Source organism: Carassius auratus, chromosome 34, assembly GCF_003368295.1.
Source record: "Carassius auratus strain Wakin chromosome 34, ASM336829v1, whole genome shotgun sequence".
Taxonomy (NCBI): domain Eukaryota; kingdom Metazoa; phylum Chordata; class Actinopteri; order Cypriniformes; family Cyprinidae; genus Carassius; species Carassius auratus.
The window spans coordinates 5,680,378-5,807,255 of NC_039276.1; the positions used below are offsets into that span (position 1 = coordinate 5,680,378).

The 126,878-nt window shown below is 36.6% G+C and overlaps 3 protein-coding genes across 15 annotated transcripts; all 3 read right to left on the reverse strand.

The window, feature by feature from the left end:
- Positions 1-9,530: 9,530 nt before the first annotated feature.
- On the reverse strand, positions 9,531-12,930 carry LOC113053708 (uncharacterized). Its single transcript, XM_026218989.1, has 4 exons — positions 12,589-12,930; positions 11,262-11,315; positions 10,100-10,141; positions 9,531-10,013 (listed from the first exon to the last, which is right to left on the reverse strand). Exons 1-4 carry the CDS (start codon positions 12,869-12,871, stop codon positions 9,766-9,768), a joined length of 627 nt encoding a protein of 208 aa, XP_026074774.1. The 5' UTR covers positions 12,872-12,930; the 3' UTR covers positions 9,531-9,765.
- Positions 12,931-40,899: 27,969 nt separating this feature from the next.
- LOC113053704 (leucine-rich repeat-containing protein 3-like) lies at positions 40,900-46,461 on the reverse strand. Its single transcript, XM_026218985.1, has 2 exons — positions 46,313-46,461; positions 40,900-43,832 (listed from the first exon to the last, which is right to left on the reverse strand). The coding sequence occupies exon 2, from the start codon at positions 43,480-43,482 to the stop codon at positions 42,682-42,684; it is 801 nt and encodes a 266-aa protein (XP_026074770.1). The 5' UTR covers positions 43,483-43,832; positions 46,313-46,461; the 3' UTR covers positions 40,900-42,681.
- Positions 46,462-59,890: 13,429 nt separating this feature from the next.
- LOC113053703 (poly(rC)-binding protein 3) lies at positions 59,891-120,920 on the reverse strand. 13 transcript variants are annotated; one of them, XM_026218976.1, is made up of 16 exons: positions 120,511-120,914; positions 100,592-100,664; positions 100,410-100,519; positions 99,950-100,090; positions 71,335-71,501; positions 71,040-71,063; positions 70,779-70,811; positions 70,391-70,507; positions 69,443-69,574; positions 68,901-69,029; positions 66,603-66,746; positions 65,095-65,136; positions 63,265-63,340; positions 62,120-62,172; positions 61,690-61,859; positions 59,891-60,678 (listed from the first exon to the last, which is right to left on the reverse strand). In XM_026218976.1, the coding sequence occupies exons 5-16, from the start codon at positions 71,407-71,409 to the stop codon at positions 60,642-60,644; spliced, it is 1,032 nt and encodes a 343-aa protein (XP_026074761.1). In that variant the 5' UTR covers positions 71,410-71,501; positions 99,950-100,090; positions 100,410-100,519; positions 100,592-100,664; positions 120,511-120,914; the 3' UTR covers positions 59,891-60,641. The 13 variants fall into 13 exon arrangements, with proteins under 13 accessions (XP_026074761.1, XP_026074760.1, XP_026074766.1 ...); XM_026218975.1 differs by having other exon boundaries at positions 63,265-63,343; XM_026218981.1 differs by having other exon boundaries at positions 66,672-66,746; positions 120,511-120,911.
- Positions 120,921-126,878: the final 5,958 nt, after the last annotated feature.

Here is a 126,878-nt window from a genome sequence, read left to right on the forward strand (position 1 = left end):
TCCAAAGTGACTTACAATTGCTATATATGTCAGAGGTCGGATGCCTCTGGAGCAACTAGGGAAAGTCGTGGCCTAATGGTTAGAGGGTTGGACTCCCAATCAAAGGGTTGTGGGTTCTAGTCTCGGGCTGGACGGAATTGTGGGTGGGGGGAGTGCATGTACAGTTCTCTCTCCACCTTCAATACCATGACTTAGGTGCCCTTGAGCAAGGCATCGAACCCCCAACTGCTCCCCGGGCGCCGCAGCATAAATGGCTGCCCACTGCTCCGGGTGTGTGCTCACAGTGTGTGTGTGTGTGTGTTCACTGCTCTGTGTGTGCATTTCGGATGGGTTAAATGCAGAGCACAAATTCTGAGTATGGGTCACCATACTTGGCTGAATGTCACTTCACTTAAGTGTCTTGCTCAGGGACACATTGGTGCCTCACAGTGGATTTGAACCCGGGTCTCTAACACCAAAAAATTTCAACAATTCTGTGTTTTTCTGTCAATATGGGGTGCTGTGTGTACATTAATGAGAGAAAAAAAAAATAACATTTGATTTTAGCAAATGGATGCAATATAACAAAGAGTGAAAAATTTAAGGGGGTCTGAATACTTTCCATACACACTGTGTGTGTGTGTGTGTGTGTGTGTGTATACAAATCCTGAGTCTGACCAATTTTCTTCCTTAAAGATTTCTCACATCTTATTTTATTTTCCACCCAAATTTACTCCCAAGTAGTGGAGCAGATTCGTAGATATCAGAAGCTATTCACGACTTTCATTTTTGCTTAGATCCTGATTTTGATAACTACTATAATACCCCTTGTGGTGATAATGGCTTTGCTGATTATAATGATGATTTGTTTTGTGTTCATAAAATGATGAAGAAATCTAAAAGAGATAACTGACATTTAATTTTGCTTTAAAAAGCATCATTAAATCAAACACCACTCTTTTTTCTGCCTCATGATTAGGATCCTGTTCGCAGAGCATGATTTCATGGAGCATCACCACCTTCTGAAGCACAAATATGTTACTTGAATCTTTATTGAGCAAGCTGCCTACAAAGGGGTCTGACAGTTGCAGTTATTAGTGCTACAGCAGAGGACGGTCAGAAGAACATTACTAAAAAGCTAAAATCAGTCTTTATAGGGAGTAATGTAACAAACTTCTGAACATATGTTTTCAAAGTGTGTTGGTTTTCAGAAACTCAGGTAAACACTCTCACGCCGTTTGAAATGTCTTGCTTCTGATGCTAAAATATGTTAATTGCCATAACTTGATCATTTATGTGAAGAAAGGCCTCATTAAAAAACATAAATGAGATGGACACGACTCATCAAATACTGTAGAATCTCACCCAACTGCATGCTTTTCCCAGCCTGATAACCACTGACTTAACTAGCATATTTCATATTTCTCTATTTAGTGCTCTATAGGTGGTAACTAGTGTGTCACTGCAAAAGCATCGTAATTTACATACCCTCCTAGATGAAAATGGACTACGATCTGCGTATCCATCTCTTTATCTGTTCATAGCTCAGAGTGAGCTCTAAACTCCTTAGCATAAAAATAAAAGATGACTCATCCTCACCTCTTGTGCTGGTGTTAAAAATAGCAAGTCAACATCGGTAGATGAATTGCACTTTTGAGAAGCTTTACATATGCAGAAAAACCAAAATAGATTAAATAAATACAATATTTCAGAGGGTCATATACAGTATGTCAATGGAAAGAAAGAATCAGTAAATGAATTTAGAAAAACACATTTTCTTCCTTGTAATTGATGTTCATAAGAATATTAGAGAGATAGATAAACTTTTCAAAATACAAACAATTAAATCTTTTTTTGTTATGATTTATGATTTTGAGGCCAGAAATCACCTACCTGCTTTTCATTTTGTGTATTATTGAATTTTGTATACTATTATTAATTTTTTGTGAACTATTTAATTTTGTATTCTGTTTCATTTTACTCTAACCCCTAAAACATAATGGAGAATAAGTTCTTGTGGAGAAAAAGTGTTCTTCTTCATGGGCCTTTAAAACAAACCTAAATAAATAATTAATCATAAGAAAATATCTACATTTGAATGGTAATTTTAAATGAGTCACGCATTGAGTTAGCAAGTTATCTTAATTGAGTGGGTGTTTTTATTTTATTTCTTTTCTTACCTTCTGTCCTCTTCTACTTCAGGGGAGTTAATTAGCAAACTAAACTAAAGTTTTAACAGTTCTTTGCATGAAGTTGGTGCACATTGTTTTTCCATATATTCACGAGTTCACCCTTACATCTAATCTGAAGGCAAATAGTAGGCATATTTTGGCGTGCTGTCCTGGGGGAGGGGTCCGGGCCCGGAGCATAGCCCGAACCCAAATAACTCCCCCTATCCCTAATTTGGGATAAATAGATTAGAAGTGAGGAGTTGGGGTGGAGGAGGGTTGCCGAAAAACTGTCGTGGGACAGGAGGTAGGAAGACTGGATATATATACGCTTGTGTGCTATTTAAGATTATTAGCTAAACGAGATGAACCTGTGCCAAATTGGATGATTATCTGATCGTGCTTCTCCCGAACTTTGTTAATAAAACCACATAAGAATTTTCTGTCTTATTTGTTATGGTTTTCTTAAACCTTATGATATGTAATATTTTCAACTCTCAAATGTTTAACTCTCTCTGGATTTAAAAGGCATCAACTTGCTAATAGGATTTTATGTATTATTATTTTTTCTCAGATGCTCAGTTCTGGTGCCAAACCATTTCATATGCATAATCATGATCAAATAAGCTTATGCAAATTAAAACATTATATGTTTTTCAATTGAAAAACTACTGCTATATTCAACGAGTGTAACAAATGTTCATTCCCCTGTGAAGATTCTCACTATATATTACATAATAGTTTAACATTCAGTAAGAGCTTCACAAATAAATGAGAATTCCGTACAAAGCCTTCAGTTATTCAAAGTCATAATGGCATGGACACAGTGCAGTCAAACAGTTTCAATAACTTAGACAGAAGGGAGCATGTTTTGCACTACTAATGTAAATGATCTGGCTTTCTTGTGATAGTGAGCTCAAACTAACTAATGAAAGGATAAATTATTTTGAAATGGCATCTATTTTGTGTCTAATCAAAATCTCTATAAAAATCTGAAACAACAGTAGCAAGCATCCAAACTGAATGAATTTCAGCTTATGGATCATAAAAAGTTGCTTTGACTTTTAATATTGTTATTTTGCCATGCACAAAGGGTGAAAAGTTCAAATACTGTCCAGATGGCAAAAAAAGGGACTTTACTTAATAAGGCGACATAATTAGATTTGATCTAATCAAACTGCCACTTAAAACCAATCCTGCTTCTGTTAGCCCTGATGTGAGATGGATGCAACTCATTACTGTGTTTTCTAAGAGCCATAACCTGCCAATAAAATGTATTTAATGGCATCTATAATTTTAATGAACTGCATGGTAAACAAGACAGAATGAGATAAAGAATCTTATGTTAAACATACTTCTAGCAATCTCTTATGAAGACAGCATAAACAAGAAGCTTAGCAAACAAAAAAGGCGGAGCCAAAACACACACAGCTCAACATTTTCAAGTATTTGTTATTTAGGATAATCTAGTTTTTTTACTTATGTTGGTCTTGCTCAGCTTTGCTCCCCTCAAAAAAATCCACCCCAGTAATGGTTTAGTACATATATGCCATTTTTCCCATGACCAAATGTCCCCGAAAGGTCACATAAATCAACTTTAAAAGCATAATGTGACTCAGAATGACACATTATTAATCAAGGTAAACAAGTTTCTGATGGAGTTATAAAATGTTGTTCCTTTCAAACACAGCAGCTGTTAAGACAAGTCAATTAGCTTCAAAGGGCAAGAAATCAGACTCGTATATCATGTTGGCATCGTCTGTGTGTTGAAATCATAGAGGAAATGAAGATTTCCTCCCTTCCGTCCATACAGGATATCTCTAATGTGGTTCTGCCACTTTCCATAGCCAAAGAACAAGATAATGTGGTTGAGTCCTTAATGGTCTCAAAGGTTGATAGATCAAAATGTTTAGGGTTTAAATAAAACTTAAAAAGTTAAATCTTAGCCATAATATAAAACTATCACTCTATACTTTGATGGGAAACTAAATTGACTGATAATTTTGTCTACGTATGTAAGTCTTTGACCATTATGCTGCATTTCTCTGTAACTATCATGCAAAGTACTTCCAAGTAAAAAGTCGTTCATATTTAAAAAAAAAAAAAAAATCTCATACAGTATGCTCCGTTCAGCAGCTTCTTAAGCAAAAAAAAAATCCTGGGTGAATGGCCCTTAACACCCAGCATTCTAGCAAATACTGATTTAGTTATCTGAAACTCTTTTACTATTAAAAGCTTCATGGTAACCCACACTAAAAGACACTCAAGGCTACTAAATAATGTGTGCAAGGGGAGGGACAGTATGGAAGAAGCTCTGTCAGAGGAACGGAAAACAAGGAAGTAACTGACATTCGACACTGTGATCCCCCATGTTTCTACTATAGCCTGTAGAAAGCAAAAACTATTTTGGAATGCTTCTAAGCTCAACGCGGCTATTTAGAGGACAGCAGAGTTCTGGGGAGCATTGTGGAAATACTGCAGCTGATATGTGCTAGGCCTTTAAATAAGCCTGAGATATCCAATACTCATACTCTAATGTATCTAGTTGGAGAATACCAACATACTCATCGCACAATGAAAGAGCTGTTACATAAACTGTAGGTCTCGTGTGGTTGAACCTTTTTACCCCCTTGTGTTGTTCCAAACCTGTATGACTTTTCCGTGGAACACACACACACAGAGAAAGACGTACTGAACAACACTGAGGTCCATAACAACACTGGAACCTATTGACTTTCATTGCATCGACAATAAGTGTAATTAGTGTTCCATAGAAGATACAAAAAGTCAGTTCAGGAGGATGTGAGTGAGTAAATATTGACTAAATGTAAAATTTGAAGAAGATGAGCGTTCCCTTTTAGTATTTAAAACCAACATCACGAAAACATGAATAAACCAGTCTCTTGTCTGTTCTGGTTTTCATTCCTGCAATGTCAACTTCCACATATTTAATGTACTGTGTGTATAGCCCTGAACTAACAGAATGTTAAAAACACTTTTACGTAAAATTTGCATTTAACACATGATATCTTGTCAGCTTGCACTGGTAGACCCCTCATTCTCTCAATTATATACTACTTGAATTTGTTCAGTTAATCTTTCCGGACAGTATTCATCTGTCCACAATCTGTTCCAAAGTGTTCTTGACTAGCAAGAAACTCCAAACCAGCTCCACCCAACCCAGAGCAGAAAGTCATGCTGGTATAAGCTGTTTAAGTGCAATAGGATCTCTTGACTCACATCAGTCCTTCAGGAAGGAGAAGTCTCTGACCTTGTTTCCCATTACACTGTCTGCGGTGAGATGCATGCGCTTCCGTGCAGTGATCCACTTGTGGCTGCAGCATCAGACTGGCCCTAGAACATCAGACAGGCAGGCAAGAGGAGGAATAACAATTAGCCAACTGCAGTGAGCACACTTCAGGTTGAATGGGCAAAAGCTGTAGCACTTGAAACCAGAAATACACAATTCATATAGGCTACACAAGTGACTTAGACAGCCACAGATGCAGTAAATCATGATGGCTCCATTCCAAAAACCAGTAATCTGCCTTAGGCAGCTGCCTTCTATCACAGTATCCAAACATACACACCAGAAGTGAACCATCGAGGCTCTCTAGGCCCGCAGAAAGGGCTCAAGCTATTGTAAAAATAATGTTTACATTTTTTATGACAAATTTTAAACAGTATTTTCTAATAAAAAAAAAAAAAAATTATACGCAAATGTTAATTAATTCATAATTTGACAATCACCATCTAAATGGAATAAATATAAATTCTGTGGAAATAACTCTTGCAGCTCCCTGATTAGTGGTGATTTTATTACAGAGGGCCAAGCAATGGTAAATCAATGGGAGAGAGTAATGTGTATGGAATGTCTTCCCCAATTGACCATATGCACAGAGCGCTATTTAGAACTTCAGGACAAAGATAAACCAGCTCGTAATTTTCCGATAAAGCTCATTTTATATGTGCTATTATGAAGATACTCTCACAGAGAGCTCTCCTGCCTCATTGTTATCAGACACAGAGAAACAAAACAATTGCAACACCATAACAATAGTGGAATTACCGTCTAATGTTATTAAATAACATTTAATTTTATATGTAGAGTCTGATAATCCTAGGAAAGAACCCAGACACATAATTGTGAAACTACCGTTCCTAAAGCCATAGAAAAGGTTGTTTTTTCACAAATTACTCCTTTTTAATCTATTAATGCACTTTTAGATGAATTTCAATCTGGTTTCAGAGCTGGTCACAGTACAAAGACAGCTCTGGTAAAAGTTTTGAATGATTTGTTTTTAGCATCTGACTCTGGGAGGGCTGTGGTTTTAATTATGTTAGATCTTAGTGCCGCATTTGACACTGTGGATCATTCAATACTTTTAAAAAGGCTGGAGTGTGAGGTTGGGTTTAGGGGTAATGCTCTGAACTGGTTCCTTTCATACCTTAAGGATAGAACTTTCTCTGTTAATTGTGCAAATGTCTCTTCTTCTGTGGTTCCTTTAAAATATGGTTTCCCTCAGGGACCTATTTTAAGTCCTATATTGTTTTCTTTGTATATGCGCCCCTTGGGATCCATCTGTCATCATTATGACATCTCGTACCATATGTACAAAGATGACACACAGATTTTCCCCTTAAAGTTGGAGATGAACCCCAAAAAAAGAGAGCACATCACTCCGGTGCTGCGTTCTCTTCAATGGTTACCAGTCAAGTTTAGGATTGATTTCAAAATTTTACTGGTTGTTTTTAAAGCTTTACATAATTTGTCTCCAAACTATATTTCCAGTCTTATAGAGCCATACATTTCAAATCATGTTAAATCAACTGTTGCTAGTTACTCCTCAGTCCAAAAAGAAGTCAAAAGGTGATCGTGCTTTCACAGTAGCAGGCCCTAAACTGTGGAACAATCTCCCTCTTTATATTCGACAAGCTCCTTCAGTGGAGGTCTTTAGGTCTCAGCTGAAGACTTATCTGTTTAGCTTGGCTTTTTATTTCTTGTTAAATTCTGTACTTGTAAGTTTTGTATGTTTACCTTGATTTTATTTTACACTGAGAAGCACTTTGGTCAATGAAGTATATAAATGTGCTATACAAATAAATTGAAGTTGAAGTTATCAAACAACGTTGTGATTAACAATGCTCCTTAGCTGTTGTAAATTCACTATAAACCACTGCTTCTTGGGGCTTATTGCTTCATTTAACACATGGGTGGCAAAAATGTTCTTTTAAAATGTAATTTTATGGTTGAAAAAAATCCCAGTAAACTGGCAAACTTTCATAAGCAGGCGCTGCTGGCTTTGTAATTAATCTATAAACATAACTTTTCACCGCATCGATATTTTATATGGAATAATAAAGATATATTGTACCAAATAAAGTCAATCTTTAATCAGATATGGTATGACAATGGAATTCTTACTGTTAGTCAGTTGCTTAATAAACAAGTTCTACTTTTAAAATAGTCTGAATTTCTCAATAAATTTATGATCCCTGTGAGACCAAAAGATTACTCTTCATTATCTTTGATGCAATTCCTGGCAGAGTTGTATCATTATTACGAAATCCTGGATTCTCTAACGTTGATCATCAAATCCAGTTTTTGTAGTGATACAATATTTACTGGAGATATTAATATAGTAATAGATAAATGTAGTAACAAATACATTAGAAATATTTTAAAAACAAACTATTTGCCTTGTTCAACAAGGTTTTGGTCTACTAAATATGAAAATGTAAACTGGAAAAAGTATGGTCAATAACAAATAAGTTCTGAAATAAAATTAGAGAGGTATTCTATAAATTGTTACACAAAATTTACAGTCAATGAGATACTTGAATGTTTCAATTTGAATATTGAAATTTTGTAGCAATGACAAAGAACGGTGAATGATCTTTTTATCTTAATTTTTTTTATTTTGTTTATGTTATGTTTTGGTTGGATATTTCTAATTACATTTCTAGGTTGTTTGGAACATGTACACAAAATGATTTGTATAACGTCTTTTTTTTCTTTTCTTTTTGTACAGGATGATGTTGGTTCCTAAAGTACGATGTGCTTTCTTCTACAACTTCTTATATTACTTAGAAAATATCACATTCATGTAAAAAAAAAAAAAAAAAAAAAAAAAAAAAAAAAAACATTTTATAAAAGAGATTTAACAGCATGGTAACTACATTAAACAAAATGAATAACAAAAAACGAAAAGACCTATGAAGCTTTTTGTTACTTTAAATTGTTGTACTACCCCTGGCATGAATTTTTCAATGTACATATTCTAATGAATTATTTTTTTCTTTTTTCTTTTTTTGTACTTGTTGCAAGTTTTTGATGCTTGTACAAATCTTTGTGTAATTTTTGTACAATAATAATAAATAAATAAATGAATAATACAATGGGTGAGTAATTTTATATGACAGAAAAATTAACAAAAAAATATCACTATCAGTTATTATTAACTTTATGAAAAGAAAAAGCAGACGCTTTTATCCAAAGCAATCCAATAATAATAATTATAATAATAATAATAATAATAATAATAATAAAGATTACTTTAAAAAAAGCATATATATATATATATATATATATATATATATATATACAAACTAGCTATTATTCACGTCACGATGGAAGGCGCAAATAACATAACGGACATTTACTAGGCCGCTGTGTCAATAACATTATTTAAGCACTGCTCGTTTGTCATGATGTGTTTGCCGCTATTTATTTGTTTATTTATTTTCGGTGGTCGCTGACATGATGTGTTAGCTTACATTAAACACACATGACCTTTGTTGGTTTTGTGGATGATGACTATTGTTGACTATGTGATGATGCATTTGTAATGAGGATTTTCATTTGACTTAAATTTAGCAATGCATTATTTTGGTGATAGTCACTCTCACGGTCCTGTTTTCCTATAATAACGCTCTATAGTTTGAACAATGGTTTACAGTTAATATTACCTTGTATTTATTTTTACCTGTCTCGAGCTGAACGCCAACAGGTGCTCTAGTCACGCTTCACTCGATGTATTATTTTAGTTATATCAGTCACTTACGCTCTCCTGTTTTCCTATTACACACCTTAGTGTAATAACGTTCAATTGTTTGAACAATGGTTTACAATACATATTACATTTGTATTTATTTTACCTGGCTACTCTCGAGCTGATCGCCAACAGGTCCTCTAGTCACGCTTCACTCGTACTGATCCACCATTGCCACCTAGTGGCTGAATCCTGTTGCTGCGGCTCCACCTGCGTTTGACTTGATTATAAACAGCTGAACGTGAAAACAGGCAAATATTTTTTTTTTTCTTTGACGTGAATGAAAACGGCTTGTAGCTATAAGGGTTAAATAAATACATTTAAACAGACAGACATTTATGTCGTTTATTGGTGATAAAAATACATGAATGGTTTTGATTAATTTGATCTTTATTATATTCATAAAATGTAATGAAAAACTACCAATGTTTCAACAATTTAAGATGTCCATTAAAACTCATTTAAAGCAGTACAAACTATGCAAAAGTTTCATTTGTACAATGCATAATTTTATCATGGAACGTCATAGTATCATGCTGCTTATCAGTGTGTAAACAATACAACTTTCAGTAGTTGTTCTGCAGTTCATTCATTAGGTGTTTTTCATGCTTGAACAGAGCGATGACCAGGTCCTTAGCAATACTTTCACAATTCACATGGCCAAGCAGTGTCCTCATCTTCTCTTGATTGGTTGACTTCGCTCTCACCTTTGCATCTGATTCAGGGTGTAGGTCAAGATCATCAATAATTGGATCAATGTTACACACTTTTTGAACCAAAAAACTTAAGTTTTTTTTTAGAAACCGCTGACAATCTGGGAACACAAAAAGAACGACAAAAAAATCATAAGACACTGGAAAGAGAATTATATAGACTAGAAAGAAAACAACTTATTCTAACCTTGTATTGGCATCTGTTGACAGTCTCTATAAGGTTTCTGGTCTGAAACATTAGCAGGAATAAAGGATTATTATTAAGGAAGTGTGGCTTAATGTATTAACACACACACACACACACACACACACACACATATATATATATGAGACTTGCCATTCTAAATTGCACCTTGTGCAATGACAATAAAGTATCTTACATAATAAATCAGGTTAACAGATAAGAAAACCCCTCTTGATGGTCTTTGATCATTGCTATTATTAATTATAAGCAAATTTTAATAACCAAAAAACATAAAAATGTAGCTGTGTCCCTGATTGTGCCTGTGATCATGTCCGAGCAAAATTTTCCCAATTCTTTTCGGCTATTTAATTGTGATGTTTATTGTTTGAAAACTGCTAATTACACAAACCAGGTTTTGATACCTTTTTTACATGTGTCCAAAATTTGAGGGCTTACAACAATGTAAAACATAACAATAATAATAATTAACAATAATAAATAAATCAAACAGCTTATATAAAATTTACTTTGGCTTTCAGAGGTACATGGTCAATATCTTCTGAGGGTTAAACAACATTTTATTACCATTTTTAATAGTTTTAGGCAGTTTTTTTATGTTATGATAGGGGAATTTATACTGCTGCCACCAGATGCAGAGATGTTGCCTTTAAAAATAAACAATAAAAGCTGTCAATTCATACAATTGTTGATTGTACATCTGATATTTTCCTAATTATTAATAAAAATAAATCACACTAACATATTACTTGGATGCCTGAATGTCTTGCCATGTTTGCGGTCTCTGATTAAAAAATAAAAATAAAAATAAATATTTTGGAGGGCAAAAGTCATGCAAGCATCCTATGGACTGTAATGCAGTACATTTCAGTGATCTGCCCAGTTTACCACAATACACATTTACAGGTATTCATAGTAACTTTACAGTTATTTTCCATACAGGGCAATTCAATGTCATTAAAGCTTAACTATAATAAAGACACTTGAGGGAGCCAGCTTACTCAAAAATGAAATCCATCGTTTTCCATTAAATCACATCATATTTATCCCAAATCCTTGTTAATGTATATACGGACTCATATAGACTCCTATATGCATGCATACAGTATATACAGAAAAAAGATTTAATCAAGATCTAAAATCTTACCTTGTATTGGCCTGTCAACACTTTCTTTTTTACAGTCATTTTCTGTTTTCTGATCTGTAAAATTATTTAAAAAAAAATAAAAAAATAAAAATTTGATGATTATTAGTAGAAGTCAGTGCTGAGGAGTAACAGTAGTTACATGCAAAATATTTACATAATTTAATTACAAAAAATTTTTAATTGTAATCATTTACAGTTGTACTGAGAAACTGCAGTTACTTATTAGAATGTTAACAATTACAATGGTCGTTACATCTGAATTTATTTTCACACCCACATACAGATATAATTGATTTCTTTCATGATTTAGATAAAAGCAGTGACTCCTCTAAAATATGAGACCTCAAGATTTCCGGAATTTAGAACACAGAATAGGACACATGCTTATTTGATAACTGTTTTAACTTATTTCCTATTTGGGTTTATGTATATACTTTTTTTTTTTTTGTAAGATTTTTTTTTTTTTTTTTTTGCAGCACTGTTAGATTCCATTGTTTCCTGTCATAGCTAAGCAAAGGTTTGAGAAACAGTATTATAGCTACTAAAATATTTCTTGATATGGTTTTAAATCAGCATTTAACCACAAAATTACTCTCAAAGTATGTTCTGATTTGTGCTTTAAAATGTCATTTTACTTGATTTTTAATTCAAGTGATGAAGGATTTCGAAAGTCTGACAGTAATCAGTTGAAAACCACTGTAAGGTTAACCTGGCCAGGTTTAAATGTTTGAACATGAATAACAGTTGAAAACATTAGAAATTTAGAAAAAGGTAAAAATGTAATCAGTTACATCACTTTATTAAAATAACTGAAATAGTTACACCACGTATTATATTTTAAATAGGGTAACTTCTAATCTGTAACCTGTTACATTTCCAAAGTAACCTTCCCAACATTGGTAGTAGTACAGTAGCCTTAAAAGGACTTTCACTAAAGTTCTGAAGACAATTAAATTACATAATATTTTGTACGAAATTATTGTTATTGTGTGTGACTTAACACTAGGCTAAAAGGCATTTTTCAATAGGTCATATTGTATGTTGTGGTCTTAAATGAAGAGTTTCAAATTCGAAAATATAGTCATCACGTAGCCTAGCTCTTTATTAAAAAAAAATAAAAAAATAAATAAATAATAATAATAAAAAATAAAAATCCATTATCGAAAAAAAGACTGTTTGACTGCGGTCCATTTTTCTACCCAATTCAGCTAAAATGCACCACCGATTTGACTTAATGAACTAAAATTATTTTTTATGTCGATATGATATGAATGAATGCATTAGGCCTCGCCATAAATGTGCACAAGGCTTTTGCAAAACAACTTACCTTCAGTGTCCACTGTTTTGATCCATTCTCTGAGTTCGGGAGAACTTTCATTCACATCATCTTCTTTCAGCAAATCCAGAAATTTTCGACACACATTTTCACCATTTCCAAGGATGATGTCCAGAAGTCTGATAACCCTTTCCTTAGCTCTCATTTCCATCAGTTCAGTATACTGCGACGTTGTTATTAGTTTTTTAGCTTGAACATATTGCAGAAAAATGTCTGAATCCGAACTAAGCCATTTGATGAGTTTGGGTTTGTTTTCCACAATGATTTCCTCCATTTTCTACGCCACGTTTGCTAAAAAATCAAATAGAGCAAGTTTACTTTCATTTTCGATGTGCGTTGCATTTATTCTACCGCTGGGTGGCGACTGCGTCTTAAGAAGGAAAACGGTTGCACTTTATTTTACAGTACGTGTACTTACATGTACTTATAGTGTACTTACAGTGTATTTATCTAAGAAAGTTCTGGTAACACAAGGTAACTACAATGGGGTAGGGTTAGGTTCAGGGGTAGGTTCAGGGTTAGTACCTACTTATTACATAGTTATTGTAATTACTATAATAAGTACACAGTATGTACATAACAGGACTGCAAAATAAAGTGCTACCAGGAAAGCTTTATCGTACATTACATGTACATTACAATATCTTATCTCACTGAGTGTCATGCAACTTCACTTGCAAACCCTGACTCTCAATGCCTCTGTTTACTATCATGAGATGAAACTGAATTTGTAAAACTATTACTAAAAGCATTGTGCATGTTGCTTCTGTCTGAGGCCAATGCAGCATTTATGTTATACAAAGAATAGGCCTATTATGTATTCTCGCTGACCAGATGATGGAAAGGAAAAAACTAACTCTGACAAGCACAGATATTTGAAAATATTTATTAGTCTAGAAAAACAAACTGCTGCCTGCAGTCTAGAAGCAAGCAATATACTGTTTATTAGGATGGTTTTAAGTGTTGTAGTTCAAATGCATTGGAAGAAACATTGTGCACATGGTCGCTGATTTTCATTTATCTATGATTAAGAAAACAGAAAGAGACAGCAGGAACTTACAGCTAACTCAGCTCTACTATAAGAGGTGAGCCAGTTAGGAAGGAGGAGGCAATGTCACCTTAAAAAATATAATCACACTTGCACACATTAAAGCAAAGACTGGACAACATCCAGTGTGCTATTTAAAATACAAGGACTCTAGTCAATACCATGATAAAGTCAGACAAAAAAAAAAAAAAAAGAATTAGTATTGGTACATCAACACATCATTATCCTAATGAACTCAGAAGCCTAATATTATGACCTGCAGATGTTTATAAGATGTTGACCGACTGATGTTTGATAGCTCAAACATCACCGTCTGCAAACCATCTGTGATATTCTTAGTTATCATTTAGTGCACACTTTATATATAAAGCAACAAAGCATCTGATTTGCTGTAATTGACTCAATTTTAACTTTCTACCTATCTAACAATCTATTCAACAGTCTAACAATCTATCTATCTATCTATCTATCTATCTATCTATCTATCTATCTATCTATCTATCTATCTATAATTAATATCTAAAACATTTGCATATGGAGAGACTGTAGCCACAGAAAAACAAGAGAATCCTTCAAAGACAAATTTCCTTGAAGCAAGAGCAGATGACATAGGTCAGTATGAATCATATTTGTTTTGTTACCAACCCTGCTTACACCAGGAAAAGAAAAGAAAATCTAGATCAAGTGTTGCTCCAAGCATCAAAATATGATCCAGAGAGTCTTAAAAATTAAATAGAGAAACCTGGTAAAATAAACAACACCCTAAACTTCAAGGATATATTTTATTAGATATTTATCACAAAATATTTTTTTTTAAAAATAAAAAAAAGTTTCTTTATTATTTTTATATTCCGTATTATTGTATAATTTTAAACAAATCAACATAAAATACATAAACTGTACTTTGCAAATACATATCTATTTTAACCTTAACAGCAGAAACACTGAATTATTATTATAGATTGCTGTAGGGAGGTTACAGAGATGTCAGTCTTGCAAAGTTTCACATTTATTTAAAACAAAGCATCTGCACCTGTTTAGTTTACCCCAAAATAAAAAATGACTGAAAATGGGCTCAACATCAGGCCATCCATGATAAAGAGGGGGTTGTTTCTTCATCAGAACAGATTTGGAGAAATTTAAAAAGGAGAAAGCAATATTATGGATAGATTGGGATTTTAGCTAGAAGGGTTTTAAATTATTCTATTCTATTCTATTCCTTTAAACAAACACAAGGGGAAAGAGATCCTCAGTACAGGAATTCATTTTATAGAACTGTTTGCCAATATTAAAAGCATCAGGTATCTAAACCTGGACTGTCTTTGAAGTCGACACCTCTTTGCAACTAAACAGTAGGTTTCTGTGGCAGAGCAGTCCTTTCTTTCAACTCTTTCCAGAATCCCACTACCTCAGTGCTTTGTTTGGTGAAAACAACAGATGGAAAGAGCAGGAGGGCATCGTTTAGCTGGGAAGATCACAGCATGTTCAAACAGCGCAGAACAAAAATCACAGAGCTGTTTCCTACAACAGGACACAAATGATCCACTGGGACCTCCCGACAAGGTACACAATATCCACAGAACTAAAGAGCAAATTGCTCATTTCAAATATTGTGTGTTTTTTATTCACTTTACAATAGGACTGAGGCATATTATATGGAGAGGAAGATATAGATAGATAGGAAAATGGGTTACAATTACAAATTGCAATTGCACTCCAATCAAGTGCAAGTAGTATATTAGGTTTGAACTTCCTGAGGCCACCATGTAGGCCTAAGAAAGACCTTCTCAAAAAAGACAGGTACTGTATTTTTCGGACTATAAGTCGCATTTGAGTATAAGTCGCATCAGTCCAAAAATACGTCATGACGAGAAAAAAAAACATATATAAGTCGCACTGGACTATAAGTCGCATTTATTTAGAACCAAGAACCAAGAGAAAACATTACTGTCTACAGCCGCGAGAGGGCGCTCTATGATGCTCAGTGTAGACTACAGGAGCAATGAGCAGCATCTCTGGCAGCATAGAGCGGCCTCTGGCGGCTGGAGACGGTAATGTTTTCTATTGGTTCATTTCTCTCTGTTCATGTCAAATTAATTTTGATAAAAAAGTCGCACCTGACTATTAGTCGCAGGACCAGCCAAACTATGAAAAAAAGTTTGACTTATAGTCCAGAAAATACGGTATATGGCACACAAATGCTCCAAAGATTTTTGTAAGTGATACTTTATTAAACCTTTGTTTAAAATGGATTTTATTGATGAAGAGAGGATTTGTGACAAGTTCTGCCTGATCTCCTGAAGGACTTTGATAGAGTGGGATTTGATTCAAATTCTATTCCTTCATAATGAAGTGGACTAACTGTTGCAGATGGCTCTAGACCAGCAATGTAAAAATGTGTGGTTCCTCATACTTCTCATGCGAAGGCAAAATCAAAAATGTTTTAGCAGAGCCACTGTCATTGGAATGTATGAGAATACTAACACAGATAGCTTTATCACGTAGCCTACTACAGACCTTCACTGGGAATATTGGCACTCTTATTGCTGGAATACAGTTTTTTCCAATCAAATTAGTGGTTAAGAATAAGAGATTAAAGATTAAACTGCTCTACCAGTTGTTCCAGGTAAAATGTTAAATAAATTAACAGAAAAAGCCATGTCGACATGAAGGCGTCATTCAGGATGTGTATTTAAACAACTTTGCCGCTAGATGGCAGTAATTCCCCATTCATCCCTGAGGGAAGTGCATTACTGTGGCCCGATAGCAAACAGTGAACTCAATTACTAGGTGATCTATTATGATTTATTACAAAGGACTACACACAGGCTTTGTCAGCGGTACATAGTTCAAGTATACAGGTGTTTCATGTTTCGTAACAAAAAGATGAACCAGCAGAAAGAGAAAATGGCACACGGGCTCCGTGAGACCTTGCCCACTGACGTTTCTGAAGTATTAGTGTTCGCTGCAGCTGCAAAAACATAAGTGGTAATCTATCTTATGTTACCACTAAAATAGATTACCTAAGAAAGAAAAGTTGTAGGATGCAAGAGCAAATAAACACCGTGGAACATAGCAATGGAAATCTGGTCACTGTGAAATAAAAGCTTCAAACACCAGTAAGTATATCCCTCACACACAGCCTTGTTTTTATCTGTGTTAAACTCAATGGCATCAGGCCTTGCGTGAGCCACTACAGAGAAAATCCTGAATTTTTCAGTTTTTGGATGTCATTCCCATAAATAAATTTCCAGTAGCGCCAACAGCAAACTCAAAATGAAGGAAGCATCTGTAGATCTATGCTGTTTACACCTAATTTCGACCCTGACATTGAAATTGAGATTAATCAGACAAGGCTGTGTTTTTCCTATCCTCAATCATCTGTTTTAGCTCATGTGGCTGCTATAGCTTTATCTTCCAGTCCTAAGCTGGCAGAAGTGGGGCTTGGCGTTGTATTTCACTACTGTAGCCCATCCAACCCTTGATGTTTTCATGTTCCAAGATGCCCATCTGCAGTCATAGACAGTGGCCGTTTGAGTAATTGTTGCATTTTGTCAGCTTAAACATGAATTGTTATTCAGCTTCTCATTAATAGGCTTTTTTCTTAGCAATGGTGCTTATTTGGTGTTTGGTCGGAGATCTATATCAGAGTCTGCATGTTCATAAACTGAAATGGAGCCACATGGTTTTCTCTTTGGCTGTTTAACTGGATTTTTGCGCTCTTTAAAAGCCTAATGAATACTGAGATACAATATATGCAGTATTGATGCAAACTCTCATGTTTCGATGTCACATAAGGCAGAATAGATCTGGAAATTGAGTGAAAAGATAAGCAGCAGGAAATCAGATGATGGGAAGACCAAGCAAACAACTCAATAGAAGACTTGACAAATGATTTGATAGCCTAGTTTTTTTTTTTTTTTTTTTTCAAAGATAAATGACATAATTAATTCTGAACGATGTCGATACATTTTATACACAGCAATAAACTTTTCTTTTTTTTAAATACACAATATTCTTGGTAATTTAAAACTTTCCACATTCTAAAGTTTTTTTTGTTGTTTTTCTTAGTTAAACTAAATGTAACTTTTCATTACGTGTTTTTCCATCCACACTATGGCAAACTGAGTGCAAAATTAGCTCTTTTATGCTCGTATTATTCAGTAACCTTTTTAAAATCTAACAAAACTTTCTAAACATTGAGGACTGGTTTCAACAAATGTTCGGCCTTATTTCCCGGTTCATCTGTGTGTCAAGTACATATTATAAAGGAAATGATGAAGAAATCAAGGTTTAAATCTCTCTATAGAGAGGTCTCATTTCCAAGGCCTTTTCCCTCTCTATGTTTCTTTAGTGATACGAGCCTCTCCTCCCTGTCTCTCAGCAGCTCTATCCCCTGCCTGACAGACACTATGAATGATCGGTTTGAGTCTAAGCATCACAGTAGCTGTGGGTGGATGATGGAGGATGATACCAGAATCGATTCTCCACAAATTAGATACAGTAATGGGTCATTTCTCCCCATAAATACCCATCGCCACTGGGACCACTGTGTTTTTAGTCTCGTGTACACACACTGTTAGACTTGTATCAATCTTGTTCTAACCCAGATAGGTATTTCTATATCAAATTGTCTGAGTTAATAGAATAAAAACAACAGGGATTGATTCTTGGCTCAATCTGCAAAATACATGCATAATATTGGAGTTTAATATAATGATTGTTCTTTAATCTTTACAAATTAAATGTAAAACTTTAGTTAATAGAACACTATAATCTAAATTAAATTAATAATTTTCTGAGTTTTTTTTAAATACCTGTCATTCAGTCAGTATCCAGGCTGTCGAGCTGTCTCTTGATGCATCTCAGGCAAAGTGAAGGACCATCCCCTCAACTGTCAATCAATATTATCAGTATACAACAAGGGATATAAAAAGAAAGTATTATATTTTCTTATTATAAGAAATTATAAACATAACAATTATTAAAAGCAAAGCATATATATCATGAAATGTATTACGGTTTTTAACATTTACAATAATAAACAAAATGTATTTTGAGCACCAAACCAGCATATTAGAAGTAACATGTGCCACTAGAAAATATGAATTATTAAATATTTACTATAATTTATTAATTTACTGTATCTACTTTGATCAAATCAATGTACTATATATATATATATATTTATAATGCATGTAAAATGACACAGAAAATATGCAAAATTTTATTTTATTTTATTTATTTGTTTATTAATACTTCAAGATAACCAGATTTTCAAGGCAAGAATGCATTTGGTAAACAATGCATATATTTTCAAATGTTTTGTTGTTTAAACAGCAATGCTCTTCCCTATATCTGGGCGAAACATTTTATTTTGAAAGAAAGGTATATTCAAAAACAATGTTTTAATACTGTCCTAAACAACTGACCTGATACGACAACTGCTGTGGTGTGACAAAGTTTGGAGACATTTAATGTTTGATGTACAGTTATCTGAAACAGGACTTTGGACCAATCAGATTTCACATTGAGGATTGTCACCCATTGCAACAGTGCAAAAATAGAAATCAGACGATCAACAAAATGTCCCATTGCTTCTCATGACCACAGTCACTGCTGGTGGCGACAAAATGTTTACATGTCTAAAATTACCATAGAAGAGATTTGCATCTAGTTAGGGGTTAGGACTTTGTAAGAATGTGGGTGATGACTTAACCATGATCCTATTTCAATAGGAATTAAAAAGGAGACAATATAGTTGTTTTAAATATAATGAGTCACCCTTTGTTTCATCAGGTGAACTGAAATTAGTTTGCCCCCTCAAGCTCATAATTGGTTGGGCCCCCCTGTTGAGCCAGACCGGTTTCCAGAGTTGAAATGAGGGGGAACTTGTCTGCCAGCAAAACTGTTATCTTTGGAAACAGACAAAATGATCTCTTCACTTTAGTGGAGAGGTTTATTTGACACTCAGAGGGAGACGGAGTGAATGTGAGCAGCATTTATGGAGCATCGGTCCCATTCAGCCTCCTGACATCTTGGTCAGCGCAGCAGTTCAATTGGACCTTAATAAAAATGCCAGACTAGCAGTTTTCTGCATGGGAAATGGAGTTCTGCAGTCAAAACTGTCATATTATCATTCTTCACCTAGCCTTGACAGCACCACAATGATTTTACGACCCATCAAGCATAAGGCCAGCTGCATTTCACGCGCAGGCAATATATATATATATTCTCAAGGGAATTTCTCTTACCATTTGGACTGATCTTGGGTATATTGCTTCCAAGTATCTTATTATTCTTATCACCAACTAAGCTTAATGCTATTGGGGTTTGGGTCAAGTCTTCCAATATAAAGTTATCAGAAATGTATACCATCTGCAATTAATTCTAGAGCTTCTTGCCTTCACAACTGTGAGTGTATTGCCATTATATAGAGTGCTAGAGTGTGTTGTTTTGCCAGTGTCGATTTGTTCTGCTGCCAATACCATATACAAAATGTGTAAATCATCATTTCAAGTACGATCAACAAGTATTTTCAAGATACTCTGATTGCTACACTTTAAGTATTTACACTACAACCCTACAGGCCTTTCTGAAGCCTGAAGCATTTGGTCAGGATGTTTCAGGAAAACATCTTTAAAAAGCCTCATACTGTGCATTCTTGTTCATCACTGTCAAAAAAGATAAACATACCATGCTGTCTTTGTGCTCTGGCTGTCACTAGTCCAAAAAACCCATTTCAGTAACATTATATAAAAGGTCTTGCAGCATAATTCAGGAATGGACCTGCTCCAAAGATCAAAGGTGAAGACGTTTCATCATTAAATGTATAGGTGTTTTTCCCAAATATGGGCACTTTTGATCCTGTGGACTTTTTAGAAAATAACTCCATAAAGCACCTCACTGGAACGGTGTTGTTACTGTCAGCAGAAATAAAATAAAGTGTAAATATCAGATAGAAAACTTATACTTAAAAATGAAATGAAAATGAGACATTCTGCCTTGGTTGAAGTAAAATTGCAAAAAAATAAAAATAAAAAATAAAATTACAAAAATAAAATTGAAATATAAAAATGACATTATGCTTAAAACAGTATAGATGTAGCTTGTAATTTCAATGTACATAACTAAAGTAACAGATAATTCAATTGTATTTTTACCTTTTTACACTGAATTAGGTGAAAATGAAATTTGTTTGTGAATGGAAAAAGACTCAATCCTGATTTCTTTCATCTGCAATGCAAAAGTACAATTCAGTCATGTAGTCCTTTTATGGTGCTTTTAAAAGCTCCTGTCCTCCTTAAAAATAAGTGAATTAAAAAAGGCGAGTGCATTCAAAAGTTTTTCCCTTGCATTAAGCAGTGGAGAAAAGATCAGTTTGGAATGACATGATAATGACAGAATGGTATTTTATTATTATTATTATTATTATTATTATTATTATTATTATTATTATTATTACCCGTGTGCCTAAATGCAGACATTTTGCATTGTTGAGAATCTTATTGTCTCTCACATACATCCTCATTTTAATGACATTTAAAGCTTAAATGCCACACACTTTAGAGATTGGCATTTTAAATATCTCTGCCCAGGTAACATTAAATAAAAACCTGAATACAAAAGCAGACATGCATAGCTATATGATTCCTCTGCGTTGCTGACCTGACAGTGAACCAGATAAAAAATAAAAAAAAAACTGATGAAGGAGAGTTTGGTGAGAAAAGACTGTCACCTTGAGAAAAACATCATTTAGATGCCACCATATATCAGTCAGGCTGATACCGCTAAAATATAGTTGCTTTCAAATGGCCTGGCATAATTCTGGGTAATGGCTCTGCACAACTGATGGGAAAGTGTTTTTCTTTTTAAAAAAACTTGATTTAATGCATTTCTAAAGACGCAAGGTGAACTAAACAGTTGCAACACTCCTGCAAGTAATATTTCAGTAAAGCATGTCAAATTTCACTCAAAACAGGCCTGCAAGATGGAAAATTGCACCTTGCAAATTACATTCAGAACAGACTTTTTGACATTTCTGATTTTATTTTCATCGGGTTGCGAAACAAATTTTTGGTAAGCATATTTTCAAAATCCATCCTTTGAGCTTGTTTGAAGACACATTTCTATCTTTGTATAATCCGTTATCCCTGATGACGACAAGGACAGTGACATCTGTGAAAAAGTGACTAGTGCTGCTGGATGAGTCACATTTGCAACGGATGTCTTTGAACAGTATTGCTGTCTAAAGAAATTTAGAGAGTGTGATCCACACTGACACATTTATATTGCTCAGTTTCAGTATCCTGAGAGCATTATCTATTAACTCAAACTGCATTATCAAAGGACTGACAGGTTATTCACATTAATGTCTTTCGTTAATTAAAAGCATAACTAATAAACATGAATTGAGATCACTAATTAGGGTTTTCTGTGTTGTTATAATTGGCACACCAAGGATGTTATGCGAGGTTCAGTTTGGAGGGCCACAATCAGATTAAAAAGAAAAACTGGGACATGGACACATCTAGTTTAGTTTTAAAGGGTCAGTTCACCCTAAAAATTAAAATTCTAAAAACCTGTATAACGTTCTTCTGTGGAAGATATTTTAAAAATAAGATATTTTAAAGAATGTTGGTAACCAAAAAAAGTTGATGTCTAAGAGGCGGTATTCATTTCATGAACCAGTCACAGCCAACCATAATATCCAATCATATCGCAATGGGAGCATTGTCTTCTCTCACGTGACTTTCCCCTGTTCATTCTTAATTACTCCCCATCACCACACACTTTAGAGGGTCTGTTAAAATTCACTGAGCACAGGTCAGGCTAGAGAAATGCTCTCGCTGCAAGTTTACCTGCTGGTGTTTCTGTTGGACTAAATTTCTTTAGAAAAACAAGTAATTTAGACACTTTTAATGCTATATTTTGTAATATTTGCACTGTTTTATTTTTGTACCACAAATTTTTTCTCATCCATTATTTTGAGGAGACACTGTCTCCCTTGGGAAGAGATGTATGATTGACATGTACGATAATGAAAAGAAACTGAAGAGCTTTAGTAAAAATCTACTTATATTTCTATCTGTTTCTGACTCATGGTGTCAGGTGAAGTCCTATGGAGACCATTTATGGTGTTTTCAATATCTTACAATGCTGAAAAGAAAAGAGCTGCTTAAGGGTAAAAAACAGCATACAACAGGAAACAGGACTAGAATGACATGACCGAATAATGACAGATTCGTCACGTTTGAGTTTCACTGATGGGCATTCCAACAGTGTTTCTGTAGAATAACTAGATACTGATGAAAAGTCAATGAGATGTCAACAGTTCCTTCTATTTATACTTCCTGTCTCCTCATAAGCGGTGGAAGGGCCCTGCTAGGAACATTTGCATGTGTGGCAGAAGCTAATGGGAGAATCTGCCACCAGCCATTCTCTCTTTCTTTTAGTTACAGTAGACATCTCTCCTTTCCTACCTGTGGGCTCTGGGAACTAAGATCGCTTTGATTAATGCCTCTCAGCATGAGGCATGACCCACTCTGCCCATATGAGCCAGTCCTAGTGTGTCTGGGGCAGTTCACATCCTTCTTCCAGCTCGGCCTTTATAGTGTCTATGTACGTTGTGACACGGCCCCTTTGGGATTCCATTGAAACATTTGTGCAGTGAAGGAATAGAGGGAATTGGAGCAACAAATACTTCAGCACCAGCTCAACCTCTTTTAGTTGGTACTCAAAAATTTATTAAAAAAAAAAAAACAGGCTTTGCCAACATTTATGGTAAAATATTTTACTGGCTGACTTAACCAACAATAAATATACTCTGCAAGCTTGTAATTTCTGCTAATTCACTGATCTGGTTCACAGAGATAAACAATACAGTCTAAAATACAATGTATACTAATAATACTGGTAAAGACCAATCTGATAAAAAAAAAAAAAAAAAAAATACTTCATGCAATCATCCTTCCACCTCCTGCTTTTTTTTTGTTTCTGCTGCAGTAAATTCAGACAATTGTACAATCACCTGGAAATTGAGGCCAATGGATGGGCAAACAGGGACGGTAGAGAGACATTCAATTCATGATTAGTGTATAATTACGTTATCTAGAGGGGTCACAGTCAGGAAGCCTGAAAATGTTTATGAGCCTAAGGTGCCTTTAGCATTGATTTTTCCTAAATTGTTATTTGGAATGGGTTCAAAGTAATGGCTTGTGAAGACAGAAACGTATTTCAAGAGTAGACAAACAAATTTTCTTTTGAACAAATTAAAATCTAGTCTAACTAAAGTGCGACAAGCTGAAAACCTTTTTTAGCTAACATGGCTAACAGTACCCTATTGCCTTGTCAAATAAGCCCAATTATATTTTAAAATCAGCAAAAATATAAAATGTTTTTCACTGCAAATAAATACCTTAATTAATCAAAAGCAAATTGTAACTTTATGAAAATATGCAACTATTTTTCAAAACTCCACTGTTTTTCCTCGTATTTCCTTGTTATTGTAATTTTTTGGTAATTCAAATTTTTGGGGTCAATAAGAGTGTTTTTTTTATTTATTTTTTTATTAATACTTTTATTCAGCAAGGACACATTAATCAAAAGTAACAGCAAAGACATTTAAAATATTACAAAATATTTATGTTTCAAATAAAATATATTCTTTGAACTTCCTATTAAAGTAAAAAATCCTGTATTGCGGATTCCTCAAAAATATTAAGCCGCTTAACTGTTTTCATTATTTATAATAACAAGAAATGTTTATCGAACACCAAATCAGCACATTTGAATGGTTTATGAAGCATCATGTGACACTGAAGATCAGAATAATGACAATGTAACTTTCCCTTGAATTAAACCCTTTAACTTTCTGCATTTCTTTGTCAACTAAATGCATCCTTCTTGAGCATAAGAACATTTTTCAAAAACATTTTAAAGTATTTCTATCGCCAAACTTCTGAATTGGAGTGTATTACTTTTTAGCATATCTCAAAATGTTACTGTTTAAACATTTTGGTTTAAACATTTTCAAATTTTCATTTTTGGATGAACTAACTAATTGTTCAAAATATGCAATTTAGTATGATATGGCATGGTGAAAGAAGTGAAGAGCAATGTATTGTCAGTGACAGAGAGGAAAGCTCTAATGGAGATGACTGACAGTGGACCGGAACGTAGCAGGATGCTTTGACAAACATCTAAAATGAGCAGGGATGAGATGTGCACAGTGATAAAGCTCTGCTGAAACCTTATCCCCTTGATCTCTCTATAGAATGAAATGAGTGCTCAAGAAAGCAATCATCCAATGGTCTACAGAGGGAACCTGGAATGAGTTTATGGACTCTTGAACCTCTTAGAAAATTATGGCATCATCATCCTTTCTTGAGTTTCGACTTAAAAGCTGAAATGGAAATCAAAATGGTGCTTGTAGTCTCTTAGATCCCTTTAAGCCATCTAAAATTTCCTATGAGTCTAGACTGGAAAGTACAGGGAAAGAAGTGATGCTGTGTTTGAGAAGTTACGAGTGGATAGATGATGATGATGACGACATGCATATGTTGCGTCGGGCTTTCCATAAGAGCACTTGTGCAGTTTGGCTCATTTATTGTCAGAGCTGAAAGCAAAGTGTGCTAAAATAGCATCAGTGCTGTAGAGATGCTACTCAAGAGGATCAACAGTAATATCCCTTAAAACACACTAAGGTGTTGGATAAAGCCCCTTAACTGTCCTTTTCTTAAGGATGACAGGGTTGGGGTTGGAAAATGTCACCTTAAATGTTACACAAAAGTCATGATCGGTCGCTTAATATGTTTTTTTTTTTTTTTAGGTTTTAATTTATGCATTTATTTACATATACACATTGATCAAATTACATACAGCAAATAATTAGCCCCAACCTGAGTGTCACACTCGAGAGCAAATTTATATTCCATAATATTTGATTATAATAACATACATGAACCATATATTGTTGCAATTGTGAGTTTATGTTTCTGCTTTTTATTCAGCTTATAAGATTAAGCTACTCCTATGAATCTGGTTTGGACTTTCAGTGCGAGAGTGCCCTCCGGCTTCGAGTTTGAAAGAAACATACACTGCATGATAGTTTAGCGCTTCAGGGTGTGTTCACACTTGTAATTCGGTTAATTTGGTCTGGACGAAAAATAAAAGTTATACAACATGTCCTTGTCCATTTAGTGTTCACATTGCCATTTTTGAGAGCGAACCTAAAGGCATAGTGATGCCACATAGTCACGGTCCACTTGTTTGATGCACACCAGGGTTTGGATGGCAGCATTCACACATGCTCAAATGAACTGCACTAACAGAGCAATCACACTAGAGTTCGTTTTTTAAGTGCTGTACTCTTAATATTCACATCATTTTGGATACGGATCAAACATCATGCATCTTGTCTGTTTGCATTTAAATATAGAGGCCTAATTATTCAAACCTCTACATGGACAGACATGATGAGAAATTCTTATTATTAAATTCTTATGTGTTTGAACAGATTTTTCAGAGTTTTCCATTTTGAGTGAATTATCAGTTTGAGTTTCCCTCTCGTCTCGTCCCTCTTTTCATATCTGTTTTTTTTTCTTTATCCATCAACAATCTGAAAACAATCTGTGATCTGCATTAACAAATAACATGACCATGGCAACAGTCGATTGTTTTAATGGCAAAACCTGGGTCGCTGTCATAAAACACTTAACAGTTTACCTTTGCTAAGGGAAGTGGTGACGAGTTGGGCGGGCCTGAGACACCGGCGCCGCTCACCGGTCTTGAGTCCCACGGAGGAGCTCTGGAAGGATAAAAGGAAGTGAAAACAGTGCAAGACGAGTGAGGACCAGGTTGTCACATTGTTTTGTGTTTATTTTATTATTAAAGTTTTATTTGAATGTTCGCTGGTTCCCTCCTTCTTCTTCCCGATCTACTGTCGAAGATCCCTCACTGCTGTGGTGAATCTGCGGTGCTGGGGTGGGGTGGGGGGGTGATGTGCTCGCTGCCAGCCACCTGGGATGTGGAGAGACGGCTGCCGTCCATGAGGGAGTGGAGGAGTAACTGCCGTTCTCGTGAGGCTGGAGCTGCTGCCATCCGGCCATGGGGAGGAGGAGGGAACGGGGTACTCCTGCCAGCTGCCCGAATCTGGAGGAGCTGTCACCGTCCACCGGGCTGCAGAGGAGTGTCGTGCTATCCACTGAGGGCTATCCAGTGTCACCGCCATGCACCACGGAAGAGTTGATCTAGCTGGTGAAGGGCCGAGGGGCAGTGTGTCCTGGGGACTGGAACATTAATTGTTTTTTCTCCTCTCTCATTTCAGTCACTCCTCATCCTTGCATCTCCTTTTCTCTCGCCTTGTCTGACGGTCCATACCCCCAGGCATGTCGAATCCGCTGTGAATTGCTCTCCTGGAGGTGTGGGGGGGGGGGGGGGGGGGGAGTAGGGCGCAGTCTCGGAAGTAGGCTACCATCACGGCATGTGAGGGGCAATGGGGGTATGTGACGAGTGGGGCAGGGCCGAGAGCCATGGGAATGGAGTGAGACCGGTGGAGTGGAAGTGATAATGAGCGACACCTGGGCCACTCACCGGTCTCAAGTCCCACAGTGCAGCTCCGGAAGGATAAAAGGAGGAGTGAAGACAGTGCAAGATGAGAGAGGACCAGGCCAGGGTTTAATTTTGCGTTTTGGTTCTGTTTATGCGTGACAGTCATCTGCGAGCGCCTGTCGCGCTGTTCCTTCTTCCCGACCTATGAACATTACAGTGTTACAGAAGTGTTTAAGGGATTATATCCAACACCCTTAAGTCATTATCTTAGGTAAGGGGAAATCATGCCTTAAGTCTCATAAGTGAGGGAAAAACCTGAGGTGCTTTATGCAACTGGTGCTGTGAATGTTCTGCTTTTCACCCCCCTCTTAACCGGTTCATTAGAGTTGTGTGTGTGTGTGTGATACGCAGAGCACCAAGGGGTTTAATCTTTTGTGATCAATATTTTAGATCAATAACAGGAGGATATTTGTCTGCCAATTTGTCAAAGTTATAGTTCTGTTAAGCAATGAACAATGTTTATAGGGTTTATAGTCATTCAGTCTTTCCACTTTAAATAACACAAGCGTAAATCATGGCTTGTTGAGAAGAAGTGTAGATTAAAAGAAATACCAATGACTTACATCAAGAAAAAATAAGATCACAGAGACTTGGTTCATTTTACTCAAGCCCATACGCAACTACTCAGAACACCCTAAGCAACCACAAAAGAAAACTGAAAAGGAATCAAAAACTCCATAAAAACCATTAGTATGCAAATTACATTAAAAGCAACCACATAACAACACCCTGTCAACCATACTTAACATCTTCGACATGTCTGACAAGGTTTTTCCAGGATGTTAACCTCAAAGACACATTCAGATGTATAGCAATTCATGTTTTGTTAACCTTATCAATCTTACATCTATCAATTTGGAAGACTAAATTTATACATAGCGACTTGAAGTGCATTTAAGCTATACATGTTATTAGAACATGCATTTCTTGGGAATTGCATTAGTGACCTTGGCTATGCTCTACCAGACTAGTTACAGCTTAACTTATCAGTTATCAGCAAATTTACGTACAGTAAATGAAGTGGGAATGGATATATGCCTCATGGCCCTTGAAATTACAAGTTACCTTTCCAACCTCTATTATACGTGTTCTAATCTCTGCCTGATTACAAATAAACCTCCTCAGACAGTGTGTGTGACTATCTCAGCCAGTACACTAAAGCATAATGTGTGACTTATAATGATGTTTAGCTCAGGGGATAATGGAGAAGGATGAAAAGACAGCGTTTTAATTAGGCAAGTTCTTCAACCCCCAAACCAGTCTTAAAAAACAAATAAACATCTGTGCTAAATAAAAGTGATATTACCATAAAGGACGCATTTTGAATTCTGTAGTATGAATTAATTTAATGGTACTACTCTTATGAACTCGTTAGATAGCTAATCACCAAATTAAGAAGAATATTTAATAAACATGGAAGGGACTGGGATGTGGGAAACTTACAAGGATAGAAATTGTAAATTATAAGTACAGAGACTGACTACCTGAATCATTCATTCCTTCATTCATTCATTGCTGTATGGGTTCCTGCAAAAGCCATCTGGATAATGACATTCAGTTCATTGCTTGACTTGAGAAACACCCAGAAAGCAAAAGAGCTTTGGTTATGACAGTTGAACAAGTGGTAAATGTACCCATTGACTCTACACTTTACAGACATTTTTCTATCACAAAAAAATTAAGTTGTTTGGCTCTTTCACATATTCCAAATAACTAAAAAGTCTGAAAATGTACCACAAACATTTTAAAGGGGGGGGGGGGGGGGGGGGTGATATATCAATATCCTGTTAATCTTGAGTACCTATTGAGTAGTACTGCATCCTTCATAATTCCAAAAAGTCTTTAGTTTTATTATATTCAGAAGAGAAAGATAGTCTGTACCGATTTTTCCTGGAAAAACACGACCGGCTGGAGGCGCGACGTGTGGGCGGAGCTAAAGTATCACGAGCGCGAGTAAGCTTTTGCGTTGAGAGCGTTGGGAAGCTGTGACATTAACGTGAGGTAAAACACATCCAAAACAAACCATGGCTAACAGTCAGATTCAGCCATTTATTTATGATCCAGAATCAGATCCAGAGGCTGAAATTTAACAAGAGCAGCATCAGCAACAACATTTCTATGTGGTATGTACTGAAACTGTATGTATTTTCTTAGCGGTTTTGGAAAATGACTAAGTTCAACTTTATGTTCTCTTTTTTTTTTTTAAGGTGTACATGTGGAAAGTGCAGTTTGATGACAACATTGCATGTTGTTTACTTGATGTGCTTACGCGCCGATAGCTAAGTTAACAATATTTGAAGATATTTGAAGCAGTTTTACTCACCGCCTGCGGTTCCAACACACGATCGTGACCCTTTTTCGTTGGGACTGCATCATCCTTAAGAAATAAACGATGTGCAAATCCGTCGTCAAACTGGGCCTTGTTTGTAAAACAAGCATCTTCGAAATGCAGGGAACAAACACAAACACTTGCACAACTCCGTTGATGCTCTGTAAAAATAAACTCCATCCACTGGTCCCTTAATGCTGTTTTTTTTTTGGTAATTTTTTTTAAACAATATTATTAAATTGCATAAGAATGACTTCTATCACAATTATGGCACACATTTTGTCACAGTTGAGACATACAGAACATATTTATCAATCTCAAATAGCTCAAGGAGCACAGAATCAGTGCTTCCAGCCTGCTGACCATGTGCTTCACTGTTCCAATAGCATCTGCTCTCTGAGAGTTGGCTCACTTAAACCTATTATGCAGCCCCATCTCAATCGGGGTCGTCATGAAGGGTAAAACAATCAAGAGGATTCAAAAGAATGCTGTTCACTCATACTGCATGACAGGGAAGGATAAAGGTTGTAAACTCTGATCAGAAGAAAAATAATAACGCTATGTCTGAAGAGTTTTGATATTATGGTCCAATGGCCGATTACAGAAATAGTAAAAAACAATTAAAATGATTCACTCACTGTCATGGCTCTGCATGCTGTTTATTAAGAGTTCCCCAAACGCACCAAAAAAACTAGTCCATTTGATACAATATGGTTTAAGAGTTGACAAAAAGCACACACACACACACACACACAAAAAAAACACTAGTCCATTTGATACAATATGATTGAATATGATTGTGATGGCATTTTATTTTTTCCATTATAGTTTGTCAATAATTCAGAATTATCATGTTTATAGAGAAAGATATGCTAGTAATGCTAGTTTCCAATCAAAATGTATGCATTATAACCACTTCTCCACATTTCAGATATAGAACTGCTGAAAATGGGACATTTTAGATTTCAAAAGCTTTTGTATTAGTTACTTTTATTACTAAAATATATCTAGATTTTTAATTGCTGATTAATTCTTTGTCTAAGGCCCATATAAGCAGTTGAAACTCTTCCAGATTTTTATAGATGGCATGTACTTTAGCTTGTAAAAGACACTACATAATGAAAGACCAATTCGATAAAGACACAATAAAACTCACTCTATTCTTTATAATTGGACAGTTTTCTAAGCAACTGCCAGCAACGTGGAATCCTGCACCACAATGAAACGTGACCAGGGCTTTAAAGAGTTCATACTAAAGGTCAAATACCATCATCCTATTTTTCCCGGTAAATAACTAGACACAAAGTCAACAAAGACTATAATGAGCATAATTTAGAACCTGCGTTATGACATTTGTACATCTGCCATAGTTAAAAGAAGATCATTAAAGGCTAAGGTCACTTTGATTCATGTTGGAGAGCACATACATATAGTATAAATATATATTATGCAGTATAACCTTTCTTTGTTCTCATTACTAAAAATGTATTTTACTAATTAACTCATTTGAATGTAGTTGATAAAAAGTTCAGTTAAAAACATATCAGTTAACATGAGAATTCCCTTATATGTTCATCAAACACCTTATCAATACTAAGTGTGTTTGCTTCTTTGCTACATTAAAATGTGTTGCTCCCAATACATGAGTACAGCAATCACTAGCCAATTCAAAGCAAAGAGCACTGAACTAATAGACCCTGAACAGACCACGTGAAACCACACGGAGTGAATGGCTCTACAGGGCACTTCACTTGCAAGTCAATCCCAGGAGCAGATGTAATTAGATTTATAATCACTTGTCAAAACGAACAACACCTCTGAGACTCCATCAAGACAATGAAAAACCGAACACCACAGATTAATACATATTTCCAAAGGCTTTTGAAACCAACACTAGAAACCAAATTAATTCACTATGCACTTTGGGGTTAAACAATCAAACATACAAGAATGATAACAGCATGTTGTTTCTGAACTCTGTCGCCTTACGGAAGAAAATTTAAATGTAAAAAAAAACAAAAAAAAAAAAAAACTGAAAGACACAGCATTACAAAGGTTTAAATTTTGATGCTTGGGATTGTGGATTTAGAGAAAATAACACGTGGTTAAAAGGACTTCAGAATTGATTATTTAACTCAAACAAAGCATTTACAACCACCTCATTCACTGATAACTTACAATTTGCAAATTTATTTTCTAAAACTAAATTTGTGCCATATCCACATCAGTTATACAGAGCATTAAATTTGTTACCATTTGTTGTTGCATATTGCTTAATAAGCACATTCCTGTAGCTAGTAATTTACATAAAGCTCACCAAATCATGTAAGGGCTTTGCGTACACCATCAGTTCTCTTCTGATTGTTCGACTTCCTCACCGAACATATTTCTGTTTTTGTTTCTGGAGTTCAAAACAGCCTCAAACTGTTAAACACGTCAAACTACCATTGGTCCATGGCGATTATGTAATTAACCCTTCCCCAGGACTTTAATTGACAGGCAATCTGACCAATCACAACACAGAATCTGCCATTTTGTCCAACACACAAACCAGACAGGAGAGTAGATTAACACTGGTGGACTTGAACTTGAAAAATGAAATCTTCTCTGTGCCATTTCTTCTAATAAGTTCATTGTGGTCAAATATCCAAAAGCAATCTATTGTTTAATATGTTAAATATATACTGCTCAAAAAATAAATAAAGGGAACACTTAACAACACAATGTAACCCACAAGTGTTCCCTTTATTTTTTTGAGCAGTATATAAACATGACTTGGCTGGAGTGCCAAAATGACCCTTCGCAAATACCCACAAACCCTTACTGTTGCTACATCCATCATGCCATGGTGCTCTCACGCCACACATCATGTTCCCACACAGTGAAAATTACATCGCAGAGCAAAAAGGAGACTGACAAAGCCACGGATAGACATCAATTTAAGTCCACTGACGTTAATCTACTGTCCTGTCTGGTTTGATTGTTGGACAAAATGGCAGATTCGGCGTTATGACTGGTCAGATCTCCTGTCAATCAAACACTCGGCAAAGGGTGAATTACAGAGCTGGTGTAAACACATCCTCATCACTATGATCAGACACTTAACTGCTTTTTTCTCACCACTGTCATTTACTGTGTTTATTATTAAACATTATCATTATCTGTCTACATATATTTTACATATCTAAACACTGTTTCTATAAATCGAGTAAATTTTTATCTAAGTGAACAACATACGAGAACTTCACCATGAGTATTTTGGGTGAATGAAAACCGTTCCAGTGGTAAATCGTTCCAGTTGTGATTTCAGAAATGGGATTTCAGATTATAAACACGAAATCGACTAGAATGTGCATCTTGCACCACTATGTTCTGTCTAAATGTACAAATCGTATCTGGAGTGCGCTACCGTTGGCTTGCACAATTATCTCATTGGCTATGGCTCAGCTGGCTCATGTAACCTGAATACTGCCATTTTTGTTTAATGGGCACTCCACAAGCATTTTTCGAGCCAATCACCTGACCATTAAATGCCATGTGACTAATCTCTCTAAATTAGAGCTTCAACTACTTTTGAAGATGGGAAAGAAAAGTCTGTTTCATGTTGCTAAGAGCCCTACAAAACAAAATGTAATTTGTGAAACATCTTCTATAATATAATTCCTTCCATGAAAAACAAAAATTTCTCTTTTAATGGTGTACTTATGCCATCTACCAGCAGGGGATAACTGCAGAAAAACAAATACCCAGTCAAACCCTGAGCCTTCACTTAATTAAGTTATTCATCTTCTATATTCTGTAACCAAAGTACTGGCATTGAGCTGAAGGGAAATAAGGAATAGGAGCCTGTAATAATCAGATGGGACGCAACAACATGAGATTTAATGTTCATTTACAAAAAATGCAAATAGGATCATAGATCTAAGTTTTATACTATAATCACATTCGGCTAAGAGCAGTGCCCTGCAACACAGTTCTGAGTGACAAGGCATTGTAAAGCTGATTTTAAAGCTAATACATTGGCACTAAACCAATGCAAGTCCTTCTTCTCCTCAAAATGCATTAGTCTCGTTATTGGATGGAAGGCTCCTTTACCCATTAGGCAGAGCATTAGATGAAGCCCTGTCTGACAGAGGGCATTTTCAAACTGAGTGTTTTGGGTGGACAGTATTGATTTATTTCTGTGCTTCTGAAATCTACAGGCCAAGGAGGTGTAACACATTCACTATGCTTACAGCATGCCATTAATCTCCCTAGACGAAGCTCTCCCTGCCAAGTTAGGCACAAAATGGATTTACTGCTGAATCTCAGGCTTGTTAATTAATAACATATTTTAATGATGTACTTTTTTCCTGTCAAATCTACATAAATGGAGCTTCCCATCAAATCCCAAAATAAACATGGTTTTAATTCTCTTTACATGCATGAGAGTTTGGTGTTTAAATGCATATCAAATCACGTACGCAACCCTTAAAGAATAACCAATATGTTCTTGTATTACTAAAAACAAATCGATAAAACCTTTACAGACTGAATTTAAAATGTTTCTGTGTACATTCCTGAGGTAGTAAGATGAATGTTTAAGGTATACCTATGTGGCATATAGTGGACTTCTGAAATTAGGTTGTAAACTGCCCTCTCTGAATTTGGGTTTTTCAGTGCAATGTGAAATTATTATATATACAGTACATTAAAGAATATAATACTGTGTGGACACCTTGAAGATCAGTCTTTCTCCCTCTCACACACACTGTGAATGTGAAGACAGACTGACCGCCTGTTTGAGGAGGAGTTGGTGGGACATGGTGACCGAGTTGGCATGACATGCTGAATAACACAGATAGTCTTCATGCAGTCTAAATTTACTCATGTCATCAATGGATGAGTCTTTCATCAGAGCAAGGAAATAGATGCACTTCCTCATTTAACAGAACAGATCATTTACTCACCCTGATGTCCTTCCAAAACATATGACTTTCTTCTCCACAACACATATAGAGAAATGGACTGGTTGTTTTTTCCATGCAACTACTATGAATCTGAAGAGTTTTCTGTATTCAAAGTGTTCTGAAGTCAAACATAGATTTATGAGAGGAACAGACCAAAATGTAAGAAATTGCACTAAAAAAAAAAAGTAGAAACAATTTTTGTTGAGGAATGAATTCACCTCTACTCCAATAATCTTTGTTTTATTTAACACTTGAAAAATCATTTATTTTCTTTTTTTTTCTTTTATATTACAGCATACTTGATGATAATCTTCCCCTTTTGTGCTTTTAACTGCTGATCATTGTATCAGAACTTGAAAACCCGATCAGTCAGATTCGTAAATGAGTCATTTAGAATGATTTTGTAAACTGAATAAAATTATTAATTGATAATATTCATTCCTCACACAAAGCTACTGTATGACTTCAGAAGATCTGGAATATATAAAATGTGGACCACTTTTATGGTACATTTGTGGTGCTTTTGCATCATTTTTGAAGTTTGAAAAGCTTCAGTTTTCATTCACTGAAAACGACCAGTAGGTCTACATTTCCTTGAAATTTCTCATTGTGTTCTACGGCAGATAGAAAGTCATACAGATTTGGAATGACAATTTCCCTTTCACTTGCACTGATCCTTAAAATAAATCTAATGGGCACTCACACTGTGGCTCAAATTCTAGAATACTAAAGCTCCTCAGCCTCTACAGGAAATCAACACACAGGAAGCTCTCAACACTGAGAGAAAAAAAAAAAAGAAAAAATGAGTGAATGAGAAAGCACATGAAAGAAGCTCCATAAATGAAACAAGAGCTTGAGAAAACAAAAGAGTGCACATGCATCCTCCATTAGGGTCTTTTTGATCTTAAGTATCTTCTCCAGGGCACCGGGGGTTCATTTTATGCAGAATTTCGTTTTAGCATCTGCACAAAAACACAATGAGGCCTGCCAGATGCCTAGTCAACACGTGATAATGAATTAAGGCAGGAATCAAGGTAAATGTGGACACACTGACACACTTATGACACACTTATGCAAAAATAATTCAAATTTGAATGCCTCCCACACAAAAAAAGGGTACTTGAGAAAATAAAAACACCAAAAAGCTTATTTAAATCAGCAATGCTAGAAATAATGCCATAAAAAAGGTCACTGCATCACAAATGACTTTGGTTTGTTTCAAAAAACAAAATATGAGAGCATATATATATATATATATATATATATATATATATATATATATATATATATATATATATATATATATATATATGTATTTGTGTGAAAGGGAATTCTAGTGTGTCTGGACTGTAACAGCCACAAAAGTCAGAAGGGACACAGCATGGGTGCTGCCTAACTGTGTCTTCATCCAACATACACATTACACCTGAATGCCATCGGGGGGTGGGGGGATGATGGCAGTAAAGGTAGTGCAAGCCAACAAGGACAAATGGCTGTGTGGTGCAGGAAGAAAAAGCAGGGGGTTTAATCTTGAAGTGTTTATGTTGTTATGAACAGATGGCACATGTGGCTAATGGCCAGAAACAGCAAGCAAACACACACTAAGGTAGAGGGTCACATTCCTTCACATAAATTAGTATATGTAATGACAGGATGCCTTGGTGGTATGATGGTTATAATAGATTTTAGAATTTAGAATTGAGGCAAATGCAGTTTTTTTTTTTTTTTTTTGCAAACAAATATTTACTTTGTACAATTAGTTGTGCACCTGGCAAAGCAACAGCAGACCAAAGTAAAAGCATGCAGACAGTGGAGTCAAGATGTGTGAGACCACACTGAAAATCTCTGATTCAAGAATAAAGTTTATGAATTACATTTTTTTTAAAGCATCACTTTTAAATCGTTCCAAAGGGAGGTTTTCACAAGCAATGTCATAGAAGAACCATTTTGGGTTCCTCAACAAACCTTTCAGTCAACAGAACCAATTTTATCTTAGTGGAAAAAATAATTTGATTAACCTTTTTCCACTATAAAATACATTTGAGAAATGGAAATATTCCATGAATGTTACAAATTCTTCATAGAACAACATTATGTCACTAAAGCATTAATCAGATTTGTAACACTGATCACGTGAACTTCTTTAAACAAAAGGTCAAATGTTCTTGCTCCCACTAAAGCACAAAATGCTCTTTGGATGATTGTCGAATCATGATGCAAAACACAATCATCAAATGTTGCATACATATGTAAAGTTCATGCAACTCAAAAGCTGCTGTTATTAATAATTGATCATTAACAGCTGTTCTTAATATAAAAAAAAAATCTATATTTGTTTCAGAAACAGATACAAAAAGCACCATTTGGATTTAAATAAGCAAATTTAAATCATTATGTGAGGATCCTGTTTGTGGACTTTAGTTCGGCTTTCAACACCATTATCCCAACAGCCCTCCAGACCAAACTGACCCAGCTCTCTGTTCCTAGCTATATCTGTCAGTGGATCACTAGCTTTCTGACAGATAGGCAACAGTTAGTGAGACTGGGGAAATTCATGTCAAACAGCTGCTTCACCAACACTGGTGTCCCTCAGGGATGTGTTCTCTCCCCACTGCTCTTCTCCGTGTACACCAACGACTGCACCTCTAAAGACCCCTCTGTCAAGCTCCTGAAGTTTGTAGACGACAGTCATCAGCCTCATGCAGGATGGTGACGAGTCTGCTTATAGACAAGAAGTTGAGCAGCTGGCTGTCTGGTGTAGTCTTAACAACCTTGAGTTGAACATGCTCAAAACAGTGGAGATGATCGTGGACTTCAGAAGAAATCCCCCAGCAACTCCCCCCACTCATCATCATAGACAGCACTGTGGCTGTAGTGGAGTCATTCAGATTCCTGGGAACCAGTATCTCTCAGGACCTGAAGAGGGACAATCACATTGACTCCATTGTGAAAAAGGCCCAACAAAGGTTGTATTTCCTTCGCTGAGGAAGTTTAACCTGCCACAGGAGCTGCTGAAACAGTTCTACTCAGCCGTCATTGAGTCTATCCTGTGTACTTCAATAACTGACTGGTTTGGTTCAGCTACAAAATCAGACATCAGAAGACTACAGAGAACGGTTCGGACTGCTGAAAGGATTATTGGTACTTCCCTGCCCACTCTTCTAAAACTCTATACATCCTGAGTGAGGAAAAGGGCTCAGAAAATCACTCTGGATCCCTCACATCCAAAGAACAGCTTCTTCCCCCAGGCAATCTACCTCATGAACAGTTAAACGTCCCCCACTTATGCAATAAAAAACGTGCAGTTTCCTTATATTTATTTGTTACCCCTCGAACCTAGTACATCCCTGCATCTTACTCAATCCTATTCCATTATTATTTATAGCAAAATTGTTTTTACACTTATTTATTTGCAAAAAAATATATTTGTTGTTGTTGTCTCTGTGTAGTGGAAGCTTATGTCACTAAAACTAATTCTTTGTATGCGAATGCACACTTTTCAAAAAAGCTCTTTCTGATTCTGAAATACTGAAGAGTTTACGATTGGTTCATTATTGCAGTAATTAATATGTTTCTGGCAAGTTGTATGTTTTCAAACAATTATTTCAACCCTAATTTCTCAGGTCATAGCTTTTTACTTCTCAAACAATCATGTTGGAAGACATACCATGTACCTATTCCAGAATGATGGTACATATACAGCCTACCAAGATCCACAAGGCTCAGTTTGTGAAACAGTGGTTCATTGAGCCTGAAGAATCACTTTCATGTATGAATTGGTAACCACAGAGTTCCTGTTGAAAGTCTTTGGGATGTGCGGGAGTTAGGGGCCAGGACGTGTCCCGCATGAACGGCGCATATTGCGCATATTCCCATTGTAAAGTCAACTCCAGCACATCCCAAAAAAATTCTGTGGGGTTTAGGTCAAGACTCTTTGGTGGCCAATCTCTCACAAATTGGGCATTTAAACTTGGTACTGTAATCTTGAAAAATGGACATGGGTGCATCTCCTGACATTGTTGTTTGAGAAATAAAAAGCAGTGTATTTTTACATATGTGTGTGTGTGTGTGAGAGAGTGAGAGAGAAAGAGAAATAAAATAAAGAGACACACAGAGAGAGATATGTCAGTATGTAAAGAAATGTAAGAAAATTCTAATGTAAACTGAAAACAAGCAAAGTGTATTGCATTTCTGGGCATCTTGACATTTATTTATTGTTTAGATTATTTTAACTTCTTAACAAAAAAAAAAAAAAGGAAAAAAAAGAAAAGGAAATTCATTATATAAGCCGCATATACTAAAATGTTGAAAATATTTATATAAAGAACAAGCAGATGTGTCCAGACTTTTGACTTCTACTGTAACAGAAACCGTAAATAGAAACAAATAGCTACAGCAGCTTATAAATTATTACTAAGAAGTGTCAGAGAAATGCTAGAGGCTCAATACACCAATCTAGGAGGAAAGTAGTGTTTGGATGGCACAGATTACCCCTGTGGTGAAAGAGCAGCAACAAAAAAACATCTCAGTGGGAGGACACATGGCTAAGCAGAGATAACACTTCTGTAAATGACAATCTAGAGCACATGAAAAAAATAAAAAAGGTAATAAATCTTTAATGTGTCCTAAGTGCTATGAGCTCCACTTAGAAAAACACTTCTGTCAGCCTGTATGAATAGCTTATGAAAAGTGGTTAAAAAAAACACAGGTTGAGTAATTGTGATTAACAAAACATTATTTCAATTAGCCTATTCTTAAAAGGCAAGTTTACATGTCTTTCATCAAAGTGCCCAAACCGAGATCAAAAAATTAAAATAAAAAACCTTTTCAAATACAGGTGGTATCTGACTGGCATGTTGTTAAAAGGAAGAAATAAATATTATGTGGTAATACATGGCATCTCTGGTCAATATTTATTTTATTCTCATTTATTAATTTCAAATATGATTTTGTGTCTCAAGTTTCATGAATTCTTAGCTTATTGTAATAGGCTGCCAGAAAATAAAGTATAACAAATCGATTATGTATTTTTTTATATTTAAAAAATTCAACCAACAGACTGAGAGCTCATTAAATGTGAAACTTACTGCTTAATCTTTTGTCAACTAAGCGACATGAAAGGTGTTTTCATCAATAAAAACATTTTCTAGTGCATGACCTGTAAGAGGATGTCAAGGTAAAAATATCAGAAAGGGCAGTAAACACATGGCTGGTTTACAAAGCAGCTTCAACATGCAGAATAGAAAAAAAAGATGAGTGAAACAAGTGTGTCTTTGGAACAGTTCACTGCATGTCATTTAAGGGCACAGAGAGCATCCGTCATTTATGCTGCCAGATACTGATGGATAAGCCATGCTGAGATGCTCAAATAACATCCATCTCACAGAGGTGAAGTAGGTCAGTGATGACATTCGGAAAGTTGCTAATGTGTCGTTAAGAAAATGTAACTCTTCTCCTTTGTGGTTATGGTAGTGCTGTAGCTTTAAAGTCAAATGTTGTTGTTGGACCCCAAACTGTTGTGGTTGGAGTCTATTAAATGGCCAACAAAGTGTGCATTTGTTTCTACATCTGAACTGATTTGGATAAAATTACCCTCTGCAGGTAATGGGTGCCGTCAGAATGATGGTTTTTTTTATGTTTTCACAAGACAATAATTGATGGTGGATGGATTACTTATGGATTACTGCAATGTTATTATCAGCTTTTGGACTCCCATTCTGGCGGCACCCATTCACTGCAGAGGATCAGTTGGTCAGCAAGTGATATATTGCTAAATTTCTCAAAAAGTAAAGTCTTCTACACCTTGGATGGCATGTGGCTTCAGTACATTTTTGACAAATTTTAATTTAGGGTGAACGATACCTGCTAAAAGATATTGCTAAAATAATATTACTACTTTGAATTATTTATACAATAAGAGATTATTAAAAGATTTAACATTTCATCATTACATCTGGAAAAACAACCCAGGAGAAATTAGTTTTAATCATAGTAAATCACTGACATCCCAAGTGATAACGCAGAAGAATCTCCTAGATTTTTTTAATATATAATATATAAATTTAATATCCTGCTAATGTGACCAGATAAGCACCTTCCAGAGTTAATATTTACTAATGAGATTTTTAAATAACATGTCATCACACAATGGGTTTGTACAATAAACATATATATATATATATACACACACACACGTATATATACTGCAAGATTACTATAAATAAATTCATACATTATAGGGTCATTTGTTTGAAATAGAAACAGAAATAGTAAATCATTGCGGAGCACTTAAATGCTAACCACGATCACATTAATGCTAAGATGGACTACCCATTCAATGTTTTCTTTGAAGACAGATGCACAAACAGTCACTTTCTCTTACACTTTGGTTTGATAGATCTTCACTGTATTGAGGGTGCCAACTAGTCCCTGAACAGCATGGCTAAAAGTCCACTGCAGCATTCCGATCCTTCCCCTGTAATGAATCTGCTATTGATCTAAAGCTACAGACTCACATACGCCTAGACCTCGGCCCCCCGGACAGGAAAGCAATCATAATATCCACTCTCAGTGGTATGATCCTCAAAAAATCCCTGAAGGCACAACAAACATTTCTGCAAGGCATTGTTTTATGCCTAGTACTCACACAAAACAAAAGTAAATAAAATCAAGGACCCCAAGCTATCGATTTTTTTGCTTGCTGAATATGTCCGCAATAGCTCATTTATATAGTAGACTGAATGCTACTTAAACAATGAAAAACGTCTGGTAGAAGTAGGCAGGAAGGCAGAGTCCTTCTAACAGCATTTTTATTGTCTTATGTTGCTAAGATATACACACTACTGCTGAAAAGGCTCGTCACAATGAAAAACTGATACATGTGGACAGAAATATACATTAGTCTACATGACCTGCAAGCCCTTTTAAACTAACACACAGGTGACAAAATCCATTTCAAATGTCATCTGATGAAATATTCTAATCAGGTGTGTACATAATTGACCTAAGATCAATCTGAGAAATCTTTAAAATACACCAAATTCATTACTTGACTTAAAATGACACTGTTCTACTTTACACTCACTGTTAAAGGATTAGTTTTGATTGTAGAAGAACGTATAGATAGCAAACCAAATAATGCCCAATGCACAGTGTATTGGTGCTGAGGTACCAGGATCAGGCACTTGAGTAAATACAACAAAAAATGGGGCAGGTTTCCAGTTATCAAGGCAGAACTTAACTGATGGGCTTTGTTTTCTTTTTTCGGTTTTGTTTTTTTGGCAGTGATTATTTACTTGTTCTACTTGGTGAGCAATACAAAATAAGGAAAAAGAAAATATCCCATAAATCCAGCATTTAATATTCTGTTCTGAAACACAGTTAAATTAGCATACAAATTAATAAAACCGATTCAAGAAATAATGGGATAAGCACCTGCAGAAAGAAATGGAGCTTGTGCAGCTTCCTGTCGTGAGGCACAAAGTGGCCACCACAGAGACTGCAGGACTTATGAATAGGTCGACTGTGGGTATATGAATGGGAACACTGAATTGCATCACAGAACAATTGTCAACACATTCATTGAAAATTCAACATTCACAATTAAATCTAACAATACTATTTCTTGGGAAGAGTAGGGCAAGATGTGTCAGTGGCTAATCTGTCATTCTTACAGTTGATTGAACTGGGCCAAGTATTTAAAAAGGACCTGTCTCTCTAAAGCAGCTGAATATTGTATTAGAGTTGCTTTTTAATGCTTAAAAAGTGGGGTTATGCAATCTGCAAATCAAAATAAATTTCCTGCAGCAGACAAAATGAATTGAATATCAAAGCAAATAAATAAATATATAAAAGATACATCTCATGCATGTTTTGTATTTGGCAAGCTTTGGTTCAAGTTATGCAAAATTCTGACATTAAAATTTTCAGGAAATTGAATATTTTCAAATAAAAATACCAATAACGTGCAGCAAAATAAGACTTTGGATTTGGTTTGTGCCTAGCAAATGTGGGTTTCCTCATTTCTCCTTTCCTTGCGGACAAACTGAGTAAATGACACATCTTACCCCACTCTCGCTTGTAAGGCTTGCTGTTGTGCCATCGTCATTGTCCCAAACACATTAACTCCTAAACTGCATTGACTGATGCTAGAGAACAGTGCTGATTGTGTCAAAGTCCTTACTAATTTGGGAGCTACTTGGCAGGGACTTGAGGTACTCCAGATGCCTCCTGGCATCTTCCTGGTTATGCCTTACGTAATAGATGACATAAGCGATAACCATTGTGAACCAACCAAACATGGTGACAAACATGGCCACATCGGTAGTTTTATGGTGGAAGTTACAAAAGTTTATGCCCGAATCCAAGACTTGAATGACAGGCTTGCCCGCATACTCTTCCTGAACGGCGGTGTGGCAGCTAACCTCGTTCACAGTCTCGGGATCCAGCTTGAGTTCACGCAATACCTCCTGGAGGGTGCACTCACAGTGCCATGGATTGTTGGACAGACTGATCTTGGCATGCAGCCGAGCGAAGGCCTCCTTAGGGACGCTTTGCATGTGATTATGAGACAGGTCGAGCGCCCGCAAGCTCTCTGTGACACCTTGAAAAGCACCAGCATCCACAGTTTCGATGGCGTTCCGTGACAAGTCCAGCTCTTGGAGCCATGGAAGGTTTTTAAAAGCCTGGTTTGGGATTTTGGTGATTTGATTGGAAGATAGAAGAAGCGACACAGTATCGTGAGGAAGGTTGGAGGGAATCTCTTCTAGGTTGCGAGAGGAACACTGCACTACTGTCAAGCCATTCCTCTCGGAGCAGTGGCAACTCTTGGGACACGCAAAACCCATTGCACTCAAACAAATCACAGTTAAAAGGAATCTCAAGATAAGGGGACAGCCATGATGGATGAAGACTTTCCTTGACGCATGAGCCCCTCCAGGGAAAGTCATGTCCAGCTTCTTACTTTCTGAATGCTCTACAGTTCAAGGGCAGCCATTGTTAATCCAAGTCATATTAAAAAAATTATGAATAAACATTACAGGTCACGGTGTCATTCCAACAGCGGGAGTTTTTCCTTATTAACGCCCTGTAAGCACATGTAGTGATGTATAAGTTTCAGGTGTGTGAAATCATTGTAAGTGTCAGGAGAGAATCCAAACGAGTCCATCAACATCTGAAAGGCAATTAAACATTTGAGAGGGAAATGTTCTACAGCCAAGTTTTAATTAGAAGCTAAAAGCAGAAGAAGGATGTGAAGAGGGCTCCATTCACTTAGCATTCCTCCTGCCAAGTCTGGAAACTGCAAGAATGAAAGAAGAGCAGAAAAATCACCCATCCAAACAGACATTAACATGAAGTTACATGAATTAATATTTGATCAATTTAAATATGAAATAAAGGTGGCTTTAAACACGTTTCACACAAAAATGTACTTTCATTTTCTCAACCTTTTGTCATTCTGAATCTAAATGAGTTTCTCTATGGAACATATACGTTTTTTTTTTTCTCCATACAATTGAAGTCAGTGGTAACCGTAACAATCTGGTTTCCATCATTCATCAAAATGGCAAAAACAACATGGGGATGAGTAAATGGTGACAGAAATTGATTTTTGATGAAATACTTTAAGATATCCTTTGTAACAAGCAAAGCAACATCATATCACATACTGTATTGCTCTGACCTGAAATGGCTCCAGCCATGACAAAACAGTATTATTTAAGTCTCATAATCTTGCAGATGAATACATTTGTTATGCTGCATATAATCTCATTATATGAGAAAGGACTGATTTATTAAAACAAAACAAATCAATTTCTCATTTGCTCCATAGCAACACAATGCTCATTAATGGCTATTAGAAACTCTAATGATAGAACAAAGAAATGAAGCTGAATTTTTCCCATCTATGAAGTACAAAAGAGGCAATAGGCAGAATATCCCAGTTGTTGCTTTCACACAAGGAAACACTGACAAACTCTGTATTGTAAAAAAGTTGTCAGTATGACAAATGTATTTCAGTTCTTCAGAAAAATATGATTAAATTATAGCTGATTGTTCAAACAAAGCTCAGAACAGAATGAAAATAAAACTCAGTCAGAAAAACATGATGGTGTGGAAAACATCAAGATTTTCATTTCAGGTTTCTAAATTTACAACAATGGAGAGGAACAGTTAATTCTAGAACAGATGACGACAGTGAACTCCTTACATTGTGCCAATCAGTCAGATGACGACTGCCCTTTGAGGAACCAATCTACACGGATAGCTTGTACTTTGTCAAAAGCCCCGCTGCTGAGACATCAACTCATTTTACAAGTGGCCGTAAGGCAGGTAGATAACATTAATATGCCGAACACATGCTGCAGTGACGCGACTTCCATTCTTTACAGTGAAACTTTGTCACAGGCAGCACTCAAGACATATGAAAGGCATTATCTTGAAAATGTCTAAATAAAAGATGAATTCACTGGCAATATACTGTGAGCAATAATCAACAGCTCAGGATTGATTGCTGGTTCTGCAGCAGCTCAGTAACAGAAGCTGATTATTGTGATGGATGCTAAAACCACATGCCACGTTTAGAATCCAATAGGATGCAAGTACATGGTTCATCTATTAAGGTGTTTAGCGAGAGATCGCGAGATCATGGCAGTTCTGCTCCAGCAGGCACAGCACGTTGCATTTTGGTTGGAGTTAGATAATGTCACAGAAGACCTTTTTAAATACATCCAACAGAAACCACCCATACAGTACAACTGAAAAATAAGGTAACCAGAAAGTAAAAATGTTAGAATGTTGGTAATTAATACCTGGCAGGTTTTCCTTAGCATTAAAAAGATCAATGTTTTTTTATAATTTAAACAAAACCTGCTTTATTTTAGCATGATCGAATGAGATATAGCTACTTAATATACCGGACTACAAACATGCCATTTGTCTCCTTTTTTAAGCTTATGTGAATTTAAAAGCCAAATATGAGTCAACAACAGACAATTTAGCTTGAAAACCCTTAACTTTAATCAGTTGTGACTATTCATACTGCTTCAAGTAGGCTACATTGTTAATAGAGGGAATAGTGCTAAACATTCATGTTTATGACAAGGTTTTTATTTATTTATTTATTTATTTGAGGTAAGGAACGTCAGCCTCAAACAAAATTTTTATCAATATCTTCTAAAAGAAAATTAAAATGAGCAACGTTATAATTTGTAGCTGTAAAAAGGAATATAAAAACAGCTAGAATTATGCCAACTGTTTACAGTTTAGACTAAGGGCTACATAAATCTCACTGTATCAGCGAACTATTCAAAAGAAACATAAAAGACCAGGCTGGATATCATATTTCATCTCAAGCTCTCTCTCTTCTCTCACTGGTAAAGACAACAGCTGTGCTACTGGTAAACACTCATAGGCTTCTGAAAATGTACGTGTCAAAACCACTGTTGTATACTGTAGGCTACACTGTACGAGGCTAGTACAGTAAATGCCCTGCTTAACAACAGACTGAATACGAGGAAAGAAACGCTGAAGTGAAACAAAGAGCCACCGTCTGGAAACTACAAAAGACCTAAAAATAATCCAATTAAAATAATGCAGCATTATGACAAAAGCATTAGCCTACATGACCACATGAAGTCAAGACAAATCCCCAGCACTTCCCAGAACGAATTACATTAACGAACGTATTGCATTTACTCTATTCAGTGGTTTTAAATAAATAAATAAAAATAGAAAGTTAGCCTTTTAATGTAAACGGAACGATTAATAATGACTTACCTTACTTGTTGATAGTTCAGTGGATCAGTCGCCTTTGCAGTGTGTAAAAGTGAAGTGCACACAACAGATATAAAATATCCGCCTCGCGCTGATTGGATGGAGAGCCCTGTTCCCCAGTGTTCCGGAGAATCATCTCATGGTGCACTCGCTCCACCCGCACGATGCACCCGCATCTGAATGCTCTCGGTGTGGATTTTGATTCATTCCAGTGACTCGAATATTTTGAATCAGTTCTCCACAAAGATTCATTCACTAGAGTTTTCAAGTGGAATCTTGTGAGAATTCAGTGAGAGTCGTTTTGTGTTTGCAGAATTGTATAGCTAATAAGACACTTTTCTTGCAATATTTCTTGTTTGTACATCTTACGAGCTAAGGTAAAATTACTCATACTTATTGAAAAATGAAATAATACCTTTAATTTCCTTAAGTGTTCGCTGATTTCTGTCGATTGGCTTCATTACCTTGAGCACCTCGCATAAAGAAATTGTGTTTAAATGAGATGTGTAGAATAAGGTTCTAGTCTGTGTTTATTATAACTAATAAGGAACATGGACTGCAAAATACTGACAAAAAAAAAACCGTCTGTTGTCAGAAGCGCGGAAAAACCAGGAAAAACAAACACAACACCGCCGATTCATGAACATATTTTCTGAGAAGAGCGTTTAAAGCATTGCTGTGGCAAAGTTTCGAATCCATTATGAATAAGCTTCAAAACAATTTTCAAAAGACTGAAGTCACGGTATTTCATCATACTGATTCGAAAATATCCTACAGTAAAGTGCTCTAAATTAATAATAATAATAAAAACTGTTTTATCTATAGTATTCACGGATATCTAATGCTTTGTAGGCCTACGGGCTAAGTAGTTTAAGACTTAATTGTAAATACTTTCAAAACGTATTTTGCATTTACACGGCTTTAGCAGTCGTCCTCCGTGATTCCCGAATGAATGAGAAGGTTCTTATAATATTCTAGTTAAAATAATCGAGTTACCGGTTTGAATCAGTATGACAAATGCATCATTGAACTGAATCGATTAGAGAGACTACTGAATCAACATCTGACTCAACTGAATCTATTTGAAAAGTTTTTCTATTTGAAAAGTTTTCTAATGTTGACATTGTGCAAACCAGATACCAAATCAAAACTTTTATTATTATTATTATTAAATTATGTTTGTCATAAATTGCATTTTAAATTTCCAGCTATTGGCATTGTGTATACACATGTATCTGTATCATGGAAATATTCTGGATGGTCATTTGAAGACTTCAAGATTTCTTAGGCAATTTCTCTCAGTTTAGATTTGTTCATGGTATTTATCTGACCTAGTGTAAATATAGCCTAGAGCCAATGACCTGAATGTTAAATTATTTATGAACTATTTCAAATCCCTCATCATGAACCTAAAATATATTTTAGCCAACATCTCCTTATTTTGGCAGGACTGCAGAATATAAATGACTCAACATAATGAGCAGTCTGTCAGTGACAGCTGACGGGTCAGACCTTCACTGCACAGGATAGGAAGCCACTAATCAAAACCTCTTGTGACATACGCACAAGTCTTATGAAACTGGTTGAACTGCTGTGTGTAAAATGAAGATAACATTTGTGTCCCTTGACTTTGTGTTCATGAATCCAACTGTTTCTTAATTTTTTAATTTAGATCTCTTCCATCAAGAGACAACCATTTTTACTGAGGGCAATAACAAATGAAATAAAATAAAAAATGTATGTATAAATGTCCACAACCTATTTGTTTGGCTGCAAAGAACAGAGCACAACACTTTTTTGTGCGTGTGTGTGTTTTCTCACAGGCACATCATTTGCAGAATCCTATTAAATGTGGTGGTTCAGGGTTTCTTCCCCAAGGTAAAGATAAGAAAAGTGCTCCTTTTTTCATTTTGGCTTTTCTCAAACCTGCTATAATGAATTTGGTTTCAAACAGGACTGTATTTCTGGAGATAATTAAAAGTGTGAAATCAAAAGCTTTTAATTATTTACCACCAGTGTAAATTTCTTAGTGCAAGTTATTACCGTAAAGGGGTGATTATAGCGTTTTAATTCAGGTGCGAAAATTATTCATATCTATAGCGTATGAGCACAGAGAGATTTGAGAGTGCAAAGGAAACAGTTTGAGCAAGAGGAGAAACATGTTTTAAGTGCACGCACTCTCTCCAGATGAGTAACGTACTGTATATCTGTGCGCACGCGACCGGTTTTGGGCCAGAAGGGAAACCTGCTCGCACATTGTATTACTGCTTTTGCGCTACAATAATAAGCTCTCGACATTTTTCAGTAAAATAACGCCATAGTGGTTGATTATTATTTTTTACTTTTTTAACGTTAGTTAGTGTGTAATGTTGCTTTTAGAGAATAAACAAAGTTCAATCTAAAGGGAGATATTTTCTTTTTAAGAAATCGCTGTTTAAGAACAACAACAACAACAAAAAATGTCTGGTAGGGACTACAACAAGCTTCTTCCTGGGTTTGTGACATCATTAACCCTGATGTTTACATAAATGGTGAGGGGACGTGATGTTTCCGGACAACGTGCACTCGGTTAACAAATTACAAAAACACTAAGCCCACTAACCAATCAGAGCCTATTGCATAATTCTGAGGGAGGGGCTTCATAGAACCAGAAACTCAACAGACCGGTTACAAGAATGGAAATAGCAGTGTAGAATAAAGGTAAAATATGTCAAAATAAGTTTAAGTTTTTTTTTTTTTTTTTTTTAAACAAAGCATGAACACATATTACGCTGCACCCCATAAACACAATCAACCATTTGAAAAAAGCTGATCAACCACCCCTTTAATTGCTTCAGTTGGATTATGGGTAATAACGTTTAAAACCAACAGAGGTTTAAACATAATTTACTATATTGTGAACACAATGAACTCCTCAGAGAGCCGCTTAAATTGAAAATGTGGAGAAAATTGGGATATTGGGGTTCATAAAAAAAAGAATAATGTTCAAATCCTTACTGAGACCTTGCTTTGAGAGCATAAATCCAAAATATTCCCCTCTGGAGAAGTTTGTTCAGCCTCTCCCCATCTAGTATATTATTCTTCACAGCTTTAATGGCCTTCATTGTATCTGGATTGAGTCTGTGGGCAGTTTCAGGAAGCTTGGGTTTGTTACTCAAACATTTTCAATTCATTATATCACCTTTTAACAACTGCATTATATTTCCTTTGGCCACAGGTATAAGAGAGTGTTTGGATTTATACTGCTTTTAATTCAATATTTTGCTGTTGGCAGACAGACTGACATCTTTTGATTGTTTTGTGTTTTGTAAGCAGTTCTCCAAACTCTTATTTCCTCAGCTGCTCATTGTACCTGGAGGCACTATTTTTATCTCCCACCCTTTTACCAGAATTGCATAAGCAGCCATTTCTTCTAATAGAAACAAGTGCACTGCAGATTCACCATCTTCCTTTTGGAAAAACAGTTCATAACTTATTGAATGATGATAATAATAATAATAATAACCAAGTAAACAAAAATGTTCAGATATACAGCTTGACATGGAAATGACACAGACTATAAAAGTCTTAGAATCTGAATACAGACTTAGGATTTAAATGAAGCAATAACTTTCAGTCAATCCTTCAATTTTGTAGGACCAGAAATCACTCTCTTTTTGCAGTCTGCTGCAAAAATTTGATCAGATGAGTGTCTTTTTATAATCACCAGAGCTAATAAACTTGTTCTCAACTTGCAAGAGTATGTGATAGTTGTAAAACCAAAAATAATGTGCTAATAAAAGCAAAATAATAATAATAATAATCATAAAAATACCTTTTAGCAATATTACTGCTTCCTGTTGATTTTGTTGAGTCCAATAATAGCAGGAGAAGATTTCAGAAATTACAGATGACCTTTCAATGCTCAGTTTAAATGAACAGGATTTAAGTTACAGGGAAAGACAGAAGTCTGTCTGCACTTCCAGTCAGACATTTGTCATTACGCTTTGGATCTCTTACAGCTCTTTGACACATCATGGCACTCAACTGAGATAAACGTAGACTTTAAATTACTAAGATAATACTCCCAATTTGGTCATTCCCTCAAGGCAGATAGAATTTAAATTTAGATTAATGAATATTTCAACACATCACCTGCCTTGATGTGCTCAGGATTGATGATTGAAAGTTAAACGTGAAAGACTGAAAACAAGTGAGCTGTGATTTATAGCTCATAGGATCACAAACAAAAAAGCACAGTCGGTTTCTAAGTTTCGCTGAACAGGGTTTTGAGAAATGCAAAACACACCACTGTCTAAAGTTTTGGTTCATTTGAATATACTGTTAGAAAACATGAATGTTATACTCCGTGTTGAGCTGGTATGGACTATTAATAAGGTAGGTGTTTGTGGAGGCCTTTAAATAGAAGGTCTCTTTGACCTTTCTGTTTAGCTACTGTAGATGGTTAGGTGCATTATTAATGTACTGTAACTCTGCTGAAGTGGACAGTTATGAAAAGATATAGAAAACAAAGATAATAGCATTCACTTGTGAGTAAGTGATGCTTCTAGTGTATATCCAGCTACAGTCCTATAAAAATTCAGATAACACAGTTACTGGATTCATTCATCATAAGAGGCTAAATCAGTCTACCGTTAGTTTCATTGCTCTGCTGCCCATCGGAAAATGTTATTGGATTCTTTGTAGCTCTTAAGACTTAATAAAGTTCTATTAAAGTTAAGGGTATATTTTAGATGTCTCTCCTAAAAATGCTTGGAAATAAATAGACACAAAAGATACAACAGTTGCCAAACAGTACAATGAGACTATTTGTAGATAACTGAATTCAGATAATTTGATTTTAGAATGATTTCCAAATCTTTGATTGCAGTATAAATTTTTTTACAAAGTTTCAGACACTGTTCAGATCTAAAACTCCATAGAGAATGTGATCATATCGGTTTTGATTTAAAGGGCCCTGACTGTCCAAAACAATAATCAAAAACTGTATTTTTTCAAAAAGATTTAATAGGAGTCAAAATGATACATTACAGTGTTATCATCATTAAGTAATACTAAAACTGTCAAAATATTTTTGTAAACATTTTTGTTATTAAGCTGCAATAATTGAAGTTTAACTGAAGTTTAAGTTGAAACTCTAGAATTATTAATTGGTAATAAATAACGAAAAATAATTAACAAAATTTAAAACTGAAATGAAAATAAATCATACCTAAATAGCAATATTAAAGAAAAAAAATAATAAAAATGACAAAAGCACATAATGAAATTACAAATTTTTAAATGAAATGAAAATAAAAATAAAACAATCGAAATATCAAATTAAATGCCAATTTAAAATTAATTACAAATATAATAGTATATCCATAATATTAGATTAACACTGATTTTTTGATAATAATCTATCCATTTAAATACTTTTAAGTCTTCCTGTGGATGAGAACCACTACTCTAGCAGAAAGATTTGAATTAATGGGGAATATTTTTTTTTTTTTTTTTTTTTTGTAGTAGGAACAACAATAGAGATACTGTGAAGTAGAATTCTTCACTGGTTACCTTTTATTTACTTTATTCATAGTTTACTTCATATTTGCACATTTTACAGTATGTGAGACCTTTACTGGAAAGCTTAAAAATCAACTTACCTGATCAAGATGCCCTTTATTTCTGCTTGGTTGTTCAAGGAGATGTATAGTAAGTGCCACTGCATGATCATTAGCCATGGACAAACTTTACCTAATTGTTTATCAAGGCAGCCCATTTTCTCTTTTAATAGACCTTCACCTGAATTAATTCCCACTTCTCGAGTGTCCTTAATGGATAAATTACATGTGTGAAGTGCCAAAAGAGAATTCTGCCTGTGTAACCATTGGACTAATTCAAGTGAATCAGTGCTGTGACACAGCACATCCATCTACTCTGATGAGCTGGATCCTGATTAAAACACGTTTTTAACCCACTTATTTATCACAATTAGCCCATGAGGTCCAGTCAGGGTGTGCTGGTCACTGTCACCTGCAAACCAAGTCCCACAGTGCACCTACAGTTGTCAGAGCTACCGTGTTTTGGACGTTAATTAAAAAAACCTGCCCTGTATAAAAGCTCTTATGACACACCAACACTGTGCGAACTGCCTGGTGGATAAGGAGAGGTAGTGAGGTGTGGAAATGGGAAATTATTTGGTCCTGCATTGTGTGTTAAATGGTGTGTGGAGCTGATAACAATGCAATGCCCGGAAATTTGTGAGTGTGATTTGAGGGCTTCTGAACAAACTGGAGCCTGGCAAATTCAATCAGGATTTCAAAGACCTTAGGTTTAGGCACAAATTTAATACAGATTTACAAATAAAATTTTTGACCTTGTTATATACCTCCAACCACCACACATTATAATTTGAAATGTCTGATATGTGGATATGGCTCAGCTGCATTATTCAATGTATGCTTGAGTTTTTGTTGTTGATGTTGTTGTTTTTACCCATTTGAATGGAGGTTCATATTCCTAACCTTTGCGGAAAATCTACTGTGTCTGCACCAAACGTGAGCAACAAAAGACAACAGACCCATTGTAATGATATATAGTATTTATACTGGAGCATCACATCACTTGCTCACCTAAGGATCCTCTGTAGTAATTGGGTGCCTTCAGAAGAAAGAGTTCAGTCAGTTGGTAAAAACATCGCAATAACTCACTAGTAATCCACATGACTTCAGTGAAAAGTGAAAAGCTGAGTGTTTGTAAGAAACAAATGCATCATTAATGCATTTTAACTTTAAAGTTTTGCTTCTGGCCACAAGACGGATCCATATTAATGCCTCCTTTAGTTAAAAATTCCATGTTGGCAAAACTAGTTATTTGTTTAGAACGGTTTTGGATTTTCACTTGTAAATGGTGCTTGATCTGTGCATATGTTTCTCCTGATTCAGTTGATTGGACTTTTTCACTGGAGAAAGCAATGGATAGAGGACTTGTATTTTAGCCAGAAACAATGGTTTGAAAATTAAAAACGCTTTAATCAAGGATTTTATAAACAGTTTTTGCTTCAAAAGACAATAATTGATAGACTGGAGTCAAGTGGATTACTTGTGGATTATTGTGATCATGTGTTTGGACTTTCATTCTGATGGCACCCATTCACTGGATTAATCGGTGAAGTGGTTTGCAAGTGATGTAATGCTAAACTTCTATAAATGTGTTCCCATAAAGAAACAAACACATCTAGATTTTGGAGGGTAAATTCAACATTCAACAACAATCTTTTTAATGAAATGGAAACTGAGATTGTCTTCCATATTGTGACACATCAGAGAGAAACGAGTTCTCGAATAAAAAATAAATAAATAAAAAAATTAAGGCAAGACTTGATCTTGTTAAGTGGCAATTGGGATATTAATGCTTTTAAATTTAAGCACATGATAAAAATAATAATGATGTGTAAGATTAAAATATTTATAATAAACACTAACATTCCACAAAAAATATCAAAATAATACATTCTAATTTCAAAGTGACTTTGAATATGAGTGATAAAGCAGTTATGATTGCTTTAGCAAACCCCACTAATTCGTTGTTCTATACTGGAAGTTCATCATCTTATTGTGATCTAAAAGTCATAATGAATTAGGACTTTACAAATTCAAAACACACTATATAATAAGTGGACAGCCTCTTATCATTTCCAAGATTGCATGCCTGCACTAGATTTGTGTCTTATCTTTTAAATGCACATTAAATGTCCTGTCCTGATGAATAATTGATTAAAAAAATACACCTAATTAGTTTCCATGTCCTGTTTTACTCAACATAAAAGCCAACCTTTCAGCAATTCAGAGGGTGCCACCGAAGGGAATAAGGTGCTTTGCTCTGTGATTGACAGTGAAACATTTCCGGCTCCACACATTTATGAACAAAGTGATTGAGGTTTTAAATTAAGTTGACTTAATTTAGTCTTTATATTGGCAATGTAACAAACCCAAAGTTATTCTAAAGCCTTGTTGAGGATTCTTTTTTGTTTTAAATTTAAAGGTAGATCAAAACAGCATTCAAATGAGATCATTTGTCATTTGTTTCCTTAATGAACTCTTTATTCATGTCAGTTTCTTTTATTGACTACTACATTTTATGCAACTTCAAATAGGGCTGTCAGGACCCCTTGGGAATCACACATTATTGGGTTTAAGTATGTTTCGGATGAATTACAGTTCCCCGGTGGGGCGGACAGTTTTGATTTAGACTATTGTCAGTGGAAATTCAATGTCATATCAACAGATGTATGTATAATGTATCAGTGCACATTTAAGAGATATATTCTTCAGAAGGAATATATAGACTTAAAAAATCCCCTTCAGCTTGTTCAGCAATATGGCATGGCTGCAAAGATATGGATGAACAGGTAATCAAACACTGCATAGAAAAAGTATAAACACACACACACACACACATTTTATGTGTGTTTGTGTGTGTGTGCCTATGGCAGAATCACAGCCTGCCAATATACAGCCATATTGCACTGCTACTGGTGTGATATATATATATTAAAATTGCTGAAAAAAATGCTTAAAATTATTAAATTTTATAACCTCTCTTTGGATATGGAGCTGTGCAGTAGATTGTACAACAGCAGTCAGTTCTATAATGGTCAATTTTATTCCAAAACTGGAAAATCTTATTGATTTCAGATTACTACATGCACTATCAGTGTTAAGGCAACGCTCTGAAGTTCTGGAGTGTTTATCCTCTGGACTGCACCTCGTCTCCTCTTTTCCAATGGGAACATGTACAGCCAAATGTATTGAGGGACTTGGGGAGGGTAATCAAGAGGCGTTTTAATTTGAGTTTATTTCTGGCCAAGAACAACTGAGGCCAATGACGGAGGGTGGATAGAGGTGACCTCTCCTCCCCCTGGAGTGACATACTAATTTTGAAGCATAGCAGTGATCTAGGGCCGTTCCCACTGCCTTCCCTTGAAATTCAAGAGAGGCCGGTGGAGTCAACCAGCGATTAGCTACTCTGCCTGTTTTAATTTAAAGAAAATGACTTTGAGTTGTAGAGAACCTTGTGCTACAGAATTACAGAGGACACCTGATAAACTTTTGTTCAAAACCGAATGGATTTTAAATAACGCTCCAGGTTGTTTGTGGTTCCCAGGCGAAGCTAGTCTATGCTGCCCATGTCCTGGTTCAGGTACAACCTTGAATCTTATTATATTGGAGTTAAAGGTTTCTGAAGCAGAGAAAGTGTCCCAGAGACGACCTGTAGCCACTCACTGCTATTGATTATGTCACTCAGGAATTGTTGCACTGCTTTTTAAGCAAGATCACATCCAGATCAATTTACATGAAGCTAATTACAACATTTAGCGACCTCTAGTGGTAAAAGGATTTGGGCAAAGTGCATTGTGATGTGCAAACCGAAGCATTTTCTTTTCTTTTTTTTTATAACTTTTATAAGCTAATTTTCTTTCTAATAATATAAAACATATTATTAATTAAATTTATGCCATATATTTATGTAAAATTCTTCAAATTAATTAAATTAAGAAACTATCAGTCCTAACAACAATTATAAAAATCTATAACAGAAAAATCAAATACAGCAGACATATGACAATAAGTGCTCAATTAAAATCATTAGATTATTATCGTGTTTTTATTATTATATATTGTGTTTGATGAAAGTGCTCTATAAATAAATAAATAAGTCATCACAAAAATTCAAGGGAAAACAAACTTTATTCTCTCCTTTTTACAAAACATTTCAAAGTTTAACCTAACCTCAGCAGTAATTTAATTCTAATATAGACCTGCAAGCAGCAAATTGTCCAACATAAAATAATAGCTCTGTTACATTTTTCCCCCAAATAAAATCATTTACAGAAGCACAGAAAGGTAGACGGCTTTTTTTTTTTTTTTTTTTTGCTGCTCTAGTACAATGAAAAAAAAAACTGCATGACCAACAAAATGAATGCAATGATTTCAGATGCACACAGTGTGAATTAATGCATATTCAAATTATGAGTGCAAATTAACCACATGATTTGCATGAGAACAACATCATATGAATAACATGAGGTCGGTCTGAGATGACACATGAAAAAATACAAAAGCCATTTGTAATGGCATACTACGTTTTCCACCAGACAGTTAATCATTTTCGACACTTCACTGCAGTCCGAACATTTATTTGTATTGCATTTGTAAAATAATAGTCAAAACAATAATAATAAAAATTACAAAAGCCTCCCTTGGTGAAGCATTCTGCTACTGAGAAATGTCAAAGTTACGCATGCTGCTGTCGGAATATTAATATGCATCTGCACAGTGATCTAGAGCACAGCACGTTATGGACTAAACATAACATCAAATAAAACATTCCATACATGTATCGCGTCCCAGACAGCAAGCGGTTTCGGCCCAGAACTGGCCCACATCTGGCCCAAGTCATATCTGGATTTCACGCAGGCCAAATGTGGGCCAGATCTGGGCCGAAACCGCTTGCTGTCAGGGTACAAGACATAGCCTTTTGTAAACATACAATCTAACTTAATTTTTAACTGAGTCTAAGACACTGACACAAATATTACATTTCAAAGCAGTGCAGAACTTATGGTAAATGCGACGACAAGAAACTGAACGGTAATTCTAAAACACAAACAGAAAGTGCTGAATAATCCAGATGATGGAGCTATTTCAAAGGAACAGTATGACATCATTTACGGCCATGTGCACAGATGGCTCTGCATGACCATGTGCATACCTTTACGAGTCCAATATTATAAAAGTTCTGTGCTCATAACAGACATTAAATCATACAATGTCAGAATTTGGTGTAAATGAACTCTTGGTGCATATCTTTGATTTGGCTACAGTGATACTAGATACCAAATAGAAAATATAGAAATATATATCTTTATAACTTCAATGCTTTGCAAATGCATCGTTTTGTACCTGATTAAATAAAAAATAATGCATTTTTTTTTTTTTTATTGAAGCTTGTTTTCACCATGGAATAAAACATAAAAAGGTTATTGTGACTTTAATCTCACAATTCAGACGTTTTTTCTTGCAATATAAACAAGACTTTCTCCTAATTTAGATTTTACATTTAAATTTCACAATTCTGACTTTTTAATAACAGAATTCTGAGTTCATCTCTAACAACTGTTATCTTGCATGGAATAAGAATGAAAGAAATAATAAGGGATAATTGTGACTTTTTATCTCACAGTTCAGACTTTTCTTCTCAGAAGAGTTCACAGCTCAAATTCAGATTTTATACCACACAAGATTGATACACAAGAAATAAAGTTCAAATTATGAAAAATAAACTCAAAACTGTGGTAGACAAATAGTCCAAATTATGAGATTAAAAAACAGCAATTACCTATTTATTTATTTATTTGCATACCTTAGCAGAAACACGCTTCCGTAATTTCCTGTAATACGACTGTAAAAGAAAATAGTTTCTTCTAGTGCATGATTACATATTCTCATGTAAAAACCATGCAACTGGAAAATGGCAAGAAAGGTCAACTAGATTGAATTATGAATCACGTTGAAGCAGTTACATTCAACTTTCAGCCTCAATACCACATTTTACACATTTAAATGTGGAGGATGAAATACACATTGATTGCTGACTGAAAAAGTTCAGATTTGGATAAAAGGGGAACTCAACATGACTTCAGCCTGGGCGCAATCTTCAGGAAACATTGAGAAACGCTCAGAGCATAATAAGAGGGCTTCGGTATGGGAAATAAACTGCATAACTATAGCAACACAACACTGAAAGTTTTGTTGGGGAGAGAACTGAAGTGTGTAATTTCTGCGACACTAGCGGCAACAAACAAAATTGTACAAATAATGACTTCAATCATTCCCCTGTCTGTTTAAATGGAAGTCGAAGGATGAAATGCCTGAGTACACTGACTAAACAGGCTTTGTTTGGAAACAAATTGAGTGCCTTGCTGCAAATCTTCAACATGCATGGCATGACACATTAATTTTAGTAGGAAGGGAACTCATTTTTTGTAGCATCTCAGATATACAAGCTACGAGAATTTCTCCACAGGTATTTACAATACAATTGATAGGATTTATGGCACTACACATTCTTTTTTAAGGTCTCCAGACTTGCAAAGCACTTTAATGCCATCAGGTCTTAATTATAATTGTGTTATAAGATGCATGTACCGCACCGACCCAGAGCATCTTCACATCTATTTCAAAATCAAATGCCAGTCAAGTCACTTAAAGAAACAGCTTGTTGGTCACACTTTACTTTAAGGTCCAATTCTTGCTATTAACAAACCATTAACTATGACTTTTTCCTCAATAAACTCCTAAATTGCATCTTATTCACAGTATGGTAGTTGTTAAGAGTAGGATTAGGGATGTAGATGTAGAGGCTATTTATTAACACTTTATAAGTGTTAATAAATAGCCAATATGTTAATAGTAGGCATGCTAATAAGCAACTAGTTAATAGTGAGAATTGGTCCCTATACTAAAGTGCTACCAGATTGCTTTGTGCCGCAAAAATTACACAAACCTTCAAATAAAAAATAAATAAAATAAAAACAAAAGCATAGCTGTATGATCAGGGATGAAATTATTATTGAAGGTGCCAACAGCTGGATAAAATAATGGGAAAGAAGCTGTATGCATCATGAATAGTTTACACAGCCTGTCTTAATAATAATTAATCACAGCAAAACATGCAACATAAATAGCCATGGCCTTTACTGAAGCTAAACAACTGCTATAAAGACACAGTCATGTTTAAGTGCAGACCAGGGAGCTAAATCTGCCAAAACTTTTGAAAGACTGGCTCGAAACCCATGAACATTCCAGCACCTGAAAAACAAATGATCCTGACTTATCAGTGAAGAGTGGCTTAGGAGAAAATAACAAAGCGCTCTGTTCTACTGGCATGTAGTAAAAATACATGGCAGCCACGGCAGCTGTCGACTGTGCGTGTGCATGTTTCGAAAGCAGTCAGTGGAGAATGACCTCTCAGTCTCGTCTGACACAGGCAGAGCTTGTGCGTGTCTTTTCGGTTCGACCGACAAATACGGTTTAGGAGAGCAATATGAAAAACTCTGTCAGAATGAAGTTCGTAGATGGATGCATGAGGGCAGGGTCCAAAATGAACACTTATCAACTGCCAAGTGTGAGAAAAATTGTATTGAAATTGAATACGTCTGTAATATGAAATCGGGGCCTCACATTTAAAGACGTGTATAATGATTGCAAATGTGAATGTAGGAAAATTTCCAAAACGTTCCTATGACCAATTAATAAAACGTCCATACACACAAAATGTTCCTATATATATATCCATGGCAGGTAAAAATATTCCTAATGTTAATTTTGGACCCCTTGTGAGAATCTACCATACTTACAGGGAAAGCATATGGTAGAGGAGCATGGGACAGATTTCATTATCAGCAAGTTTGTATTCACTTCCAAAAGAATATAGCCCCTGTATTTTTCATAATACTGCAAAAACATGTTGTGTATATATATATATATATATATATATATATATATATATATATATATATATATATATATATAAATAAATAATCTTGCTGTAATAGATTCAATTAATTAAACTTAGATTGTAGGCTGAATTGAAATATCTCAACATGCAGTAAAGCTGTGAGCACGGCTTATTCTTATTCTCTTGTTTGTTTTCACACTGATTTTGTTGTTCCTATTGGTTCTGAAAGTGAATAGGAGAAGCTAATAATGGATTCTCTGTGTTACTCCGCATGCCACAATGACAAATGCAAACAAATCGTACAGGCGTGGTGCAAACATTCCAGCTCCATCAGTGGGTTTCATTATTCATGTATGAGATGCACTGTTGTAAGGTACCCGGTGAGCAAAGCCCTGGAGCAAAGCACAGGACTGCAACTTTTAAAATTACAAACTCAATCTGACCTAATGAAAGACTGGAAAGCGGAGGATTTCACTGGCTTTGCTGTACCACACCACAGAATATGGACCAGAAAATGTGAATTCACAGTGAAAGTTATGACAAAACAGGACACCGGTGAGATGAGGTACTAGAGAGTCAAAAAAGAAAAGAGAAAAAAAAAAGCAAAGTGTCTTTAAAAAAAATATATATATATCAGGTAATAATTAAAGGACCATCAGGAGAACAACAAAGGCTGAGTAGCAGGAACATCAAACTAAGATTTAAAATATGTACAATTAGTCAGAATTACTGAAAATACAGGAGAGCAAAAGTACAGAGAGAAAACAAATTAGGTGCAATGCCATTGGCTCAAGGGTCATGTGATGCAGTGAAGGATCATGGGTAGAAATTAGAGAGTGCCCATTCCAGTGACCTCAGACGTCAGCCTAGAATAGTTGAAGGGAAGAGGAAAAAGGGGAGGGGTAAGGAAAAGATAGAAAAAAATTGATAACATAAAATAATTCTGACAGCATTTGACACGTCTGTACAAGAATGATAGCTTTTTCCGCCTTGTTGCTCTCCGCGTCGAGTAATAAGCATGCATTACTATCGATTCGCTTATGCTGAAAACAATCAAGCTCCTGTCCAATGTACAAATAAAATCTTCTCCGCTTCTAAAGAAACCGTTTCCGACATCACCTTGATTCTGGCATGCGTTTGTACTTCATTACAACATCTGCATCACACCACTAGCTCCTTGCCAACAGCATTGCTAGAAAATGCTATTAGATGCAATCCACTTTTTAAAAAAATCTTTGCCATTAAACTACAAGACTTATAGAGCATCAGTTACACTGAACTAATCTAACAAATGTAAAATGATAAATAAATATATAACAAAAGATCCAAGCATTCAGCATGCTAAAATACTACACTAAAACACTGCATGAACAAATCATACTACAGTTGTCCCGCCTTTTTTATTTCAGTAGTCTGCCTACATGAATGTAGCTACTGATGAAGTTGACCATGGGGTTCAAGGGAAAGGTTGGTAAGTTCTAAGGGAAGACTGTATATTTAATGTTTATTGGGAATCAGCTGCTGATAGCTTCAGATAATGTAAGTAGTTTGGGGCTTCAGGATGTAGTCATTGATGAGGGGTCATTCCACATGGCGGCCACGTCTCTGAACCTGCCATCAGAACCGTGGGAAAGCAATATGCATTAGTATCTCCCCGGCCGCTACCCTGCAAAACCTTAAACATCACACACAGGAACAGATTTAGTGCGCCTAAACATCTCTGATTCCCCAAACACGCTGCTCTGTACATAGTGTGAAGATTCTATCTGAGCTGCTGTTTTAAAACCTGAGTTGAGTTGGAACACCATTAAAAAGCTACATTACTACTACATTTGGAAGAAAATGGCAACACTTTTGTGAAACAGTGACGGGCTCACCTTGCGTTGATGAGGTACTGGGCAAGGCTGATGTTGGCGGGGGTTCCTGTAATGGTGATCTGGCGCTCTGATGACCCTTCCATGGCATTAGCTATTTTGATTTGCGCTCCAGACATCTGGCGGATCTCGTTGATTTTGGTTCCCTGGCGCCCGATTATGCAGCCTATTAGCTGGGAAGAAAGCAGAAAGGTTCTTAAAGGACTGTCAAAAAGAAAACACAGAGGGGCAGGTGTGGCCTAATGGTTAGGTAGTTGGACTCGTAACCCAAAGGTTGCAGGTTCAATCGCGGTATGAGCATGGATTGTAGGTGGGGGGAGTGAATGTACAGTGCCCTCTTCCACCCTCAATACCATGACTGAGGTCATCAGACATATATTCTCAAATAACTTAAATTTATTTCTGACAGGGGAACATCAGTCTTTATACTCACATCATTGGGAATGGTGAGTTCATGAGTACTGGCCGGGGGACTGGCATCCAGACCTGAATGAGAGAGCAGAGGGAAGCTCGAGAGACAGCCGAGGTTAAACAGCACTGCATACATACGCTGGAAAGTGTCAAAATATGAGGTGAGCTTTAGAAGACAAGGTTGGCTTAATGGACCAAGCGCAGAGTGCGAGAAACTCTTAGTCTTCACAAGGCTTTTTATGGAGGCCTTTTTTCACCTTAGACTAACATAAATATCTCTAGCGCTTCTCATATCTCGTCTTGTGTCGAGGCAAACTTTCCTACAGTATGTCCTTGGTCTAACACAAATGTACTGTATTTTAGATATATGTTAGATAAATGTGTTAGTGCATGCTCTATGCAGCACACGGCATTTGGTTTGCCCTTAGTAATAGCTTTAAATCGAGCTTGTACAAGACAGTGTTTATCAAAATGAATACATAATGAATGGCTTGATGGAAGATCTGTTGTGGTCTGTTCACTCAAAACACTGATATGCTTCTCTTGCACCAGTTTCTGAAGGGCAGGAAAGAACACATTTTTGTGCCATTGGCAATTCCTTTCTAGCATAAAATTCTACACCATTAGTCCCCTGTACGTGATAATGTTGCATAAGCAGGAAAACTTCACTATCTTTTAACCCAGGTCTTAGCAGTACAGGATTAGGCGCTTCATTAAAAAAAAAAAAGAGAGAGCAAGACAATGGAAGGCTTTTTTTTTCAGAACTTAACACTGAAGTTCAAGTAAGTAGAACATAAATAAGGAAATAAATAATGGGTAGAAAGAATGAAACAATCAATGGATATATTATTTCATAAAATAAATAAAACACTTAACAAGTAAAATAAAAAAACACACAAATAAAAAAATAAATAAATAAAGTTTATATATATATATATATATATATATATATATATATATATATATATATATATATATATATATATATATATATATATATAAATCTATTAATAAAAAATAAAAAAATCCACAAAGTGAATAGCAACCACCACGGGCATGTCATGATGCTTAACATGAAACGAGAAGGAAAGAGAGAAAGAAAGACGAATAGAGCTTTTCTACAGGTACAAAGAGAAGGATACTTTAAAAGGGCTCATGGGTACGTACCAGGGAAAGCAGGGGTGGTCTGTCCGAGGGGGGTAAAGGGGGTTTGCTGCATAGCCAACTGGTGGAGCTTGGTCAACTGCTGAGGGTTTGGAGGGACAGTAGAGCTAAGAGGTTATTGTTATAAGACAGGTCACACCAAGAAATCAAGAAACTAAACTAGAACAAAGAGACAAAGAGGATAAGAAGCCATGACACACTGTGGTGGAAGAAGAGCAAAAGAGAAAGCTAAAGAGACAACAACTTTAAAAAGGACTTGGCCTGACTTGGTGGGTTAAGGTTAATCTCATCTGATCACTAACTAACCTTTGATAAGCCCCATCTTAGGAAAACATGTCTGATAAATATAGAATCTGCCAATTAATCATGTGAGATTTAGATGATATATTCCCTAACTTTCTTGTTTTATGATCAGAGGGGAGTTTAGTTTCTGCTTTTCTGTAACCCGGTGACTCAATAGTCTAAATGCATTAGAAAAGTGTCTGTATTATCAAAGGATAATTTGTCACTTGAACCACAAGTGAACCATTATCCATCAGAGATATGAACATGTAAGTGCTCGGGTAACATTCAGAGGCCACACAAGCCTATTTCACAAACTGTCTTTGAACCAGAGCAGTCTTGCGCCAGTGGTAGCTGTGTACACCGTCTAAATCAGAGTCTAAAGCAGGTTGAAGGGAATGTCCAACCTTGACTTGAGTTATTGCAGTGTCAGCAGAAGCGTCTCTAAGCATCAATCACTGCCAATCCTAAATGAAAAGAACTAACACTCGGCATCTCTCCTTCTCTCTGATAGATACTCATTCAGATTATCTGCGAGGAAAACACAGCTAACAGGATTAAACCATCCTCTGGATTGTAAACGTGCTTCCCCTTTTGATAAGGTCAGTGGTTCTCAAACTATGGGATGTGTAATTTTGATGATTTTTTTTTTTTTTTTTTTTTTTTTGATGAACTTTTTCTTTTTTGGTGCTTATATTTTTCCACATTTGCTTTCTCATTCCTCCTTTTATATACACTTCCGTTAAAAGGTTTGGAGTCTGAAAGATCTTTTTATAATAAAAGTCTCTTAATATCACCATGGCTGCATTTATTTGATCAGGTATACAGTAAAACCAGTAATATTGTAAAATATTATTCCAATTTAAAAATAACTGGAATCTATATTAATATATTTAGAAATGTAATTTATTCCAGTGCTGGCAAAGGTGAATTTTCGGCATCATTACTCACATGATCCTTCAGAAATCATTTTATGCTGATATTTTGCTCAAGAAACATTATTTTTTATGATCAATGTTGAAAACAACTTGAGCTGCTTAATATTTTCCTGAAAGCCATGATATATTTTTATTCAGGATACTTTAATGAATAGCAAGTTCAAAATATAAGCATTTATTTGAAATTTTAATCCGTTGTAACATTAAAAATGTCACCTTTTGAACAACTGAATTATTAAGTCCATACTGAATAAAAGTTTCTTACTTTCCAAAAATCTTACCGACTCCAGACTTTGGAAATTAAGTGTACAATTTTAATGCAAATAAAACCATAATGCAACAGTTAAGATGCAAATAGAAAAGTGATAAAGTGATTATTACAAACACTGTCATTTCCTCCAACAGGCCAAGTCCTTACAAGTTTGGTTTACATTTTGGAGGGCCGAGGTTGAGAATACTTCCAGATTATAATGCGACAAAAACACACACATCAGAAACGTCATATTAATATTATTGCTTAATATTAATAGAGAGGTCCACGCTGAAACTACAAAGCCGTGCGGACTGTTGACGGGATCTAGTGGGGGAAGGGGGTGGATGGCTGAGGACTCACATCTGGGTGTGGAATGGCATATTGTCCCTGAATTGTGTAGGCCTGTGAAAATGGAGAGAGAGAAAAAAAGAATAATAATTCAGAAAAGAAAGTAAATCAACATTTTTGCAAGGCTGCAGGGCCCATTAACTGATTCATAACCATTAAAGGATCTATTAATATTTTACAGGAACATTTGGTTTCAAAAGCTAATTTTTTTTTCATATTTTATGTGAATTTTTTTTTATGACTAGTTATACAATATTAATGTTCAGCGCTTTAAATAATTTACTTCACTCCTTCACTCCAACTCCAAGTGCAAATGCACACTATGCTTAAAATATATTTCATACCGTCTTCAAATAACAAACACATTCCTTGTGAAGGTAAATGTACTCGACAATAAAAGCAAATCTATTTCTGAGCCATCTGAATAGATGAGTACATAACATCCTTCACCAAGTATTTTACAGTACATCAAATTCTGAACTTTAATATTTTAAAAAATAACATGAATTTAAAGTGTCACACTGATAATCATATTGTATTTCATGTAAAAAGCCATGATGTGCCATCTACTGTATGGTTATGTTGGGTGAAGTGCCTGTGAAAGAGTTATGTTAAAAAGATGCTTTTTTTTTAAGGATATTATTATTCATCATCAAAGGAATGTTAGATTAGCATGGGAAACAATTACAAACGCATTGTATTTTGTGTTGGTTAGTGAATGAGTGGGGATGACTTTGAAAAACATATTTGATAGCATATCCCTTCAATATTCATAACTTGACATTTCAAATTTTATTGGGGTCTCAAATTAATGCAAATCCAGGTTGGCAAACTCTATCAGTTTCTTACACACACATTATACTTCAAGCTTTGAAAATATTGAAAGGATATGATATTTGCTCTGAGAGGGAGGAGTTTATTTTGCAATAAGAGTGAAGAACATTGATGTAGAATTAAGATACACTCAAAGCAGCCAAAATGCTAGGTATGCAATTTTCTATTTTTCAATGTTAAATTATAATCTTTCTATATCAGTTTAATATGCAAAGATTTCTAAGGTTTTTGAAGGTTGATTTCCTAAAGAGAATAAATACATCTGAAACATTACACCCCAACATTTCAATTTCTGATTCAAAAATAGACTTAAGAAAATAAGAATATTAATAACAGATTTGATTGACTTTGACACACAATTTTAATTTTCAAGCCATTGTTTTGCATGACTTTTAAACATGCTCTTCATTCCAAATGCTTTCATACTTTATCTTGTTATGGTAAATTGTAATGGGACAAACATTTTGGAATATAAAAATGAAATGAAACCGAATCACATGAGTTCAAAATGCACATAACTGCACAAAAATGCATGCTGATGCACTGAGCTATGTCAAGGCAGAATGGCATGGATCTGGACTCTCATTGACAATCTAAAGCTCCTCTCTCTCTCTGCAAGCATTTCCCTGGTTAGGATGGTGTGACAACATGCGAGTGAGAAGGTGAGAAAACCTGAGTGAACTAACAGGCAGTGGCTGGTGCTGCAGTAAAAGGCTGAGGTTGGCTGCGGACGCCGCCAGCGGGTCGGCTCTTACCTGGCCACCTGAAAAAATGACGGGGGTGGAGGCGGGCTTTGGGCGGTAGGGAATGGTGGCACCTTTCGGTGGGGACTAGGAGAGGGGAAGAGGTAAGAGGCAGAAACAGCGTTAGACCAGAAGACAGGTGCGCGTGGAGTGTTTGTGTGGTAAAGCAGGAGCACAGATGTTGTGAGACCCCAGCGCTTGAACATTTGTATTCTCTAGGCTGTGTGTTGTTGAGCTCAAACTGTCTAATCCAGAAACCAGAAACAAGGTGGGCAAAAGTCAGTCTGAAATATCAAAGCACTGTAGCAAATGTCAACAGAATAAGTGCTAAGAACAGAGTACCAGCTGACTTTTTACTTTAAGGCAAAGTATGCCCCTGTTCCAAAATTTGGGGTTGATCAAATGTTTTTGAAAGAAGTCTCTTATATTCAACAAGGCTGCATTTATTTGATCCAAATATAGTAAAAATCTGTAAAATTGTGAAATTGTATTTCAATGTAAAATAACTGTTTCCTATTTGAATATATTTTAAAATGTAATTCATTCAAGTTGTTATTCAGTTTTCAGTGTCACACACTCTCAGAAAAAAAGGTACACTTTAGGTACCAATATGGACTCTTTAGGTACAAAGTTGTGCCTTTTGAAAAGGTGCCGCCCCAGTGACAACATTTGTACCTTTTTTTCTGAGAGTGCATGATTCTTAAGAAGTCATCCTAATATTCTGAATTGCTGCTCATCAAAACAGTTGAGCTGCTTAATAGTTGTATGTAAAGCAGAACACATTTTTAAGGATGTTTCGATGAATATAAAGTTCAGCAGAACAGCATTTGTTTGAGATTAAAATATTTTGTAACATTATAAATGCCTTTACTGACACTTAATTTAAATTAATGTAATGCATCCTTGCTGAATAAAAGTTACATTTAAAAAAAGTTATACTGACCACAAACTTTAAAACAGCAGATTATATAATTTATAAATACCATGTTTTCAATTTAGTACTGTACGCAAAACGGAATGCATTTTCCAACAATAAAAATGTCAAACTGTAATGTACCATGATAATATGCCATCATCTACAAGTGGTGTCTGAAATAAATCCTGTTAGCATTTCTAGTCCAATTTTAAGCAAAAGTATCTTCACTTTTGGGAGTCTAATCAAATAAACAATCAAGACAAAGACTTTCAGATTTAATTGCCACACTGGAAACAGTAGGGCTTTGTTTGATAGGGAACATTACCGACTACATTCTATACTAAGCAGTATACACTGCATACTACCTATTGTATTTATATCTTTTTAAATACAGTAGTTAATCTGTAGCATTATTCCACTATACTGTACATGTTTCAAACAGTAGAATGCTATATTGTTGTCACATGACCTCATCACAGTGCATGCTTACTTCAGTGAGTTTAGATATGTAGAAAATTTTTATTATTTTATTTTCTATGTTTTTATTTTTATTTTTTACATTTGTCACACTGGAAATAAAAATGTGTGTATACTGAACTTTTGCAAAGGTAAACAATTGCCCTAAAATTTCGTCTACACCCAAAGGATGAGACAGTACCTGTTGTGCTGTAAGTTCCCAAGTGATCTTATTACGTTAGAAATATTTCTGTGTCTGTACAAGCCAAGAATGAAAAGCATTTAATAATGCCAAATCAGAGCACAATTCACCTCTGCAGGAGATCTGCCCTACACATCATTAGTGGATAAGAATAAGATTTAAATCAATAAACTGAGAGAAGGTGTAAGCAAGCCAACGGAAGCTTTGTGTTTCTCATTAATCACGAGGAAAACAATGTAGTCTCTGTTTGGCCGGGTGGCTGTAATGGAGTGTGGCTGTGTGTATGGTTGTGCATCCACCCCATTGTTATTGCCACAATGATTGGATTTCACCCAAAAAAAGAAAATTCATTCATCATTACTCAGCCTCATGGTATTCCAAAACAGACTTACTTGCTTGTGTGAGACACAAAAGGAAAATGCTGTACAGTATGTACCAGTTGCTCTGTTCTGAGCAATTACAATGGATGAGGAATAATACTTTAAAGCTTTAACTATTAAAACCGTGTTTTTTGTACTTAGTAGTTAATATGACTTATGCTCCATATCCAAGACTTCTGAAGTAATGGAAGTCATTTAAAATTTAAAACAACATGAGGGGTCTAAATTATGACATAAACTTCATTCTAAGTGAATTATCCTTTAAACAACACTGTACAAAACTGTACCTCCAGCATGACCACACATATCTGTTTGACACACTGGATGATGGCTTCCGGGGTGCCGGAGATTGTCACTGCACGCTCTGTGGAGTTAGGCAGCATGTCCCCTGCTACCTGCACTTGAGCTCCTGTGGACTAGAGAGAGAGAGAGAGAGAGAGAGAGAGAGAGAAAACAACGATTCAGAGCATTCGCTGCTGATGATGGTGTGAGACTGCACTGTTCTCTGGGGAACGCTGGGTCAAATGTTGCCATCTTCATGCAAGCATATGTTTCCATTGAAGGCATTCAGCAATGTTCTGATTTCCATACAACAGGGGCCTTCAACCTTTTTTTTAGATAAAGGAACTCTTAGTGGATAGATAAATTGAGCAAGGACCTGTTTACACTGAGAACAGCATGTGTCTAGTGGGTTGTTAGTATATTTACAAAAATTGTATATACTTGTGAGTTTTGAGGCTTCTGCCACACAACATGGGCTTGGAAAGTTGCATAAGCCAGGAAAAGTGAACTGACAATCCATGATCAGAAAATGAGCAAAGTTTCATACCTCTCTCATCTCTTTGATTTTCGAACCTCCTTTGCCAATGAGGGAGCCGCACTGACTGGCGGGCACCACTAGGCGCAGAGTGACAGGGGGCTTACTGGTGGCTGGGCTGTTGCTCATGGAGTTGATTATATCCTGACGAAATATCAGAAAGCAACAACATAATAGATAATACAAATTTAAAATAGATGAAACAACAGAATGTGGCTCATACAATCCAAATTAGTTCAAATTTAAAAAGTTGAAATATTTTTTTTTTTGTGCAGCTGCATGTGCACTGAAGCCAGACTAATCTTTTAATGTCTCTTGGTTTGTGCCCATAAAGTTCTGAATAAAAGGAGAAAATAAAATAAAACTGGATGAAGCAATGTTAATTTCATAATGAATTTAAGTCACTGGATTATATATATATATATATATATATATATATATATATATATATATATATATATATATATATATATATAAAAGGTATTTCCAATTTTTTATGTATATTGTATATTGAGATATACACTGCTGTTTAAACTGTTCAGTTTGGGGTCAGCATTTTTATTTATTTTTTAAGTGAATACTTTTATTCACCTCGGATGCATTAAATTGACTGAAATAGATGTGTATAGGATAGTAAGGACTTTTAAATTATGACAAAAAAAATAATAATATTACATTTTAAAATGCTGTTCTGCAAAACAAATTAGGCATAACTGCTTTCAACATTGGGTTAGTAAAGCACTTGTATTTAAACTGTCTGTAAAGCACTTTGGTCAACTTTAAATGTACTATAGAAATAAATGATTGATTGACTGATTTTTTTATCAAATTAATGTAGCCTTGGTGAGCATATGAGACTTTCAAAATAATTGTAAAATCTTACCAACCACAAACTTTTGAACGGTAGTGTATACCATTACTGTTAACATGAGATTTTCATATATTGTATCTGACCAGCACCTCTTCAAACTTGTATGCGATCATAGCGAAGGCCTTAAAGATGGCATCTGTGGGTCCAGTGATGGTGACGATCCTCTCAGGACAGTTTCCCTCTGAGATGTTGATGCGAGCACCGCTCTATAGGATGTTAAAAGTCAAGTAAACCCTCATATTCTTGTTCCGCTTCATGTCTGAGAGACTTCAAGAGCCCTTTAACAGCTAAAAACTAAAAACACTTAAAGGTACAATTTTAAACTACTTTCCTCTATCCCATCTTAAAAAAGTGAAATAAATGTTAAATCAGTTTTTATTTTTACACAAACACTGAGGTCTATGTGATAAAAAAAAAAAGTCGATCTCAACAGAACAAGAGGATTTTGGTAAAACTAATTAGCAAAAAGAAACATACCTCTTCACGCATCTTCTTCACAGTTTCTCCTTTCTGTAACAAAAAGAAGAGTGGAATATTTAGATGCAGTGCTTAAAATAAAAACATATATAATATACTGAATATATTTAATATATCTATCAATCTATCTACCTATTTCTCTCTCTCTCTCTCTCTCTCTCTCTCTCTCTCTCTCTCTCTCTCTATATATATATATATATATATATATATATATATATATATATACACACATACACACACACACGTCAGTATCTAACATACCTTTCCAATGATGCTTCCCACTTCCTGCAGAAAAAAAACAACAACAACAAAAAGAACCAATAAAGTCATTGCAAGCGTAACCATTCACAACTGTATATGAACACACTTCCTCATGGAAATTGCTTGTTTATGGTGATTTAATGAGTCTAAAAGATCACTGGTGCTGACAACCCCTGATTCACCTTGGCCTGAAACAGTGGGTCAGGAGAGGACAGATCCCTGAGGCACACAGCAGTGACATCACAAGCCCACCCCCATCCACCTCCCTCTGTACTGCTCTGCGGGCTCAACTTACCTTGCCGTGCATGAGCAGCCGGATGGTCAGCGTCACATTCAGCCCGCCCTCTGACTGGACTTTGTTGAGTTCCATACTAGGAGTGGAGGTGAAGCAGGAATATGGTCACGTGACAGGAAATCCCCAGGAGTAGGACGAGAATGATGGTACAGCAGCCAACCAGTCACCTGCAGGGGGGGATGAGAAAATCAGACAAGAGTCATGAAGAGCCCAAAGACTTCCACACGAGACACTAAGATGGTCGCAAAAGGTTGGGTTCTGCCCAGGAACCAAAGCTCAGAATTAAAGGAATGTTCCTGGTTTCATCATTTTGTTTGTCAAAGAAAATAATTCTGACTTGAATACACTATTATTGAATGGTCTGTGGTTGGTATATGTTATTGAAAAGTCTCATATGTGTACCAAGGCTTAATTTGTTGGAAAAAAATACTGTAAAAACAATACTATTGTTTTGTATTTTAACATATTTTAAAATGTGATTTATTTCTGAGATGGCAAAGATGAATTTTTGCATCATCACTCCAGTCTTCAGTGTCATATGATCCTTGAAAAATCATTCTAATTTTGTACTCAAGAAACATTTCTTATCACAATTAATGGTGAAAACTGTTTTGCTGCTTAGCATTTTTGAAGAAACTTTTTTTTTTCTGGATTCTTTGATGAATTCAAAATGAACAGAATTTATTTGAAAGAGAAATCTTTCTGTAATTCAAATGTATTCTGTACTGTCAGTTTTGACCAATTTAATGGATTCTTGCTAGATAAAAGTATTTAAAAAAAAAACTTTTGATGTAAAATAAATCAAATATGTAAATAGATAAAATTGCGTGCAAGTAAATAAAATAAATAAAACACTTCATTCAAAACATTCAGACAGAAAACATTCAGTCTGTTCCAGAAAGTTAATTTGAAGCTTGTAGTTTTATTAAAGCACTTCACTTTATTCAGTAAAACCCTGCTTTATTTGAACTTTTCAAATCATCATTTTAAGTTGAACGACTTTAAGATGGATTTCTAATTCCTGTTAATTCCTGTAAAGACTGAATATAACCCACTATTCTCATGCCAACATGTATTTACATTTTTGTACATTTTTGTGGCAATACATTTTAAATACAGTGCACGTTTTATTGCCTGTTGAATATTCTTTGGAATTAACTTACTGTGAGCGTGACTGTTTTTGTTTTTTTTTCGATATAATCAACATTATGCTGTTAGTATAGATTATTGAATATGAAACATTCCTTTAATTCTACACACCGAGATATTTAATAAGCTTTTATATGCATAATTTGAACACAAGAGGGAGCACTTTACAAGTAATCAAATTCATTTTAATATCAAATTCATTGCCAGGCAGTAATCTTAAAATAATTTCATAATCTAACAGCTGCTGAGATCATTCATCCAAATATTCCATGGGCTATCATGCCAAGTGTAAGAAGATGTGTTTTACAAAAATGACATCCTGACCAATCGGATCTCAGTTAACTCTTAAAAGAAAATAAATCATTGAAAAAAAAATGTCCTAATGTTCAAAAATGTTCTCAACACAAACGATGACAATATTCCAGGTATAGGCAAATATAGAATCTAAACAGAATTCATACAAATTGAATACCTATCATTAATAAAATTCTGCACATTCAAGGCCCAAATCAAGTCAAAGTGCTTTAGTTATAATAAAGAGAAATAAAATTAATTATTCTAAAATTTGATTAAATATAATGCAATAAAAAACTAAATATTGTGGATAATTTAGTTGTGCTTCAGCGAGAAGCATCAAACTCATTTGCAGATCTCTGTGCGTTTACCATAAACAAGTTCATATACTGTAAAACAACCAATTTTTGTGTAAAAATTCATAACTTAATAAATTCAGCTTATTCAAATCTGTTTTTTTTTTCTGTCTCTCTGATCCCTCTGATGATTTCTCATGCTCAGCTGTTATAATGAGTATCTGTCTCTACTCTGGTGAGGGAGGGGGAATCCTCACAGCTTCAGACCTGTCCCTTTTTCGTTGATTTATGCCGTCATATGGGTCTGGGGATCAACAACGATTGAGAGATTGAAACATTAAGCCGTTCCAGCACAGCTGCCAGACCTTCAAATGAAGCACGGGATAAAGAGAGAGCAAAAAGTGAATTATGGTGACTGGAAAAAAGCACTGGGAAAAGGAAATAGCGTGACCGATCAAGGATGAGATGTTTTAAGCATAATTTTGCATGTAACGTGTGAGAAGAGACGCAAAGAGAAAGCAATGGAAAGGTAAGAAGAGATTCACATGGGTATACGAGATGAGCTGCCAGCTGTCCGCAAATCTCCTGCTTAGCACAGATTGCATAAATATTCTAATCTGAGCTAAGAGCATGCAGACGCAACAAACCAAATTGACAGAAGTGAACCGGCCTGTGCTCCAAAAAAACCATCTTAAGAAGCCCCTAAACTAGGAAAAGTGCACTCAACTGTATCAAGTGTACTTTAAATCTTAAGTATAATAAAAAAAACTGTACTTGCAAATAATAAAATATTAATCTAATAAAAAGCCACTAAAGGTTATTAAAAAAGTACATGTTCACAAGTTTTTTAACACACTTAACTATGCATGAAAAGTGCATTTTTTTAATAAAGTGTCAGGATTAAAAGATTTTCTTAAAAGTACATTTTAAATCATCGTTTTAATCTTTACCATGATTTAAAAGTACACTTATTTTGATGTACTGACCAACATAAAGAACTTGATTATAATTTTAACTGCTGTGTGTTATTTAATATGACAGGTAAAGTTTAGATTTTCATATATTTCATTTTATTTTAGTTTACTTCAAGTAACAGTGTTGTTTTAAAGGGTTCATATGATGCGATTAAAATGTTCCCCTTCTCTTTGGAGTGTTACAAGCTCTTGGTGGATAAAGAAGATCTGTAAAATTGTAAAGACTAAAGTCTCAAATCCAAAGAGATATTCTTTATAAAAATTAAGGCTCGTCCACATCCCCCTAAAATGGCTTGTCCTAACACTCCCTCAAATGTCGATGTCATGATGTGTGCAGATTTTCATAACACACGGCAAAGCCGATATATCGGCCGATATTTGGCATTTTGAACATATCGACATCGGCCTATACGTTTTTCTGCTTGGCCGATGTGTTCAAGGTGGGACTTTTTTTGACGGCGCTGAGAGCTGCAGCACCTGAGCGCACACATTGCAAACACTCTCTCTCTTGTTCGTTCTTAACAGTTCTGTCTAATACAGATAGAAGTCCGTCTAATAATCAGAACAGTTAAACAAAGGAATTAAAGTATACAGAAACTATTATAATGATTGCTTTCATATTAGGTCTATTAGTAATAGAAAATAAAACATTATGATACTTTCTCATTTGCCGTCAGCATTAAGCAAATACAAATTTTAATAATTTAAACAAATCTTTGTATGACTAATGAACATTTCATTTCACAAACCTTGCAAACTTAGTTGAATCCAGCTGTGAGATCTCGTGAAGTGTGCATTTTTATCCAGCATGTGTTCTCTGAGTGATGGTCAGTCTGTGAGAATTGAATGCATTAAACTTTAATGTTGTGATTTCAAATTATGCTGTGCTTTATGCATTCGCCCACTGTCATATTCATGTAATTTTCACTGTGTACTGTATATAAAATGAGTTTTTCCCTGAGTTTATTTGAAAAATATGATTCCCAATGCACAGAAACTTCCCAGAATACTGAGTGCCCTGTTGGTTACAGTGCTTACTTTTTTTAAATCATATTTTTATAAAATATGTATTTGTGAAAAATACTGTCATCTAAACTATAAACGTTTCTTTTACAATTGTATTTTTTAATCCACTGTCAAATAATTGCAAATTTCTTAAATATTAATAATAATTGTAATCAAATCATATCAGCTTTATATTGTCTATCAGCCCCTGCTTTCCAAAATATCAGCAGTCCCAAAAAAAAGGCAAATCACATATCAGTCGACCACTACTCCTAACAGTACATTGATTGAACTGCTAAAAGACAACCGATGATGGGACGTGCATGAGCAGAGCAGCTGGACTGAGTGTCCTGCTGCTGGCCTGGGAGACGGCATAGTATGTTAAGGGATTTAACATTTCCGTAACATGCTTGAGGCATTCGGCCAATCACAACACACTGGATAGCTGGCCAATCAGATCACACTTTGCTTTTTAGAACGATGAGCCTTGTAAAATCGACACGTTTCAGAAGGCGGGGCACAGAGGAAAAACAATAATATACATTATATGAAAAATAATGTGTTTTTTTAACCTTAAACTGGATAAGCACATTGCATTGCCCCAAATACACAAAATTATGTTCTTTTTAGCAGCATCTTATGACCCCTTTAATGGTTTTAGTTTTAGTTAACCATAATTAACCCTGAATTAAAGTATTAACCATATGTATATATATAAAAAAGAAGAATTATGACATTATATATAAAACATACTACTTAAGTGGTTTTAAAAAACACTCTTATGTTCAACTAATTGCATATGATATAAAATGTAAATGATACTCCATTTTTAGTTAATTGCAAATAACATGCAATTAAGTTTCCAAAAACATTACATACAATTTGCATTTAAATACAATCTTTTAAAGTATACTTTTCCATAAAAAGAACTCTTTTATTAAAAGTATTATTTTTTTTAACAGGGGAAAATCAAACAAACTCTGAAAATGTGAAATGGCTAGGCCTTATGGGTTCAGAGAAATGCTAGAAATTCACTCGAAGAATGAATTTTTCTGCCATAGAAATATTTTCTATCATTATCTAGAAACTCTTAAACACACTGCAATATTTTGGAGCGACAACCACATTTAAATGTGATTCTGATTCTGATTCTAAATGCTGGAGTGAATCAGAAACATTGTGCAATTGCAAATTGTAATCAGAAACATTGTGCAGTATAAATATGGTTGGAAGCACAAGGAACAGGATTAAGAGAAGTGACAACTGTATTTATCTGCAGTGAGCACGGTCACGGAGAGCATGCAATGTTCCACACTTCTCCTCGTGACTCACTTAATGTAGTAGTTCTTCATCTTCCTCAAATGACTTAAATCTCAAATGCCCGCATGAAATCTTATCTAATTAAATCAGCCTGTAAGACAACAAACAACACGGATGCTGTGGGCGAGGCAATATCACCTTGTGTGTTACTTTACAAATAAACCAATTTCAGAATGAGGAAAGGCAATCTTATCGTTTATGTGAAGCTAATGCTCCATATCTGGTGCTTCAATGAAAAACTGCATGAATAATATGAATATTATTACTTAGATGATCATGTTTAGTGAACCGTTAAGAATGCCTGAAGGATTACATTTTAAAGTGCTGCTTTTTTGAATATTTTGAGGTGACATAAAAGAGTGCTTCCTTAGGCACCTATACATCCCAGGGGTTGATTTAAATACACAAATATTATTTTTGTCATATGAAGGTCACATTTAAAATGGTCTAGGAAACTTTTTGCCATGCCTTCATCATACTGTACATTTATTTATTTATTTTATTTTTTTTAAATGTCTTTAATGTAGATTTTGTTATTTTCTTTACCAAGATATATTAAAATATTAAATATGAAAATATATATATCTTTAGCACAAACACCCCAAAAATACAAAAAAGAAAGAAAAACAAAACATTATTTAACCAGGACAAACTTTGTATTGTACATCATCTGTATATATCTGTACAAAATATTATTTCATTGTGTGCATGTAGGATACATACAGTAGAATATAAAATTTGTCATAGGCAATCATCCCCATTTTAATCCCCAAACAAATTTATATATAAAATAATATTTTATCCACAAATGTCTTGTAAAACTCACTGAAATAATCTTTATTTACAACTTTTCAAAAATATTTTTTGAAGTAATATATATATTGAAAAGTGTGTTTAGTTCCTAAAAGCCCACAGGGCCAAAACTGCTTGCACAAAATAACCCAAAAACAGAAACAGAGATGGCCGGGTGGTCAACAGCCCACAGAATACAGTGGACATCTGAACGCTACATCTTTGTGCTGATTACAGCAGTCATCAGAGCAAAAGCAATGGCTGCATAAACACACTCATTTGTCCTTTCACTCACTTCTTCTATTGATTTTGGAGTGTGTGTTTTTGGCAAGGAGCGAGCACATTTCCAATGCCTTTCAAGAAAGTATGAGAAAATTAGCCATTGAAATACTTCACATTTTAATTCTATTTTATGTTAATCATAAGTCTGATATCTTGCCGGTGGTAGATAAGCTCAGTCTTTGCTGAAGCACAGGATATAGAAAGTGGGTCATCCCTTCCTCTAAAGAGCTTCTGGCCCCTTCCTCTGTGGTACCTATTGAATTAATCACGCTTTACGCTTGGTCAAGCAGAGCTCCCAAAATGCTCCTTTTTCTATCTCTCTCTACTTTGCTTCAAATGCAGCACAACACTGTCATATTAATTCATATAAATGACCAACAGCCATACATGTTATACAGTATCTGTGAAATTATGTTGTTTAGTAAACAACAGATCAGACTATATTAAGACTAAATAAACACAATTCTGACCACACATTAACTATTAATTTGACATTCTTAAATGGATGAAATAAAGCTAAAATCAAATCAAATATTGGTATTAGATGAGAAACTTAAAAATAGTAAAGGAAAATGAAAATTTACTGAAAATGAAAACTAGCTGAAATAGTAAATTTACTAAACTTAGACCGAATTCTAAATAATGCTAAAGAAAACATAATAAAAAGCACATAACCAAATTATTAAAACTAAAATGAAACACAATATACAAATAAAAGCTAACTGAAAATATTAATAAATATAGTAGAACTTTATTTTATTTTACAGTCCTGTTCTGCATGTACATACTGTGTACTTGTTATAGAAATTGCAATAACTGGGTAATAACTATGTACTAAACCTAACCTATCCCATGTAATATGTTCTAGTAATTTCTTAGGTAAGTACACTGTAAGTACTGGTACGTAATCTAAGTGCACATAATGTAAAATAAAGCAACCATAAATATAATATAATATAATATAATATAATATAATATAATATAATATAATATAATATAATATAATATAATATAATATAATATAATATAGTATAATATAATATAATATAATATAATATAATATTATACACTGTTCTTCCCACTAAAACATGATTGACTTAAAATAGAAATGTTAGGATTAAAATAAAGTATTGCAGATAAACCTAGAGCTGCCAGTGTCTGTTTTTTTTTAATTTTATTATTATTATTATTATTATTATTATTATTATTATTATTATTATTTTATTCCCAGTATCTCTGTGTTCAACTTAAAATCTCACCAATTATTGTCAGAACCAAAAAAAATCTGTTGACTTACAAGATCTATGGATGATGAAGACATAAATTACATGGATGATATGAGAAGTGGATACAGTCTACACAAAAAGACATTTCAAGGAACATTTAAAACTGGTGTTTTTGTAACTGCTAAAATAGGAGAAAATAATAACCTTATTGCTTAAAATTGTGTGACCTTGTAATAAGGAAAATAACAAGAGACAGAACCCGAGGCTGCAATTCACTATGAGACAACCAGAATCAAATACCCCACTTCCTATGGCATGACCACCGCAGTTTAAGCAGTTCTGCAAGGAGAAAATAAATCTAAATGCTTTTTTCAGACCATAGGCAGTTTTTCTAATTAATTTGAAATGGAAAAAAAAAGTTATTGAACGTCAGAAGCAGAAAGACTGCATAAACAAGCCATTTGTCAATTGCTCAAAGGTATTGACTCATACTGGCTAAAAAAAAAAAAAAAAAAAAAAAAAAAAAAACAGATATATGGCTAAAGTTTTAGCACAATAACTGTATTTCTTGATAATGAGAATGGTCAAGTGCTGTACTGTAATGAATCTTTTTTACCAAAATAATCAACCACTGACATTAAAGTTAAGTGAAATGATGTGCACAATTTGACATGGTTTTGATTGAAACATGGACTAAGATTGGAAGACGGGCTGAAAAGAAACAAGGGTGTGTGATGTCAGCTTTAAAGGAAAGCCGTTTCAAACGAGACCAACAAACTTTTTTAAAATTCAGAATAAGATGCACTAGGTGTGCACAATACGACCAGGAACATGCATTAAAACAGAATTAGTGACAAAATATTTACAATTTAAAATTGTTCTGTTGTCCGTTTTGTTAACCTTTTGATTTGATCTTTCATGAACAACCCCTTTTTTTTTTTTGCAAAATAGCATTTTTGTAATTGAAAACTGAGAGTCAAAAAGTCAATGCAGGCAAGTCCATGCAAACTGCTGACACACTGTCCACTGTTAAATCACGTTGAAGAGCAGTTGAAGGGTGCTGAGATTGTACATTTACAGCACCCTACAACTTTAACTCCGTGATTCCTAAATGAACACTTTGAGCAGAGACATCGAAGTCTGTATGTCTATCTATGAACAACTCTGATATCCAACAAGGGCCAAATCCCAGGATAAGACAGCATGAAATGGCATTAAAAACTCATTTTATTTATCAAACACATACTTCCAAGTAAAAATTATGTTCAATGAGAGAAAGAAAGTAGGTTGGGACCAGATTTGATTAACAATGTAGACAATTCTGTGATTTCTTTCTTGGAATATTGTTCAACAAGACCAGGAACCAAATAGGGCTTTTCATGTTGACTTTAAGATAAACCTAAATCTCAAAGACACAGACCAGCGAGTGTGGTCCTCTTTGGGAGGAAGAGGGGGGTAGGTCCCTGTACAAGTGTGGGCTGTCAGAGGGGCCTGGACAGTTCAAGCACCATGATTTATCGTGTTAAACACATCACTAGTCCTGTCAGTGTATCAAGGACGAGAGCTTAACAAGAGGCGACAGTGTTTATTGGAGACACTGGCTCATGCGAGATTTCAGGGCAAATTATAGCTGGAGGCAGTTTGTCTTTTCTCTTGCTCTTGAAATCACAATCACGGGCGGGCACGAGGATGAGAGACCAAAAGCAAACAGGAAGAAGGGAGGTAACAGGAATGATCGTCACTATGGTGCAGAGGAAGCAGAGAGGCCAAAACAAGAGCCAAATTTAATTGTTCACGCTGTCTAAAATATTTTAACATTTTGGTAATTGCGACTTTTTATCTCACAATTCTAAAATTAATTTTTTTCTCAGAAAAGTCTGATTATAATCTCGCAATTCAGACTTTTTTCTCGGAATTGCGGGTTTATATCTCACAGTTCAGACTTTATAACTCGCAATTCTGAAAAAAAAAAAGTCAGAATTGCAAGATATGAACTCGCTATTGTGAGAAAAAAAGAGAGTCAAAATTGCAAGATATAAACTCGCACCTGCAAGTTATGAAGTCAAAGTTGTGAGTTATAAAGTCAGAATTGTAAGATATTAACTTGCACTTTTGAGTTAGAAAGTCAAAGTTGTGAGTTATAAAGTCAGAATTGTAAGATATAAACTTGCACTTGTAGGTTATAAAGTCAAAGTTGCGAGTTATAAAGTCAGAATTGTGATATATAAATTCGCAATTGCAAGAAAAAAACTGATTCAAATTCAAATTTTCAAAAAAGAAATATAAGAAACAGATCTGGAAACTTCTATAAAATATCAGAACAAATCTAGTAATTACCTTTTTACTAAAAACGTATATGTAAAATATATTTTACAAATGTAAAAGCAATCTGATAATGCAATTTTGCTGAATTTTAACACCTGTCAATCAGAGTTCTACACATCCTGCACCTCATCCCTACATATTGTATTACATTTAAACAATTCCTCATATTTCCCCCCAAAACAGGGCTGATATTATATAAAAAAAAAGAAAGGTCATAAGTTCCATTGGTGCCCGATCGGAAGGGTCATGCAGAGATTTTAGATGAATCAACAGCATTAGTGCTGAACATGAAAATGACAATAATCAAAAGAGAATTTTCAATTGTGGGTAAAGAAAAACAAGAGGATTAAATGTTACTTGTGTAGTGCAACAGAATAATATGATTCCAAACAGGATTATGAACCCACAGCAGAACACATCCACCAAGATTTATAGCAAGATCAAAAAGAAAAAAAGTCAGTCTTTAAAGATGTCTAGCGTTGCTAAACAACATTCTATATTTTCTACTATAATAAGCATATGGCAAATGAACTGATCAATCTGAATAATAAAAAAGAAACAGTATGTAAATAAGTAACAGATCACCCACTTCTGATGTTTTGATTCTTGAGTTCACAAAAGTTCACAAATGTAAATGCAAATGGTCCTCTTAATACCAATCTGAAGATCTGTAAAATGATTGCTTCTACTCAGAGAGGATATTCTCTCTGTGATGAGGGCCTTATGATGGGTCATCACTCTAAACGTGGGGAGGAATTAAACCTCTGAATAAAGCGCAGGCTGGGAGCATTTGATCTGCAGCCATTAGACACACAGAAAGGGAATAATGTTGGAAGATAATGTATGATTCCTACTATTGTTGCAATTTTATAAACACTGAAAACACAAAGCAATAGAAGAAAAAGAAAAAAAACAAGGGTAAAAGGCTAAATATAATCTAAATATAGTCTATCTACCGTCATCTGGCCTGTCTTAATCCTCCATTCAAACATAAACCAGCCATAAGTCTGCTTCATAATTCAGTGCCATGAGGAGAATTTCACTGCAGGAACAGTTGCTTTCAAAATACTCAGAATGAACTTATGAACCCTACCAACTCAGTTTATGAGCGTCAAATACTAAATTGTGTATTTTGTACTTTTTCCAACTGCACAATAGATTTTTTTAAAGATAAATTAAGTTGCATTTTCAGCTTGGAATTATATGATAATAGGATGGTGAAACATCACAAATAGGATGACTTTTTTTTTTTTTTTTGCTGTTTAGCATTTTTTTTTTTCTATAGTTCAACAAAAAGGGAAAAATGTGCAAGCAATATTTGCCATAAAAAATTACCCATAATTCAAAATTGGAATTCTATATTCAAAGCAACTATGTTTTATGTCAACTGAAAAAATAAACTGAAAATAAAAATGATGTTTAGTAACAGGAAAACCGTAATTTTAAATCACTTTTAATTTAATTTAATTATATATATATATATATATATATATATATATATATATATATATATATATATTATACAATCTATATGTGTGTGTGTGTTTGTGTGTGTGTGTGTGTGTGTGTGTGTGTGTGTGTGTGTGTGTGTGTGCAAAATACATTATATTGACATTAGGCCTATATACAATATAATAATCAAATAATTGGTAGATAGGTAATTTATTTATATATATATTTAAATGGTTGGTTGTTGTGTCCCTAATCTGGAGCTAAAATAAAACAAGGTTTTATAGTGACCATTTTAATTATCTTTCAAAAAATATTCATAGTCATATCCTCCATTGTTATTATGATAAACAACAAAAAACACAGCTAAATAAGACCAAGCCAACTGTGCACAATGTTTAGTCTTTGTTTTCCTTTATTGGATTCCCTGCTCATGCACAAAATTAGCAATCTCACACCTTTTGATACAAGTAATCAAGTAACTTGTCCAATCAAAATCTTTCATGAGAAACGTGTTGATTAAAATGGCCAGTCATCCAAATATTGATTCCCTAAACACAGAGTGCAAGCACACTGTGTTGATGCCAAGTGATAATACAGGCTTTCACTGTAAAAAAATAAAATTAAAAAAACATTGGGTTTTCTGGCACAAGTGTTCCCCGTGGGCATGCAGCATCACCAGGGCTGGGGTTTCTTTGGCTGGGCGTTGTGTTATGGGGGAGGCGCATGAACACTCTTATGTGAACAACTCTAGAGGAGCCTTTTGTTGCAGTATGCGTGTCTGCAGGGGCACCCTCCCCTACTCAGCCTGACAGGGGCTTCAAAAACTGTCAGCCCTGATCAGTCGCCCTTGCCTGGATCTCAACCCAAATTATAATCAAGAGCTCAGTTGCCCAGCAATGCCAATGCAAGATCAAGCAAAACCGATCCAGGGATCTGAGAGCCCGGATAACGGTACCAACGACACATGCTACGCTAACGGCCTACTAATCGAAAGTGCCGAAATGCTAAATGGAGACACCTCTGGTCGTCTCAAGGCATCACAGTACAAACCATTTCTGAAATCACCAACATGCTTGTAGAAAGCTCAGTATGGATTTAACCCTGCGTATTTAGACACTTTCAAAACCATTTAAGTGAACATGAACTTGTTACCGATTCAACCAACATTCAACCCTTGTATGAGAAAATTCCATCAATTCATTAGACATGTAGGGAAGATGGTAGCACAGCAATATAACCCTTCAAATCTAAACTCTTAAGTTGAAACAATCTCAGGTTCAGAACCAAAAAAACTCTTTGTTCTGTTCATAGATAAGTCTACTGAAACGCTAGTAATGGATGGACTCTGTAGCAACAGTTCTTAAGACAAAATCTTCCATGTCATTGTGACAGATAAAGAACGCATGACGATAATTGAAGTAATGATGACGAACAAAACTGTGTACCTCTCTAGAAGCATTAATCAAAGGGCCGAGCAGCGTTTAATGTTACGAACTGCCATCAAGGTCGGAATCACAACTGAGACTGACACACAAGTCAAAATCCTACACGCCATACTGTCGACTACGGACAAACAATATACGAATATATCAAAAAATGCCACAACCTACAGCAAATAAAGCAAATCAGTTCAAAATATCACAAGCTAGACCACAACATCAACGTCAAGATATGTCTTGAGATGTAAATACTATTTAATTGAATGTTAAGGGGACTATATATAGTATAGACTATATATGGTCCTAAACTCCTGGCGTTCGGAGACTTGGGCAAGAAGAATGATTCCAATGGATGAATCCGGGAGACCATCATCAATAAAGACATCACAAGGTAAAATGTTCAGTTAACTGACAAAGAAAATGCCCTTTCTTATGACCAATCATAACACACCAGGCCACAATGTTATATCAAAGCATATGTTAAAAATAATGTTTGAAAACATAAAAAGATTTACCTTCACAGAGCTCGTAACTGATGGCCACCAATACTGATGTTCGGAAAGGACTGAAATTAAAAACCACACAGGGAAAATGATTTCTCCAGCGATGTCTCGCTCAACCCCAATGGAACGGCACCATTTGATTGGTCCTGGTATGAGGTCATGTGGGTAAGGCGTTGGACACGTGATCCCTCAATGGATACAATGCGCAAATCACAAAAAAATTGCCTAAATCCAAATTTTACTGCATCAAGTCCCTTGTTTGTCGACAGCATTATCAATGCTTGGGCTGAGATAAAGGTTTTCGAGGCTAGAGGAGTCCCACTATGCTCAGCCCCAGGGGTATTGGGGGCGGAATCAGCACCCAAGACTCAAGTCGTCTAGCGGGCGACACGTCAACAAAGCTGTACCCACCACTGCACATGCCCATTCCTGCAGTCTGGTCCAGCCCAGGGTGCCTGGTCACCATCTGTAGACTCTTACATCAGTTACTTCTGTCATTACACTGAATTTGTCTGTTGTGACATTAAAGATTCAACCTTCACATGCTTCTATGCCCCTTCTACCCCACTCTGTCCCAGTGTTTCTGAGCTGTAAGACATACAGCATGAACAATAAAATCAGGAGAACAGACATGGCCTAAAAAACAGGAGGTTTAAGCCGGGTGAGGGGTGGCTTTCGATCAACATCACAATATCTGACAGTCCTTGTGTCTACCAGCCATTTTAATCTGGCTGAGGAATTATGGAGAGCTCTGCCGGCTCAATCTGGATTACGAACCCCTGGCTAATTTGCTTCATCTGACCAGCAGAATACAAATTAATCATGCATCATTGAGGTTAAAACCCTAGAATCATGATTAAATAACTGTTACTAATGCAAATATTTGAATGCCTTTGAAAGAGGTTTAAAAATCCAGCATAAGCAATTTCAGAGGTATAAAACGTAAAGCACAGTATGCCAACAATTGAGAATGTAGGTACTGCTGTGCTTAAGATCAGCCTAAGACTTCAACTCAAAAGTGTCCAAATTTGAGACCAATCGAATGGCTGCTTCTTTCGTTCCCCACTGATATAAATTCAATCCAGTCAATGAAGGCAATAGAAACACTAATTCAAAGTGACAAATGTTCAGACAAACATTCACAAAGGGAGAAAACTTCCAGTGATTCCAGAGAAAAAGTGCAAAACAAAATCATAAACCCAAGATATACGTTCTTAGTGGAGCTTATCTAACATCCTTACCAGTGAGAGGATAGTTCTAGCGGTTGAGTGAGGACCAGAGATGGAAGACAGTAGGCACAAGAGGAGCGTGAATGAGCACTAGCCCTATAAGTAAACTCGAACCATGCCCCCAGCAAGGTCAAAAGGCAGGGTGGGGTGGGGAGGCACAGTTGAGTTGTTTGGGAACATCTATGGGTCCATCGTACATTGATTAATTGAGCAAGCGAATAGGCCCTGACGAGCATGAAGGAGACAGCAATCAGAGTTTGAAAGGCTAAAGGTCACCTGGTCTCATAGAAAACACAATGAAAATTCTGTACAAAACATCAAATCAGTCTCTTGTTCTTCAAAGTACCATGTGTCTAACAGTGCTCTACAGAAGCACTTGTTGGATTGATCAGTTTAACTTTGTCCGTAAGCCCTAATTGAGCCACAAGCCTGCAGGGTTTAATTAAGCAGCTCATTACTGACTGCATGACACAAGGGCCGCTTTATTGGCTCAGTGCTTTGCTTCGAGAGACCTAAAAAATCCATAAATCGCTGAGCACAGAGGGAACGTGCAAATGCCTATGCCAGTAACCCATGATAGCGGCGGCCTCTTATTTTATGCACACAGGCAAAATCTCTTTCCACTCAGATCCTCAAAAAGAATTCTTCAGGATGTTCTTAGTGATAATGTGAGGAAAGAAAGGTTCTTACCCCGATATCTTAAAAATCTTGAGGTCAGCGTGAGAATGGTTCTTCCTTTCAAAGAGGAAGTGGATGCTTAAGACTCATTGCCCTGGAGGTTTGGAGGAATTCTGTAGTTTAAGTGTATCCCTTGGCCATACCTTCACACACAGGCTAAGGATAAGTAAAAAATTCTGTAGCCTCAGGTCTCGATCACTCCGCTGCGGACTGGCTTTAAAAGCCTTTATGCCACCCCTCTCACCCAAGCCTAGCTAGAGTCGGTAATGGAAAATTTCGCCTGACCCTCCATTCGGTTGCAGTGAGAGCTTTGAATAATGGGACACCCCTGCAGCTAAAACCAATAGCCAATAAATTTCAAACGGAACATTCAGAGTGGAACTGTGTTGCACAGCCTTGTTAAGCCATGTAAAGTACAAAACATAATACTTTGCATAAAGGATAAATGTACATACTGTATGTGCTACATCACTGTTATTAAAAGAATAGTTCAACAAATAAAAATTGTAATTCTTTTATCATTTACTCATGTTCGAGCCGTTATAAACCAACTGTATGTGACTGACTTTCTTCTGTGGAATATAAAATGTAACATTTTAAAGAATATTTGGAGATATTAAAAGTCTCCATTCACAAATGTTGTGTGTATGTGTGTCTAAAGAGATGTAATAGACCAATGATGTTAAACAGGCACCATATTTCTGGCCCTCCACCCATGGAGGTTAATTTTCAAAAATTAACTTTGGTGTGTTTGTCACAATTAGACCAATTTTTTGATACTTTAATGTTTGTTTTATACCTATTTTTCAGAAGTTAAACTTATGTGTACCACTGAAGAAAGTAAGACAAAAAAGCATGTCAAAGCAAGTACTTAAGAGTGACATCTGTGAATTAATGACAACATAATTTTTGGGGAAAATATTTCTTTGAAGGACTCTTTCATTATTTCCTTAAACTCAAGCACAAAAACTTCAAAGCCAGGTTTGGAGAGAGACATTTGTCAAACCCTTTTGTTTATGAATACTTCAAGGTATTTTTCCTATTATGTGGATATGAACGCAATATAAAATGCATTTATGTATTTATGCAACTTCCCTTCCAACTTGTCCATGTGTCCCTTTCTTGCCCTGTCTCATGAGATCAAGAATCACAAACCAAGCAATACAATAACAAACAAAAAATAACATGTTTTTGAATAGAACATATTTTAAACCACACTGACTTTCATAGTACTTGTGACTATGAACAGTTGAAACATTCTTCAGAATGTCTTCCTTTGTGTTTCACAGATGTCAGACAGTCAGTCAATCATCTTTGGAACAAGAGGGTGAGGAAATTATAAAAAATTTCACTTCTGGGTGAATCTTTTTAACACTGTTGAAATCTAACAACAAAGAGGAGGTGACAACAGCTTCCCTATGCTATAAACATTTTTCCTTTGTGTGTAAAGGTTTGAATTTAGCATAAAGACATGCAAAATCGAAACCTTGAATCTATTTTGGATGCATTCAAACAAATGCACAGAATGCAAGCTGCTCTCCAAAGGCAATTTATTCAGAGACAAACAGCAATGAGAATGAATGCAAACACAGGCATACTTGCGTTACATGGCTTTACTTCTTTATTGTATTTTTATTTTATATATGATTTTCCAAAAGATTTCTGTTTTAAATAAATTCTGTTGTTTTTAATTTTACGTTCATTGAAGAATATTAAAATAAACATTAAAGCAACACAACTGTTTTCAACAGCAATGATAGAATATTTCTAAAGCACCAAATTGGCATATAACAATGATTTCTGAAGGATCAGGTGACACTGAAGACTGGAAGAATGATAATGAAAATTCAGCTTTGCCATCACAGGAATAAATGACAATTTAAAATCTTTATTAAAAAGAACATGCAAGAAACAGGATTAAGAATGAACAGGGGGGAAAAAAAGAATGTGACAGATTTTGCTTTGTGTTACAGCGCTCTTAAAAGAATACAGAAGTACAAATAAATAATTTCTGGGGAAACCGTTTTAGAAAGCTTTCATTTAAGAAGCAGGAGTAAATATTTTGACAAATGAATAATATGAATGCAAAAGCAGAATCGCATAATATGTGTAATACAAAATTATAATTTGGTGCTGAGATATTCAGCTATTGTGTATCAGAAGGAAACAGGCAGTGCATGTTAATGTAGTCCATCCTCCACTAAGATGCCTGTTCAGGTCAGCTTGGCAGCACCCTAGATGGCTCAGCCTTCCTTAAAGCAACGCTTCATGATCCTTCAAAAGGCTCCAGTGATTCAGAGAGACCTCTTAAAGTCTTCTGGGGCTTTCCTTCCTTCCTGTCCTATGCTATATTTTCCTGCATGCACCCTCTGATCCAGAATACAGAGGCTAAACACTACAGCTCATGTGGCCAGGTGCCGAGACCCAGTGACACAGGACTGAAGTGGGAGAAGAAGATGTCACAGCAACTCACTGATAAAGTTCTCCCAGTGTTCACTTGCCAAACCCCCTCTCCTCATAACCACTCCAGGCTATTCTTTAGAGTATGTATGACTCCTACTGTCTATGCTGGCAATGTTAACACACAATACAGAAAAACAACTGGTAAGCCAAAGTCAAATATCTTTTATAATGGACGGTCGGACATACAGTCTATATTGCCTAATGCCTATATCTGACAAAAAAAGGACAATTAAATTAAGGCTGCAATGCCAGCAAGTATTTGCAAAGGCCTGTAGAACAAGTCTAAATAAATCAGCATGCATTTATCAGTGTCTGGACGTTTTTCTCAGGGGAGTAAGATATCATCCACACTTTCTGTTGAGAAGGCAAAAATGATTAAAAAAAAAAAAAAAAAACTCTGCACTCTGAGTTGTTGACCCAAATTGTATTATTACCAATTTGTTATTATCATTTTATCTAGAAATTAGGTTGTCTGTTGCATGTTACTGATATTATGTGAAGATTAATGTTGCAGATATTTGTATTAAAAGATAACATAATTATAAGCTAATTTAAGATAAGAAATAACCACACTGGGAAATATAGGCTAAAATTGCAATCACAAGAAATACATAACTGCTAAAAGAGTTGCAATTCCGAAAACTAAACTCACAACTGTGAGACATTAAGTCACAATTACAAGAAAAAAGGAATAAGTAATAATTCCGAGATATAAACTCATAATTGTGGAATATTAAGTCACAATTATGAGAAATAGTTGCAAAAATTAGAAAAGGCTGCAATTTCAAGGTTTAAACTCATAATTGTGAGATAAGTTGCAACTACAAGAAAAAGTCACAATTAATATAAACTCATGATTGTGAGATATGAAGTTGAAGTTACAATAGAATCACAATAATGAGAAATACATTTGCAATTCTGAGATAAAAATCTTAACAATGAAAAATAAAGTTAAAGATAATATATTCAGCACTGTAAACTATAAGGTCACAGTTACAAGAGACAGTCTTTATTTTGAAACCTCACTATATGAGATATTAAGGCAATTATGAGGAGCTGACTTTTCATTTTTTTCCCTCTTGAAGCATGTATGGATTTTAAATCATAAATCTGTTCAAAACATTTAGCAAAGCTTAATATATGATGCGTATGAATGGTACCCTGTATTTGGGAATCACTGAAATATAAGACTGCAAAAAAAACTGTGCGGTGATATCTGAAAACAAAAGAGAGGGAGAAAACAACAACAACAACAACAACAGAATCAACTCACACTGCTGCTGGAAATAAATAGAGCTGTGTTTGCACATTTATGTATGCAATAACTGAATGTGTCAGGGAACACTGTAAAATATGCTTATATAAATAAGCTTGTGTAGGATGTCTATAAAATCAAAGCCAAATACCTGGCTTTGGTTTCTGGAGCGATGAGATGAGTGTGTGTGTGTGTGTGTGTGTGTGTGTGTGTGTATGTGTGTGTGTGTGTGTGTGTGTGCGCGCGCACCCATTTAATGCCCTGCCTTTAGAATCAGTCAGGCTGCATCAGCATCAAAGTGAATCATTAGTGGCAGAGGAAAGTATTGCAAAAGCAAGCTTGAACAGAAACAAACAGTCCATGTGCTGTTGAAAAGCATGACCATTTAACAAAATACTTTCTGCTCAAGACCAGATCAAAGTGGCAATCATTCTAGAATTCAAGGCATTGGTGGTTCTGTGGGAGAAGTTTTGTGAGGCTGTTGAAATGATCAAATAAAGGGGTTTTCCTTTCACAGAATACTTAAAACCTCCCACTTCCAGAGCTTTCAGGGACATGACTAGTCCCAAACTATTTTATTTAGATACATAAATACATGACAGCAAGAATATTTGAAAGGTAATTCCTATTAGCCATTATTGCACATACTTTATTTATCCTGCCATTTCATGTCACTGTACACATTGTGTGCAGTTGCAGACTTGCTAAACTTATAAATGATCCACATCACATACTGTGTTTATTATCGTAGGTGCATTTCTTTTCTTAAGCAATTTAACACAATGTCTTACCAAAACCATAATTAGTTATAGTACAACATTCAGATTTTCACTGTGGACAGAAAAAAAAAAAAAGGTATTTATAATGTTGGTAACAAACAGTTTCGGAACCCTTTAACTTCTATAGTTTTTTTTGTCCATGCTACGGAAGTCAATGGGAGCTGAAACTCTAAGGAAAAAAAAAAAACATACAAAAGTGTTGCTTTTAAAAAGTATCACCATAGTGACATTTTTTATGAAAAAAATTCTGACTGTACCAACATTCTTCAAAATATCTTATTTTGTATTTCACAGAAGAAAAAATCCCCAGTCTCCTCCATCTAGTGAAATGATCTAGAGCCTTCACAAACAACAGAAGGGCTTTACAAGACCTCAAAGCTCTGAATTAAATTGCATATGCATTAAAAAATGATGGCGAGTGTCTACGCTGTATGAGAAAGAACGTCCCTAGGTTACGTATGTAACCCTAGTTCCTCGAGGGAACGAGACGCTGCGTCGATCGCATTTGGGGAACGCCTTTGGCAAGAACAACTCTGAATATCGTGTGCAATCAGTTCAATGGAAGAGCGTGACGTCACGGACGGGGTGACGTAGCGACCAGGAAGCTATAAAGGCACGTGCCACGCAGCTGGCTTCAGCTTCGAGTAGGGAAGCAAGCGCAGGCAGGGGTGCCGGGAGTATGGCTCGGCGACGCAGCGTCTCGTTCCCTCGAGGAACTAGGGTTACATACGTAACCTAGGGACGTTCCTCTTCGGGAACTCGAGCTGCGTCGATCGCATTTGGGGAACGATGTGCCAACGCTGCCAGACTACCAAACCCCTGCCTAGTGTGTATCCGTAGAGCACAGCTTAGGACGAGAGGACAGAAGAGCCAGGAGCGGCTCGCATATCGAGATTGTAAAATCTGGCAAATGTAGAGGGCGTGGACCACACCGCAGCGTTGCAGATGTCCAAGAGGGACACACCTGCCAGGAAGGCCTTAGAGGCAGCCATACTCCGCGTAGAGTGAGCCTTGGCTCCCAAAGGAAGGGGAAGACCAGAGGACTCATATGACTCGTTGATAGCCTCGACTATCCAACGGCTGAGGGTCTGCTTAGAGGCAGGAGAACCCCTGTTAGTAGGACCGTAGCATACAAGCAATTGGTCGGATTTTCTCCACAGGGCAGCTCTCTCGCACTGGACACATACAATTTAGCTTCACCTGGTCTGGCTCCCGAAAGGGAGGAGGACAGAAGGCCTGCAGTACGACAGGTTGTGGTGTGACAGAGGGAACTTTAGGAATATAACCCGCTCGAGGGTAAAGAAATGCTTTGGCCATACCAGGGGCAAAGTCTAGATAATTAGGGGCCACCGAGAGGGCCTGGAGATCTCCAACTCTCTTTAGAGAAGTAATAGCCAATAATAGGGCAGTCTTAAGTGTCAGATGTCTGTCTGATATTTCTTGAATTGGCTCGAATGGAGCTTTGCAGAGAGCCTCTAACACCACAACCAGATCCCATGGGGGAATACGGGACCGTACTGGAGGTCTCAGCCTCAGTGCACCTCGGAGGAAACGTGTAACTAGGGGGTGTCTACCCAGTGACTGGTCACTGAAAGGGACGTGGTAAGCAGCTATGGCCGCCACGTACACCTTTAAGGTGGAGTGGGTCAACCCCGCAGAGAGCCTAGCTTGTAAAAACTCCAGAACTGTACCAACTGGGCAGTTAACAGGGTCAAGGTGGCGATCTCTGCACCATGAAGTGAAGAGTTTCCACTTCAGGGCGTACAGTTTCCTCGTAGAGGGAGCTCTGGATTGGAGTAGGGTCTCAACAACCTCGGTTGAGAGACCAGCTGCTAACAGATGTGCCCCCTCAGGGGCCACACCCACAGCTTCCACAACTCCGGGCGAGGGTGAATTATTTTGCCCTGCGCCTGAGAGAGTAGATCTGTCCTGATCGGAATCTGCCATGGAGAGCCGTCGAGGAGAGAAATCAGATCTGCGAACCATACTCGGCCCGGCCAGAACGGGGCTACTAACAACAGACGGACCCCGTCCCGGCGTACTCTCGCCAGAACTCCCGGGAGCAGAGCGATGGGGGGAAAGGCATACAGACGAAGCCTCGGCCAAGTCTGTGCCATGGCATCTAGTCCCAGTGGAGCTGGGTGAACTAGAGAGAACCAGAGGGGACATTGCGATGTCTCTCGAGTCGCGAAGAGGTCCACCTGAGCTTGCCAAATATCTGCCATATCTGCTTCACCACCTCGGGATGAAGCATCCATTCCCCGGGCCTTGGCCCCTGTCTCGACAGCATGTCTGCTCCCACATTCAATCGCCCAGGAATATACACTGCTCTTAACGAGAGGAGTTTGCCCTGGGACCACAGGAGGATCTGGTACACCAGCTTGTACAAGGGGCGTGAACGCAGACCCCCCTGGTGATTGATATAAGAGACTACCGCTGTGTTGTCGGTGCGCACTAACACATGACAGCCTCTCAGGTCTGGGAGGAAATATTTTAAAGCTCGATACACTGCTAGCATTTCTAGACAATTGATGTGCCATGTCAGATGGCGACCGCTCCACAGACCGCGGGCAGGGTGGCCACTCATGACCGCACCCCAACCGGTGAGGGACGCATCTGTCGCTAGCGTTACACGGCGACCAAGAGCTCCCAGCACCGGGCCCTGATTCAAGAACCAAGGTTTCTTCCATATGTCTAAGGCACGAAGGCATCGCCGCGTGACCTGAATAGTTCGGAAAGGATTTCCCCTCGGGGAAAACCCCTTGGTCTTGAGCCACCACTGAAGGGGCCTCATGTGCAGGAGACCAAAAGGTATCACGTTGGACGCAGCTGCCATGAGCCCTAACAGTCTCTGAAACTGCTTCACAGTGAGTGACTGGCCTTCTCTGACTCTCTTGACTGATGTGAGGATCGACTCGATCCGAGCAGGAGACATACGTGCCTGCATCGTGGTCGAATCCCATACTACGCCTAGATAGGTGGTTCTCTGAACTGGAGAAAGTACACTCTTCTTGGCATTCAGTCTCAAACCCAGCTCCCCCATGTGTGCGAGAACGACATCTCGATGTCGAACCGCCATCTGCTCTGATTGAGCTAAGATCAACCAATCGTCGATATAATTTAGAATGCGGATGCCCTGCATACGGAGGGGTACCAGAGCCGCATCTACACACTTCGTGAATGTGCGGGGTGAGAGTGCAAGGCCGAATGGAAGTACTCGATATTGATAAGCTTTGCCCCCGAAAGCGAACCTCAGAAACTTCCTGTGTTGTGGAAGGATGGATATGTGGAAGTATGCGTCTTTGAGATCTATCGTGACAAACCAGTCCTCGGATCTGATTTGAGCTACAACCTGTTTGACAGTAAGCATTTTGAACTTCAGTGACATAACTGAGAGGTTTAACTGACGTAGGTCTAAGATCGGACGCAACCCCCCATCCTTCTTTGGAACTATGAAATACCGGCTGTAGAACCCGGATTCCCTGTCTAGAGGAGGGACCACCTCGATGGCCTCCTTCCTTAATAGGGTATTCACTTCTTGTTCCATAACCAGAGCCTGCTGGGGGCCGACGACTGTCGGTGTAACCCCATCGAATTTCGGCGGTGGACGGCCGAATTGAATAGCGTAGCCTCTTTCTACTGTGTGCAGGACCCATTGAGAAACATTTGGCAGAAGTCTCCACGCTGCTCGAAAATGTACTAAGGGAATCAGTCTCTCGAGACTGATATCTGGTGTAAGAGGCCCCCGAAGGGGAGGCGAGCTTCCCAGCTCCGCTACGCTCACGGGCGGAAATAACTGGGAGGGACGCTCGCGGGAGACCGCTGCGCCCTGAAACACTGGCAGGGTTGGCAGACCGGCCTCCGGAGGGTACCGGGGAGAGGCGGGCACCGTATACTGAGGTGGGAACCGCTCTGACCCCGTAGGGGCTACCCTCGAGGTCACTGGTAGCATGGCGTCAGGACCTCTTTGTCGAGGACTTCCTAGCTTCGATAATAGTACGAAGGTCTGATTTTAATCTAGGAGCCCCCGACTCAGAGCGTCGCTTAGACCCTCGGTCCCGGCGTGGGGGAGCACGAGTGGCGAGGCTCTGCTTTTGAGCCTCGCGGTATGAGGAGCCTGCTAGTGGCGTGGGTATCTCCCGTCCAGATAACCCACAAGAGCGACGAGGGAGGAAACTCTGGAACGCCGCCGCCTGTTTACGGGCCTCCTGGAACCTGTCGACGACAGTATTGACTGTGTCGCCGAACAGGCCCGAGGCTTGGAGCGGGGCGTCCAGGAGGCAGAACCTGTCACGGTCTTTAATTTGGGACAGGTTCAGCCATAAATGCCTCTCCGCGGCCACCAAGGCTGCCATAGACCGCCCAATTGCGCGAGCGGTCTCTTTGGTGGCGCGGAGGGAGAGATCAGCGGTCCGTCTAAGTTCTGCAATATCGTCGGACTTGATCCCCTCTCCCTCGTCTACATCTCTCAACAGGTCGGCCTGATATGCTTGAAGGACGGCCATGGTGTGAAGGCACGCCCCTGCCTGACCTGCTGCCACATAGCCCTTGCCCACTAACCCTGATGTCGTTCTTAATGCTTTAGTAGGCAAGGCCGGAGCCTTCAGAGACGACGCCGAACCGGGTGACAGATAGCCCGCAAGCGTCTGTTCAACCCGTGGCATCGCTCTGTAACCACGCTCATCGAGCCCTGTCACATTCCCATAATACTGCGAATCAGGGCCGAAAAGACGGGTGGAATATGGATGTTTCCACGACCTCGCTATCTCATCATGGAGGTCGGGAAAAAAAGGGAAGGCTCCGGGCTGGAGGTGGTTGTCTGGGCCTGAGATACCGCTCATCTAATTTACTTCTCTGCGGTTCATGTGATTTTTGTGGGGGCCAGTCTATTTTTAACTTCTCGACTGCGCGAGTTACCACCTCCAGCAGCTCCTCATACTGGGGCGAAAGGGGTGGCGAATCCCTGCCAACTGTCTCCACATCCACCTCATCAGACGAAGAGAGGTGGAGTGTCGACCCCTCGCCCTGGGCGGAAGAAACCGACGAGCGTGCTTCCGATCCCAGGGTTTGGGCGCCAGATCTAGCAGATGAGGAAGGAGATAAGGACGTGCCCGTCTCCATTCCCTCTGCCAGATCCACCTGCGAACCCCACGAGTGCAGCAGCCGCTCTGCCTCAGCAGAAGCGGGGCCAGAGCCGCGGGGAACGCTGGCGAAGGCTCCCTCCTCGAAGAGAGCCCTCCGGGATCGAAGCGCCCGCATTGGCAATCGTTCACAATGCGGGCAGTCGGCTCCCTCGAGAGCCGACTCAGCGTGCTCCGATCCCAGGCAAACCACGCATAAATCATGTGTGTCCCCAGCCGTGATGTAGCGCTGGCATGGAGGAACACACAGTTTATAGCGCGATTTGGTTTCGCCCTTCAAATGTCTCGTCTTAGCTTTAGACTTAGGCATCGTAGTCTAATGATACTGGACAGACAACAGTAAATAAGACTTACAAGACAGACTTATGAACATGCACACACAGAGCGCTTGCTGAAAGACGCGAAGCTGAAGCCAGCTGCGTGGCACATGCCTTTATAGCTTCCTGGTCGCTACGTCACCCCGTCCGTGACGTCACGCTCTTCCATTGAACTGATTGCACACGATATTCAGAGTTGTTCTTGCCAAAGGCGTTCCCCAAATGCGATCGACGCAGCTCGAGTTCCCGAAGAGGAACTACAACAATCCTCAGAATATTACACAAGGCTCATCTTGATTTTCAGTTTCAGTGGGCTGGCTCATTTTTCTGTACAATAGGCTACATCTCAAGATCTTGTGAGCAGACATCCAAACAAGTTTTAAATTCCAATGAGCTAAAAATATATATATATGTAAGGATAAGAGGGTAAAAGATCACCGAAAGCACTGTTAAGATGTGTTGTTTGTCCAGGTTGTCTAGCGGTATCTAGGTGCTTTGTACTGTAGCTATGTAGCAATATGTTTGCATGGTGGTGCTTTTCACATAACAAATCCACAAAGCAGAATTCATATTGGAAAGCAATTTCAAGATTTGGGAAATATTGCGAGAGGAAATCTGACAGTAACACAGGGCTTGACAATAATGATGGCCGGATGGCCTGGGGTCAGTGTGAGAGAGATTCGAGGCAGCTGATGGGACTGACTGTCACTTGCCTGATCAGACCAGATCTGTTTTGACATTTGTTGATCCCATTTTTATTTGTAAATTATAAATACATTTTGCATCATATCATAAGTTATCAGCACAATTGTATTTGATAAATGTACAGCTGTACATTTGGAACTGTATATTTTTCATTAATAATGGCACATAAAAAAACTACAATTCATGAATGAATGTATATTGTGTGTATGTATACTATATATATATATATATATATATATATATATATATATATATATATATATATATATATATATATATATATATATATATATAGTGAAATCATAGAAAAAAAGATGATATTTTGTATATTACATTTGGTACAGATGGTATTTTATATATACACTTACTGTACATACATATTTCTCAATATTTATTTAATATTTAATACACACACTAAATATAAATAAATATGCACACTAATTAAAATACATGAATAGTAAAAAAAAATGTTTTTACAAATGCTAAAAAACTAACAAACAAAAAAGTGTTTCCAATGTTACAAAATCGGAACCACCAGAAATCCTTACAGCTGAGCTCTGTAAGTAAAGAAATAATCCTTGACCTCCAAGATGTAATATGATGTTTTTATGACCGCGCATGTTCATGCACAACCCCGCTGTGCTGGGTTCAAAACATGAATCACTAAAAGACATAAAAAGTGAGCTACTGAAATGGCAATAATTATAATTGCTTTTACAGTCAATTATAATATGCTTTAGATTTAAAAGGACTACAAAAGGACTCTTACAATGGAGTTACACAACACAAATTAAGTGCTAGAGGAGTCACTGCACTCCGCTCATTCAAATGCATTCTGTAACTGGTAAAACAGTCATTGCAATGATGTTTAGATAAATTGCATGGTCATTGGAGCCATGCTCTGCATGCATTAATTCAATTAGTTACCAAATCTCTAGATTTGCATGCAAGCAAGAAAAAAATCATCCAAGCTCCCACAAACAAACACAAGTGAATGTGCTCAAGATGCATACTATGCATACATGAATTATAAAGAATGATAAATTAGAGTCAAGACCAAACAACACACCAGACGGAGTTATTCTGAAACAGGAGTGAAATAGTCCATCATAAATCAGGCTTTGACTGCACTGGAAACATTAACTATGACAAACAGGGGACCCCAGTCCCTGCTGAGCAGATAATGGTGGCACTGAGATGTTAATAAGAGTAATCTGCATGTGCCCTGCATTCACTCATCCCGCAGTCACAGATGGGCTTGCCTTTAATGTGTGCCCAGATGACAAGAGCATCATTTAAGCCAAATTACCCCAAAAGCCAAGGCATGCAGCCGAGACAGGAAGCGTTCCAGCATGTTAACTACACACAAGCCTCTTCATCCATCCTACCCACGTATACAGTTTTTATGTCTTTTGCGCCATGTTTCTTATAATTTTGATAATTAATGATTTAGTGCTCAAGGAATACTCATTATCAATGCTGAAAACAGATCTGCTGCTAAATATTTTTAAAAGAAAACCATGACTTTCTTTTTTCAGGACTGTTTGGCAAACAGGAAGTACAACATTTATTTGAAAAACAAATCTTTTGTAACACTGTAAAAATACTTTACTTTAGATCAATGAAATATATCCATGCTGAATATGAAGAACAAAACTTATAAACAGTAGCATAGAAAAATATTTTGTCACCATTAAGAATAAACAATCACTGTCACAATACAGAAATGACATGTTATGAGAAAATATGCTTAATTACAATATTATTTTTATTTTGATAGAGAAAAAAACTACTGTATTACAGTAATGAGTATTTAATGAGAATTACCAACTAGACGCGATGTGGAAGCTTAAATATTATAGAATTAAAAATAAATGTTCTTTAATATGAATATATTCCTAATTTTAATATTATTAAATATTATTTTAATGATCTAACTAAATTAAATGCAAAAACAAAACAAAACAAAAAACAAAAAAACAAAAAAATGAATCAAGACATAAAATTAACATATTTCTTTTTTTTCTCTCAATAACTTTTGAAGTTTCTAGAATCCCAAAATGAATAGTGATAATTAATATGCCTATATTGACATAATGTATATACCCATTTCCCAGTTTTTGTTAATAATATAGTTAAATGTAATATATAAATGAATTCATTGTCAGTGCTGGTTAAAATGGCTCTCCTATCCAATCCAAATCATTTCTCAGCATCTAAGCGAAGCCTGTCAGGGTGAGCTCGGCGTCGGCATCCCCTATCGCCACCAACATGAGCAGGCGTGTGACACAAACTCTCAAAGGTTCATGCAAGTTATTTTAAATGCACTATTCCGCAGTCCTTACACTGATCGCCCTTGAGCAAAAGCTGCCACTGTGGCAAAACTACTGGCACTGACAAAGGACAAAAACTCCCTTGAGAGTTCCCTCTGAGGTGTCTGAGACAGGTCGGTGGGAAGGAAATAACTGCGACACAACACCACGCACAGGGATACGGCGGAAACCTCTGGACCTACCCATAGTGACAGATGCAAACACGCATGCATCCACCATTAATATTCATTATGATAGCATTCGCTCCGTCAGAATCAACCAGGCCCTGAACTGCAAGCACAGTCAGCGAGAAAGTCTGACGTCACACCGGCTAAATATATCTCAGTCATAATTTCCCATACTACTACAAATGACTCTCTGCTTCAGAAACATGCTTATAACATTCAATGGGGAAAAAAATCTATCCATACGCTGTGCACTTTGAATTCAGCACAGAAATACACCCACTCGCTTCAAGGCCTACAACAGTCAGCGAAAGCTCCCAGCCGAATGCATGCTGATTCATCAATAGACTGCCAACGCAAAAGGTCATCCCATTTGCCATTATGGCATTTCCTGTCAAAAATGGACTGTGGGCCTGAGAAGAACCTGCAAGGATTAGTTCAGCAGGATTAGAAGGATTAGAAGGGGTTCTACAGAAAAAAGGCACGGTACTCACCAGAGTTGCAGAAAGTTGTGGAGCTCAGGACATAAATGGAGAGATTGGCCAGACGAAGAGGGGAAGAGAGCGCAGCTGTGTCGCTGTGCGGATCAGTTCATCAGCCTTTAGATTTCTTTCCAGGTTGATAACCGGCCCATTCTGAAGGCAAAAGGGCAAATCAAAACAACACACTGTTGACATGTCAGTTTTAGTCACGTTTGACAGTCACGCGAGGCTGATATACATTACACCTTCACCACATCAGGGTCTCTGTGTAGAGAAAGGGGGCTTGCCTCAAGAGCACGGGTGAAATCACACAAGCCATATGTGTGCCGATTTACTTTTCTCATGGTTAACTGAATCAGGAACATCTCGCAAAAAAGGCTAAAAACATTTAATGTCAAACATTTCTGTGAATGTTAAACCAAAAAAAAAAAAAAAAAAAGTCTTTTGAGATTTATTAAATGGTGTCACTAACCAGAGAGGGATCCCAGAAGACTCTTGGGTTTTCTCTTCCAGGTCATGTGACCACGTGCTGCCACACTTCCAGAAGACTTGAGGGACTTCTGTCTGTCCAGTGTACCTCACCTTTTAAAAAGATGAAGAGGTGTACATGTACAAATCCATGTAAATCGATGCTTTACCTGTGCAACTCCTTACCGTTTCTCTGTACAGGAGGTTTATTTTTTAATTCGTTTTTGAAGGTTTTCTTCTACTCTTCCCAACCAAGATTCTGGAAGAAAGACAGGGAAAAACATAATGCATCTTATTTTAAGTAATAACTAAATGTTGTAGTTCACTTCCATTCAATGGTGTCTTTAACAATACATATTAGATTTAAAATTATTTCTGGTAAAATATTATTGAGAAATATGATCTCACAGTGTCACGTTATGTGAATTTTACATTGGTTTGAGCATGCCCTTGGGTGACTCAAAAAAACAAGAGGGGCTTTATTTGGAAATATTTCAGATTTCGTTTTCTACAAGAAATGTTTTAAATCAAATATGAAGAAATGGATATATTAAGCTTAGTACACAAATATAAATATTGTTTATTATTATAATAATTTTAATATTATACATTATATTATATATTTTGTTTCAGTGTTAAAGTCTGATCTTGAAGTTAATTCTGTAATTTATAGAAATAAGTCCATACATCACAACACATTAAAATAAATTATATTGATTGTTCCAGATTTTCTTTCTATGTCTCACGTAGAAAATTGCATAACATGAGCTTGCAGAAAAGTTTAGACTTTTTATACATATTATTGTAATTATGAACATCTTTAACATCAGTGACTGCACTTCCAAATCCAGTCTTCAACTCTAATGAGAAATTCCTTTAAAAAGACAAGGAGACGTTTATCAGCAGACGAAGGTCTGTCTGTGTGAAAAGTGCTCCCTCTAACGGTCATCTTTTGCACTGTTTGACAAGTGATGAATGTGTTCTCTGGCTCGGCGTGACATAGTAGCCTAGTGTTTATCAAATATATGACATCTATTATAAAACTGAAAGCTCAGACTTAATTTTGATCGGATGAGCTGCATTCAAACTGCAGTATAATACCAGTAACCGCACGTTCTATATTAATTTAGCATGTTACTACATTAATCATAGTCTTATTAACATAGGAGCAAACAACAGGATAACAAGTAAGATATATTTCGCCTGACAAGCCAGGGTTGAGAAGGAAAGCAATTAACATTTCCCCTAAACACTATATCAAAAATGCTGAACTTTGACCCATCTCAGTACTAAAAAAAACAAAACAAAAAAATAAACAATCTGCGGTACTTAGGAAAGACTGCCATCTAACGGCAAAATCTGCTACTGAAACCTCCTGTCAATCATTTTCCAGTTTGATGACCTTTCTGGAAAAAAGAGGACATTTGGATGTCTCCACGTGTAATGTGTTGGCAGAAGAAAATTGCCAAGTCTGGACTCCAAAACCAATTTAGCCAATTTATTTAAGGGGTTCAAGCGGATGCAGATAAAACACATTTCGGCCTTCAGCCTGCGAGCGATTGTGCAAACCATAAGTTAATCAGTTCCTCTACAGGCGCTTACAATCTGATCTCCTGTTTGACATGGAGCCACTCCAGAGGTTCCCCGAGATGAAATTCTACCAAAATACAGCATAAAGGGCTCAAAACAAAAAATAAATCACACGGTACTAATGTTTAATGATCTCTAAAAGCATATATTCCTTTTTTTTCTCAAGAGTCCTGCATCACAGGATTTACAGATTATCACCTGACCCCTACTCAAGGACTGTCCAAAATCAAATGGCAAGCACCTCAGTGAGATTAAAGTCCTCACCATTACCCAGGTACATACTTAACAAGGCCGCTGGACGCCTTTGTTAAATATAATGCTCGGTGACTGAAGCAGAATTGATATCAAAAGAAACATATGGCATACAGTATGTGTGTTTACATTTGCTTTTCCTGGCGGCGATGTTTTCTATGAACTGTCTTTATAATATATTTACCAGTTTTCCAATATTGTAGTCACTCAAATCTTTTTTTTTTTCTACCATAAATTAAATATTAATAAGATCTAAACTATTTATATTGTGAGCATTAATAATGAATTACAGCCCTTTTAACATTGTGCTTCAAAACGTAATATCAAGCCTGAAAGGAAAGCTGATATTTTTTTCAATTTTCATTTAGCCGGGGGCTTATAAATTAAGAGGGCCCATGCTTTGCTAAATATTGTAAAAGCACCTAATGCATTAATCAAATAAGTAAATATTTGTGAGCGCTCAGAAGGAAATAGAGCCAGAGCAGCACAAAACAGCGCTATTGAAATGTGTTTAAGCGTTTCATTACTTTCATTTACTAATAAATAAATGAATCAAGTTGGCTGTAAAAATGTAGAATCAAATGACATTTTCATGGAGACGTTAAAAGGGGGAAGATCTCCACAGGGCTTTTAGAGAAAGTGCAGACCCTTAACTCTGTCATGGAAAGAGTCAGCTCACTTCTGCCAGTGTGCAATTTCATTAACGCTTGCATGCAGGCAGTCATTGATTTGCAAAGGAATGTCTCTGAAATGCAGGTCTAATCAATCAAACGTCTCCATTAATTTCAACTGGGGCTGTTGCTTGAATTCACAGGGCCTCCAATGAAATTTTTATGGGTGGGCCAATGGAGGTTTATAATACCTGGAGAAAGCTTTCCGGAAGCTTTCCCATTCATCTCAATGACAGATATTTGGCTGGATAAGACCCCCCGGAAGTATGCAATGGATGGCCATCGATTGGAAAATAGATACTGCATCTACCAATATAATAACCATTTTAATTATGTGTGATTATATAATTATGATTATGTAATATATGTTCGTTGGGTATTGTTATTTGCGTTGTTTTTCCCCAACCGGTTGCAAAGCACTAAACTATTCCACTTGTGGTTCTCAACTTCTGTAAAATTCACCATTAAATGTTGAATTAAACATATTATTATTAAACATTATTATTATTATTATTATTATTGAAGAAGAAGAATCTAAATTATATATAATAAATGTAATCAATATAAATTATATAAATATGAATATAGAAATTGTTTTTAAAGGGGGGGTGAAATGCTCGTTTTCAGTCAATATCCTGTTAATATTGAGTACCTATAGAGTAGTACTGCATCCTTCATAACTCCAAAAAGTCTTTAGTTTTATTATATTCATAAGAGAAAGATAGTCTTTACCAATTTTTCCCGGAAAAACACGACCGACTGGAGGCGTGACGTGTGGGCGGACCTAAATTAACACGAGCGCGAGTAAGCTTTTGCGTTGAGAGCGTTTGGAAGCTGTGACCGTGAGGGAAACAACATCATCCAAAACAAACCATGGTTAACAGTCAGATTCAGCGTATATTTATGATCCAGAATCAGATCCCGAGGCTGAAACTGAACGAGAGCAGCAGCAGCAACGACTCGCTCCGAGCGGGGCTCGAACCCGGGTCTCCGATGGGAGGCGGACGCACAAACAAGGAGGCAGAGATATTTTAAGCAGTTGTACTCACCGCATGCGGTTCCAACACACGATCGTGACCCTTTTTCGTTGGGATTGCATCATCCTTAAGAAATAAACGATGTGCAAATCCGGCGTCAAACTGGGCCTTGTTTGTAAAACAAGCATCTTCGAAATGCAGGGAACAAACAAAAACACTTGCACAACTCCGTTGATGCTCTGTAAAAATAAACTCCATCCACTGGTCCCTTAATGCTGTTTTTTCTTTGGTAATCTGTGCAGGGTTGTCTTGCCCTGGCAACAAAAACACACTCCTTTTGTGACATTTCGCGACGCTCTCGCTCTGATTAGTGAACGTCTGTGCTCTCAGTGCTCTGCTCTACGTGAGCGAGCGCTCTTCTGGCAGACGTGTCCGTAGGACCCATATAAGGAAATTCCGCTCCATCTAACGTCACACAGAGCCAGACTCGAAAAAAACTTTCCGAAACTTGTGACAAACCGGAAGGAGTATTTTTGGAACAGAAATACTCCTTCAAACGTACAACTTAATTTTTGAAACTTTGTCCATGTTTAGCATGGGAATTCAACTCTTTAACAGTGTAAAAAACTCAATATGCATGAAATAGCATTTCACCCCCCTTTAAGATATGAACATAATACAAATATTTTAATATTTTGTACAATTCAACATTAAATATATGATGATGACGACGATGATGAAATATCTATGTAATAATATAGAATTATCAATATATTGTAAATATAAATATATCTGTATAGTTTGATTTGTAAGATAAAATTTTTATTATGTTATAATATCTATATTATTCTTATATTTCCCTGCTCTCTGTGACACAGTCAAAACAGACCTTTGACTGATTTTTGGATCTCGACCCACCAATGTGGAAATACTTAGCGGACCCCCATCATCATACCTTCCCCCCTGATGACACACCTGACTTAAACTAGAATAAAAAAGATGAAAACATAAAATCCATACAGAGTCAAACAGGAAGAAAAATAGACAGTGAATTAGATTTTATTTTGATATATTACTGGATAAACTTCAATCACAGTATTTAGCTGACACAAAGCAACTCAGTTGATCAATCACTTTTTTGTGATACTGGGACTATACATCAAGTGTAAATTATCCCAGAAATATTAAAATTGTTGCAAACTGTATGCCACCCTCCAATAAAGAAAACACTGATGAAAGCATTTTTTTTTTTTTTTTTTTTTTTTTTTTTGACCAGCAGTGAAAATAATGCGGGTGTGATGTGTGAGAGAGTTTGGCGTTTTGCTTTCTCATGACAAGATGCTTTGAAAGTCAGTTTGAAATGTTGAGCAAGGTTTAAAAGTGAGCTGCAGTTTCAGCAGCCCGAGCACGGCGAATGGAGCCGACCAAATGCGGAGGGATTACACAGGAACAAAACAAGTCAAGAAGCAGTAAGCATAATGTTAGGAGAACTGCTTGTGTGTAGAAACAGTCTGAAAGGGCTGTGAGAGCCTGTCACTCAAACACAAAAACCCAGCAAAAGAGCTTATATGCTGTAGGGACCTTTAAATGCATTTCATCAACACAAGCTTGTACAACTTTGCCACCTCTTTTCATTCTATGCAATACAAACCTGTTCAAAAAGCAGATATTATTGCATAATCTTGCCTTGAGTCACGCATCTAGAACACAGTATCGCTACTGTTCACACAAATGACTTTCTAGGTATTTTAACTGTAAAATTCAGTAAACAAAGGACTTACTGTATGGGTAAATGATAAACAATGGAGCCCCAAATGAATTCATGCTGGATTAATTTCTGAAACACTGATAAAAAATGTAACTTTATTATTATTATTATTATTATTATTATTATTATTAAAAAATTATCTAAACATGCCAAGTTGTGTAACATTCAAGAAAAAAGTGCAGTGTTCAAATATTTTTCTTACTGTACATAATGAATACAAAGTCAAGTTTTTTTTTTTTTTTTTTTTTTTTTTTTTTGTATAGTGCTTTTCACAATATGGATTGTTTAAAAGCGACTTTGAAGAAAATTATCATGTTAATATATAAAATATCTTAACATCTTCATGCCTAAACTGGGTTATAAGAGCTGGGCGATAATAAAGTTTACATTTTGCAATGATGTAAACAATCAAGCAGGTGAGATTTGCTTGATAGTGTATATTGCCCTACACAAGTATACAGTATGTATGCAAATAAACTTGGATGTACTTACATTTTCTACTACATATGAAACTAGCCGATAATAAAGTTATCAATATACCGGTAGTTTCTGTTGTAATGTTTGAATCTATGTACAGTACACACCAGCTATATATATTTTTTAATTCTCCTAAGCAGCCGTTTACTAGCGAATTACAAGCCTGATTCAGAGTTTTATGGTATCAGACAATGTACAGTATGTCAGCAATCTAGTGCAAGCTCATTATTTTGCTAAAAAGAGATTATTATTAATATCTGACACAAACGTGGTGGTACATGCCAGTATATTTTCACAGGTCTTGATCTTTTAGCCGCATTTTGTTCAGCATAATAAATAGAAACATGAAATTAATTAGAAAACTGTCTTGACGAATTACCAAATCTCTGAAGACATCAAGACTAAGGTGTAAATGTATTCATGAGAGACTGCCTCTAACAAAACACTAACAAGTGTGACAGCCTAATCTAGAACTGAGAAAAGTTTGCGAATATTAAAGTAATGATTTAAATGCTTCAATGATACTATAATACTAAAATTCAGTAAGCAGATAAATACAGAATATTCATTAATTTTTGAAACCACAGTATACAGTATAATTTTTTTGTTGTTATTTATTTTTTTCAGCAAGGAAGCATTAAAAGTGTCAGATTTTTTTTTTAAAGTGTCAGTAAATACACAGTTATATTGAAAATTGTATTCATCAAAGAATCCTGAAAAAAAATATATATAAAATATAAATAAAAATCACTGTTTCGACAACAATATTAAGCAAAACAACTTTTTTTCTGCATTGACGTTAAGCAGCAAATCATCATATTAGAAAGATTACATTTGAAGGATCATATGACACCGAAAACTGGAGTGATCGCTGCTGAAAATTAAGCTTTAACATGGTAAGAATGAATAAAACTATAAAATATATTAAAGAAGAAAATTATTATTTTAAATTGTAATACTATTTCACAATATTACTAGTTTTATTGTATTCATATATTTGGCGAGCATAAGAGACTCTACATTAGTAGCGTAAATACTACAACACATTAACAAATTAATGGACATTTCATTGTGTGACGTAAGAAAATAATCCAACAAAGTTAAAAATAATCTTTTATAACGAAAATGGCCAATTCCATCCTCACAGTCACACAAACAGAGCATTTCCCCGTCCCTCTCAATGTGCTCTACATGCAAGTGAGATAAAAGGCTTGTGCGCCAATTTTCAATAGCTGTATCGGCTATCTGGACACATGCATATTACCCAGACGAGCCATTATAATTTTTATGCCCTTGGCATTAATTGAGAGATAATGGCATTTCATAGATATCCTTTATTTGACCCCTTTTGTGCCGAATTGCTTTTGTATACTGGGGTTTGTGCTGAGCCTCAGACAAGATTCAGTCCCCCAGAAGCTCCTATTCCACCTGCCTATCTTTGACTGAGGGAGACAGTTGTCCCATAACACCCTTCACAGTGTGTGTGTTCTTAACATATGGGTAGGGTTCTTCTGAAGTTGCTCGCACAATCTGTGAAAGGGCAAAGTTAAGGACTCAAGCCAAGAGTCATGCAGAAGACTGTTATGAAATACTGCTGTAAAACACAGAGCATGAAGGAAGTGGCCACCCACACTGCAAAGCATTACTTATTGTTGTGTTCATTGTTATGGTTATTGATCATTGAGAGCTTAACTGAAAAGTCTGAATGCTTAAATGTGCATCTCGTTCCGTCAATATTACTGCATTTGACTACAGATGATTATTATATCATTGCAGCAACACAAACTGACATGCTTGTTTTGTTGAAAACCATATGGCATCATTTCATACACACTGAAATCACTTGGGCCTTCAGTTGTTGAATGAATAATTCAAAAACTAGCAAATAATTTACCTACCCTTGTGCTGTTTCAAACCTGTATTGTTTTCTTTTTAATGTCAAAAAATAAAGAAATAAATAAAAGCAGATGTTTGGCGTGATGTTGTTTTCACTCTGTGGTTTTCCATACAATGAAAGTGAATGGGGGCTGTCAAGCTCTAAAACTGACACAAAAAAGAACCATAACGCTCAATAAAACTAGTATACACTGATAGAATCATATGCTATATATCACAAGCTTCATGAAGCCATATGATGGATTTATGTGTGGAAGACACCAAATTATGTCCCTAATATAGAAAAGAATCCCCCCCCCCCCTTTTAAAATAATCACATTTTGTTGAAATGCAGGACTGAGTAAATACAGCTGGATAAAACTGTGTCCGTTGTTATTTCAGACTGCAGTATCTTTATTAGGGCTGTCAATAGATTATATTTATTATCTAATCAATCACACTCTTTTTCTGTGATTAAACACGATTAATCACACACTTCATGAAATTAAGCATAGATCATTTATCTTATTTCAAATGTTTATTTTGTCATCATTTGCAATATCCAGCAAAAAGTTAACCAAAAGACTGAAGGGTGATTCTCAGAAATCAGTATTTTCTGCTAGCTTTTTACAAGATAAATTGAGATGTATTTCCAAAAAAGGACACTTAGAAACTTCAAAAGGACACCAAAGAACCAAATGATATAAGGAGCACACATGAGCACATAGGAAAGAATATATATATATATATATATATATATTAGGGGTGTAACGGTTCACAAAATTCACGGTTCGGTTCGATACGATACACTGATGTCACGGTTCGGTTCGGTTCGGTTCGATACGTTTTAGATACAGCAAAATGTAAAAACATCTCAACTTTTCAGAATGCCGCAAGCGCACCGCCGGTTAGTGACAAGAACCAACCAATCAGCTTCATCCTTTCCCGTAACAACGTTGAGAGCTCAGCCAAGATGAAGGAACAGCTGATCATAGTTGTATATGGATTGCAATTTTGAAATAAATTCAGTAGCAGAGCTACTGCAAGCGATTTTTAGAGCTGCAAATCCATTTATCCTTCGCTGAAATTTCCGCGTCTCATGGAGAGAGCACGTCATTGTTGCTTAGCAAAGACAGACGCCTCAGGAGAAAGACGCGCTTAGCGTTTTCCATGCGTTTTTAGGCACGATATGTGAACGGCCCCTAAGGCGCTCGCTCACTCAGCACGCGCTGAAGGCTCGTTGCAAAATGTCTAATGCATTTAACAGACCAGAAATATAAGATCCTAAAATAACCAACAGGTCTGGTGTTTGGGTTGGATTCCCTGTAAGCTATAGTTTCTAAATGCTGCAGGGATAGTTTGCTGCGTGCATGTTTCTCCTTTTTTTCGTCTTTTCCCAGATAGTACTGACGCATATATCCCAGATATTCCCGCTGGTTTTTTTTTTTTTTTTTTTTTGTAATCCCGCTGGTGTACCCTGTCATGTTGCAGATGCGACATACCGTTGTTTATTTATCCACCACTCTCTTGCCATCACCATTATAGCTTAAAGGGAATCCAAAGTGCACCCAAACACCAGACCTGTTGGTTATTGGAGGATCTTCTCATTTCTAGTCTGTTAAACGCTTTGGCTATTTTGCAACGAGCCTTCAGCGTGTACTGAGTGAGCGAGCGCCTGCTGAGTAGCCTAACATAAACATATAAGATGGTGTTTTTTTCTTCTTCGGGAGTGTCAGGGGCGTTGCCTGTTACGTTGTTTGGGTTATTGGGCTACCTTGTTGAACGCATATCATTATATTTCTTTCTCTCTCTTTTTTTTTTTTTTTTCAAATATAATTAATTACTCCAACGAACCGTTCGGTATACATAATGCGTACCGCGTACCGAACCGAAAGCGTCGTACCGAACGGTTCAATACGAATACGCGTATCGTTACACCCCTAATATATATATATATATATATATATATATATATATATATATATATATATATATATATATATATATATATATATATATATATATATATATATTTCATTTTAGAGAAGTCAAGTTGCAATACTGAACAGGACCACATGGAGATGCTAAAACTTCCTAAACCAAACACCTACTAACTGCATATATCTACAGTACATGGATCTATTCAGAATAACTAAACACAACAATATACATACAATATCAAATCAAATCAAAACATTATCGTGAATGTGTGTGAAAACAGTGTGAATGGAAATGTCTTTGCCTGTGCATAAATACAATGGCTATCAGTATTTTTTTTTTTTTTTTTTTTATAAATTATTAATTTCATTCAGCAAGGAGGCATTCAATTTATCAATAGTGATCGTAAAGACTTTTACATTGTCCCCCCAAAATTATAATAATATTGATACTTTCTGATAAATGTGAATCTTTTGCACTTTATGTTCATCAAAGAATCTATGATTTTTTGTATTATAAATACATTAAAATAGAAAAAAGTTATCTTAAATTGCAGTAATATTTCAAAATATTTATTTTACTGTATTTATTTTAAATTACAATATTTCACAATATTAAAGGATATACTGTATTTTGATCACATAAATACTATATCAGTGAGCATAAGAGACTTATAAAAAAAAAAAAAAAAAAAAACATTTAAAAGACCCCAAACTTTGTATACGCGAGATATGTAAAGTCTGCATGTACAGTATGATCTTGTAACTGAATACATTTGAATAGCTAACACAGAGAAATGTGAAAGACTGCAAATTAGCTTTTAAAATAGACATGAAGGGAGACGAGCAGAAATGTTTGGCAAAACGCTTGACACTTTCACACCTTTATGATTGGAGAGGTTCTCCTTTAAAGTCTTAATCCAACAAAAAGGCTCCAGCAGAAATCCAAAGGCACGCTGCACATTTGAATATCTCCACAGCGCTGTACCTCCCCCATCCAGAGAAGAACAGATAGCGATATCATGTGCTTTACCTTCACTGCTGAGGTTTTCTTGAAGTGAGGGATAGCGTTGTGAAGTCCCAGACAGTTCTCATAGAGTTAAGATTGAGGGGAATTAGCCGATAGATCAAATCCCTCGACCTCGTGGGAGAAATCACAGATCTAACTAATCTGCGGCTCAGGTTTTTTCCTGCAGGAACCAGATTGAGTCTCAATTTATAATGTGCTGTTAAAAAAATGTCAAAAATTAAATAGATCCTGTTAATTACATTACATTACACTTAAATACTTATGTATTGGCTACACTTTTAACTTAAGATCTTGTTCTTTGCATGAATCCTGCTCATCTGGTTCGAGTAAATGTTTCCAGCAGTCATCACACAGAAAACGCATGCACTGCAGATAATATATGTGTTTAATGTGTCAACAGTATCATATGGCCCTATTTTCATTTCAGTCTTCTCCTTTCCTTAATATTTCAACTTGTCTTCTACAGTTTTGTGGAGCACAGCAAAGAATAAATATTAGCTCTACACTGATCTTAACAATGACAATGCAGTATGTAAGGGTATACGGATATATAAGCCTTTATTCATAAAATAAGAATAATGCCTACCTTAATACTTGCTAACCCACAATAATTTGTTTAACCATTTCAGGCAAGACAAAGAAACCATATGCTCAAAATCAAGTACACAGCATTCATCTTCACTGATGGGTAAACTGGCAGATTAAAAAACTTCATATTTTTAAATAAGAGGAGAAATCTACTTAACAATAAAAGTAATAATAGGGTGTGTTTTTGTGTATGTTTGCATGTATAATAAATACATTTTGTATGGTATGGGAAATATAACATCTAAAAAAAGATATTTATTCATTTATTTACTAACACTTACACTACCATTCAAAAGTTTGGGGTAAGATTTTTTGGTAAATATATTTTAGATTGTAATAATTGTATACAATCTTAGCATTTTTTTGTGTATTTTTGTCTATTTTTAAAGGCGATTCATTGGTGATCCACAAACATATTTTTTTTCCACCCAATTAAAACTACATCTTTTCTCGTAATAACGAGATATGTCATTTAAACGATATCCTTTTCTCTTTAAAATTACATATTTTCTTGTTAAAAAAAAACAACACATATTATTTCATAAAAACTACACATTTTACCCGTCATAGAAGATATTACATATGGTCACATGCTGTCACCACAGTCTTGAGATAAATGTTCAGCACACTGATGAAGTTACTGCAGGAGGGATAATAGAAAAACATGGTTTTAAATGTATTTGTATGTAGAATCTTTGAATCTATACAGTGTAACACAGTTTCAACAGACTCGCATCATGCTGATGTCCAAATGAAACAATCTATTTAAACATCACAGTCACTGAAACATTGTCAAACTAGTCAAATGATGCAGTCTTTAGGTAACTAGATGGGCATTAAAAAAAAATCACAATCCGTTTTAGTGAAATTAACATAATATTGCCAGCAAAATAATACTGTGAATATTTTATATATATCAGGCAAATCCTCCTGAGGGCAAATATAAGGACTCAGAATTCAGATTTTCAGATTTTCATACAGTAGACTGCACAGAGTTGAAAGAAAAGTTGTGCATCTTTCCTCAATCTGTGCATCCCTAGAACACAGCACCGTTACTGCTGACTTAGCTGCGCAGATGCTTCTCAAGAGTGAACGGCATTGGCTCAGGAAAGTGTGTCAGGCATGCATATTTGTTATAGAGAGGGGCGAGCCAAGAGCTTTCCTGAGCAGATGAAAACAAGAAAAGACCCAAGTTGAACCCACAGTCAAAACAAGGCCAGTGTTTACAGGTTTAAGGTGGTAAATGTCACTCAGGAGTCCATTTTGGTTGCTAAAAAAGACTTTTCAAGCAGCAGGTCAGACCTTTTTCCTCACACCCAGCCCCGCTGGGTTCAATCTGCCCATCTCTGCGGTCACAACACTCTAGATCATAGGCCTTGCCAGGGCACAGGTGGGAGGACACCGAACATGAGGCAGAGCTTTTACTAAAAGCTCCAGCCGCTCTAGATTTTATTAGAACGCATATGAACGAAGCGGCCTTCCTCTCTCTCCTCCTCACAACGCTGCCGATCACTCTCCATCTGATAACAGGGCCGAGGCCACTGAGAAAATGCTGCATCATTCATGGTTGGGTGTCTCCTTGCGTCACACCATGTGACCCGCTGACACACTCCCATCTTGTCGGGGGTTGGGTACGAAGAAAGGCAGGAGCATGGTAGGAGAACCTGACCAAAGCCTCGTGCCATAGTGACACTCAGCGGATTATGTCTAAATAAAGCCTCGGCACTGCATGAATCACTCTGTTACTGATCCCACTGCTCAGTGAGAAAGGAAGAGAGGAAGAGAGAGAGAGGGAGAGAGGGAGTAAGAAAGCAATGTAAAAAAAAAAGCAAGGGAGCAAGAATGTGAAGTGGAGAAGGCGTTCATCACTGGAGTGCCATGGCTTAGCCTAAGAGGCTTGAATAATCAGTGGTTAAGCTGTCAGCCCTTCTCTTGCACCTACCGTGTGCTACAAACTCCTGGGCGCTTTTAATCAAACAAAAACGCTGAGATCAAGCCTCGCTGCCAAGACAGGGCTATAAGACAGGCTTCAAAGTCTCTTTAAGATTTATCCTGACATATAATATTCCTTGCAATGCACAGACACCATATTGCAGACATCTTCTAAAGTCTCTGACGTAAAGTCCAAGTCTAATTTCAAGTCTTTGAGGGGAATTGCAAGTCGAGTCTCAAATATCTTTTTAGAACAGGTTTCTACTACAGGTTTGTTTTGTCAGCCTTTCTGAAGGGCAAGCAATTTTGCATATTCACGTCTCTATTCACATATGCAATACAAGTTTGTTTAATAAACCTAAGTTGAAAAACATTTAATTTTTATTATGTTGTTCAATTTAAAGTCTAAACCAAGCCTCAAGACAACCGTTTTCAAGTACAGTATGTGTTTTTCAGGTCTCTGAAGAAGAGTCAAGCAGAGGATTCTCTAAACTACAGGTTCGTATTATAAACCTTGTTAAAGAACAATCAATTGAATACATTTTTGGGATCAAAAAGGATGGACTGCTGTAACATTAAAGGGGTCATACGATGCGATTTCAGTTTTTTCTTTCTCTTTGAAGTGTTACAAGCTCTTGGTGCATGAAGAAGATCTATAAAGTTGCAAAGACTAAAGTCTCAAATCCAAAGAGATATTCTTTATCAAAGTTAAGACTCTGCCATGCCCCGCTAAAACCCCTCGTTCTAACAAGCCCTCCACATGTCTACATCACTATGTGGAAATATTTGCGGAATGCCGCTCAGATGTCGCCATTTTGGAATCTTTAAGATTAGTTACAACAGAACAGCAACACATTTTATGGACAACTGTTATGTTGTCCATAAAGAGAGAGAGCGAGATGGTCACACAGTGGAATCACCTGTCTTAACGGTCTGTGGCTTGTGAACTGCAAACACATACGAGCTTCATCATTGTGTCTGTCACACGACTCTGTTCCCCATCTGGGCTTGAACTGATGGACATTATTGACTGTCTTTACATTTATTTAGAAAGATGAAGCTTGCGTTTTATGGAAAGGGGCATTACATTTCCAACGAGTGCTTGCGGTGTTTGGTCACAATGCACTGGGTCAGTTGGCCAATCAGAGCAGACTGCACTTGTCGAAAGGAGGTATTTCTTTTGTTCTTATAATTACTTAAAAACAAGTTCTAATAATAAAATAAAAAATAATCCAATGTTATACGATTTTATTAAATTAAATGTAACTAAGCATAATAAAATGTGTAATATTTAATAAAATAATGTTCCTTTGTTCATAATTATTTTAACAACAAAAATAATAAAACGATAATATTATTATTTATTAATAATAATACATTCTAGCAAATATAAAAATATATTGCTAAAATTTCTAGAGATTTGTATTTAGTAATTTCAATTTAAACCTCAAGTCAGATGTCTATGTTTAGTATTAAGACTCAGAGACCCATGGATTTGTGAATTTAGGAAAGCAATATTTCCTTAAATAATTCCAGAACATATCCACTACATCACTTGAAACAAACAAATATATATATATATATATATATATATATATATATATATATATATATATATATATATATATATATATATATATATATATATATATATATATATATATATATATATAAACTTAATAGTCAAAAAAATATATATAAATTTTCTTGAAAATATTCACAAAAAAAGGGGGTGTTGTAGGTCAGCAAAAAAAAAAAAAAAAAAAAAAAAAAAAAAACCTTGTTGTTGAGTCCAGGATTTTGTATTTGGAATCAAATTCAAGTTGATTGTCTGCATCTAAATGCAATCTCAAGCCAATTAAACATATGCATGGAACGTTCTTTAGAACTTCCAAATAAAGATAAGCCAGCTTGTGCACTTCCGGTGAAGTGTGATTGTGATTGTGATTTTAAATTGTGGTATCGATTTAGGTAGAGACTCATGAGACCCTCACAGAAACCTTTACTTTGCATGCCCCATTCTTGTCAGAAACTGCAACACAGTAAATAATGACAGCAGCATTAACATACACTGTTATGTTATTTATCAACATATCATTTTATATGCAGAGCCTGGTAATCCCAGGATAGCAAATAGACATTAATTTTGTACATTTAAATGCTGAAAACTAAACACTATCGTAACTTTTTAAGCTAATGTTAGCTAGCAAGGGATGCTTTCTCATAAACGTGAGAAATGGTATTCTTACCTTCATAGTCATTAATACATTTTAAAACACTTATATTATTTTACAGCTTATACAGCTCTGTAGTAAAAATCAATTTAAAGTTTAACTTTTCATTCATAAAATGACATGGAAATTTTTTCCAAAAAATGTCTCCTGTTGGAAAACAAAGACTTTTAAAATGCCAATTATAAGGAGGAGATGATAACAGATCATTTGCTCAGCAGCCTTGCTTTTGGATTTATTATGAAATGCCTATTATAACAATTTTAGTACTTTTACTGTACTAAAGTATAAAGTATAACAAGTGCAGGAAGTCACATAGTTTTATGCCATTTAAAAATAATAATAAGCCCAGACACCAACGTAAGAAGGTAAATTATTTAACTACTTAAATAGTTAACTATAAATTAAATAAGTTAATTATTTACGATTGATTTAAAATTTTAATAATAATGCATTAAATATTGATCTTTTTTTTATATAATTTAAAAACTACATTAAGTTTTATCTTTAAGTGTAGAAGCTGCTAAATATATTCAGCCAACATATGTGTTGCTGCTGTTGTTTTGCTACTCTGATTTTAGGTTGAATCACTTTATGCACAGCTCTGTTGACATCGGCTCGTTAGATGTTTTGTTGCATCTGTTGCTTTATCACTCTCAATCATTGCAATGACTCGCGACACAGTTTATCGAATTCACTCACTTAATTTCTTACACTCACATTTGACTTTCCTGAAACTGTATGCGTGGATGTATAGTCCTCTTAGACAAACAAAACATTTATTCAAATTGTTATTGGATTATGTAGAGAAACCGATAAAAGTGTGCTCCCCTTATAGCACAGTTGGTTTTGACAGTTGACCGGAAATGCCCGAGCTGGCTCAGCTAAAACCAGGAAGTAACCGTGCATACAGTATAGTCAATTAATTTGCAACTCAAGCACAGTTTCAGACTAGAATTTCTATCTCTGCTATACAGAAGCACAGAGAGCAGCACACGGTCAGCTAACTATGTGCATTCGGTGTATAGCTTGGACTCCATGACTGATTAAGTTGGATCACTGACAGATTAACAACAGGATGACCTGACTTAATCAAACAGCCTGCCGTATCAGAAGCTTACATGACCCACAGATCTACGAATCCAACAAGCCTGCAATGTTTCCCTAACCTTTTCCAGAACATCTCCACTACATCACTGGAAACATTCAAAAATAGCTGCACCAGCCAGTCGAGCATTAAGAACGGCAGCAGCGTAGGGTCCAGGGCCGGTTCAACACACTCCTTCCCCATCCCCCCTCAGCTTCCTGGGTCCTGATTGATCTCACGGCCCACCGGCGGGTTAAATTACACTGCAGAGTGGCTTTGCAAAGAGAGACAAAGAGCCCAGGATTTCACAGGCCATAATTCTTTCCAATCCTTAACTTTGAAAAGGTGTAGCATTCAATTTCAGCCCTCAGCAACACTTTACTTTCGCTTATGAGTTATGATGTTTTGTACTTACTATACGCCCATGTGGAAGAGACCTGCAGACTAAAGAGAGGATGAAGAGAGGGTAAAAATAAAAAAAACTCTGTCAGCACCAAGCATCAGTTATAGTGAAATTTAATGCAGTAAATAACAGCGGCTCATGTTCTGAATGAAGCTAAAGACGAGCTTGCTTCTATCCCTATTCTAGTTGCAGAAAGCATTGAAATGATTTACATTTACATTCATGTTTGGATCTCAGTCCAAAGTGACATCCAGGCTCCCATGGCTTCCTGGCACATAGGGGATGGAGAGGAAGCCCAGGGAATGGCAGAGGCCTTTTGATACTGCAACTCTGCCGAACCAGCAACTCGGAAGCCAGGACAGCATGAGATCCGGAGAAAAAAAAAAACAGTCAAAGCACAAAAAGACCAGCTGCTTCGAGATCATGGGCGTCAGCGGAAAAAAAAAAATGTCTAGTTAGTGAGAATATAATTGAACTTGTCTGGCAAGTAAAAGCTTTTCCTAAAACTTCATGCATCTGGTGCACCATGATGAAAATATACAGTGAGGTAAATATGCAACTGAAACTAATCTCAAGTGGTTTCGGAGATATAAATCCCCATCGATGACACTTCCAATTTACTCTAGCTTAAGAATCTGCCTATATTTGTAATCATGCTATGTGATAAGCACAGCTTTCCAATATAAGTCCACAAGCAAATAGGTTTAAAAAAACAAACAAACAAAAAACACCATGCTAAAATGCAAATCCGGAATGCAAGACAGGAACATTTCAAAACACTCAAACTGTTGTGAAACAACTTCGACATCCAAGAACCTACTAGATCTAAAAGTCAAAAGTTCTTTAGAAGTCAAGCATTAAGGCACGTATTACTTCTCAAGGGGTGCCGCTATTTGTGCAATGGTTTAGAAACAATATAAAATCAGCAATATGAAACCACTGAGTTGTTTTAGAGTAAACACGAGGGGCAGCTAAAAGTCACTGTGCAGCGCCATTGAACGTCCTTTTAAAATGCAGAAAGTTATGATAGTTTAATAATAAAAAAGGGGGAGGTTGAATGAATGTCGCGATTAGCATGAGATCTGCTGTTTGCATCTGAAGACTTTTGATGAAATCCACTTTCAAATGATTGGCGGGACACAAGATGCTATATAACTAAACAGATCAATGCTACGTTCAATGAAGTAAGGAAACATTTTTCATTCCTGCAATTCTGTCTGTGTTAGTTGAAGATCCGTTTATTGTTTGAACAATCAATCCTTCTTTGTTCCACAGTTGGAAATAGGCCAGCAAGGCAGAAAAGGAATCATGGTGTTAATTAAGACACCTGTTCTTCTCTGAATTCACTTACCTATCCATCACTTTCAATAACACCAGAAAATTCTGCTCTACATTTCAAAATTGCTTATTAAAGAGAATATACTGTATACAGGTATAATGTGCTTGTAAAAAGAGCAAGCATTGAGAATGTAATGCTGATAATTAGATCGATTGGAAATTTCTTTACTATTGGCCATCTGCTAAAGTGCTGGAGACAAGTTCAAGATCTTTCAAACCATGGGCCGATATTGATGTTTGCACCACTTCAGTCTCACACAGCACCCGTTCACATCAAAGCACTGAACAGCAGTTTTTTGTCTGCTGCACTCTGTAGATTCAAATCTAAAATATACTCTATGCAAGTATATTAACACCAATGATTCTAGCTACTCGATTTCACACGTCAATGAATCCTGGAATGCAAGTCCAAACTTTTATGGTAAGTTTTCTCTTTCAGGTCAACAACAGAGCAAATATTTCTTATAAGAGAATCTTATAGACATTGAAAACTGAAAATTCTGTCATTTATTTGAGTTTCTTCTGTGAAGCACAAAAGAAGACACTTTGAAAAATATTGCTAAGCAAACAGTTTTGTTTACCATCGACTTCCATTGTATGGGAAAAAAAAAAACACTTAGATATGGTTTGAATATATAGAATACAGGTTTGAAATAATGTGAAGTTGAGTAAATGATGATGGAATATTAATGTTGGCGGGAATTATGCTTTTAATTGTTATTTTTAGCTAAGGTTAATTACTACTATTGAATTTTTAAGTTTGGTGTGTGAAAAAAATTGGAGGACAATTGATTCAGTATCTGTAGTTGATGGTAAATGTGTTAAAATGTATCAAATTATTTTAGATTTACAATAAAACTAGCTACGCTGCATGTACAAAATACCATTGTTTTGCACAATTATTAATATTTAACAATTCCATTTACAGCACCTTCATATATTCACTGAAGTAAAAAAAATATGATATGCATTCTTCATTTTGTAGAAGTAGAGCAACTTGCTATATATTTTTTTAAATATTTTGTTATACAATATAATTTGTTCTGACTAATGTGATTTGAGCGAACACTGAATGCTCATAAATGGTTCCTCAGACTTTTGATTGGCTCAACAAATTAGCTGCCAAAAACTGTAGATGAGCCATGTTAAAAGTGCAAAGTTTACACTTTTCAAGAAAAATTTGAAAAAAAGGGGCTACTGGTGAAAAAAAAACAAAAAACGTTGAGCATTTTTAACAGTGTTATGTATTTTTATAAGCTTCAAAGCATTTAGAACAGCACCACAAACTTACAACAATTAGGCTTAAGTATGTGGCCCTGGCCTGTTGTAAATACTTTTTCATTTTTCAAAAATAAAAACAATTATGCAAAAAATACAAGAACTTGCATTGTGCGTGAATTATGTTTCTGGTCATATTAAATGTTTGAATTAACCATGAATACCTTGTTTAGTTCAGTAGTAACATCATGACATTGGTAATCCTAGAAGCACAAAATCATCTGTAAATTTCCTCAAAACACCGCAGCATTAAACAATTTTAAAACACAGAAAATAAACTGCTGCAGGGGTCAAGGACAACACAGAGGAATCATGTCAAGCTAAAGTACACACTCGGTTCGTGGCGCGGAGCATCAGTTTTCCAGCGTATCCATAGCCGGTGGGCAATACATCACTTCAGATAAAGTCTTAGATAGAGGAAGTGGTAAGCACTCTGTGTGAACTGAGTTTGGGCTCGAAAACAGTGACCTCACAGATTCTAATCCCTCATCTCTCTCTGCACGCTTTCCTCTGAGAGGAACTGCCAGAGGGGAAAACTTGAAAGCTAAAGCGAGTGAGGGAGGGTGTGTGAAAAAGAGTGTGTGTGAGAAACAAAATGACATTCAAAGAGGAAAAGAGTGTAGAGAAGCGGGGGAAAAGCACAACAAAGTCACATTTAGGTGCTGGCTTACCTGCACACAATTCACAAGACAGGATGGTGAAGTGAGGATAGTCAAAGGGGTTGTGGGAGGAGGGTCCGGGCGGGTTGATCCAGCCGCTGACGGGTGGTCCGGGAGGGAGGAAGGAAGGATGGAGTGGCAGGGAGCAGGGAGACGGGGAGGCCAAAGGGGGGATGTGAAGCACTAGTCCTCTTTCTTTCCCTCTTTATCCCTCTGGCACAGAGGCATAGAGGCAGACACCAGTACCTGCAGCCACTCAGATAATAGGAGAGAAAAGAGTGCTTACATCCACACACTCTCCAGCACAGGGAGGAAAGAGAGAATGCCCCTCCCACTCCTTTCCAGGACCCAATCGCACACAGACTTCACTGGCAACGAATGGGAGCGCAGGCAGCCGGTGCCATGCCCTAGCCAATAAGTGCAATTGCTCATATCCAGTTGGAATAATTAGTCAGAGAGCAGAGCGGAGCGGCTTCCCTTCTGAAGGACAGACAAACGGGCACACTTACTCAATAAGTGTGATTTAAGACTGCAACCGACATTAGAGTAATAAGATTGTGCCGCACTTAACCTAGCAGAATAACGCTGCATGCTCCACTGCAGGACGGACAGAGGTGCAGGCTACATGGGAAGGGATTCTGAAAGGTGCAATGATGCTAAGCAGGCAGAAATGATGCATATAGAGGAGGAGAAGGAATAACTTTTAACACCGTGATCAGTGTGCATGATTATCACACTGTGACACATATTGTTATACTTGGAGTAAGACTGGAGTAATGATGCTGAAAATTTAGCTTTGATCACAGCAATAAATTAAATTTTAAATATATTCAAATAGAAAGCAGTTATTTTAAATAGTAAAAATAATTTACAATATTACTGCTTTAGCTGTATTTTGGATCAAATAAATGCAGACTTGTTGAGCAGAAGATAAATTCTTTACAAAAACCTAAATACATCTTACTGTTCAAACACTTTTGACTGGTAGTGTATGTAATGTTGAAATATATAATGAACATCACATACCTGGCATTTCCAGTGTATGATGTCTATGTGCTCTGAAGAAAAAAAACACATTTGAAGAGACTTATGGGAGTGTGTGCATCACTCGGTCTTAGCTGTGGTCCAGGTTCCTGTGTGTGCAGCAATCTAAGAAAGAGCCTGTGGAACATGTCAACATCAGTCTCTGTTTTCCATGATAAAGTACATTATTAACATTATTGAAAAATAAAAAACACAATTACCACATAGTACACATATTTTACAATACAGTAATTAAATCAAATTAAAGTAACATCTGTAAAATAGTGAATACACACTTACTCTATAAGATTCTTAATGAGGGTTGAAAACTGGATGAGACCTGTGTCCCCTCCCTGTGTGACATTAGTATGTATTCACAGTCCTGAAAGAATGTTATAAACAATCGCTAGCATTTATGTTTCACAGTACCTTAATATATGCATAGGCCTACTTAATGAGAAAACATGCCAATAACAAAGAAACTATATTGAACACTATCAACCACAAATAATATTACCATATAGGCATAATAAAAGTACAATTACTATACCCTGGCCATATTCTGTCCACTTACTCAGTATGATTTTCCATTGAACTCAAAACTGAACCACAATTGCGTGCCTTTCTTGTGCAAGACGCCCTTCCAAATTTTTTAGTCTGGCTATGCGAATTATCACCTACTGTAAAATATGAGTCCATTTTATGAACTTATTAAATACAATAATATATAATCACTACCATTCAAAAGTTTGGGGTACAGTTTTTTTTTTTTATGATGGCATTAATACTTTTATTCTGCAAGGATGCATGTATTGTTTGTAATATTACAAAAGATATCACATCACAGATATGCCATCACAGAAAAAAAAAAGAAAGAATTAAATGAATGTATATGTATATATATATATATATATATATATATATATATATATATATATATATATATATATATATATATATATATATATTAATCACATTTTTTTAACTGTGTTGTTTTAGTATGTTTTAGTATGGTATAAAATGACTTTTTATTTGGCAGAAAATTTTGCCTGTCAATCAGAAGGCTCATTTTTGACTGTGCTCACACTTTCTCCGCATAAAACCAAAATCACAGACCCGGAATGGCGCTCATCTCAGAAGACCTTTTTTCTTCTGTTTTCCAGATCAATACTCTGGCTCAGGTATTGGCTTGAGAAATGATCAATGGTGAACTGTTAAAATGACTAGTGAAAAGCAAATCGGCCAGCACTATTCCCTTCACAGCAGGAAGGACCAGTGTGGGGACAGAGATATAATAATGTCATTTTAACAACCACAAGCAAGGCACCTCTATCTTTCAGGATGACAAGGTGTTGTTCAAAGTGGTGAAACTTCTCTTAGCACCCGTTTCTGCTGACGTCCCAGTAATCATGCATTATGTCAGGGTCAGAGATCCCAAACCCCCTCAGCCCCTCAGAAGAGTATGCACTTCTGCTCAGTGACTCTTGTGCAGTGGTGAAATCGATGCACCTATTGATAACATGCATCATAACATGGGCTGATATTCATAACATGAGCAAGCACAAACCTATGATGATTCGACAGGTGTTCACACATTCATCAGAGGATCAGTACTTACAAGTAAAGCAGCTTAAGCATGGAGTTGACAGCGACAATGAAATGTGCTATAGACTGTGGCACACAGGGCTTCCTCCAAGAGGACTGGGTGGGAGAGGAGGCCCCATAAAAAATGCATGAGCAACAGGAGGAGATGTCACATCGGATATGTTTCCAGCTACAGAGATACTGGTGTGTGGAGAGCCGTGAGAGTGAAAGATACAAGTTAACTCAGGTCTAAGAAGACAGAAGTGAGGGGAAAAAAGCACTTAACTTCCACCACTAAACCTGCCAAGACCATTGCCCCCCTGTGCCGGCAGTACCAGAGATTTAGACAAAAATCCATTGATGTACAAGAGATTTAATAGCTTATGTATGGCTTGATGCGTAAATATCCGCAATCACAATATATAAAAATAGTATTAATTCAGCCTGAATATAGAGTCTGTCATCGCACATACTGCCCCAGTGATTTACATTTAGTCTGAGACACAGATCTGTGTCATTATAAACGCATTTACAACAATGGGGTTTTGAAAGCATGGCATACCACTGCCTTAGTCTACAAATTCAGAAATATATCTCATCAAATATTCATTAATTCTGGAGTACAGTCATGCTTTAAATGTCATGCTTAGCAGGGGAGATGGGAACCGCTTAGGCAAGAGGATTTATAACATGGCACTTATAAGTGGATATCATTAAACTGGGGTTTGATGTCTTTAAACAGTGATTGACAATAAAAACAAACATGGGGACATCAAAAAGAACTAAATAGCGGTTTTGTTGTTTAAAATAAAGCGAAATAATTGGTTATTGGCCTGTTTCTAAGAATGGCATCATATGAATGGTTTAAATCTAACACAGGCTCTTTGGAAAAACGTGCCTTTGGCGACATTTCTGCAAACTGATGTTAAATTGATTGTTCTTTTGCGACACTTTCAAAGAAAAATATCCAATGGTTGCGTTAAAAGCACGTTCGGTTTTACCCAAACAAAGGAACATGAATTTGGATATATTTCATTGTCTATTGTTGTACATATCTTGGAAGTTCAGAAATGAAATGTCTGGTGAGTGGCTCTAAAAGATTAATGCTCTAACACTTTTAAAAATAACGTACCACCTACCCAAAACCAAAACGGGTAGTTCCGCTTCAGGAACTTAAGCTGCACCGAAAATGCTATGGGGTACGTGTTTAGCGTGAGCAACTCTGAATATTAGGTGTAATCTGTCTCATGGAAGATCGTGACATCAAGGGCGGGGTGACGTAAGTGACCAGGAAGCTATAAAAGCACATGCCGCGCAGCTGGCATCAGTTCGTGTCTTTCAGCAAGCGCTCTGTGTGAGCATGTAATTATGTCTTGTCAGTCTTATTTATTGTTGTTGGTCACTATTAGCTCCTCAAAGAGTAAGCAATAGTCAAAGAGCAAAGCTAAGGGGAGACATCTGAAAGGCGAATCCAGATCGCGTTTCAGGTTGTGTGTTCCTCCCTGCCCTCGCTACATCACGAGTGGGGATACACACAGTCTGTGCGCGGTCTGCCTGGGATTGAAGCACGCTGTTTTGGCTCTTGAGGGACTGCATGCACTGGTACGAGCCAGTGTGGACAATTCGATCCTGGACGGCTCTCCTCGAGAGGGAGTCTTTGCCAGCGTTCCTCGTGGTGTTGGTCCTGCTTTCGCAGAGGTGGAGTGGCGCATTCTGAGGATTTAAATTTACTGTTTACCTGACAATGAGAAGTCTGATATATCACTTCCGATATGAATTATATCACAAGCCAGACTGTGTTTACTCGTCTGATTGTTTGATTGCATTAAATTCATTAAATTAATATAATCACATTTATCTCACTTTGAGAAGTTATATATACTGGAAGGGCTGCTGGGTGGGAGTAGCCCTCTCAGTGTATCGCCTCCTCGTATAGGGAGGTGCAGAATCAGAGCGTTGCCCCCCACTTCCCTGCCTAAGGGTTTCCCAGCCTAAGGCGGATCTGAGGGATGTACTTCCGGCTGGGAGGTCCTTGGCTAAGAAGTCCTAACATGTGTCGGTCACGACTGCAGAGGGCGGCCCTACTGGGGTAGAGTGGTGTTTACACGCATTACACTGTGCCCATCTCTCCTCAGTGCCCTCAGGAAATTGATCTGCCAACCCTGCCAGAGCACCAGGGCGCAGCGGTTTCGTGAGTGCTGCTCTCAGTTTCTTCTGCCCGTGAGCGTAGCGGTGCTGAGAGGCTCGCTACCCCTTTGGGGGTCTCTAAAACAGCTAGCTCGGCTGCCGGGAATGGTGTTCTACTTCAGGCACTGATTTAGCTGCCTTGGAGTATTAGCAGCATTTGAACGACTGCCAAATGTATCTCAATGGGTCCTGCATATGGCAATAAGGCTATCGCATTCAGTTAGGCTCTTACCACTGAAATTCAACTGGGTTATTCTGACATTGGTCAGACCCGAGCAGGCTCTGGTTACAGAACAAGAAGTGAATACCCTATTAGAGAGGAGGCCATTGAGGTGGTCCCTCCTCAAGACAGGGATCCGGGTCTTAACAGCCGGTATTTCACAAGTACAAAAGAACGAGGGGGGTATCCGATCATAGATCTACTTTAGTTAAATCACATGTTGTATCACAAATCAGGTCTGAGGACTGGTTTGTCATGACAGATCTCATAGATGCATACTTCCATGTCTCCATTCTTCCAGAACACAGGAAGTTTCTGAGGTTCGCTTTCGGGGGCAAAGCATACCGATATTAAGTTCTTACATTTGGCCTTGCATTCTCACCCCGTATACGAAACTATATCAACGATTGGTTGATTCTAGCTCAATCAGAGCACATGGTGGTAGGACATTGAGATCTGACATGGCATATCAGCTGTCTAGAGATGCTAGCCATATATCAAGCACTAAAATACTTCCTCCCAGACCTGAGGGGTCACCATGTGTTGGTACGCACTGACAACACATCGGTGGTCTCCTATATCAACCACCAGGAAGGTCTGCGTTCACGCCACTTGTTGCTGGTGCAACAGATCCTTGTGTGGTCCCAGGACAAACTCCTCTCACTCAGAGCAGTGTATATTCCTGGGAAGTTAAATGTGGGAGCAGACATACTGTCAAGGCAGGGGCCGAGGCCCGGGGAATGGAAGCTTCACCCCGAGGTGGTGAAGCAGATATGGAGAATCTTTGTGAGACATTGCAATGGACTGGACGCTATGGTACAGACCTGGCCGAGGCTTCATCTGTACGCACTTCCCCTTATTGCTCTGCTCCCGGGAGTTCTGGCGAGAGTACGCCTAGACGGGGTCCGTCTGTTGTTAGTAGCCCAATTCTGGCTGGGCCGAGTATGGTTCTCAGATCTTGTCTCACTCCTTGACGGCTCTCCGTGGGAGATACCGATCAGGACAGACCTACTCTCACAGGTGCAGGGCACGATAATTCACCCCCTAGTTACACGTTTCCTCCATGTGCACTGAGGCTGAGGCCTCCAGTACAGCCCATTATTGGCATGGCCAGAGCACTTCTATACCCTCGAGCGGGTTGTGTTCCTAAAGTTCCCTTTGTCACACCACAACCGATAGTGCTGCAGGCCTTCTGCCCTCCTCCCTTCCGGGAGTCCGACCAGAAGAAGCTAATTGTATGCATCCAGCTCGAGCGCTGGACACATACGTCCACAGAGCTGCCCTGTGGAGAAAATCGGACCAATTGCTAGTGTGCTACAGTCCCCCCAAAAGGGGCTTTCCTGCATCTAAGCAGATTCTTAGCTGT

Bases quoted from the DNA above. Each gene is read 5' to 3' on its own strand.
- LOC113053708 (XM_026218989.1), bottom strand. From the start codon at position 12,871: ATGGAGGAAATCATTGTGGAAAACAAACCCAAACTCATCAAATGGCTT. The intron at 11,316-12,588 runs GTAAGTTGTTTT...ATAATTTTACAG, and splicing joins CAAAACAGTGGACACTGAAG to ATCAGAAAACAGAAAATGAC. The intron at 10,014-10,099 runs GTTAGAATAAGT...TTGTGTTCCCAG, and splicing joins TCAACAGATGCCAATACAAG to ATTGTCAGCGGTTTCTAAAA.
- LOC113053704 (XM_026218985.1), bottom strand. From the start codon at position 43,482: ATGACTTTCCCTGGAGGGGCTCATGCGTCAAGGAAAGTCTTCATCCAT.
- LOC113053703 (XM_026218971.1), bottom strand. From the start codon at position 71,409: ATGGAACTCAACAAAGTCCAGTCAGAGGGCGGGCTGAATGTGACGCTG. The intron at 71,064-71,334 runs GTAAGTTGAGCC...TTTTTTCTGCAG, and splicing joins GGCTGCTCATGCACGGCAAG to GAAGTGGGAAGCATCATTGG. The intron at 61,860-62,119 runs GTGAGTATAAAG...CTTTCTTCCCAG, and splicing joins AACTCACCATTCCCAATGAT to CTAATAGGCTGCATAATCGG.